Source organism: Sceloporus undulatus, chromosome 2 (assembly GCF_019175285.1).
Source record: "Sceloporus undulatus isolate JIND9_A2432 ecotype Alabama chromosome 2, SceUnd_v1.1, whole genome shotgun sequence".
Taxonomy (NCBI): Eukaryota; Metazoa; Chordata; class Lepidosauria; order Squamata; family Phrynosomatidae; genus Sceloporus; species Sceloporus undulatus.
In genome coordinates, this window is record NC_056523.1 from 211,002,480 (window position 1) to 211,110,827 (window position 108,348).

Sequence of the window (108,348 nt, forward strand, 5' to 3'; positions counted from 1 at the left end):
AAACCAGCCTCCTAAATCTAGAACTAGGTGCAGCAGTAATGAACACAATAATGTGACACAAGGCTGTAAAGTTATTAGGTGCGATTTTTGGGCAACGGTTCCTCTAGTCTAGAAGGTTTTTGCATTACGTAATATGCAAGAGTACTGCGTTGCTTCTTTTGTTCTTGGTACTCACACCAGACCTACTATCATGAAACAAGCCCGAGCACAAAATGATTTCTGCTCACTCACTGGCACATATATGGCATATAAATTTGCTCAGTGGTACCCAGACATATAGCTGGGATGTACCTAAATTATGTATTTCAGAGATTTGTACATGGATTTTTTTCATTAAAATCACCAATAATTCAAATGATAATTAAAATGTAATTTGCAATCTACTATCTCAATACAAACAGTAAAACCATACAGAAGCTTACAGTCAGTCCTGTCCAATGCAATGCTCACATACACCATGGATCCAGTATCAACCAAAGCCTATGAAGATAATTTTAAAGGCTTATACTGTATCTTGTGGACCCAACCAGACCTTCTTGGTTTTGAAAACCCTGCCCCCAAATCCTAGAAATCTGGAGGCTGTCTGTAATTTTCCAGAAATTAAGTTAAGGCACTCTAAATATGTTCAAGAAAACATATTCAGAGTAGCCATGTTGACCATACAGCAAAATACAACAAAACACAAAATGCAAAACCGCCTAAGAAAGGAGCAGTTGGCTTTGCACAAGACAGAGAAAGCTGGATCAGAAGGGAAGTTACTTTTCTGTAACTAATGTAAGATGGAATTGTATTACCTCTCTTTATTGTCTTTTGTCCTCACATGGCCTGGAAAGAGTGGCCTCTGCCTGCACTGAAATCCTTCAATACCATTTAACTAACAACAGAGTAACATTTGAGACAGAATGTAGGCCTGTGACTCTAACATCTTCATTTTCCCCCTCCGTATGATTTTAACATCTTTGCTTGACGAAGAAACCTGTGCATCTTCAAAACCTTGCATGATGCATTTTCTGCATTTTGGTTGGCCAATTACGGCGTTAATCTTTTGTGAATTTTGCATTTTGTTCTATTAAACATGCTCAAAAATATACTGTGTCATATCTTGATCTGGAAAAAAGATCTCATGCTGAACCTTGTCAGAAATTAAGATTTACTTGAAGTTTCTCAATGCAATAAGACTGTTGTTTCAACTGCAGTCAAATATTAACTGGGAGAGAAGATAAGCGGAGTTCAAAATAATGTATGCTGATAATAGCAGTTTCCCTAATTTGGAAAAATAAAGCTTATTGGGGAAATAAACTTGGTGTTTCCATTTCCCCATTTTTATTGCTCATATTAATGTGATAAATTTATAAAAAGCATATTTTCAAGAAACAAAAAGAAACCCACATAAAATACCTAATCTCTTTTCAAACTGATCAAATATTCAGCTGTCTAGTCTCTTATTTGTACTAGAAAGCTATTCAGCAAAGCAAATGTTTTACCCAGAGTTGTTGCAATATGATTCTTCTTCTTCTATTATTATACTTCTTTTAAAGACAACAAGAACAACAAGCACTATAGAAAATGTTTTTAAAGGGCACATAGGACTTTACTCTTTACTCTTGTTTACATTTTAATGTGAAAAAACAAAAGCAAAATGGGCATGCGTATGTACACATTTTTAAGTGAGGTTTGGAACATTTCTAAACTCACTACTCTTGACTCAGAGGCTTCAGGGCATGGGGCAAAGAAGACCCCAATGATCACACACAAAGACGGCTCCCAGATGAGCAAAGCGTCCCTTATTCCCTGCGAATCCTTGTGGAATTTTGGATTAGAGTGATTAGGCGGCAATTAAGTGCCAATGAAATTAATGGGGCTGCATTCTAAATAATACTTAGGCCTCCTAATGAAGTCTGCTTTTATACATTACATTACGTAGCAATTAGAAATGGGACCAAACAAACAGCCTAAGATTAGCACCCCAATTATCAACACTGTTATTTAAAAGGACTGGAAAAAGATAGCTGTTGCTGGAATCCACTTATCCAAAGAAGGGTTATCCATCAATTTGAGTGTGTTTTTAAAAAAATATCATGATATTGATTTTATATAAAGGACAGAGACAAAAAATAGAGAAATGGGAGGGGGATAAGAAAGAAAGAACGAAGCTAGGAAAGATAGCAAAAGGGAGGAGATTTATGACTGAATTTTCTGCAAAGGGTAAATATGGTCACTAGGGGCTCCCAGCCCAAATCAGGACCCTCAAAACAACCCTTTCTCCATGAGCAGCTCTTTTGCTTAGCCAGGAACAAATAGTGGTCCAAAGAAAGACTGAACTCTTCCTGGAAGTGCAGTCTCAGTTCAGATGAGAATAAGGGTGGGCACAGTTGCATTTAACCTTCCCTTTCCCCCAAAAGATCTTCAACATTGCATCAAGTTTCATCCTTAGTTAGGGCCAAATTTGATGCAGATTTGCAAAGGTTCAGAAGTCACTCTCCTGTCTCCCTGAACTATTGCAGACAGCAGCTTGGGAAAGTGAAGGGCACATCCTGAGAGTGTAACATGGGAAAGGCAGGATTTTATTCTTTTCTCCTTCACTTTTCTTCCATTAAAATGGTGGCTGCCATGCTCTTACATAGAAAAAATGTAAGTATTCTTGACAAGGCACAGGGACGTAGCCAAGATTTTAGGAAGGGGGGGTCCAGACTAAGTGCTACCATTATAATGGGGCTTGAGTGCGGTGGTGCAGCAGCACACACCATTCATTTTTCTAATGGAAGGGGGGGGTCCGGACCCCAAGGGAAACCCCCCCCCTTGGCTACGTCCCTGCAAGGCAAATAGCAATTGTGGGAGGGAATTTTCTCCAGGAACAGGGCAAATGGGAAAGAGTTAAACAATTCTTCCCCATATGCCCTAGATCCAGTTCAGACTATTAACTCATGTGCAGTTGGAATCAGTGGGACTCAAAAGTGTTTAATCTTCATTGAATTGTGCTCAACTCAGTAAGGCATAGGCATATATTAAGGAAATTGAAATTTGCATATAATAATAAATTGCTATATGAATAAAGAAGCTTGCAGTTTGACGTGGTGTTTCTACTGGACTGTGTGTGTGTGTGTGTATGTGTCTTCAGGTTGCCTATCAACTTGTGGCGTCCCCATGAATTTGATAGGGTTTTCTTAGGCAAGGACTACACAGAGGTGGTTTTGCCAGTTCCTTCATCTGAAATATCACTTACAGCACTTGATATTTGTCAGAGGTTTCCCATCCAAGTACTACCCAGGGCTGATCCTGCTTAGAATCCAACATCAGATAGGATCTGGTGGTTTTAGGGTATTATTTTTAGTGGAACATAAATCCAAAGACTGTTTTTATTTTATTTTATTTTATTTTATTTTATTATTATATTTTTAATGCCACACAGAGAAACGGGGGGGGGGGGGGGGGGGCTAAAAACTACGTAGTCCTTCCAATGAAACTTTGTTGCTATTAAACGAATCATAAATGTTTATGCATGCAAACATCTTGCAGAACAGACAAGGAAATGTATGACTGATGCTTTTAAATGAAGCCTACCTTAATTCTGTTTATGTTATTTGGATATATTCATTTAAATAGTTTTATAGGAAAATACATCTACTGATTCCAATAGCTATTTTCATATAGTGTGTTCAGGATTAGTGTGCCTTTATAGTAATTACAGGAATACAAAGTAAGTATGCCTCTTGAGGTAACATTGGAAAACTATTATTTTAAAACCTGGGGAAATATGCAGATGGATATACTCTGTTCTAAAATGTGAGCATTTGTCTTCCTCTTGAATACTGGGGAAATGTGTATACATATGCAATACAAATTACGAAATTAGTTTAAGAGAGTGATGCTTGCATACTGTATAATTATCATGTAGTGGCATGCAGAGTGTGGGCATTTTTAAAATCCCGTGGGTACAATTTGCCCCCATTAATTTTGAGGTGCGAGAGAATAATACCCCACTCCCCCCAAAATCCCATGTTGTTAAATGTAATGGATGTTAAAATATATAACAGGCTTGCTGTACTGTTACAAACCTTAAGCATCGGATTTTGCAGGATCGTTGGTATTTTGTTTTATTTTACAACACACAAAATTGATCTAAGAAATGCTAATCAGACTAACAAAAATTAATAGATCGTACCACGACCAGATTCTGTAGTGCTTACACACTGTCAGCAGCAGCAAAAGCAAAGGGTATGGATTCTTACTTTATTACTGAATTTAGTTATGCGTAAAATAGCAGCATTTTGCAGAGAACTGGAGTTTTGTATGAAGTGTCTTAGAACAGGAATGCCAAAGGACTTGATTTTTCATAGGCACACACAACACGATGTCAGGAGAAGATTGTCCTTATAAATTCTTGTAATGTCACAGACCTTTTTTAAAAAACAACAACAACAACACCTGAATACACATTTAAGGAAAGTTGGCAGAAAGACTAACATGCTCAAAGAAAAAGACAAGAAAGGGATGCTGTTGGTGACCTACCTTTCCCAAAGATGATGCAAGCTGATACTGCAGAAGTGTTTGCATGCACCAGAAGTAAGACTATGCCCCTCCTAGCAGTTTGTTCTCACAGCTCCGAAACGCAAGTGCTGCTCTCTCCTGACAATCCAGACAATTGCCAATCCCTGTCTGCTGCCTCATTTATAGAATGCCAGCTCCTTTGTCTGGCGCGTGTCACCACTAGTGCTAGCGATCCAGGAAGCTTATTCGGCATCTCCAGGGAGATGCTTTTCATGCTCCATCTTCCTCCCTGCTAGGATTCTAGCCCATGCAAAGGTGGAAATGGCAGCTCTATGCTTTGTTCTGAAATGTAAGAGTTATTGTGGATCCACGGGAGTGGAAAGGCTAGAGAAGCTGTTTTAATTCTAGCACGACTCAAGAATGCAGCGGAGTTTAAGACACGCCAGGCTTAGTTTGAGTTTGGACTCTGGAAACTGGGCCTCAGCCCTGGAACAGAGCTCCGAGAGTCACGGTACAGCCAAAGGAAAACAGGAATGGCATGAGAAGCACCTCTGAGCACATGCAGAGTGTTGCTCACCACTATGTAATCACAGCCTACGCGCATATACTTGAGGGTAGGAGTAGAGATAGCCTGTACATCAGTATACACAGCTTCTAAACAAGCATGAAAACTAGTGTTTACCCATTTTTAGAAAGTAATCAGCAGAATACAGCACAAGTGAAAGGCCTCGAGAAAAATTAACTTCTGTAAAAATGTGTTTCAGACCCTTTCAACAAAAAAGGTTCTATAGTTTTTTATGGATTTTTCAGGCAATGTAGCCATGTCCTAGAAGAGTTTCTTCCTGATGTTTTGCCAGCACCTGTGGCTGGCATCAGCCATAGATACTGGTGAAACGTCAGGAAGAAACTCTTCTAGAACATGGCTACATTGCCCGAAAAATCCATAAAAAACTATGGATGCCAGCCATGAAAACCTTCGATTTCACGTTAAAAAGGGCTCTGTTTATGACCATAGTGTTTTGCATGCAAAATATGTACATAAACGTACACATTCACATAACAGCTGGTACATGTGGAAAGCAAATTGCAACAAATAAGAAAACACAAAGGAAGGACAAAGTCTCTAGAACAGCACAAATGTCTTAGGTGTAGGAACTCCCATATTCTATCCCCAACTAAAAAGAATCCAAGGCTGGAAATAACCTTGGTCCACTGTGCTCAACCACTGCTACCAAACAAAGTAAATATTAACTGAGCTAGATCATAGATCAGTGCTATGATGACAACTAACTAAAAGACAGCTTAAAATGCAAAGCTTGAAAAGGCTACTTTTTCGGACTACAACCCTTAATGATTCTGGGAATTACAGTGCAAAAAGAGTAGCTTTTCCTCATTCTGCTCAAATGTTATCAGGTTGCAACTGTATAGGAAAAGGTCTAATACAAATCAACCAAGTGTTGAACAGAAGAGTTTGAAGGGAGGCTTTTACAATGCATTTGACTGAGCATAGTCACAAACTTCCCCATGATTAGTTACCATCTGAACAGGAGTCCAATGAAGAATTATAGTGCTATGATTCCATTTTAATTGCCATGAGTCTGTCCAATGGAATCCTGGGATATACAGTTTAGGGAGGGACATTATAAAAACAAACAAACAAACTCTTATTTATATTGTGCTTTTCTGTACAAGCAATCAAAGAAGTGGCTTACATAAAATTCCAACAATACCTTGAATAAATGACCCACAGTTCCCTCCCTGCCTTAAGATAACAATTAAACAAGTGACAATTAAAATAATCTGCTAACAGATCATAATTAAAATATCATAACATTAACAATAACAGTTGCAACAACTTTCCAAACTGGGTAAAGGCTACATGGGGTATAGTGTGAATAAGCTCCATTGTTATGGCTGGGTTTTCCTATTCAGGAAAGGCCTGCCGGAAGAGATCCATCTTGACAGCTTTTTAAAAGCTATCTAGGCTGGTAATATGATGGATCTCCTCCGGCAGGCAGAAAAAAAGGTCCTCTGGGAAGTAGCAGTCAATCTGGTCTTTAGAGAATTCTCAGCCAGAGTTCTCTAGTGCAAAACTACTACATAAGATGGGGCCTTGGCAGCTAAAGTGGAATGAAAGCACTACAAATGTATAGTGTGAATGGGCCCCTGGAAAAGGTTCCAAATAGCATGCTGTAATTACAGTACCTCTAGCTGAACTTAGAAAGTCAAAGAAGAAAGTACTAAGGTAGATTTAATGTTGAACATTGGGAAAATAAAAAATAATGACTATGGAAGATCTACATGAATTCATCCTAAATGACAAGAAACTTGAAAGAGTGAAAGAGTCCCATACATTGGATCAAAAAATTCATCAGAACAGAGACTGCAGTAAAGAAATCAGAAGATTAGGAATTGGAAAGGCAGCAAGGAAAGAACTTGACAAGATCCTAAAGTGCAAAGATGTAACACTGAACACTAAAGTTAGGAACACCCAAGGCATTGTATTTCCAATTACCATGCATGGATCTAGGAGCTGGACAGTGAAGAAAGCTGCTAGAAAGAAAATCAACTCATTTGAGATGTGGTGCTGGAAAGGAGTGCTGAGGATAGTCAACAAGACAAACAAGTCAGTCAAGCAAATTAACATATCATGCCTGAACTCTCCTTGGAAACCAGGATGACTTAACTGAGATTGTCATACTTTGATCACATCACTAGAAAAGATGATAATGCTGGGAAAATTGGAAGGCAATAGAAAGAGAGGAAGACCACATGTCAGTTGGTTAGACTCGATCATGGGCCTAAATCTGCAGGACCTGAGCAGAGCGGTTCAGGATAAGGAGGCTTGGAGATGTCTCATTCATAGGGTCACCAAGAATCGAGGTCAACTTGAAGTTAAAAACAACAAACTTATATCTTCCCTCCAGATATTCCCATTCAACGTAAAGTAATGGGGTTAGTGTGCATGGTCCTACACAGTCTCTTCCCAGATACACTTTCAAGACACCTGACTAGGGCTTAATATCATGGAAGAATGTTGTATTGTGAACCAGCCTGACTTTATTAAGGATGGCTGAGAAATTAGATGGATTCCCACTTTAATATGAGACTAGTTAATTTACATCCTCTGGAACCACATGTTGAACTGAACTTATTCTTCTTATTATTAATGTTTATTTATATAGCACCATAAATTTGCATGGCACTTTACAGGTATCATCAAAACAGCAGATACCTGCCAATGGCATACAATCTAAAAGTCATAAAATACAAACTATACAAAATTAAGCAAGTTATTCCGTTAAAATACAAACTGTAAAAACAACTAATACATATATCAAATATAAAATTATAAAACAGTATTAAAATGCAATGTCAAATGCTTTGGAGAACAAACTTAATTTGTGGCCAGAAATCTGTGCATTTCCAAACTTTTAGTACAACTCACACAGCAAGAAAAATGCTTTTGGGAAAAAAAATTACATTTAAAGAACATGCAGGTAATACAGATATCTTTTGGAAAATTTGTACATCAATATTTGCAAATTTCACTGCAGAAAAACCAAATGAAAAAGCTTGCAATCAGATAGAGAACTTAATGACAGGAAAAGAAGAACTTGAATAAGATTGATCCTGACTTATGTATAGATGTTTAATTTGTAAGAGTACAAATAGTTTGTAACATGGAAATACCACCCTCACCAATAAGCTTTGATGAAGTGAAAAGTAAAACCTGAGAGGTTCTTAGGTGTGCTTCCAACAACAACAACAACAACGACTATCCCACTTTTCTTTTTGCAAGGACCAAGATGGCTTATAAAAATGCCAAAATAGCATTAACTAACATTGATGCTAACACCTAAACTAACATACAACATATCACATATTACACATAACATTAACACAGCTTTTATAATCTCAAAGATTTATAGTTTACCATCTATAAATTAACTTCCTAAACAATTGAGTTCACTTTTGTTAACAAAAAGAGTTGGATTTTTCTTAAAAAAAGTATCACTTGTGTAATTTATAATACACGGTTAATAATATAATACAATGTCAATTGCTATCTGTTATTTTAGCCTGTTTAAACCTGTCTTTAAAAGAAAATGTATTTGCTTCATAATTCAACCAGTTAAAGTTTGATAGAAAAAGCATGAATTTTAATGTCTACATACTTTATTAAACCATATGTAATCCTATTTTCTTTCCATAGATCTTAAGACATTTCCAGTCTTCCTCTATATTTGCTCTTGAATTGTCTCTCAAAGCCACAGTTAGGATATCCATATTCATGGCATCTCTTAAGTTTATTAACCATTCTTCAGTTGTAATTTTTTTTTTCAGTATTTGGCATATAAAATTCTTGTTGTTGATACCCTGTAAAGTATGATATGTGAGTATTTCTTATCATCTAATACATGTTATGTTTAGCAGAAATAATAGAGCGTTAATTGGGAATTATATCTGTAATATTTCCATCATCAAATTATGGATGTTTTTCCAGTATTTCTGTGCTTCTTGGCACTTCCACCAAATGTGGAAGAAATTTACAGCACTTCCAACATTGGATGTTCCCTGTTTTGTATATGGAATTAAGCTTAGAAGGAGATAAATATCATTGATACATCATCTTGATGAAATTTTCTTTGTAGTTTTGGCATGATGTAAATTTGTTTGTAGCTTTCCATGCCTTTTCCCAATAGTCTAAGCATAGGGTTTCCCAAGATCTTGTGTCCATTCAACCATGACATGTTCAATTATTTCCTGTTCCAAGTTTCTCTCTTTTAATATTTTAAATTATAATATAGTCTTGTTTCTATATAAATTCTCAAAGTATTCCCTAAATAGATTTTTGATATCTTTTGATCTGTGATTCTCTTTCCATTATGATGTAATTCTGTAATGTAAGATATCCATAGATTATATTAGCGGTAGTAATGATTTAGTTGCTATGAACAGATCAATTCTTGAAAACAAATCATGTACCTCTGGGGGGAAAAGTATAATCTCTAGCTTGGTGGTATTTGTGCCTCCAGACATTTGACATAGAGTATTCATCCAGTAATTTGAAACAGAATTTGAGAAGTTTGCCTTGATTTTTCCTAATATTTCCCCCCCCCCCCCCAAGTTTGAAGCTCTATTCAATTCAGGTTGAATTACAGCATTAAAATCACCAAGCAATAATATGTTGTCATAGTTTGTGTTCTTAATTTCATTATGTAACTGTGTGAAATATTTATTCTCATGTGGCCCTAGACTCCCACTGCCAATGTTGTTATGCTCTTTAACTTCACCTCTACCACGATATATGTACCTTCTTTGTACTGGTGGCGCAGTGGTTAAATGCCTGTACTGCAGCCATTCACTCAAAACCACAAGGTTGCGAGTTCAAGACCAGCAAAAGGGCCCAAGCTCGACTTAGGCTTGCATCCTTTCGTACCCAGACAGTTGGGGACAAATTAGCTTACTTGCTGTTCACCGCTATGATCTTTGGAATAGCGATATATAAATAAAACAAATTATTATTATTATTATTATTGAAAATTTCTTTAGACTCATATTTTTTGTTTGCATATATTGTTATGCCTTTCTTTTTCTTTTCTGCTGCTGATGTGTAACAATGTCCAAATTTTGGATTTCTCACGTATTTTGTTTCTTTGTCCCTGATTTTTGTTTCTTGAATACAAATTATGTCACCCTTCAGTTTTTCTAATTGACGGAAAATAATGCTGTGTTTATGTTTAGAATTTATACTTTTTACATTCCATGAAATGATGTTTACAACCATGCTTTTATTTTTTTCCCTTTTCTTTCCTCTTTTTACCAATAAAAAAAAGTTGCTGTTCTTTTAATTTGCCTCTGCTTCCATCCTTCTTTTGATTTTTTTATTAATATTATTCTTGTTAAAATGTACATGTATAAATGTATATGTATCCGTTTGTTTTACGTTATTGTTATATTTTGTCTTTTATATAATAAACTTTAAAAAATGCTAAAATAAGAAAAAGCTCAAAACCTGGCAATAAAAAAGTTAAAACACAATTGAGCAAGCTATCATATTAAAGTGCTACTATGAGAGACAGTCTGGTGTAGTGATTTGAGCATTGGACTATGACACTACAGACTAGAGTTCAAATTCCAGCTCAGCCATGAAAACCCACTGGGTGACTTTGGGCAAGTCACACTGAGGATGGCAATGGAAACTTGCAAAGACAACCCCATCATATGATTGTCTTCAGGTTGTCATAAGTCAGAAGGCACACTAAAACAACAATATGTTTTGAAAATTTTAAACAGCCAAGTGAGAATTAAATATGCACAACAACTATGGAGTGTGTCCACTAGAATAATCACTAGAAAAGAAAAATGGGGAGATGGATGGAATGACCTGTTTTGAGTTTTTAATTGGCTCACAGTATCCTGGAAAGTGGGTATGAGTGGCCAACAGGGGTAATGAAAAGAGGCACTCTACCAAGAAGGTAGGGATTCACTACAACGTTTTATTGCAGGTCCCATTTGTATAATCCTATTCTGTATTCCTCAGTCATTTGTCCTAAATAGCCCAAAAGTGCCAGATCCCGTCTGATCTTGGAAGCTAAGCAGGTTCAGACCTGGCTAGCACTTCAAAGGGAGACCAGATACTGTAGGCTATATTTCAGAGGAAGGAATGGGCAAAACCGCCTCTGAGCATTCCTTGCTTAAGAAAACACTATGAAGTTCATGGACTTCATACATATGCACATTTATTGCTCCATCACACAATCCTGTTTTTCATTATTATCAATCCATTCAATCAGTGAACTTCAAATGAGAAGGCCAAAACTAGATGTACGTTGGAAGATCCTTGTTTGGATCCCACCTTTGAGGGGGGGGGGGATAGCGGCTGGCAGTTAAAGTGCTATCAAAGTGCTATATAGGTGTAGCACAAATGAACTCTAAGACAGTATTGACTCAACATCAGTGCTCTTCTGTGAACTGGCTTCTAGTCTGGGGAGCAGATAGCAGGGCAGCCCACAGGAGGCATCTTTCACTGTCTTGCAAAAGCAGGCAGGGATGCAGACACTACTAGACCCTTCGGTATAGACACATCAACTGCATGCTGCCACTGGCTCATCATTTATGGCCACAGTGCTGCACGTGGGCCACTTATGGCTTAAGCGCATTGGCTTTGTTAGTCACTGTGTCTGCCTACTGGCTAAGGGAAGAGGAAGAGTGATGGCAGAGGCAAGTAAGAGGGGGCATCCGGGGGCCATCTGTTCTGTTGGCTGTTGCCACAGAATTTCCTAGAAACAATACATGGCAAACAATACATCTTTTTGATCTGAGCTAAGGTCCCTTTGAGCCATGACTGGACCAGTACCACCAGATCATCATCCAGTCTGGCTGATCCCAACTAGTGGTTATTGGCCTGCATCAGCCAAACAGGATGGCATGAGGCTGGGAGGCTGGGAAGATCACATGCCTTCTGGCCTATCCATACAGTCCCTAAGACTAACTGCTCTCCCACTTTACTCAGGACAGAATTTAAGTAGACCAGTATTACTAGTTTTGGATTTATTTTCCTGATCTATTGTATACATCCTCTTTCTCCCTGTAACCTTTACTTCCATAAATTTTCTTTAGTGGGACACATCTTCTGAGTTTGGTTGTTCCCGCACACATTACCTAGTTGAAATGGGATTATAAATACTGAGTGTATCTCAGTGGGGGAAAAGGAAGACAGGCTGACTGCATTTAAGAAATGTGTCTTTCAGTACATAGGTGAATCCTATGAGCTTCAAAAGAGAAGTAAGCATGAGATTAAAGGATGTCTTGAATTAGGTATGAAGAATGAGGTGAGATAAGTCAATGGCAGTTGTGCACTGGAGAAGAAGTGAGGGACAGCAGCTCCAATAGTATTTCCACAGCAGGAACGGACAACATTTCCAGGGGAGGTATTTGACAGTGTTGTAATTCAGCAGGAAAGGCATAGGCATGATCCCTTTGTTGGGTAAGCTTGGCTCTGATAGTGACAGGCCCATGTTCAGAAAATGAACTTCATGACCAAATGGAGATGTGAACCCAGTTCTCCCTAACCAAAGCCCAAAATGCTCACACTATGATGAATGTATGTTGTTGTTGTTGCTTTTGTATGCCTTCAAGTCATTTCTGACTCTAAAGCTGGGTTTTCTTGGCCAGATTTGTTCAGAGGAGGTTGCCCTTGCCTTCATCTGAAGCTGAAAGAATGCAACCTGCTCAAGATCACCCAGTGGGTTTTCCACAGCCAAGCATGGATTTGAACCCTAGTTTAAACCATTACATCATGCTTACTCACACTATGAATGAAAGTCAAGCCTAATAATTTTAATATCATATTGTGTTCTGCTGTTCTTTGAGATACATCAAAACAGCATGTTTGGACTTGCCTTACATTTGTGACTATAAGGGCTGTCACAATGGGCTCAGGCATTTTATGCCATTGCACACATGGACCAACAACAAAGGGTCAGAGATTTAGTTTGTGTTCTGGGAAATGGTCCAAGACATTTCAAGCTTTTTAAAGGAATCTTCCTCTTGCAACTCTTTCTTTACCATTTTTTTTTCTTTTCAGATAAAATTAATGAAAAATAAAAAAAAATATGCCTCTCTGGAGCAACTGCAAAAGGAAGAAGTCTCATAATGCATGAAAAAAGGACATGGAATATTAAGTTAGTTCTTACTTCCAAGGGGGGAAACAAACCTTTATAGCTCCGTGGATACTTCTGTTTAGTTTGTTTATCTTGAATTGGGACCTCAGTGACTGTTTGACTGCCACAGAATTTTAAAAAAAGAAGGAAGGAAGGAAGGAAGGAAGGAAGGAAGGAAGGAAACCTGAAAATCCAATTTTCCTACCTAGACGATTTAAAGGTACTGTATTAAATATTAGAAGGTTTAACCAATCTTGTTTAATTTTATGACTGTCTAGAATATCAACACTTAAAATTTCAGTGTCTTGGAAAAATGCACCACACATTCTTGTGACTGCAGGTTCTTTCTCCTGCAAGACTAAATTGGAGGTTGGTCCCTTTCTCATGGTAAATTAAAGCAGCCAGCCCTTCCCCTCTGAATGCCGTGTCAACTGCTTCATTTAGCACAAGTGTTATGTTAACTAAATCCCCCCACTACCCAATTTGAATGGGGCCTTTGGCCTTGCAAAAGCCTCATTTCCATATAATTTACATTGGAAGGTTGCCAAAAGCACCTCTACTGTGTCACCTCCTCCAGATCATTATTTATCCACCAGCCTGCAACAGAGAGATATTCCAGCCAGGAATATCTAATATGGGAGAGAAGGTTTGCTCAGTGGATCTTGTACAGAGAGGAGAGGAGGGAAAGGAAGAAAAGGAAGGAATATCAACCTCTCTTTGGTTACATATTATTGTTGTCGTTGTTACTGTTACCATTACTACACTATATCATCATGATCATGATCATCTTCATCTTGCCTTTCTTCCAAAGAGTTCAAAGCAATGTCCATGGCCTTCCTTCTCATTCTGATAGCAAATCCATCCCTTCTCATGATGCCTGGGCAGAGGGAGAAGGAGGGAGATTTTTACTGGGTCAAATGACACAACATAATCTGAAAGTAGTTTTTTGTGGTTTTTTCGGGCTATGTGGCCATGTTCTAGAAGAATTTATTCCTGACGTTTTGCCAACATCTGTGGCTGGCATCTTCAGAGAAAGATGCAAATCACAGATGTTGGCAAAATGTCAGGAAGAAACTCTTCTAGACCATGGCCACATAGCCCGAAAAAACCACAAAAAACTATGGATGCCGGCCATGAAAGCCTTCGACTTCACATAATATGAAAGGACTGTTCAAAACTTTAAAACATTTTGATTGCAATCCTGGGTGCACTCACCTGGGAGTAAATGGCACCGAATCAGCTGGAACCATTTTTTAGTAGAAATGTGTAGGGTTTAGCTGTTTCTTTCTCTATAATGGAATGTTAGATTTCCCAGCCATTTTGTAGCTGTGTACAAAGGCTAACATACTGTACTATATAAGCTTAGAAATGGACCTGGGAACTGGGAAGTCTCTGGTTGAAGACCTGCCTCCACCATGAGCGGCCTGGAACTAGCCATTATTGTTTAGCTCCTGCCCTATCCATCACTTCCAATAATTGCAATATGAGAACAATGCCATCTGATTTAATGTACCAGTATATAGTTATCAGAATTATTACTGATTACTGAGATAATATGCATAAAGCACACTGAACATTCCAAAAGTGCTATATAATGCTATCTATTCATAGAAAAGCTGTGAATTTATTTGCTTCTTTTAAAAAAAAATAGTTTGCCATTTAAACAATAAGAACGCATGACTTCTTGATAATCTTTTTTCTCTTTTGTGACTGCCCTTTGTGCATATCTAAGTGAGAGCACCCACTGCCTGCTTTCCTATACAGTGGGCCTTTGGTATCTGCTGGGGTTTGGTTTCAGGACCCCCCAGGGATACCAAAATCTGGGGATGCTCAAGTCCCATTAAATATAAAGGATAATAAAATGGTGTCCCTTATATAAAATGGCAAAATCAAGGTTTACTTTTGGGAATATTTTTTTAATATTTTCAAGTCTTGGGTGTTTGAATTCATGGATAAATAATCTGTTCTTTAACCAGCTTCAAAACAGAGCTGAAGACCATCCTGTTCAGAGAAGTGTTCCCAGGCATTGCATAATTGTCACTTGCTTTTTGTTGTTCTTTTGTTGTCTGTTTTATTGAATCATTTCCTGTATTGCTTTGTATTTTATATGTATTATCCTACTAGAGAGGCCCCTTCCTCACCACCTTTCCCTTCTCCTTTTGTGTCATGTCTTTTTAGATTGTAAGCCTGAGGGCAGGGAACCGTCCAATTAAAAAGATTGTATGTACAGCGCTGTGTAAATGTACAACCTTTTATAAATAAAGGTTAATAATAATAATAATAATAATATTGATATGGAGGGGTGACATCATACAGTATTGCAGGGCTATAAACAGAACTCAATCTCAGTTCTACTATAGCTTCAAATGATGAAATAAGGGCAAGGCCTTAGAATTATATCCCCCTCCAGAAGTTATTGGGTTGCACTTCCCAGCAGCCCAAAACAGCATAACCAAAGGTGAGGAATGTTGGGAGGTGCACTGCAACATCTACAGGGCTACATGGATCCCATCCCTAGAGTAAGGAGAAGGTATCACCCCTACAGCACACATGGGAAAACATATTTCCTTGCTGACTTTTTAAAAATCCATTTTTGGTCTACAATCTTGACTTAAATAAAGCAATTCATGACCATAAGATTTCATTGCCCTTCTAACTGACCCTATTGGAGAATGATACATTAATAGTGAATCATTAATGATTTGGATCTTTTATAAGCACAGCTTCTCTTCTTCAGTTAGCAGAAAGAAAAAGCTGGATCTGAAACATTGTAATTTCATCTTTCATTGTAGATTGCTATTGAACTCCTTTCTTAATTTAGAAGCAAGGTTAAAATGCTTAAATAAATCAAAGTGGCTCTTTTCTTTTCTTTTTTTAAAAAAATGACTAACTGCATTCATTCCATCAATATGGGATAGCATATATCAGTCATGGCGAACCTATGGCACACGTGCCAGAGGTGGCACTCAGAGCCCTGTGGGCACACATGCTGTCACCCCAGCACAGAATGTGCCAGAGTTTCTTACTAGAAAGCCAGAGGGATGTGGCACTTTGCAATAAATAAGTGGGGTCTGGGTTGCAGTTTAGGCACTCGGTCTGTAAAAGATTCACCATCACTGGCTTATATGGACCCTCCATATTCAGAGGCAAGGCAGCATTGATTATCACATCCATTTTCTATATAAATCATATCTTCATATGCCGTTGGGAAGCTTGAATGACCACTGCCAGAAAGAAAATGCTTCAGCAGATGGACTTTGGATCTGATGCAAAAAGCCTTTTGTTTATGTCCTTATTCTCATATACCCTTGACTGTTAAGTTTCAAACTTACATACTGTGGATCAGTAGTTGCAATTCCCCATTACCACGTATGGATGTGAAAACTGGACAGTGAAGAAAGCTGAAGGGGGTGGGGGTGGGGATCAGCTCATTTGAAAAGTGCTGAGGATACCATGAATGGCGAAGAAATATATCAAGCCTGAATTTGCCCTGGAAACCAAGATGGCTAAACTGAGGTGATTTTACTTTGATCACACCATGAGAAAAGATGATAATGCTGAGAAGAATAGAAGGCAGTAGAAAGAGAGGAAGACTGCATGCCAGATAGTTCAGCGCAATCAAAGTGGTTGTGAGCATGAGCCGACAGGACATGAGCAGAGTGGTTGAACACAGGAGCTCTTGGAGACGTCTCATTCACAGGGTCACCATGAGTTGAGGTCAACCCAAAGACACTTAACAACAACAGTTCCAACAAGGCTGGGAGCTTCTATAGGGAAATTTTCCCCGTACGTGCCAAGAGATCCTTCCTAAGTGCTGAAAGACCTTGTTTGCGCACCCATGAAGACATGTGGAGCCTCTTGTCTGTCAGGTCAAAAGAAAGAATCTCCTGCTAGTTAGACATAAAAGTGAAATCTTACTGTTCCTCCCAGGAAACTATAAAGTTAACTATTACTAATTACACAAATCCAAAGGTCAGGCACAGATGGTTAACCACCATGCTATGATTAATCAATTAGCCTGCATTTCTTACTTGTTTGTCTCTGTCTATAAAAGGAATGGACTTGCCTAGTTTGTTGTCAATTAAATTGGCCAAGTGTCAGTTCAGTTGATCAGGATCAATTAAACTGTTAATACTACACGGCTGGTCTTGTCTGATTTCTCTACAAGCTTCTATATAGCACAAAGTCCTATTAATGAACAATAAATCTTTTAAGGAAATATTTTTATATTTGGTTCTTCTTTTGAGTAAGACCAGTTTATGAATGCTAGGAAATCGACTTTTCAATCAATTAGAAATGTATTCCAAAAACAGACTTAACACCTCGTGAGCTCTTTACAAGAATATAACCAGTGCCTACATTCTAAAAAGTTTAGACAAAGTAGTTGCAATGGGTCACATCACCCTTCCATCTCAAGCGTGCAAGAATGGGCACTGGTTACTGAATGAAGAAAGGATCCGCATAATGTTTGTTTGTTTGTTTGTTGGATTTAAACTCCACCTTTCCTCCAGAATGGGATCCATTCTGAACTACCTCAGATTCAGGCACCAACCATTGGTTTCAGGAAAGAATTCTCTTCTCATGATTTGCCTTATAGTGTGAAGATACTACTAGGAAGGTAATTGGCATCATCTTCTATTATAAATTCCCAGTCATGTGGAAGCTCTGTTCATCATAGGTGGAATGCTAAGGATAGCACACACAGTGAAATTAAATCCCAATGGATGCCAGTGTACTTCCCACATATAACAAATCGCAGATTATCTACTTGACGCTTTAATAAACTGAATGCACCCATCTACCCTCTGTCATAACAACTGCTTCAACATTAGCCTCATCTTTCTTTGTTGTGATGTTGCCCTACAGGGAAGGTTGCTTCTGTATTTAATTAGGAAAATAACTCAAAGCCTGCAATTATAGCATTGCAATGTGACGGGTACAATGTGATGGATTTTGTTTTACTCACACAATGAATGTAAGTAATGTGACTGATACTGCATATCAGTCACCAAGCTAAAGGGTGGTTATCCTAATGTTAATACCTATGGAAGTTAAAAGTCCATGACTGCTATCCACGTTGTCCCTACCTATTCTAACAGAGATAATCCTGTACATACTTAGTTGGAAATAAATAATATTCAATGCACTGTGGCATACTTCTGAGTAATGATGCATAGGATGAAAACATGGCTTACCTAACTAATATCCTTACTCTCATTATACCAGTGGTATATACCAGTGGGTTATACCAGTGATGTAGCAAAAGGTGGACAAGATTCAAAAATCTCTATTGCTACAGCTCGGTTCCTTCATAAAGCATCGCTGTTGAGATCTAGATATGTTGGAATGATTGGTGTTAATTGTAAGGGGGATGAACAGATTTGATGTATGTCGACGGATATTTTATGTGACTTTTGCCTCCCATTTCAATTCCAATTTTAATTCTGTTTTATTCCCTATGGTAACTATCTTACATACTATTGTTTAATTGTTAACTATTTTATTTTATCTGTTTACTAGTATATCCTTTAGCACATATTGTATATCTTTTAGATATACATAAGCTGTAGACAAGTAGTGCATGTTCTGGTTCTGGTGCACGCTTAGGTTATGCATATGTATTTATATTGTATGGAGGTTTATTGCACCTAGTGCACTGTATTTACATTTTATATATAGCTGTGTGATACTGCTTTTTATTATGTTACTAGTATTTTGAAACGGCCCTTGGGCTACTCAATAAATTGTATTGTATTGTAGCAAAAGGTTGCTCTTAAATGTAGAGTATAGATTTCAGAACGTGGCCCACAGTGATTTTTTCCCCTCTTTCTTCTTTATATTAGATTGTTAAAATATCAAACAACAAAACAGTAACCAGTAATAAGATGCAGAACAGGCCTTCTGAAGCTGATCTTAGATGAAAAAAACAGGAATAAGTCTGGCTTTCTTCCCTTCAAAATAAATGTAAATGTAAAAACACTGAAAAACTTTATACTGTGTGTGGACTGTGCTCCATAGTGACATCAGTGTAGGGCCAGGGGCAGATGGAGTCCTTGGTGGGTGAGACAGGTTGGGTCCAGAAACCTGGTGTGGCCATGCTTTCTTAGTGCAGTATATATATACAGGCCTGAGATTAGCGGTGAGGGGCTCGATCGGGGCACTCCCTCCCTCTTCTTCCTCCTTGCCTAAGTGTTGTGTTCATGTTTACTGCTTTTACTCTTTCCCCCTCCTCTGATCTCACCACTACTTTCTTCGAGCATTCACTGGTTTGCTCACTCATGAAGCGATCTGCAATGTACGTATGGGGGACTGGAGAGTGAGTGAGTGAGATCTCCGCATGAGTGAATGGGTGAATGTTTGGGAGGGAAGGTCAGAGGAAGGAGGGAGAGTAAAAGTATTAAACATAAACACAACACTTAGGCAGAGGGGAAGAAGATGGAAGGGTTTCCCAGTTTAATCCCTCACCGATGATGCCACTTTCATACATGAAAGATAAATAAGATGCAATTTTGAAATGTGACCCTGAGTATGAGACATCTTCAAGCCCCGCTATCCTCCACTGCTCTGCTTAAGTCTTGCATATTCAACCCCTGACCAACCTGATAAGAGTCGATCCAGCTGGCGTGAGGTCTTCCTCTTTTTCTGTTGTTTTCTACCTTTCCCAGTATTATTGTCTTTCCTAATGAGTCTTGATGTGGCCAAAGTACAACAGACTCAATTTAATCATTTTGACTTCCAGGCAGAATTCAGGGCTGATCTCTTTGAGAACCCATTTGTTTGTCTTTTTGGGTGTCCCTATTATTCCCGGCACTCTTCTCTAGCACCACATCTCAGATGAGAATTTTCTTTTTACACACTTTCTTTACTGTCCAGCTCTCACATCTGAACATGGTGATGGGGAAATACAATGAATTGGACAGTTCTAACTTTAGTACTCAGTTGTATTTCTTTATAATTTAGAATCTTGTCTAGTTCTTTCATCGCTGCCCTTTCCATTCCTAGTCTTCTTATGTCTTCACCGCAGTCTCCATTCTGATCAAGGTTTGATCCAAGGTACAGGAAATATTTAACTATTTTGATTTCTTCATTATCTAGGTTGAAATTTATGTAGATCCTCTGTGGTCATTAATTTTGTTTTCTTTATGTTCCGCAACAAGCCTGCCTTTGCACTTTCTTCCTTAACCTTCCTTAGCAATTGTTCCAAGTTCATGATGTTTTCTGTTAGTAGTATGGTTTTATCCACATCTCTTAGATTGTTGATGTTCCTTCCTCCTATCTTTACCCCTCCTTCTTCTACCTCTAAACCTGCTCTACCTATGATATTTTGTGCATACAAGTTGAACAAATAGGGTGATAAAGTGCAGCCATCAGCTATACTATTCCCATATACATACATCAATATCTTACTTGATAACATGATAATTTATAATTTATAATAAAAATTCAAAAACCGTTTATCTTATTAAAATAGCCATTATTTGCCAGTTAGTTTCACTTGGAAGAGCATTCCACAGTCTCACTTAGAAGATCTTCTTTTCTGTTCTTACAAAACATGCCTGGGAATGTGGATGCACCAAGAGAAGAGCCTCCCTTAATGATCTTAAAACTTGAACATACTCATATGAGGAAATACAGTCCTTCAGATCACCCAGATCAATCCCTGTAGTACTTTATAGACCATTCACAGTTATTTTGAATTGTGCCTGTAAATGGACAGGTAGCTAAGAAAACTGTTGTAACAAGGAACTTATATGTTGCCTCTAACCACATCTGGCCCACAATTTAGCTGTAGCATTTTTGTCTCACTGACATTTCTAAACACTTTCTAAAGGCAGACCCACATCGGAAGTTATTTCAAAATACAGTTTCTCATTCTGGTTCAAAGTAAAAATGCAAATATCATAGTTTGACATTTCAGATATCATTTCATAGAATAATTTGCTCCTTAGTGGAAGTCAGAGAAAGAATGACAAGAATAAAAGAAAGAGATGGGAGCATGCCTGCCTAATAGCCAAATGATGATGAAACAGCACTAAATGAACCAATTCAAATATAAGAACTAAAAAAGCAAGGAAGAAGTAGATTCTTTAAAATAATATCCTACTCTTTCTCCCTCTCTGCCATATATCCTCAAAACTTTTTTTCCAAGGGGCAAGACAATGCATACCTGCCAACATTTCACAGATGAAGGCCAGGACATGTGTGGCCAAGCCACATCAGAGTTATTAAACATTATTAATGAGGAAGAACACACAAGTTATGAGAGGCTGCCACAGTTTGCTTTTGCTTAAGCCTATTGGGAAGGGCAAGATTCCACATTTCCTCTCTTTTCCTCTCTGCTGAGTTTATTGAGTGCAAATTACGTTTGTACTTTGAACTCAGTTTGCAGCAACTGAAGTAAAAAGAGGACAAAGGGGGAAAGTGGGAGGAGGAGGAAGAAACTGGGACATTTTTAAAACAGCTGAAAAGGTGGAATGACAGAGGATTAATATGGATCATCCCTTCCAAATCAGGGCAGTTAGAGAGGATGGTAGTGCCTTGTTTCATGTGTCTACATAGGGTTAAACTCCCCTGCCTCTACTTTCTTCTATTTTCCCCGTTAGGACATTTTTCAGAAGATAACATGGGTTTCTCTTTTTCAGGTTGTCAGAGTAGCAAAGGTAATGACAAAGAGGGAGGAAAAATAATTGGAATATATTTCCAATTAATTCCCCCACCCTTCACACACTTTTATTCATTTTATCTCTCCTCCCATGTGTGTAGGACTGCATAGAAACTAGGTGCCTTATGTTAAGTAATTTGCTACAATTCAGTTAGATGTGATCCATATATTTAAGGCTTCAACTATCAAGGTAGGTTCTCCATTCTTGTTATTTTTAAACACAATTTGTTTTATTAATCTACTATGTACCTCCATGCTTGGCACCATTTTATCCTGATCTGCTCTTGCATCTTTCATAGCAATCTGGAATATGCTTAAATCAAGAGGCTGAGGGTTTTTTTTGTGTGTGTGTGTGGCATGGAAAGAAATGGCACTAAAATCTTCATCTACTCTATTTCTGCAGAGATGTGGGGTCAGTAAAAACATGGCAACCCTTGTTATTGTTGTTGGTATGTGCCTTCAAGTCAGCTTGGATTTATAGTGACACTATCATAGAGTTTTCTTGGCAAAACGTATTCAGAGGAGGTTGCTGGGAGAATGTGACTTGCTTAAGGTTACCCAGTCAGTTTCCAGCATTAAGCAGCTCTATACTGTATCCTCAGTCCATTTCATCCATGTAAGGAAACAGACTGTTGCCTATGAAAATTCAGGTCACAGCAAGTCAGTTAGACTCAATTCAAATAGTGATTTCGTGGTGAGACGATCAGTCGACTTCCGGTGGCAGAGTTCAAGTAACCATTCAAATGGCCTCAAATGCATACCCAGAAACATTTCACAGATGAAAAATAGGATACTTGTTGCCAAATAACATTGGAGTGTGGCCAAGATGGCAATAATTATTAATGAAGAAGAACACACAAGCCAGGAGAGGCTGTAGCAGTTTCTTTTATCCGGAGCCTACTGGGAAGGGCAAGATACCACCGCCATCTCTTTCCTCTCCCACTGAATTTAATGCAAACTGTTTTTACATTTAATTTTATATATTTCTGTATCACTTCCCAGCCCACAAGGGCTCTGGAGGCAATGAGCAAATAAACAAGATTCTCTGAAGATGCCAGCCACAGATGCTGGCAAAACGTCAGGAATAAACTTTTATAGAACATGGCCACATAGCCCGAAAAACTAAACAAAATTCAGTGTGCACCAATCAAAATAAACTGAGAATGGAGGGAGAAAAAAAAGAGGAGGAGAGAGAAAATGGGACATTTAAAAATCAATTGAAAAGTGGGGCAACAGATTATTAACTGGGACTGTCCTGCCAAGTTGGGACAGTTGTGGTAGGGTTGCAGTAATTATATTTTACAGCTATGGGACAGCATTATTTGCCTCAAGGTGGAAAGAAATAGAAATAGAAAATAGAAAATTTGGCCCATGTCTGACCATTATATATATATAGGCAGATATTGCATGGTGGAGTGGCACATGTCTCTCCCAGATATATAATCCCAACTCTTTCCTCCTGAGACCTATTAAAATGGCTTCCTGATTTACAGTTCTTCCGTCCCCAGAAGAGAGGAAGAAAGAAAATGTTGGACATGTTTTTATCCTTAGTAGGCTCCCAATGAAGTCTCTGTATCATGTATTATAATATGTGAGTGGTAAAGGGTGGTGTGAGGGCTAAAACCAGTCACCAGCTGCATGAATGTCTGAACCCAGACTAACTCTCAAGGGTATCAAGACATCTTGCCTTCTCCCCAATCGTTTAAACTTATCCAAGCTTTTATTGTGCCATCCTCAAGGATAATCCAAACTCATCAAATAAAGGTTGTGTACACACAAAATTGTCTGACTCTGATGGCTACCTCCTTTCCCTTTTGGCTCTGCGCCCCCCCCCCCCCATCCCTTCTTGAAGGGCTTGGCATCACTGCAGGTGCAGTCTCTCTCCAGCATGGTGAGAGCTATGAATAGTAAAGATTTTTAGCTCAAGCACACGGAGGCTGTTTAGCAGCCATTGGATAATCCCCAGTTAATCAGATTATGCAAATTCATCCTTCAAACCCCTCACCCTCACTCACTTTCCACTCTCTAAAATGAGAAATTGGGCCATGCTTTCTCCAAGAAAGACTAAAATGTCAAAAACAGGAAGATCTACTTATCCCATATTCCCTCCTGCAAATGTGTCCTCTCCTTTTTCATTTGTAACATCCTGCCCAAGAAAGAATTCTGTGCAATTCAAACGTTCACATACCATACAACTGATCTTAATAACAATATAGTTGTAGTGTCCTTTTGCGGCATCATATACTATTTGGAAGTATCAACCACTGGAAGACTCAGCCCAGCTCCATGTTCATGTGCCAAATTTGTGAGGCAACACACACAGCATTCAGGAAAGTACAGCTGTACAACTAGAAGTAGCAAGCAAGCCAAGGGGAGTGGGATCTTCAGCCATTATTTCCCACTTCTTTCACAAAACTGATTCCTGACTGGGATGGGTGAGTTGGGGGACATGTAACAAACATAACCAGTTCAAGGTAGAAGAGGATATTTATATGTGTTGCAGAGTCTCAAAAACACCATTCTAGAATGCAATTAGCCAAGGGGGCTTGGTTGTGCCAAAGCTGCCAATGTCCTGAAGATGCAACAAATGAAGATCTCATGATGGTTGTAGTACACAGCTATTGTGAGATCTGCCGTCTTTTTGTGACCTGATAGACTCATGAGATTTCAAAACCTTGTGAAGACCCTTCTTTTGTAAGACTTCATGGATCTTTATATTCACATGTATCTTGGCCTCTTTCATCAGACAGATACCTACTCATGTGTCATTAGTGTTTTGGGTTCCCCATTGCTGGCTACCTGTAGGGGCTGGGAAGAATCTCCCCCCCCCCCCCCCATATAATTGTGACATGTTTTTTGCCTTACCCGAGGATATACCCTTGGTTAGGTTGTTGTTTAGATCTTGTTCTCCTGCTATCAGACTAATTTATTGTCTGTCAAACCTGCACATGATTCTGGATGGCTCACTCAGTTTTTGCAAACATTGTTTAATTACCTTCCAGCTGTCCCAGTTTGGTAGGAAGAGTCCCAAATAATCTTCTGTCATCTCACACTGCTATTAAAATGTCTCAGTTTCTTTCTCCTCTTCCCAATTTTCCCCATGGCTTACTTCAGCAGCTGAAAACTGAGTTCAAAGTGCAAAAGGAGTTTGCGTTCAATTAACTCAGCAAAGGGAAAGGACAAGAGCAGTGGAATCTTTCCCTTCCCAGTAGACTCCGACAGAACCAAAATGCTGCAGTTTCTCCTAGCTTATCTATTCTTCCTAATTGCCATATTGGGCATCCTCATGTTGCTTACCCATGTTTGTTCTGGTTTCCATTTGTAAATTGTTGAATAGTATGCGAACACATAGATGGATCAAGCCAAAATTGATGCTTTTGTCACAAACGGCAATGACTGAGGTGAGTGGGGTGAACGTCGTATATAAAGAAGGGCCTTCCACTTGGCTAAAATTATAATTAGAAATATCAAAAGGCATGCTAGTGCAGGGAGATGGGTTAAGGGGGAATCTGAAAGAGAACACAATGAACTGCTATGTTTCCATTTTTTAAAAAAACCGACGCAATTGCTGCAAGAATGGGCTCATGTGGCAATGCCATCAGTCTGATTGCCCCCTAAAAGCAGTGAACAGTTTAAATCCCAACCTGGGTATCTAGCTCTTTACAAGAAGGTAAAGGTAAAAGGTAAAGGTTTCCTCTTTGACAAGGTTGTCTAGTCATGGCCAAGTGTAGAGGATGGTGCTGATCTCCGTTACTAAGCTAAAAGAACCAGCATTGTCAAAGATGACTCTGTGGTCATGTGGCCAGCATGACTAAATGCCGAGGTGCATGGAACACTGTTACCTTCCCATCAAAGCGGTATCTATTTATCTACTTGCACTTCTACATGCTTTTGAACTGCTGGGTTGGCAGAAGATGGGACTAGTGATGGGAGCTCACTCCTTCACATGGCACTTGGGTCTTAAACTGCCAACCTGGCGATCTTATGGTCATAAAAGTTCTTGTAAATATATTGAGAAAGAGACAGCTACCCAGTTTGGGATTTAAACTGCCCACTGCTTTTAGGGAGCAATCAGACTGATGGCATTACCATATGAGCCCATTCTTTACATCAGTTAAAAAATGGAAACATAGCGGTTCCAAAGTAGCCATTTTTGCACATATTTGCTATCGCATGACTGGGCTACTATCTCCATTATATTCTCTTCCGGATTCCCCCTTAATCCCATCTCCCAGCCCTTTGGTATTTTTAATTATAATTATAGCCATATTGAAGGCCCTTCTTTGTATATGTTAAGCCACCGCATCTGGGAAAGGGTTAAAAAAAACATATTCAGCTTCTCTATGATTAATAAAAGGCAAAGACTAGACAGGGCTGGAAGATCAGCTAAAGAAAGGAAGGCCACATGAGCCAAGCCCCAGGGCTGATTCTATCATTAGGCAAAGTAAAGAAACTGTCTCAAGAGGCAGGTACTGGGAGTGGGTAATAATGGCAGTTACCTAGCTGATCCTCCTGAGATTCCCAGCCAATCCCCTCTGTTGGAGGACAGGGTTGGTGTAGCCAGCGTACTACTGGTCCTGTTCCCCTAAATTGGTTTGTCACCCTCAGTTGTGGAGTATGCTACCTCGACACCACTGTTGATGTGAGATTAACTACCAGGCCAAGTACCCTTATGTATGTGATGTGAGAAGGGGATGCCATCTTGTTCTTCACCGTATCCATTAGGATGTTGCCATGTCTCCCTTTGGGAATTCTCCCCATCCATTCAAAGAGGAGATGAGGCAACCACAGCCTCTTTGTTGCCCCGATCACAGCTTTTCCTGCTAACCCATCTTCCACCTGTGAGGCAGAATACCTGCTTGCTACAGCAGAAGATGACCCAGAAAGATATGTTGAGGTCAACATTATCCAAAACAGTAGTTCAAAGCACACCTGCAACTTCCGTGGATGAACCTACAAAGCAATTTGTTAACACATTTTTGCATCTGCCAGTGGGACACTTGTTCCTTTGATTTGCTTTTCTACATGTTTTGCACACAGGTGTACTTTTCTTCTATGTACGTAGAAATAGCCTTTGGCATTCCAGAAATGAAGGGGGGCAGGGATGTATAACACACACGTTGGCAAATCTTGAGGCTTAGAAGCTTTCTCTTTTCTCTTGCTGGGGGGATCTCAGAATATATCCTGACCCACATTAAGAAAAGACAACAACGATGCTTGTTCAGATTAAACTTTGGCTTTTTAATATGAGTGTTATGGTTTTATTTGATGAAGAGCTGGAGATTTTCCATTATTTTAGGTCCAAGTATTTCAAAATTCTTCAGTGTCGAGAATTGCTTCTATGTTAAGCATACATTGAGGTGTGACTGCATTTTGCAACACATTCCCCGTCACATACTTGAATGAAAACATGGGAATGACAGGCAAGCTAATCTCAAAGGAACCCTGTCTGTTATTTTACTTATTTTAAAGCTGAGGAATCTCAGATAAGCCTCCAAGGATAAACATAACTAGAACCTTCTGTTAATAAGTACTAATTGAATAATTTATAGATCGTTCAAATAAAGAAGAGATCTTGTTTAAATAAAATTAGCGATATATATTACTCCTAAACCAGCTTTATGAAATCTGTTAAAGCAAACTGTTTAGTGAAATACATAAGATGCTAACCCTGTTACTGAATGATACAAGATTTTAGAGTTAATCTTCCATCCCCTTTAAGTATTATTATTATCTCTGCTTTAGCCATTTGAATATTTTGCAGCCATTGTTTAATTGTGGTTTATAATGTTAATAGTTTCATATTCCCATATCAAAATATATGTTAAAATGAAAGCAAGAAAATGTCATGCTATGGCAAGGAAGTAAACAAGTAACTTCTTTGAGTCTTGTCTTTCCTGTTAAAGACTTCTGCAAATATTACATGAAGAATATCCTTATTGCACAGTCACAGCATTTTCCCATCGCAAGGACCAAAAGACAGAATCACCCCAAATACTTTGCTCCATGAGACAAAGGATAAGATCATTCCCAGCACTCCACTCAATACAGATAAACAAACTGGACTAGCCATTGTATTTGTTGAAACTCGGGGATGGGACAGTGTCCTCCACTGGAATTAGGGACAGAAAAAATGTTGCTGGATTCAACAATTGTAAAGCCTTTTTACAGTTGGTTTGAATGTTGGACAAGGACTCTAGGAGACAGGAGTTTGAATCACATCAGCCATGGAAACCCACTGGCTGAGCTTGGGCAACTCACACTCTCTCAACCTCAGCAGAAGGCAAAGTCAGTCCTCCTTAGAAGAAATCTTACTAAGAAAAACCTAGGCTAGGGTCATCATAAATCAGAATTGATCTGATGGCACACAACAACAAACTACACCTGAGTACAGGAGACTTCTTTAGAGGGTCTGGGGAAAGCCATATGGCACACTATATTCTGTCATATAGAGAGATTTTGTAGCACCTTTGGGAATAACTAAAGGAAAGAAGTTGGCAGCATGAGCTGTCGTAGACTTCAGTCTACTATAGACTGAAGTCTATGAAAGCTCATGCTGCCAATTCCTTTCTTTCAGTTAGTTTCAAAGGTGTTACAAGATCTCTCTACATACTGATTCCACAGACTAACATGGTTATATCTTTGACTTCTATATTCTGTCATCTTCAGGAGACACAAAATAGAGATGGGAAGGGGAATGAAGGGGTTGATAATTTGGTTTCAATTAGCCAGGTCTTTTGAGATACACACTTTGGGTAATAAGAAAGTGGGTTCAGCCTCCAATTGGTTTTTTGATTTGCTGGCTAGATCACTGATATCAGAAATGGAGGCGATCACACTACTGCATAATAAAATAAACAGTCTTGACAGTTTTTGCTGGACTCAGGGTTCTGTAAAAGCAAACGTTTTCCCATTCCTCATGGTCTTTCCTGTTCACATCTGACTGGAGTCCAAGATGTTCCCTCTCAGACTATGCGCTGCTCAATTACCTCTGCACATGTTCTGTGACCCAAGATTCTACTCAAGAAAAGAAGATGTAGTAAGCTAAGGCAGACAGACTTTTAAAAAACGTATTTGAAATCCTATGTTTGTTGTTGCCTCTTGTGTCCTCCCTGGTTCCTTCTTTCCTCTAATAAAATTTGACAGTAGTTTTAAAAAGAGAGTCACCACCGCAAAACTCTTGAAACTCACAAAAGACTGCCCAGTTGCAAACTACCCCTTGTGTTCTAAGGAGTTTCACCAAGGTTGTTTGTTCATTTCTGTTGCAAATAAAAATTCAAAGTGCACCACCAAAACCTGTCCGCCTAAGCTGGGTGGACAGGATGGTTCATAAACTCCTTGAGTAGCTGGACCGATTAGGTTTAATCAGGACATTTGTCCTGACTTGTGGCAGCTCACAAATAACTCTTTTTGTGAATTCTTGCAAAGAAGTGGTGAAAAATAACAAATGTCATCCCTTTTCCCAGATTGATTGCACAAACTGTTGCTTCTGAGCAGTCCTCAAAGGCAGATCCTTATACACTGCTTTGCAATAATGTGAGCAAGATAAAGAGTAGCCATTACTGCGACCAAGCTATCAAACTATATATTAAAAAGAAGAAGAGATCTGTTTATCAAGCTACATTGTTATTGCAGGTGTCATGTCTCAGGGCAATGGCTGAAATGTCAGAGAACTGCTATGCTTCCCCAGGTGTACAAGTGATGTTAAGGGACAAAAACCTTTGATTTTATTCTGTGATGTGACTTTAAAGCCTCAGTACTCTTCTCCTTTTCCCAATGGAGATGAATTGATGCAATGCCAGTTAAAATAGGGAGTTTCTGGGTTGATTCTTTAAAGGTTGCAATATCTAAGAAATGGACAGATATCTTTGGGGATATCAGAATTACAGCTCTTTGGGTCATATCAAAATTAGCATGGATTTAGTAGTACTAGCAGCAGCAGCAGCCGCCTATATACTAGATCCCCTAGACATCTATCTGTTGTACCTAAGATCTGTTTAGGAGCTGGTGCCAAAAATCTACTGTCTGTCTTGCTTTCTAATACCCTCACACACTATTTTGCCATTTTTGCACAGGGACCAGCCATCCTATCCCGAGTTTTATCTTTGAAATCTTTGGGAACATGAAGCTATAGATTTAATAAGACTAATTGTAATCTAGAACATCCAAAAGCATGAAGTGAGGAATAGCACTGGAACCATGAAACCACCATTCAGCCCATGTACAAAGCATTCCCAAATAGCCGTGTTTTTACTGCTCCTTTTTGTCGTTGTATTTATTTATAGTTCACCTTTTCCCCAAGAGTGGGACTCAAAGTGACTTTTGAATTGAAATCATTACAATCCATAAAAGTCAAGATTAAAATAGAATTGAACTATTAACACTATTCAAGCAATTTAAAGCATCCACGTAGAAAGGATAAATAGCAGTTAAAACAATGCAATTTAAAACCTCTGGAAACCATTTTCCTTAAAAAAAAAAAAAACCTTGGTGAAAAGGAGTTGCTGAAGAGCTAAAGGCAATCTGGACAAGCATTTCATTGAAAAGAACCTCTCTCTGGCAAGATAGGGTTTAAAACAACAAAACAACATATAAAACTGCATTCAAATAAGTAAGTCCTACTAGGTGCAGATGGATGATGCTCAGAGCTTGAAAATATTACTACACCTTCCAGAAGCCTCTACCCAGCTTGGCCAATTTTAATCCAAAACAGTAAATTTTCTAACTTCAGGACATGATATGGTTAATACATGCACCCTTACACCCTTTTATTCTGTTAAATGTCAGCCTTGCTGTAACAGCATAGCTGTTATATAAATGTGATTCGAAGGTGTATTATAGATTTTCTGGGAAGCCCTCAGATGTCTTTTGCCACCTGCCCTCCTACCTCTGATTTAGCTGAAGTGGCACAAAAGGCACAAAACCCACAGCAGATAAAGCAAAGATTCACTTGCACAGCAGGTATTTTTCTCACCATAAATTCCCAACCTCTGAAAGCCTGCAGTCAACAGCCATTGCTTCCTCACACACCGCACACATAAAAGCACAAGGCACTGAGATCACTGTGCCAGGAAGCCCATCCAGCAGCAGGCCAAATGGTGACAATTTCAAAGAGCATCTGCCAAAGGGAGCATTCAGGGACCGTTTCTATAAACAGAGCTACCGTAAATACTGCAGGCTGCCATTCTCCCAGCCTAGAAGAGAGTTTGTGCTGAAGGAACCTAGCAGAAATAAAATCACCTGTTAAATCTCCATTTAAGCCTACTACGGTTGAATTTTGAGTTTGGGACCAAGCAATACTGATTCAATAAGCTGCTTGATTACAAAACAAAAACTGGGTCGCCTTCAGGAAATTGTCATTTCTCAGTTTGCCTTATATTACAGGCTGTTGTGAATCTAACCTGTCTCTCTAAACCTGTGTTCTCCAAACTTTGGTCCTCCAGATGTTTTTGAGTTTAGGTCTCAGAATTTCTGACTGTTGCCTAGACTAGCTGAGGCCTCTGGAAGGTAAAGTCCAAAACACCTGAAGGACCAAAGTTTGGGAAACACTACTCTAAACTTATCGGAGAAAAAGTAGGATATACGAATAGCATCATCAACAACAAAATCTATGGACTCTATCACATGGGCAAAAAAGATGGGAGCATAGCGGGATGCTCCCGTCAATATCATGTGAATTAAGAATGGTGTCAGAATTCCTCTTTATTCACGCGATAATCACCAGATAATTGCAGTATCATGCAACGTTGTGTGATCATCTTCGCGTTATTCCGTGATATTGATGGGAGCATCCCTCTATGCTCCCATCTTTTTTGCCCATGTGATAAAGTCCTATTATCATAAAAATACAACTGTTCCAACTGTCCGAACTATCTGCATTCAAATTCTTTTTAAAGATTAATTTCCCTTAAATTTATAATGCATTTTTTAAAAAAAATCAGTAGCAAATATTATCCATATATTTCATGATGCATGGCTTTGCTTGTTATAGTCAATGGCCCTTCATGCTTGCAAATGCATAGATGTATAACCAAGCAAACAAATAACTTTGATACATTATCCATAAAATATGGCCACTAAGCCACACAGGATGCCATGAGTAAACCTTGACATAGTGAGAAGCTTCCAAGAAATACGGTGAAGAGAATTCCCTTGCATTCTTCACCTGCAGGATCACAAATAAGGAAACTGCTGCAACCTTCCTTTTGCTATAGAATTCTCATTTTTCCTTTCTGCTAGTTGCTACTTTTGTTTGTTGGTAACTGCCCTCAGGTCAACCCCAATTCATGGTGACCCTATCTGTGGATGAGAAATCTCCAAGTCCCCCTATCCTCCACAGCTCTGCTTAGGTCCTGCAAATTTAGTCCCATGACCTCCCTGGCTGGAGGAAGACTACATATCCATGTAGTCCTCTTCACTTTCTACTTCCCTTTACTTTTCCTAGCATCATTGTCTTTTCTAATGAGTAATACCTTCTCATGATGTGGCCAAGATATGAGAGCCTCTATTTCAGTGATGGCGAACCTATGGCAAGCTTGCCAGGGGTGGCACTCAGAGCCCTCTCTGTGGGCACATGTGCCGTCGCCCCAGCACAGAGTTTGCCAGAGTTTGTTACTAGAAAGTCAGAGGGACATGGCACTTTGCAATAAATAAGTGGGTTTTGGGTTACAGTTTGGGCACTCGGCCTCTAAAAGGTTCACCATCACTGCTCTATTTGATCATCTTGGCTTCCAAGGAGATTTTAGGTTTGATTTGTTCAAGGGCTCAGTTGCTTGTCTTTTTGGCTGTATGCTCAGAACTCTTCCCCAGTTGCTACAATAAGTTGCAAAAACACACCCAGAGATATGCTACCAAAGGATGATCAAATAGATGAGTGGTGTGAGCATTGGAGAGATAGGGCCAGAACTGCTTTCCATATGTACAGTATGTGATACATCTGTCAGAATCAATAGTTCCTACAAGCACCTGGCAATTTCTTACCCCATGAAGATTCAGTTCACAGGCCTCTGTATGACTTGGCCAATAATGAAATGTTATGTTTGTACAAAGTGGCAAATGGAAAATTCACAAACATTGTGCAAATAAGCATACAAACTGAAGGTATGAGTTACCAACAATATTTAAGATATATCTGTTGCAAAAACAAAAAGTCTTACAACTTATTCGTTATAAATATTAGGCATAAGCTTTTGAGAACTTCAAGCCACTTCATGTCTCCATACATAGCTGATGAAGTGAACACTAGTTCACAAAATCTTATGCCAAATAGCAACTGTTAGTATTCAAGAATTTCCATTATTTTTGCAATAATGCTAAGGCTTTATTTTTAAAAAAAAAAACGAATGAAGAATTAAATCTAAATGAGCACGGCAGCAAAATCTCAGCAGAGAAGTCTTTGTGTGAGACACTGGAGGAAGGATAAGAGAACCTCTACTAAAATAAACAAATAATAGGACATTTTTAGGAATTGTCATTTTTAGTATTTGCTTTTTAATTTTCTACCACTTCACAAAACCAGAAAACAGACAAGCATGTTTAATTGTAAGGCCATATTTACAACCCAATTAGTCAATCAAAGCTTGCAACCCTGTTTTTCTTTTCAATAAAGTGTTTCACAAAATGTCAACTGGCAAAAGTAAATACAAAATCAGACGACCTCTCCTTCCCTCAAAATACAAAATGAACAGAAGGTTTTAAAAGGGTCATAGTGATGCCTAGATTTAATTCACCATCATCTTTGATTAACATCTTTGGGAAGGTTTAATAGAACTGGTCCATGATAACCACAGAACAGCAGATGATGCTCTCCCTCCAAGTTGAGATGCATTGTACCAAAGGCCTATCACATTATTTTGGATGGTACCTGCAACAGAAAATTCCATTGACTCTTGTATGAACATTTCCTATCCTTTTCTGACACCCCAGATCAGGTGCAAGGTCTGACTAGAGATTTGGGCAAGGTAAGGTAAATTGAATGTATCTATATACACCATGAAGGAAAGTAAAACATCCCTAGAGAAACTACTGTCTCCAACCTGAAGAGGCATTGGGGATAAATTATGATTGTATAATTTGTTGGAAGCTTCTTTCAGAGACCCCTTTTGGTTCTGTTATATGCCTAGTAAGAAATTTACCTGGCACTGGCCAGGCTGAAGCTGAGGATTTTGCTTAAGATCTGGATGAAACAAATGTTTCACTTGGAATACCCATCACCCTTCAAAATGTGTTTTATACAAAGATCCATACAACATGGATTAAAAACAGCAACTTTCTAACCAACACAAAAATATTTGGGATGTCAGCCCAAATATGTACGTACGTATGTATGTAGTATGTAAATACTACATTTGGTTAATATCAGTTCATAAAAGTGCAATCTGGCAGTGGGGAGGAATTACACAGATCCAAAGTGTTCAGGAGATAGCTGAAGTAGTGGATAGATTGGGTCCAAACCATTGAGTACAGTCTTTGCTTTGGTTCGATTTGGTACCACACACCAAGGCTAGAATTGTGTTGTGTACTATGTTTGTGTTAGTATGCTGCGACAGGCAGTGAGTGTAGGAGAAAAAAGGCCATGAGCCCAATGGCTATGGAGGGAGTAACTGGAGAAAGAGGGTGCTCAGAGGGCAGATTTTGCCTGTCTTCCTTTATCACCATTGCAGAACCCTGGGAAAAAGTGCAAACACTAGTGTTAATTCACAACAGGCTTCCAACTGAGATCATAACTGTGATCAAGCATGTGGGTTTGTATACCATGAAAGACGAACATTCAAAATGCTTTAAACGGAATACTTAAAAACCACATTTTTAGATATACACTTGTGTGGCTACCTCACTTGGTTCATGTCTCGTTCCTTCCAGTCAGCTTGCTTGCAGTGCTAAGCAACAGTTCAGAAACCATAGGCCAACCCTTGTGTAATACAATGGGAGCTGAAAAATCAGAATCCTCATCCAGCTCCTTGCCAGTAAATGGCAGAATTGCTGGGGGATTTGATGAAGGCGGGGGAGAGGAGCAGAAGAGTAAAAGAAAAGGAGGGGCTGGAAGAAGAGGAGAGCTTGCGTCTGGCTCTTCATTCCCTATTCATTGTAAAATGGGGATCACTCCAGCTAACTGGCCCAGAGAGATAAGGATTTTCAGACAATCTGCCTTCGCCTGATAAGGACAGCTCGCATTGCGGAAAGATTATTTGTTAAGAACCTCTGCAGAGCAAAATATACAGTCAAAGGCCTTATCACTGGAACTCATTATCCATTCACACACATGGTCACCATCACCAATTTTGCTATAAACACAAATCATCTGCTTGTAGCTGAACTACACAGGGATGATACAGGCATTGGTGGGGGGGAGGAGGACCAAAGCTGGAAAGAGGAGGAGAGAACAGACACACGCTTCAAATCCTTCAGCCACAGCCATTTGTCCCATTGTTTGAATCATTTTGCTATTCCAGATCTCTTATAGAAAGGGGGCAGATTCTTAACCTCTTGTTTATTCTCAGAGCTTAAGAACAGAGCAAAAGCTGAAGACTGTCTCGCACTTTCATTTCCCTGAGTGATAGGTGGATCCAGGGGAGAAAGCACTGGAGGTCTTAATAGAGTTATAGAATCATAGAATTAGAAGAGACCCCAAGAATCATCCAGTCCAAGCTCCTGCCAATGCAAAATCCATAGCTAAAGTATCTCCAAGAAATAACCATCTAGCCTCTATCTAAAAACCTCCAATGAAAGTGAGTACAGTACAATGTTTTCTGGATAGCCAGTTCCACAGTTGAATAATTTTTACCACCAAGGTCTTTCAAATGTTTAGTCAGAATTTCCTTTCTTGTAATTTGAATCCACTGGTCCTGAGCTTAATCTCTGAAGCATTCCAAAGCCAGCTTGCTCCAGCTACCACATATCAACCGTCTTGATTTTTGAAGATGACCATCATAACACCCTTCAATCTTCTTGTTGCAAAGTTAAACATACTCAAGTCCTTAAACCATTCCTCACAGGGTTTGGTTTTAAGATGTCTCCTCTGAAATGTCACAGCTTGTCAGTGTCCTTCTTAAACAGTGATGCCCAGAGTTTAACACAGTATTACAAGTGACCAAAATAGAATTTGTTGTTGTTTGCAGTCAAGTTGACTTCAGTTTATAGCAATCTTATGCATGAGAGATCTGCAAGACCCAGGAACATCAACTACCCTGATCAGGTCTTGAAAACTCAGGACCATGGCTTCCTTGATAGAATCAATCCGCTTGTAATGTGGTCTCTCTCTTTTCCTACTGCTTTCCACCGTACCTAGAATTATTGTCTTTTCAGTACATCATGTTGTCCATGATGTTGCCAACGCCTGTTTAGCCATCATCATGTGTAGTGAGAGTTCACCCTTGAATTGCTCTGAAACCCATTCAGTAGAACTTTTCCAGTGCCACATTTCAAATGGGTCAGCTTTCCTGACTGCCCAACTTTCACAACCATATATAAAAACTGGAAATATTGGATGATTCTGACTTTGGTATTTAATGTTATGTCTTTACACTTAAGGATATTATCTAGCTCCTGCATAGTTGCCTTTCCAAGTCTTAGGGCTTTTCTACACCAGTGAAAAACACTGTATGCACCTTGAAGTCGGTGAATACTTCCGGGGAGGATCCGTGTTTTCCTGCCCTTACCCTGTTTTTTCTCTGAATTAAGCAATGTTGAGGAAAACCCCAGTGTTTCCTGGAAAAATTGGCCCGTTCCATTTATCCAGCCACCAAGAGCTGCACCACCCTTGTTTCCCCTGCTCAGCAGCACAGGGAAAGGCGATGGCCTGGTTTTGGAACCACCACCGCTTCCTCATGGGCAGGAGTTCTGAATAAAGGAAGCCTGGTGTGCCAGTGGTCAGGCTTTACATGGAGCTTCTGCCTGTGAAGAAGAGGCAGTGGTGGCTCCAAAAACAGGGGACAGATCAGCAGGGCCAATGCAGTGTTAGCCCAGCTGGCCTGTGTGCACAATGATGCAGTGTCACGCTGAATTTGGCCTAGTGCATGTGGTCACCTTCATGGTTGATCTAGGACTGGTCTGGGCATAATGTTCTAGACTGACCCCAGATTAAGTGGCCAGTGTAGACATGCCTTCAGTCTTAGTCTTCTTTGGACTTCTTGACTGTAGTCTTTATTTTGATCAATGATTGATCCAAGGCATAGAAAACCTCTAAAGTGAGCCTTCATTACTCAAAGTTATTTAAATCTTCTGTGGTCATTATTTTTGTCTTCTTAATAGTGACCGGTAACCTTGATTGTGCATTTTCTTCCATAATTTTCCTCAGTAATTGTTCCAAGTCTTTGCTATTTTCTACAGGTAATATTGTTGGCTAGAATAGTGTTGTGGTTTGGGCGTTGGATTACAAACTGGAGAACAAGGTTCGAATCCATGCTTGGCTATGGAAACCTACTGAGTGACCTTGGACAAGTCACACTCTTAGCTTTGGAGGAAAGCAAAGGCAAACTCCCTCTGAACAAATCTTGTCAATAAAACCTGTGATAGGTTTGCTGCTGGGTCACCCTAAGTCAGAAATAACTTGAAGGCACACAACAACAACAACAACAACAACAACATGTCACCTGCATATTTTAAATTGTTGATACTCCTTCCCCCAATTTTCACATCTACTCCCTTTTAATCTAATCCTGCTTTTGATATGGTATGTTCTATATATAAATGCTCCCCAACCGATGGGAAACCATTCTATGTGTCCATACTGCGTCTTAACGATGACTTCTTGTCCAGATTGTAGGTTACACATCAGGACAATCCAATACTGTGGCAGTCCCATTTCTTTTAGAGGAAACCAACATTTCTCATAATGTTCACAGACAAAAGCTTTGCTGTAAAGCACAGGTTAATTTTGTTCAGAAATTATTTAATGCATTCCATTATCCAGTGTATGACTCCTGATGCTTCTTCCTTTTCTGAGCCTTTCTTGCTCCATATGTGGTAAATGCCTTTCTTGTAAAATCTTGAACAACACATTGCTTGCATGGGGGACTAGTGCAATATTCTGATGTTTACTACAATTCTTTTGCAGAGACTGGAATGTATACTGAGAATTTCCAATGTTTGGACCATTGTTCTTGTTTCCATCTCTTGCTGATTATTTATTTCACCCAAGTGTTTTGGGAGTGTTTTCCACTTTGCTTTCCCATATTGTGGGTTCATCTTCAAAAGGTTCTTCCCCAAAGAAATCTGTCAACATTTCGTCTTTTATATAGTTCCTCAGTGTACTGCTTCCTTCAACTTTTTATTTTGTCCCGACCCCATAATGTGTTCCCTTGTTGGTTTCCTTTTCGTTTCTCAAATCCCCTTTCTTGGTTTCCTTTTTGTTTCTCAAATCCTGTGGAAGAGGTCTCTTAAACAACCTTTTTGATGTTTTCTTCTATTTAATAATAATAATAATAATAATAATAATAACAATAATATTTATTTGTATGCCATCTCTCCCTATATTGGATCGAGGCGGGTAACAGCAAACAAGAACAATAAAATCAAACATGAATATCAATGGAAAAAACATAGCAGGACATATTAGATCCTAGTTCCCCTATCTCCCTCCCACCCTAAAATACCATTAAAAACAATTCCCACTAAAATGGTTTTTATAATACCTTCGTTCATATACACAAGTTGCTGAACAGTTGCATTCAGGATTATGGCCCAAACAGAACACAGTGATACTATTCCATCCCTTGATTTGGATGATACTTCTTTTGAACTGGGGTTTTATTTTATAACCCATCATATCACACTGCTGATGTATACCCTGTGGCCTCCAAAAACCCTCCTATCTCCTTTTCACATGTACTCTAGTTTAAGCCAGGTGTGTTGTGTAATATCTGTTGATTTACCAAAACACTGAACAGCACCCCTATACTTCATGAAGATATACTAGATAATACTTGATAATGTGAAAAATGTATTTAAAATATGGGGAAAGTGGCAAAAACATAGGGTCCCATAGTTTTTACCATTCATATGTCAGCCTCTATTTGTTGGCTAAGACAAATTTTCTCAATGTAAAAACTGGGAAACCAAAAACCTGTATCATTTGCATGATTTATTTATAGAACAACGGAAGTCAGAGGCTCAAATAAAACAACAGGGTAATGGATTGCTTCATGGTTTCAGATTCAACAGATTTTACATTTTATATCCCTTCCTCAAGTAAAGCTTATAATAAACCATTCATTAACTAAATTTGAGTTACTGGTATTTCAAAACAACTGTAGATCTGCTGGATTAACACCAAAAATATACTCTATCATGAATGACGATACTTATGGTAATGTGTTGGGTTCAAAACCGGTATTGGAAAAAGATCTAAGATTGGTAACAGAAGATGATTTATGATCCCACTGATGGAAAGCCTCAATTTGAGCTAAAATACATGAACAATGTTGTAAAATAATTTATGAACAGTATAGTACTATAGTACTATTTGTTGCTATTGTGTGCCTTCAAGTCGGTTCCAACTTATGGTGACCCTAAGGTGAACCTTTCATGGGGTTTCCTAGGCAAGGTTTGTTCAGAGGAGGTTTGCCATTGCTTTCTTCCCCTGAGGCTGAGAGAATGTGACTTGCCCAAGGTCACCCAGCGAGTGTTATGGCTGAACTGGGAATTGAACTCTGGTCTCCCAAGTCAAATCACTACACCATGCTGGCTCTCACTATAGTACTAACTGTCAGAGAAACTGTTATGCTGTGGGTGCTTTCTTTCACATGTGGTGGTGGTGTCCAAAACTTAATTTTGGGTGGAGGTTTTCAATGAATTGGGGGGGAAAATACATTTTAAAAAACCACTTTATCAGCACTGAGTTTAAACTCTTTCTTTACACAAGAAAAAAAAATCTTATTTGTAAAAAACTTTATTTTTTTCCTTCTTTTCCCAGAATCCTCAATCAGTGATCCAGTTTAGAAATTTGAAGGGAACAAAATAGGATTAAAATCTTGGAACGGGGGGAAAGGGAAAGGAGATTTCAGGCTGAAGAAAATGAGAAAAATACAAGGACAGGTGATCTAAGAGAATGAAAACCGAAGTAGAAGAAAGACAAGCGTAAGATACAGAGGTACAGATGCAAGGAGAGCTTGAAAAGATGGAGACAGAAATGGTGTAAATGGTGAACAAAGTGGGTGGGAAAAGCAAGAAGAGAAGGAAAAGGTTAACATAGAGAATCCTTTAAAAATTAAAATATCCCCCAGAGATTTTGTGGCTTATGCACTCTGTGATGATTTGGAAATGTTCTTATCAACTTTTGAAATGACTTTGGGAAATATGCCCTAATGATTACATGGAACATATTCCAAGTTTGATTGAAGCAGAACTGGCTGAAGTATATCACAGTTTTACCACAAATCAGCTCTTTAACTTATGTATTTAAAGAGACTGTTTAAAGATGACCTTTGAAAAGGTCTGTTTAAAGATTCAAACTGGGGACAGACCAGTTCAGAAACCACCACCCTGGCAAGACATACATAGATTAGGAGCCCCGCTATTTTATTTGATAAATGGATGAATATTGCAAAAGCCAAATAAAGAGAGGACATAAGGAATTAATGATTTTGGATCAGTTTGTGTTTCTGCTGCACTCAGAAATCAGATAAGGGCCCGCAGATAGTTGAAGAAGGTGCAGAGCTGGCAGATCAGTTTACTTTGGGAAAATGGGTGAGGGACAGGCAAACTGCCCAGAGAAAGCTGAAATGGAGCAGGAGAGTAGCAGTTTTCTCTGTGCCTCTATGCATGACACCGTAGCACTTCCATTCTCTTCTCAAGGGAGATGGTCATAAAAGTGTCTTTTGTCACTCTGGAAAAATCCATTCAACAAAAGGCATGCTTTTACAACTGTCTCCCTTGGGAAAAGAATGGAAGCGTTAAAGCGTCATGTGAAGAGGCACAGAAAAAGCTGCTACTCTTCCACTCCATTTTGGCTTTCTTTTCTCATGCAAAAAAGGTAAAGGTTTCCCCTTTAACTAGTTGGTCAAGTCATGTCTGACTGTAGGGAGTGGTGCTCATCTCACTCAGCCGAGGGAACCAGCATTGTCAAAGACAACTCTGTGATCATGTGGACAGCATGACTACACAGAATGCTATCACCTTCCCACCAAAGTGGTACCTATTTACTTGCACTTTTACATGCTTTCGAACTGCTAAGTTGGCAGAAGTTAGGACTAGTCACGGGAGCTAATTCTGTCCTGCGGTGCTTGGGTCTCGAACCTTATGGTATGGTATTGCGGTTGTCAGAATCAGCATCTTAACTGTTAAACCACCCTTTTCTCATGCAAAAAGGATCTTAATCCCTCACAAAACCATGAACATTACAAAAATCAAAGGGAGAGGCAGGTAATAATCATAATAAAAATAATAATAAAATTTATTTATATCCCACCTTTCTACAAAATGCAATCGGGGCGGCTTACAAGGTTAAAATATACAGTCCAAACCCTCAACCCACCCACACCTTAAAATACAATTAAACAATGTGGAATTTAAAACATAAAACATACTTTAAAATAATTCAATACTCTGTAGTGAAGTCAGAGGTCAGCAATTAGATTTTCCTAGGTGAGATCTATTGACTTAGGTAGATTTCTTGGAGAGGAAAAGAAGGACTCTATGAAGTGAGTATAAATTCTGACCAGACTGATGCTGTGGTATTAGAGATATTATGGGATACAATGCAAAGGCATATATTGCCACTAAAGGACCAATGGCTAAATCTGCACGGAAAAACTTGGGGCCCCAAAGTGATTGTGACAATGGATCTGCTAAGACAGAGAAAATGCCTATTATGCAGATGGAGGGGAAGGAGAAAATTACAGGGTCAGAGCCAGATTTGAAGGTTCAAAGCGAGGGTGACAGTGTATCTACTGTGACAGAAGTGGCAGTGGTTACCATACCCTACACCCCCTCGCTGAATATGGGGTTTCATATTTTCATATTTGATAACTAGTGTCATGTTTTTGAGAGGTCACAATGACCTTTGGAACACTAGGAAGTTACGCATAAGAAGGCATGCTGGCCCAAAGGCATATGGGAGACCGAGATAATACTAAAATAAAGATTGAATGGCTTTGCTGTTTATTCCATCCTCCTCTGGGCTCTCCACATATCCTCTCACAATGGAAACTAAGGAAGTCCCATTGCAAAGGCAGTTGAAGACTACCGTATGTCTCTACTCTCCCCCAGGATCTGACTTTCTATTCAGTGAAAAAACCCAAACCAAAATAATTAAAATTAAAAATGGTAAAATCAGCCACAGGGCCATTGTGTACTGGCTTGGTAACATTACATGAACAAGGCTGGGGACGACAATATTGGCTGTCCACCTTGATGTGATTATTCCTTTTCTTGCTTTCTGATGTTTTTCCATGGAGAATGCAATTTGTGAACGGAAACCACAAGGAAAACAAGTTCCCCAGGAGACCTGGCCCCATATATCTGATCCGTCAGGGAGTCCAACCTTAGACCTGCCAACACTGCCAGTCCTTGAAACAAACATTTTGGCCTTCCTTTTGTCTTCAGTGGCACCTATTACTGTTTGCTCAGAACTCCCTCTCTACCAAGCAGCTGGGAAAACGAACGCTACTGCCATTACCAAAAAGCGCAACAAAGTGGGTAACCTAGGCCAATAATAGGAGTCTTAAAGTGTAAACATGGAGACGTTTCATCCCAAAGAAGCTGCTACGGAAACAGAGACCGAGGCGGCTGACAGGGAGCACGGTGTTAAGTGGTATAATGTCAGTTCAAGATGAGAGGCTACAAAAGTCAAACAGCAATTCGAGGATACTATAGTAGCACTTAAGAGCCTTGACTTTCCAATTGCCTGAAAGGCCAAATGCATCATTAATTAGCTAATTTAGAGGAAAGAGGCTATTTATTTTTAAAGCAAGCTTGTGAGTGGAAAGACGCTGGGGGAGGGCTTTATTAGGAGTGCTTTTTAGAGCATCCGTGGGGGGACAGTGTTGGAAGGGGACCTACATTTAGGTATGTTCAGGTTTAAGTGATCAAAAACCCAGCATATTGAAAGAGTGGTTTTGTTGGCCTTATAATAGCCAAAGATATAGTGAGCTTGAGTAATGTTTGCTTTAAAACTGAGGCTAATAGTAGACCCCTTATATGGGGTATTGGGGGTTTAATTGCCACTCGAATATGGTTTTCATGTTTATAGCACTCCAATCAATCTCTTACCTAGAGTGGCAATGGTTGTTGTTGCTGTGTGGCTCCAAGGCATGTCCAAGTTATGGTTAACCTAAGGCAACCCTAACATAGGGGTTTCTTGGGAAGATTTGTTCAGAGTGGTTTTGCCTTTACCTTCCGTTTTGACTGGGAGTGTGGCTTCCATGGCTGAGAGAGGATTCAAACCCTGATCTCCAGAATCATAGTCCAACATTCAGTAATGTCTGCTAAGGAGAAAAACTAAGATGGCAAGACAATCAAGTAGTAGATCTGAGTGCTGTTAAAAGGAGACAGAGTGAGCAGGCTTATAAATCCAACCCACAAGAGAGCATTCATAGTGAATCCCCATCCAAGTCTGTTGAAATTAATGAAAGCTATGCATTTCTATGGAACTGAACTCAATTTTTAAAGCTTCAGTAAGGAGGGAGGAAATAAATTTAGCATATACCCAAACAATCAATTTTTTTTAATTGTGTCACCTGGCAGAGGTTGGAAAAGAGGACAGGCAGACCTGTCTCTTAAAGCAGGACAGATCCCAAGGCTTAGGTAGCAAATGGGTCAGTGTGGCAGCAAGGTGTGAAATAAGACAAATCTATGTACCACACTCAGCTGACCTTGCCCTCTACAATAGCCTTCAGACTGCACCAGTCAGCTCCCAGTTCTTTAGCGTTTGCTTGTCAACATGCGTGCGTGTGTGTCTTTTTCTTCACCTCAGGAAAGAACATGTTTTTAGCCAGCCTTGATGTTTTTTCTATGTTGTCATGTTAGCTTTGGATTATGGTGATCATATCAGTTGACCACATCAATGAGAGGCCTCCAAGAACCCCAGTCATCAGTTACCCAGCTCCGTTCTTGCAGACTCAGGGCTGTGGCTTCCTTGATTGAATCAATCCCTCTCTAATGTGGTCTTCCACTTTTCTAACTGCCTTCCACTGAGACTCACAGTCCTGATAGAGCCATTTAAATGCAGACTGTGGGGGAGGCTGCTGAAAGTACCTTCTCTGTGTTGTATTCTCTCTCATAATTATTACGGACATCTATACTGCACTTTTATCACATGGCTGTTTTAACACATGGTTGGGAGCTAGAGTAGAAAACATACATGACAGCACAACATCATGGTAAACACTCCCATACCTAAGGGAAAAGGAAATGTAGGAATAGAGATGCTGTCTGCAAGAACATTAATATAATCCATAACTATGCCCCAAGTACAGTCGTCCCTCTGTTTTCATGGACTTGGAGTCTGTGTCCCTCACCCATTCGCAAGCATCAAATGGGGGAGACAAAATGGGGCATGCACCACCATTCAATCCAAAGGGGCTTGAATATTGGCAATGTTTTGTTTTTGTTGGGGCTCTGGAACGGACCTCCTGAGAAAATGGAGGGGCGGCTGTAAATTGCTGCTGGATCTGTTATCCTTTCAGTTTACTTGCTAAGCACAAGAATATTTTTAATAGCACATTAGAACATACCAGTGATACCATATATTTAGATCATGGACTTAAGTCAATCAAAGAAGTCATGACTGTGAGCCTGCAATACTGGAGCAAGACAACAGATGACAGGCTCTTAGAGGCCTCTAATTCAAAGATTACCAAAATTAGAATTTGGCTTGACAGCAAAGAGGAACAGACCTGGGTTTGCATTTATAGACAGCCTGTCCGTTTCATGATAAATGTCATTGTTGCCAAGGATTGTGTTTTGCATACTCCTTCCCTGGAGCAAGCAGATTCATTATTTTGAAATTCCAAGCAGGAAGGATTTTTAGTGATCAAATGTAGGCAAAAATTCAAATTTTTATATTTAGTTGCAGAAAAACATTATGGCAACTAGGTGATCAGATTTCTGGAAGTGTTTGTTTTGCATCTGCTGTCACCTATTAAACATTCATAATGATACAAAGGATCATCTTCAAAATTATGTAATTATATTTCCTTGCCCATGTCAGTTTCTCTCAATGGGACATATTAACAATTGGTCATGTAGACTTATTTGTGTCAAGAATGCAATCCCCCCCCCAACCACATCCCTATCAATCCCTATCCACCGATGTCACCTCAGTGTGGTAACCCATGCTGTTATCCCCAGGCTTGGAGTTGCCAGGCCAATGATCCTTTAGGAGCACAATGGTACTCTATGGAAGAGAAAGGATATGGTTACTTGCCCACAGTTGGCGGACTGGGGCATCTGAAGGGCCTGTCCATGTACCAGTCTACATGTCTTGTTTGCAAGTCCTGAAGGGATCCAGGTGCCATTTGGCAGCAGGAGACAACTCCAGTTTACTATGGCATTCCAACAGTGTCTCAGCAGCCTCCTTGCCAACTCTGAGTGAGTGAAATGGATCCCTTCAGTCTCTGGAGTCCCAGTCTACCTGCAGAGAGATGCAGTGGTACCTCCACACCAGAAGGCATACCACCCCCTATGATGTGCCATCTAGTTCAGTATGTACCCCCAGAAACACCCTGGTTATATTGTAACTTCATATAATGAACAAACAGGTTGACTTTATTTTTACATGTTTATAACAAAGAACATTTCCATAAGAATGAAATATGTCTTTTAGACGTCTCAAATGTCTTGAGATTGTTTTGTAATGATTAGCATCCTAAACTGCAAGTTAAAACTGTACCATGACATAAATAACATAACAAGTATATCCTAAACAAACGGTCCCAATCCAAAAAAACCCTAACTTCATTCATTCCAATGGGACTTAATCACAACTAACTCCCTTGATTGGCACAGCTGACTAGATTATATAATGTACAAAATAAACATGTGTCAATAAATAAAACTCAATTAAATACTGTTAGCCAGTGTTATGTATTAGTTCCTTCTCTGTTAATTATTCTCTATAACAGTACCCAAGAACATTTTGAACATGTTAGAAAATATTCTATTCACATTCTCTCTTCTCAGAGAGCTGTTATATTATTGTGCTTTGTATTATAGAGCTCCAAATAATTTAAACATACTTTAAGTCCATGTTAACACTTTATAATAAATAATATATACTAGGAGAAGTTTCATCCAGCACTACTTAGAAATTGAGTTTCTTGGTCTAGCTTTCTCTGTTTCAAATTTCTAAAATTGCTACTCTTAATAATGTGATGTGACAAATTGACATTGTAAATGAATTTCAATACCATGACCAAATGCAAAACAAGTTGGAACTAGCAAAAAGGCTGAACTGTCAGTGGCACTCAATCACACATGTATGAAAGCTAACTGGGGCAGGATTTCAGGGAACGTCCTTAAAGAAGAACCAGAGTGAGAACAATTGGGTTCCTTCCAACACTTTAAAAATGTAAGAGTCATGCTGGATCAGATCAAGGGCTCCTCGAGCCTCACCCACGTTTTTATGCAGTAGGCAACCAAATGCTTCAAGAACATTCACAAGAGGAATATGAAGGGCACACTGTTAATTCTGCTATTGCTCCTTTGCGACTCAAAGACAGTCTCTGAGTACAGAGGTAGCACAGAGCCAAGAAAACTAACTGCCGGTACAGACTGGTAAAAAGAGCTAGCTTCAGGGTGGTTGGCCCACAAGCCAGCATCATGCTGCCCCACACAGGGGGCAGCATCACGGCATTTCTGTAGCACAGCATTTACATACACCATGCCATAGAAATGGGGAAAAGTCACCACTGCAACAGAAAGGGCAGCTTTTTACCAGCTCAAAAAGCAGCAGCATTTTGCTGCTTATTTTGGGGTTAGAAAAATGCCAGATTGGGGCTGTGGCGCACAGTCTCTGTGACCCCGATCTGGTGCTCAAAGGCGCCCCTTTACTACCATCTATTTTCAGCCTAAGTTAGTGATAGTCTGCCCACCCTATCAGCATTGGTTCTTACTGCCAACTGTAGTCTGCCCACCTCATCAGCATTGGTTCTTACTGTCAACTTGCTGCCAGCTAACCTCATCAGTACATCTTGGGCCAACAAATTCTATTAATTATGCAGAGGGTGGGCAACTCTGCTACGTGGAAGCCATTTTTTACCCCTGTGCCCTCATGGCTGGCCATAGGAATGCATTCAAAACAGTCTGAAGTGACATCACTTCCAGTTTGGGTCTTTTAGCTGAAATCACCTGCTTTTATTTTGAGATAGGTTTGGGGGATAAAGAGAAGAAAATCTTCTCATGCCAGTGATTCTGATTGTAGCTGCTTGAGTGGTTTAGGAGAATTTTGGAACTGAAAAGTGTGTTTTTTTAAATTGGGATACCTGAGTTTGGGGAATGGGTGAAGGGTGAGGCACATGCGACCTGCAGGCTGCATTTTCTCCACCCGATTTATACATTGTGGAAAGTAGCTTTTCTTTTCTCTGTCTTGAATAGTTCATCACTCTTAGCCACTAGATGCCCCTATGAGTTCTACTATTAATTGGGGGGGGGACACCTTTTCCCTATTCACTTCTTCCACTCATTAGTAATTTCATAATTCCCTAAAATCCTTAAATATTCCAGTTCTTTCTTGTAGGGAAGGAGCTTCCGTTCTCAATCCATTCCTGTGACTCTCTTCCAGCTTTATACTATACTTCAAAGGACAGGGTGGCCAGAACATCAGACTGTTTTCCAAATGCATCCACATCTTAGCTGTGTATCAATGCTTGGTGACACCAATTGTTATGCTTTCAAACCCTTTTTTGAAATAATCTGTAGAAGGAGAAGGTGGAATGATGGAGACTTCCATAGGTTTACGCAATGGGCTGTTGTACCAAGTGATTTATCCCTGTCCCTTTCACTTTTTACAATTCTAGGCTGACAGGAAAACTTGTGAAATTTAGGCAGCTCTGATGGAATATTATACATGGTTGTGGGGTCTGGCTGGCTTTAGTGTGGCACAAAGTATAGTGTACAATTTATTTCTTAAGTCAGTTTGACACAATGTTGTGTGCTTTCACGTCGTTTCCGAATCATAGTGACTAAGGTGAACCTAACATGGGGTTTTCTGAGGCTGAGTGTGTATGAGTTGCCCACGGTCACCCATTGGGTTTTCATGGCCAAGTGGGGAATCAAACCCTAATCTCCAGAGTCATAGTCCAGGGCTCAAACCACTACACCATGCTGACGCAATACTATTTCATCAAAAATCCTGCTTCATGCTGCTCTTTTCCTCACAAATAAACTGTTGTAAAACTTCTCCCCAGTTATAGAAACAACTGCCAAAAACATACACTAATCCTCTAGCTTGTTCTACCTCCATTTCCAACTAGAATGAAGCATCCCAGAATTGAGGAGGACTTCTGGGCAAGGTGCAATTCAACTGGCAACAGATACATTCCAAAGTCTTGCAAACAGATCAGTACAGCTGAATGACTTCGTCCCATTCATCAATAGGCCACATCCCATTGGGCTGGACATTGGGTGGTGAAGTTTTCCAGTCCCACAACTGCACAGGGATCTTCCAATCTTTACCATAGTTCGCTTCAATGTAAAGGAGGGTTTCACAGGGTACACGTACCTTGAGTTCTATGAACTCAGTCCAACACAGTGTGAATTTGGGAAACAAGTACCTGTGTTACAGAAAGTACAAAGAGGGTCAATATAAGGCAAGTAAGGTGCTCACCAATCAGTGCAACCTGGGGTAGAAAAATGCCATGCGAGATACGTGTATGAAGCAATGCATGAAGAAAATGTTTCTGCAGCCAGTAAGATCAGATTTTGCAATCTGTAAAGCTGATTTCTGCAACTGATGTAAATTATGCACACTAAATAGCTCTTTATGATTTATATTTATTTAAAGCATTTATTTATAGCTTCTCAGCCTGCTGGGACTCCTATAGTGATGCACAATAGACATTAAATATAAATGGATAAAAACCTAACTTGAAAACAATTTATAAAAATAAAAAAAAAATTAAAGAGAACAACACATTCAAAATACAGTGGTGCCTCGGGTTACGAAATTAATTCGTTCCGCGGCTAATTTCGTAACCCGAAAAACCTTCGTAACCCGAATTGCCATAGGCGCTAATGGGAAAAAAAGCCGCGGCTCTGCCGCGGCTCCATTTAAACAGCGCCAGGGTTTTTTCGTAACCCGAAAAAACCTTCGTAACCCGAAACAATAAATCCCTATGGGATTTATTCGTATCCCGAAAAATTCGTAACCTGGGTAATTCGTATCCCGAGGTACCACTGTAGTCAGACCTGGAAATAATAAGCCTAGCTCTGAAGACTCAAGTGAGATAGACCAACTTACTGTAACTTCTTTTAGGAGGGAGTTTTACAGCCAACTACAGTGAAAGCCCTGTTATGTGTACTCACCTAAGTAGCCTCTAAATATATTATAATCCTAATCATCCTCATTATTATTATTCCAGTTTTCAAAGTTTTCAAAGATTAGTGTGTTTCAGCACATACAAAGGATTCTAGAGCACCTTTCAGATTAAGTGCATTGGTGCCTCAGAGAAAGAAACCTCTAACAAAGCGACTCCTGTCTTTTTACACCCACCTCTTCCCTTTTATTTTTTGTCCTCTACTTAGCTGTAAGTTTTTACATCCATCCAGTTCCTTTCCTTTTTCTTCTTGTCATCTTTCTAACTGGAAGCTTTTTAAATGAGCACCAGAAGGTTGGTGAAGAAGCACAGGAGAAACATAGAACTTTGGTATCAGGTTGCAGCAGCATGTCTGCAGTAAATAATACAATCCAAGCTTGAATTGGGAAAGAATGTGATTCTACTCTAGCCAATCCTACTCTATCTAGTTTTATGTTTTGGCCAACAAAAGGCAAGATAAACATCAGGTCCCTCCACAATCCCTTACAGAGCATGTGTGCACAGCTAAATAGACATAAAAAGGGGGAACAGATAGATTTATATAACACAAGCATGTTAAAGCAGTGTATGCCCACCTGATTATGTTCTGATGAGACTACTGCAGAATACATGTATACATGAAACACTTAAAAGGTCTGTGCAGGCTGAGCAATCTGGGGCAACAACTGTGACTAGTAATGGGAACTCTACAATAAGTGAAGTCCAGCTACAAGGCCCACTTTACCCAGTTCTTGCCATTGAATTCTAGACACAGACACCATTTTGAAGACAAGGTGCAGATGGAGTGTGCATAGCTAAAATAAAATGAGGCCTCAGGGGTGAAACATGACAAAAGAAATAAACTCAGGGGGGAAAATAAACAAGAATGTCACATTTCTTCTACCTTGAAATGTCGATTTAGATATACAACATTTCTCCAAACCCACCTGATTCCAAATCCTCAGCAGGGCTCTCAAGAATTCAATCAGTACCCCTAGTTTAAGAGCACTTCGTTGACTTTTGCTCTCCTTCTTGCTGCTCCACGAATCACTACAGCAAGTACCTTAGTCAAATCAGTGATTTTCAACCTTTCTACTTTCTGTGAATCCATGTCACACTGATTCTTCTGCCAAGGAACTTCTGTCTGCCCACGATAGCATCCTTGTACTTTAAAGATTATTCTAAATGTTGATCTAATGAAATCACTGTTCCAATAGAGCACTGATCACTGTCACAGGGCCCTACTTTATCTTCAGGTCAAGATAATTATCTCCAGTTCAAGATAACGGCTTGGAACTGTGGATTTCAAGCATAGCTTGACCTTTTTAGCTTCACTTCCAAGAATTCCTGACTACTGGTGGGGACTTCTGGGAATTGAGAAACAAGAAGATAGGGAAAGAAGGCCGAAGTTTGAAAAGAACTGTCCTAGGACATAAAAAGCAACCACCTGTAGCTATACATTGCAAAAGAAATCTGGTAAGGCTTAGCTATACAGCAGTTTGCCCCTAGTTATCACTGAGACCATCAGTGTTCTTCAAAAAGACACAAAACCAACTGCAGAAGACTCAACCAAGTCTTACTTGAATTTCTTGCCTGATTTCGCCTGAGTTCCTCCATTCCACATATGGTCATTCTCTTCATAGAAGAAAAAAATATCAAGTTTTACATCATCACCTCCTGCCTGGAAGGACAGTTCCAAACTGTCTTCTACCTGTCAAAGAAAACAAACATATATAGTGCAGAACACAGAAATTGGGCCAGGGGTGGGAGGAGATGCCAAATAAATAAATATTATAGGTATTCAAGATTGACCACTGTGAACATGCATCTTTTACATACAATTTTATGACATGTTATCCATTTTTAAGAAGAATGCTTAAAATATAGCTTAATTTAATAAATATGTGGGAGTTGATTACAAAATATGTGCAAGACTCTGGACCAGTTTCCTTTTGGGGGGGACCACATCCTTTCCTGTTTTTGCAACAGACAGCACCTTTTGGTGGAAGAGACTTTGTCAGAAAAGTGGTGCAGGATCTGATGTGAATCAGGAGAGAATTCTAGTTTGAGAATCTATAACAGCTTTTTCTTCAAAATAAGCGTGAATGGTTTACGTGCACTTAACCTTACAGCCCTTGTACAGAAAATATTAAGAAGATGGCACCAAGGCATACAATTAGGCCAATGACTAAACCAAATCCAATTTATTTCAATCAGTGAAAACCAAGCTACTGAGAAAAAACTTCTGCCTCTCATTCATACTCCAATGCAAGGGACATGTTGGGATGTGGCTCGCACAGAGACCTGACAACTAGGATACAAACTATTAATTTTGCCTGCAAGAACCTCAAGTTAATGGACAGTTCCTGTTCCCCTCTCCATTTTATCCTCACAGCAACTGTGTGACAGGTTGGCTGAGGAAAAACCCGAAGTCACCCTAAGTAAGACTCAGGCCTTATTTGCATGGGCTAAATACAACGGCCTCCCCCTGTTCCCTCGACAAGACCGATCAAAGCATGGGCCAAAGCTGAGTTCTGGTGCGAGTAGACCAGACTATGTCCAGCCTGCTCAGTACCAGAACTGGGTTTCACCCCTCTTGTTCTAGATTTCAAAAATTCTCTCATTTCTCTGGATCTTCAGTTCTGATGCTTGGCAGTTGTTTGGAATGTGTCCTGCTGAGCTGCCCAGTGCATCCGCACCAAGAGCTCACTCTGAGGTCAGACCATGGTATCTGGCCATGTGACTGACATGAGAAATCTTGTTCTGACCTCAGAGCAAAGCAACCTGCAGTGGTAGTGGATGTGCTGGGCAGCTCAGCAGGACATGTATGCGGTCAACTACCCAACGTCAGAACAATGGGCTTTGCAACAGAGGAAGGTCAAGACAGCTCTGGAGGCAGGTTACTCCAGGCTGCCCCCGCTTCAGTAAAAACAGAGCTGAGGAGAGATTTGAAACCAGATCTTCCTGGGTCCAACCAGTGTCCTATCCACCCTATTTCTCTAAGAAGAGTCAACACATGCTTCTAAGAGCTTGTTACTGCAATGGTTACAACAGAAACATGGAGAGAAAGATGAGAAAGATAGCAAATTAGCAGTCAGACACATTATCTACCTACCTTGCCAAATTTGTGCTTTAGTGGTAATCCTGCCTTCTGAAATGCTGAAATAATCTCCGGTTTATAGTCTTGAATAAAAATCCCCAAGTCCACATCTTTGCTGTAGGGAATAATATTGCACTGTCTGTACCAACCTAAAAATACAGCAGAACCATGAGCTTCAGGGCAAATAGAAAGGCTAAAGTCTATGAACTGCAAGTTGGTACAGTTTAAACCCACAAAAGTTGCTTTCCTCCAGAGGCCTTAAAATGTTTTTAATTATCCTACTGAATGCTGACAGAGAAATGGTAGAGAGCTCTAGCCCTTCCTCAGCAGCCAGTTACCTTGCTAGGTTGGATTAAGAAGAGAGGGGTTTTCGCCCTCTGAGTACCCAGAATAAGATCTCAGCCTATGTTCAAATGGAACAGTCATATATGAGAAAGTTGTGATTCTCTAAGCTTTTGGAATGTTTCTATGATGGAAAAGAGACAAAAGCATTTCTATATAGATCTGATTAAAATGTTTTGGCATATTACAAACCATCGAAGTGTGTTGGAATTATTTTATTCTCAGACTAAAAAGCCTTGTACAGAGAAGCAAAAGGTAAGTCATAAAGTGGGAAACACACCCTGTCCCCAATATATATTGTAAGATGTACAATATACTATGCTTCATCACTGGCCAGGCTGGCTGAGGCTGATGAGAAATGAAGTTCAACAAGAGTCAGAAGGCTACCCTGACAAATGTCCTAATCTCAAATCTAAAAAAATGAAGAGGAAACACAAATGAAGGAAACTGATGTGAAAAAAATCATGGGGAGTAAAATGCATTTAAATAATACATACATTCTATACAGTCAAAAACACCTGACTGAAAAGTAACTGAATCCCCTCCCTACAATGAGAGGATATCCCAAGACAGATAATCCATTCAAGTTATTTTTCTGTTGCTAACGGAATTGAAATTTTATTACCTGTCTTTTTTTGCCCTTTGTCCCTGATCCCCACATGGCCAAGAAGGAGAGTAATCTCTGACAGTATTGAGATCCCTCCAGAACTACAACAGAAACATCTGATACAAAATGTAGACACATGTCTATGACAAACTTTGCTCTCTCAAGGGTGCTACAAGATCACATTGAAAAATGTAGGCTTGTGACTCTACCATCATTTTTCTTCTCCTGTATGATTTTTACACATCTTTTGCCGGATGAAGCCACCAGCGAAGCTACAAAAGCTTGCATCAAGTATTTTGTGCATTTGGTTGGCATTTGAATATTGCTCTTTCTGTGAATTTTTGGATATTGTTGTATTTTGCCGAATATGTCTTTTGAAATGAGCACTAGAGAAGGAGAAAATGGAAATGTGGAGACCTCTGTAAGCTTATGGAAAAGGCTTGCAGCAAGCTGGTGCTATTTTAGACTCTTTGCTGTACTAACACAATTAATCCATTTGATGCATTCAGTTCTCACTCAACAGCTAACACAAGGGCCAAAATAGTTCCAAAAGTGGTAGTAAACTCCTTACCTAAGCAAGTTCCGCTGCTCAGCCAGAATTTGACTCCTAAACTATTTAATGTCAGAGCAGCAAGATGCAGCAGTGCCTTGGCCTTTTTCCTGAATTCCACTGCATCAAGAGATGCATCACCAGGGTACACCTTTAAAAAAAAACAGGGAAGGGTGATTATTTTGTAAATTATCCTGCTTTATGAAAAGAATAAAGTGATTTAGTAAACTGTCCTACTTTTTATCTTTCTCAGATGATTCATGGATTGCTGTGCCTTCAAGTCATTTCTGACTCATGGCAACTTAATGCAATGCTGTTCTTGTTCTCCTACACAAATGTGTTCTTCATAGTTTATGTTCATTCTTTGGCGCCACCAAGTGTTAAGCTGCATAGCAAATCTTAACAAGTAACTACCACAAGTGCAAAATATGGGACCTTGTGGCTGGCTTTTAGGCTGAAACTTTAAGTTACTGTTTTGATAGGTCTGAATTGAATCTCATTAGATCTTAACAGATACAGGACTATGGTCAAAATCAAAAGAACTATGTAGAAGGCACAGAAACAGGAAACCACAGCTATAAATAATTCACATTTTGAAGGTAACGCTACTTGGTAACCACTAACCTGGAAGAAAGAGCGAGCTTCTCTGTACCTACATTCAATAAAGCGAGACTGGGATCTTTCCTCTAGGAACACAGATGGTTCTTTTGGAATCTGGACTGTTAACCCATCAATGGCAAAACTCAGTAGTTCTAATCTATTGTGAAAGGAAAAAAATGTTACATTATCCTGGTCAGAAATCTGACAAAACTAATCACTTCCTTTCCAATTTGCATTATTAAGATTATGAAAGGAAGAGAGAGAAAAAACCAGTAGTGTAGGCACTATCACCTCAGACACATAAACGCTAAAGGAATCCTGTCCATTTTCATTTCAGCACTCAAAATCATTCCATCCATCCACATTAACATGATGCAAAACTATTCAACCCATCATCACCAACAAGCAGCAATCAGAAACACATGTGGGCTATTTTAAGCCTTTTCCCTGAATCTATGTTATACAAGTTAAAGAAGACAGATGTATTTGAGTGGATTCACCATTGAGAAATCATAAGTTTTTTCAACATTCATGATGTACATTATTTCTCTCTTATTTTGTTTGATGCCCTGTCTATATTCAAAGGTATGCCTGCCTTTATATAGAGAAATTCCATTTAATTATAATAGCTAATGGCTACGGATAGGCAATTGTGTATTTAAAGATGCATTTCTTTTGTCTGTCCTGAACCTATTGCCAAATAGTTACTGGATGATTTCCAGTGTTGGTACAGTATTATGCAAAAGAATGAGAAAGGAAAGAGAATCAAGTTGTCTTATAACTTGCATTAACATATGTAAAAGTTTGTTTTACTGATCTAGGTGCCTTCCCATTTGTAACCCTCCCCATCTGATCTTAATGGTATTTCAATGATGCTGGTAATTTTTATTTGACAACTAAAGCTCAGTGATTGAACACACTGAAACTTACTGCCCAGCCCTCTCTTACTTGTCATAGGCTCCAGGATAGCGGCCAAACTGTAACTTCTGGAAAGGAACAAACTTCCGGTCCATGTGTAATTTTAACCGCAGTGGCCCATGCCAGAGGTAGTTTCCACTTCTCTCATAAAAAACAACCAGGTGAATGGCATGAGCAGCCAGCCTGAAGATGTAGTGCAGGGGGATCTCAGTCCCAGAGAGGTCATCCATCCCTTCCAGACGTGGGTCTTTGTTCTGAATCTTTAGCCACTGGAAGCCCACTCGCTCAGCAGCTCGAAACAAGCCCACCTAAAATTGACAGATGGCATTTGTTCTGGCTCTGCTCATATAACCATCGTACTGCTTTGGAAAACATCCTTAGCTTTCTGCTTCATTCATTCTTTACTCCAAAATCAAGAAGTTCACCCTTTTCTCTCCCCTGCCAACTCGGTTTTAACCATAACCAGAGAGTTCTAGTTAGAAGTCTCCCATCTAGTGACTCAAACTGGTACTGCAAGCTTCATATTAATTTGAATTAACAAATCGACAACAAAATAAACCTGAGATGCACAACCTTAAGGTTTCTTTAGTATGTGTACCAAGTTTCAAACTGCACAAGTTTCTTAATTTGGGAGTTATGACAGAGACATGCACACTCACTCTCTCCTTTATTACTACAGATTATAATGTCTGAATCTCTTTCCGAGGGTTTGTTCAAACACCAAAAATTTGAGTGTGTGCACGCGTGTACACCTTCAAGCCGTCTGCTGACTTATGTCAACACCATGAATTTCACAGGGTTTTCTTAGGAAAGGAAAACTCAAAGGAGGTTTTGACAGTTTTTCCTCTGAAATATATCCAATCCATTTAGCAAATCAGTCTTGGGCAACTGCCCCTCACTTGCACTTTTAGTTATATTGTGCAGAGTTGAGTTCTCTCTCTCTATCACTCTCTGTCACACACACACTCAAAAGTTTCCCTACAGACATTTTGAGGGTTATCTAATCTCTTCTTTTTGTCCAACACACCTGGCATCACACATATCATTTAATCTTTATTTTTTGTTGTTTCTGCATAGCATCACTCTCTTCAGTTTTTCTCCAATTTCCCTTCTAAGTACTAATATTATGCTTAAGGCAAAACGAAGTCACACAATGACCGGATTGCAAAAGCAAATAATGCTTAAGTGAACCTTGCAATAGCAGAAGAGCTCTTGGAATTCATATTTGGAGGTGGTATCTCTTTCTGAAGGCCAAAGGAAATAGGAATCGCCATCACAGGCAAACTACTATGGCATCCTTAAGAGTTCTGATGCTATGGCAGGGTCAGTCTAATCACCTTAAGGATGAGATCACTTTATGACTTCCCCTTGCCACAAAGACTACTGGAAAATTAATTGTGAGCTACAAGTCTCCCATTGTTTCATTTAGTATTTCATTTAGTATTTAGTTAGTATTTAGTCTTTAAAACTGCTGTCAAGTTTATCATGGTTAGATAAAGCTGCAGGAAATGATCTCACCTCGTGTTTCCAAGCTTTGTCCAGTAGTGCAAATGTGGTGCAGTCCCGGGGAGTACAAAAGTACTTGCATTCTGACTGGCTGCCATCAGGGGAGGTCCTGAGCTGCTCCAAGTCTACATCAATCAACCCCAGAAGCATGGGATCAATCAGATGCACAGCTATGTTGTGACTGGACACCAAACTAAGGAATTTTCTAACCACGTGCTGTTTAAAGAGACAAGAAGGAACATTTTTAAAAGGCTATTTTCAAAAGCTGAAAACTCTGCAGCAGAGGAAGCTGCTTTCAAGTGCACAAGTTTCTTGTTCCACCCACCATAATGCCATGTATATTATTGGGCAATAGCTCTACTGGATTTGTGGCAAAGAAATTGTTGGCATGCTGCAAAAAACAAGAATTTATCCATGAAATGCAATCCAGATGAGAGACTTGGGAGCATCCAGTTTCTGTACTGCTTACAAAACCAAAGTTATTTTGGACTATAACTCCCCAAATCCTCAGCCACCATGGCCCCTTGCTGAAGGATTTTGAGAACTATAATCCAAAAATAAACTGCTTCAAACCAAAACTAGATATTAAGGATCCTATCTGCAAAGTGCTTGCAAAAACAAATAAATGAATGAATGAAGAACCACAGTGGAACAGGGATAAGATCACATATATATAACCTGATCTGTTTAAAAAAAAAAAAGCAACAACAGCGTATGTCTAACTAAAAGGTGCTGATTTTACTTGAGGTGGTGAGCTTCACCCTGTGAACCAAGGAATACTGCAATGAATTTACTCAGGAGAAACAAAATCCATCAAATTTACATTTAAAAGGAAAAGACGATGAGCAGAGTAACTTACCCATCGACTACTGTCTTGCCCCGTTTTGGTCCCTTTAATCTTGGGGAAAACAGCTCCATTCTTTAAAAACAAAAATAAAAAAAATAAAAGAGGCTGTACAAGTCAAATCTCAGCGATAAAAAAAAGAGAGAGCAATGAAAAGTGAAGCTACAACAGCATTTCCCTTTATTATTGTTTATCAGGATCCAATCATCTTTGTTTAGTAGCCTGTCTGGTGATGGTTTCAAATCTCAGGATAATTAACCATCATGCTCACACAAAGCAGGGACTTAGCCAAGGGGGGGGGATTCCATGGGGTCCGGACCCCCCTTCCATTAGATACAATGAATGGTGTGTGCCACTGCGCCGCTGCACCCAAGCCCCATTATAATGGTGGCACTTAGTCTGGACCCCCCCTCTTCCCAAAATCCTGGCTATGTCCCTGCACAAAGGAGGGCCCAAATATGACATTTAGTTCTCATGTGTCAAATCTGTACCTTAAAAACTGCTTTTGATCAAACTGCATTACTTCTGCAGTGCAGTTGCAGCCAATGACATTTTTCTTGACACCTTGCCTTTCTATGGTGCCAATGAAGTATATGGCACTTTACATAATAGTAGGCATGACTGATCTCCTATACTCAGGGGTTTACAGTCTAAAACTGACCCAGGGAAACAACAGATGAAAGGGATGGAAATGGTGGAATAGCTAAGCAGGGAAAGAATAAAAGAATTGCATAGTGTTCCTGTTGTTGTTGTTGTTGTATGCCTTCCAAATTATGGCAACCCTAAGGCAAACCTACCACAGGGGTTTCTGGACAAGATTTGTTCTGATGGGGTTTGCCTTTGCCATCCTGAGGCTGAGAGAATGTGACTTGTCCAAGGTTTCCATGGCTGAGTGGGGATTTAAACTCTCTCCAGAGTCCTAGACCAATGTTCAAACCATACTTTGATTTAATTACAATAAGGTATAAAGACTAAGGGGGTGATCTAAAATCTTGCCGGAAAAGTGATTTTGGAGGAACGCAAAGAAAATAACAGAGATGGTCAAATGGAAAAGTGGTAAGAGACAGGTCCAGCTGTAAAGCTGTATTGAAAATCCAAATGTTAAGGAAGGCAAGTATTGGTGGGCAGAACTCTGTATCTTATTTTTTAACATAACTTGAAAAGATGCAATATGGGAATGCTATAAATACAAACACAGAAAATGGTCCAAGGGCTACTAAATACCAAAATTAACAAGGTTTCTCATCCAATCCCTTAAAAATATACTGTCTGACTATTCCTACTCAGATTTTTTTTAAAAGATCACAGGCCTGTCAGAATTTAAGGGTAAGTTAACCATCAGTAACTCAATCTAAAAATTACTAGCTCTAACTCTAACCCTTTTGTTTTTATATGCATATATACATTGCAGTGGGCTTTACATCAGAAAACACCTTCCTTCATGTGGGCAAATGATTCTTTTACAATGGTTGGGTTTTGTTACTCGTGAAACCTCAAGACAAGAGCCATATTAGATTCTCTGCTCGCAGCCATAGCAGTCAGGAAAATGAAATGTATAATACCTGAACTAAACCATGTTTACGTGAATCAGTGGAATTTACTATTGAAACAACTGCTTTGGAGTGCTGCTTTGCTCACAATTACTACTGATATTGGCTGCAGAAATAATTCAGTTTGACACCACCTTAACTGCCATGGCTCAATGCTGTGGAATTCTGGGAATTGTAGTTTGTTGTGGCACCACAGCCCTCTGACACATAAGGCCAGATGTCTCAGAAACTACAACTCCCACAATTCCACAACACTGAGCCATGGCCGTTAAAGCGAACTGCATTATTTCTGCAGTGCGGATGAGATACAATATATTCAAGCAATGCACTTTGGATCAGAACAAACTTCTTTTAGATTAGGTATGCAGAACTTACATTTATTTATGTATTATTTAATTATAGAGCTGCAACAATTCTTACCTTGGGGGACAAATAATACTTATAATAGTACAACTGGAACAAGAGGAAGACTGAACTGGTTAAAGTCAGAAGACCCAAAACTACGTTCTTGTTAATCCTCTGCATCAGTCTTCAGGACCTTCCTGGCTGTCACTGGAAAGCAGCAACTTGGTTCTTCTCATCTTTTTGGATAACGGATTACGTCTTCACTGCACAAAACAAAGCTGGGAAAATGTAAACAGCAACAAAAATATATATCCTAAATCCTTGCAAAAATTGTATACATTGTACAAACCACTTCATTTACTATGTTTATATAGCTGAACCATTACACAAGTCTTTGCATTCATGGAAATGCAACTTTGAAAATACAATCACAGGTTGAGTTTCCCTTATCCAAAATACCTGCTCAGTGGTTTGGATTTCAGATATTTTTCACACTACATAATAAAACGGTTTTCAAAGTGGTTTGGACCACTTTAAAGGGCCTTTGTTCACACTGGCACCAAATTTCTCTGTTGCACTTTGCAGGGGGCAGTGCCAGACCCAGTTCTTCTAAATCTGAGGCATTTACCACATCTTTTTAAAGGATTCAGTTCAACGTAAGCACAAGCGTGTTGTCGATTGTATTCAGTTCCCTGTGATGCGATCATCTCTGTGACGTCACACATGGAGAACTCATTTTGAATCAGTCCAACAGATAATGTGAACATGCATTAAACTGAATGTGGGTTAAATTGAAATGAGCAGGTTTGATCGCGACCACCAAAGACTGAACGTCTTATTTGGTGTTGAATCACTGTATTGATTTGAAACAATCCAATGGAAAAATCAGTTTATTGTGTAATGCGAATGAGGCGTTTGATAGTTAGAAAACATTGTTTGCAGAGCGGACTTAGAGGCCAGAGAGTGAAAATTGAAGGAAGGAACATTAATAACCTAAGCTACGCAGATGACACCGTACTACTAGCTGAAACCAACAAGGACCTGGAATACTTACTGAAGAAAATCAAGGAAGAAAGCACCAAGGCAGGCTGAATGAATTAAGAAAACAGACATAATGATCATGAAAGAGTGACAAGAATTCATTTTCCTTGTTGTCATTTTGTGCCTTCGAGTCTTTTCCAACTTATGGCAACTCTAAGGTGAACCTATCATAGGGTTTTCTTGGCAAGAGGTTCCTCATTGCCTTCCCCTGAGGCTGAGAGAGTGTGACTTCTTCTTGCCCAAGTTCACCCAGTGGGTTTCCATGGCTCAGCCAGAGATTTGAACCCTGGCTTCCAGAGTCATAGTCCACTGTTCAAAGAACTGCTCCAAGCTGTCTTTGTGCTTTCAATACTATAAACGACTGCGCTGCAATATGGGGTGCATCTACACTGAAGGAATAACGCAGTTTGACACCACTTTAACTGCCATGGCTCAATCCCACAGAATGCTGGGATTAGTAGTTTGGTCTGGCAGAGGAGACTAAGGGCCTTGTAAAACTACAAATCCCAGAATTCAGGGGACAGAGCTACAACACTTAGGCTGTATCCGCTCTGTAGAAAATAACCCAGTTTGAGACTGCTTTAATAATTTAATAATAACAATAATAATTCAATAATTTAATAATAATAATAACAATAATAATAATTTAATAATACAGTTTGGACACTGCTTTAATAATTTAATAATGATAAAAATAATAATAATAATTTAGTAATTTAATAATGCTGTTTGACACCACTTTAATAATTTAATAATAATAACAATGTAATAACTGATCCCGCTTTAAGCGCTGTGCCTCCTCCGTCCATGAAGTGGGTCCCAAAGAGCATTATGTCAAAAGGGGGGGAGTGATGGAATGAGGCCCAAAAAAGGCACCCAAGAGCCCCAACATGGCCCTCCTGCCTTGAGCAGAAGCCTTAAGCTGGGAGTGTTGATCATTATCATTATTACTCTTAAGAGCAGGCAGAGAAGGCAAAGGGCGGGGTGCATTACAGGGGAGTTTACCTTCCAGGAAGAGCCCCCCTCTCTCTCTACGATCTCAAGAGGGCGTGCTGCTTTACGGCTGCTGCAATGTCGCTTAATTACGGCTGTCGCAAAACCCTCCCAGGCGGCCGGAGGGCGAGGGAAGGAAAGGCCGACAAAAAGGAAGCCGAAAGGGCAGCCAGCCAAGCGACCTTCTGGCCGTAAGCAGCTTTATGGTTACGTACGACGCCTCCGTCGTCATTTCCGGTTTGGCTTCGAACGCTACTTCCGGGGTGGGAATGACGTCACCCACCGACCCTCAGAAATGGCCTCCAAAACGCACTGCGGAAATAACCCGCTCTAACTGCCCTGGCTCAAGGTGAGGGAATCCTGGGAAGTGTAGTTTTGTGGGACACTTAGCCTTCTCTGTCAGAGAGAGCTCTGGTGCCACAATAAACTACAGTTCCCAGGATTCCCTAGCACTGAGCCAGGGCGGTTAAAGCGGTTTCAAACTGGGTCATTTCTCCAGTGTGGATGCACCCTCCAGTCTCCGAAGCGAAGCTCCTTTCCCCCCCTTCCTCCCTTTTTGTACAAATGCTACTTCATAACACCCATGGCTCCATCCTGGGATTTGTAGTTTGGCAGACGAGGCTAAGGGCCTTGTGGAAACTACAAATCCCAATGCTTAAAAAAAATGGCTCCCCGAGAGGCCCATCCAAGCTGCGCCCGCCCTGTCGAAATAATCTCTCCTTTCACTGCCATGGCTCAGTGCTGTGGGGTACTGGGAATTGTAGTTTGCCAGAGCTGAATGAACTACACTTCCCAGAGTTCCATAGCACTGAGCTGCAGCGGCCAAAAGTGCATTGAAACCGGATTACGCCGGCTGTGCAGACACAGCAGCCCTAAATCAGAGTGACCAGACTATCATAACAGTAAAGGAGGACGTTAACAAAATTAACTCTTCTATGAATATAAACCCATGCTTCTTATTCATGCTCAAAATGGAGGACATAATGGAATTCCTCCTGGAGAGAAAAGGAGGACACATCCTGGGAAAGGAGGACCTGTAGTCGCCCTGCGCTTAGTAGCTGTTGTGTGCCTTCCATTTCCAGCTGAACGCTGCCCCCAAAGATGGACCTAGTATCATCATGGGATTTTCTTGTCCAGAGGTTTGCCCTTGCCTTCCCCAGAGGAGGCTGAGAGAGTGTGACTTGCCCAAGGGCACCCAGTGGGTTCCCAAGGCTGAGCTGGGAACTGAACCCTGGTCTTATAGTCCAGACACTCAAATCACTATTGGCTTTTTATGGAGATCCCTTTACATGGTCTAGACCAGCGGCCTCCAAACTCTGCTCTTTGAGGGATATTGGCCAACATGGCCAAGGCTTCTGGGAGCTGAAGCCCAAAATCTCTTCAAGGGCACAGTTTTGGGACCACTGGTCTTGACTGTGGGTCCTCCACATTTAGTGGGGTTGGGGACCCAGGACCCCCCTGAAAGTGGGGGGGGGGGGAGACAAAGGTACTGGTTTATTTTCATTTTCACCTAGAGAATTAACCTCTAGGAATCTCTTGATCCTCCAGCACAATTATATTGTCAAAATCCACCAGCAACTGAACACAGAATTGTGTTGGAAAGACCTACAAATGCCTTCTTGAACTCTAGGAATCCCTAGGCCTCCCAGCAAAACATCTGGCAAACGCTGGCCAGAGAGCCAGGCTGGAGAGGACCCAAATGTTCCTAGAAAAGGTGTATTAATAATAATATTCATTTGTATCAAATAACCAAAGCCGCAAAAGTCAAAGCCACAAATGCAGAGGGTCAACTGCAATTAGAAGTGAAATGGCACCAACTTGAATCACCTCCAGCATTTTGCTATTCTACAGCTAACATGGAAGCAATTTTAAAAAGTAATTTATAGATGGCATTTCACCTTCTTGGTAAGATGAAATAAACATAAATTTATCATCAGAGTCCTGGAGGGCTATGGGGCAATGGTACTATATATACCTTTTGGAGATATATATAATTGCCAAGATGACAAAACAAACATTAAAATGTGTGTTGCCTTATTACTATCTTTGCTCATTAAGGCTATACCCACCCAATTCAGTGCTACCTGAAGGCTCTGGTCCATGGACTGGTGCCATCAGCTGCCTCTCTGCAGGTAGTTTACTGGAATGAAATAAACAGGTGTAGCCAGTGGGCACAAATATGGCACTGGTCCCTGGCACATTTGGGGGGGGGGATGGCTCTCTCTCACATCAAATAACCTTAGAAGCACTAATCTGAGTTATAAGGACATTATGTATGCCTTCTAGTAGCCAGAAGGAACGGAGAGAGGTCACAAATGAAAAGTTCTGATGAGATGAAATGTTGAATACTGGTTACAATGTCTGGCGATCTGCACTCACATAATCTTTCTCACAAAAGAAAGGGTATTGGAGGTAAAAAGTGTGATATATTCACTAACCCCACTTTTCAATTTATTTGATTTCGTAAAGAGAGAAAGTACATTAAAGTCCATTTCTAACTTTTTGAACTTTTATACAATGTTTATCCGCATGTGCCATTACCTTCAGGGCCACATTTGCTTTTACATGAGAAACCTTGGACCTCATAAAACCTTCTCCCTACAATGTTCCCCAGAGTTGTTCTTTCTGTATTGTCTCTTTTCTGCTTCCTTTGTATATTTGATAGGTTGTATATACCTTGATAAAATAAAATCATATTAAACACAAGGAATCTGCAGTCTTTAAAAAGTTTTATTAATACAAAACGCCTGTAAGATGTGTTTGATTTCAAGACACAGCAAATAAAAACACTCCATGGGGTCTAAGGCACCCGGATTTTACAGTGTTGCTATGGCAAGTAGGGCTGTTGTCTTAGGATACTTAACAAGAAGGAAGCACTGCATACCTGAGGTACTGTCAATGTGCAATCTTCCCTGTTCAGTAAGATCAGTATGATGTAACAGCAATAAGCATTCTAGCATCAACACCTTATGCCTCTAGCAAAGTAATGATATTGAGCCATTTTGAGAAGGCACAAGCAGAAGTGTTTATCATAGGTGAAAACTGAACAGCTCATGGGGCAAAACCTGCCCAATGCAAGGCATGGGTGTAGCCACACTGCAGAAATAAAGCAGATTGACACCACTTTAACTGCCACGACTCTATCCTACAGAATCCTGGGATTTGTAGTTTGCTGAGGCACCAGATCTCTGAGACAGACCAGGTTGAAGACCTCACCAAACTACAAATACCCTATTTTGTAGGATAAAGTCATGGCAAAAGTGGTGTCAAACCGTTTTATTTCTGCAGGGTGGAAGAGGTGCCAGAGAGGGTGAGCAAATTTAAAGGTCCCCTTCAAATCAATTAACTTTCAGAACACTTTACTTTAATCCCAGGGGAAAAAATAACGTCCAGAACAGGTAAGGTTAACAAGATGGACAACCATTATACTATTACACTCAGTTGAAAAATGACTATACAAAATACTAACTTGTCAATATTTGCCAGACTGTATCTTGCTTCCAACCTGTTCTACACCGCAAAAGGGAATAGAGTCCTAGCAAACAGGATAAAGAACAGAAGAGAGTGACCGAAGGTGGTGTTGCTAAGTCCTCGAGCTTAAAATTAAGTCTTTAGTTATTGTATAACATTCAAATATTAAACCTTGAAATCCCATTCATAATATTGGCTTGGGTGTTCAAGACGTTCACATTTGAAACTCTCAGCAAGTTCACACAGTCTGACGTTTAAATTCAATTTGCTATTGGATTCCCTAAGATGAAGCCAACTTTTGTTACATAATTATAATAAACGAAAGGTCATAATTTCTGAACACTAAATTAGTCATACACCTTAGGTTTTTTTTTCCTGTAAATATACAAAACAAACCCTTGCTTGCTACAAATACAAAAATACTTTAAATTTTACATTGGGTATGCGGACAAATTATGTACATACAGGGAAAACGCCATGCCTTGTCAACCACAACTGCCACTTGAAGAGTCAACACAATCAAACTGAGCAATCCTTTTCTCAATTGCACCAACATCAGCATGCTTATTCCAGAATGAGAACCAGTCAGGGTTGTGAGCGCATACATTTCACAATCTAAGAAACATGTCTAAAGTGCTTAAGGCATTTCCTCTCATCACTGTACCCTATTTCATTGAACTGATAGGGAACTACCCTGTTGAGCAGCAACAGAACTAAGCACCAGTGTCACAATTTCACAGTAGTCTTTCCATAAAGAAAAATAATAATAACCCTCAGCTATGTGTCAGTTTATGCTTCCAGATGCATGTTAGGAAACTCTAACCATGGAACTGCATCTGGATTCCTATGCAGGTCAGTTAATCTGTAGAAAATTCTTTAAGATGTTTGAACTAGATATACTGTGGGCATGTACACACCAAGGGAAAAACCATAACCTCAGTCCTGTTTTCATAGCTTACTTAGTGGCTAATAGGAACTTATACCCAAATGGTATCATTTGAACTTTGGGGATCTCACCACTATGCAGACTAACTGGATGTTGGTTTACAGGACTCAAAATATTCACTAAAGTATTTTATATACTCTGTTTTACCCCAACAGTAGCTGATATTTGATCTCGAAACCTGTTATCAAAACACCTTTATTTCACAGATCAAAAGTGCAAGGAATAAAAACTTGAGGTTAAGTGCGGCAAATACAAAAAGAATCGGCATCAGAAGTACAGGGAAGTGTTGCAGTATAGAATGTAACACTGGAATAAATCATGTGTTCTTTGATTATTGGAATACATGATAAAGCTAAACAGAGAAGGACATTTTAAGTGATCCGAATTCTGTTGAACATCCTTACTCTGATTTGCTGGTAGGGAACTCTTTTGCAAGAGGACAAGAAAGAACACTGATTAGATAAACATAGACACATAAAGAATTCTGTAGAAGCAATTTACATAATTCCACTGAGAAGGTAAACATCCAAACTGAATCTATTTTTCAGAACAAACAAAAACACATATCCTTTAATGTCCTTTTGTGAGGTTTCTCAGAGACCGCCAGCAAACCTACAGAAACTTTTTAAAAACCCAACACTAAGTGCTTTGTTGGAAACATGAGAAAGAAGCCAAGACAAAATTTTATAAAGGTGAGAAGAAAAGTACCATGAAATCTAGACATGCCAACCTTCATTTATGCTTCTGACTCCATAATATGAGCACATGAATTATGGGTCTTCAAACTGGAATGTATAATCTACTTTTTATAGCTAAAGAAAAAAGCTTTGAAATGGATCGTTTAGGACCAGAATATTTCCCACGTTAGAGAATTAAGGTATTTGACTATCTGGGAGTTCAACAATTATAGATTCCATCTAGTTTTAAAGGCTTAAGAACTAAGGTGTATATATGGAACAATCCAGTTGTTTACAGATAAAGCAGCATGGCTTGAGCAGACTCTGAGAGCAATGTTACCTCAAAGAGGTTTGCTCATTCAGAAAAAAAAATCTAGAGAACTGTTTTATCAACATAGTTCAGACTGAATTCAGCAATGTGACTTAATCTCCACCATTACAAGTATTTCACATAAGGAAAGCACTTCAAAAATTGGAGATAAATAACATGATCATACAGCATTTAATGCAAGTGACATTCTTCATTCCACAAAATATTCTATCTGGTTAATGGGACACTGTGTCCAAACACCAGTTCAAAATGTGGTCCATGACATGTTCCAAGGTTAACCGTAACAGTTTAGTAGCAATCTTAAACTGAAGGACACTGATCAAAATAGATGTATTTTAACCCTCCCCCTTTCTATTTTACTGGGTGGTAAACCTTTAGACTAGCATTAACAGGTTATTGGTGAAGCCTCAGTGCATGACTCCCTAGCTCAGCATCAGGAGTGAGTCTATAGAGAAGAAAAGCATTTAGGGCTTTTACAATAAGATCATAACTGTCTTGGCTCTACATCATGTTGAAGTGATCAGTTATAAGCATCCATAGACAAGTAATCAAATTTAGTCTAGAAGAAGCACATAGCTACAGCCTCAAATACTTTCTCCTCTAAAAAAAAGATGCCTATTTTCCTATTACACTGCAGATTCGCAGTACATTCCTGCTAACACTTCAGTGCAGCTCCAAACATTTTGCAGTAGTGGCACTCAGGCCTTAGAAATAGCAGGAACACATTAAACCGTTGCTCACAAACCCTTCAAATACTACCTGCAAAGAAAAGCAGTAAACCTAGAAGTGGAAACATCACTGGGCAACATTGGTTAGACTACTAGAAGAACCGCTTAATCCATTTTCACTCTTCTGCAGCGTTTTTACAGCAGTAGGAACTTGAAGTCCTGTTGTTAATGTAAGACCACCACACCAAACCTTTAAAAAAAGAAGCAAAGTGAAGGTTTCTTAAATTTGGACTCTCTTCTCACATAAAAAACCTATTAATACCCTATTCGGGAATTATTAAATGTATGTGCAGTAAGTAAATTATTAAATGTATGTGCAGTAAGTAAACCCAGCGAGTCACATGTAGCGTAATGGCTTGAGTGTTGGACTACAGCTCTAGAGACCAGGGGTCAATTCAACCATGAAACCCACCTCTGAACAAATCACTAGTATGTATGCATCATAAATATACTAATAATGCTTAGCAAACAAACCTATGGTTTGGTACCTGCTACTGATTTTAATAACTGGTGTGTTTACAATAATTTGTTATATTCTTACTGTTGGTTTATATATTGTTTTATTCTCTTTGGTGCTAATGCAATAATTTTAAATGAATGAATTTAGATTTTGATTTTACGGTCTGCAACATGCAACTACAGACTGCATGCTGTCGGCCACAGTAAATTAAGAGACTACAGCTGAAAATATCTGACTCAATTTATTATAATTTAACAATGCAGTTTCTCTCCAATGCTAAAAAATGGGTTTTAGCTTCAAAAGGAATCTAGCTCCCTAGACATTTTTAACATGAATAGGAAGAGAATTCATTGATATCAGACACCTATACGACACTGGATAGTGTAAATTCTTAGATATGAAGTGGTATGCTTCTTCTCCCTTAGTTCTCCAATTTCTTCCTCCCTCAACTGCCTATATTGTATAAGTCCCGAAAAAAAAAAACAGTTAGCATGAGTCCTTGAAAGACCACCCTGGATTTTATTTTCATTTTATTTGCAAAATAAAAAAGGAAATTAAAAATGTATATATGAGGTACTCCACAAGTATCCAGAATCTTTAAAAAAAGGAGACCCTGTTTTGCAACAACCTGCTAGAAGTATGACTGTGACAATTAACATTAAGAGGCACTTTGCAGTATTACAGCCTCAAAACCAAAGGTAACAGAGTTATCTTTTCGAAAGATGGCTCTTGAAGCATTAAACATGCATTATTTTTTTCTAGTCCCTAATTCTGCAGTATATACAAAGACAATTCAAACGAAGAAGTGTCTTGGTATTAACAGATACATGATTTACTTTATGTCCTTTCAAATATTACTAGCAAATGTCAATCCAACAACGCAAGAGCATAGCCAGGTTTAAAAAAACTATTCCAATATGATAATACTCCATATTTTTAAAACAGTAAGATATGTGCAATCAGAATTAATGTATCTGTTCACCTGGGTCAATCCAAATTCTGCAACCTGCACAAAATATGCACATTATTTTCCAAAAGTGATGGCTTGAACATTTTCTATTTTAAAACATAAACTAAAGATTCTCAGTTCCTTTAGATGTTTCTCTGCACTCTTGATCTGTGGCATGCCTAAAGCCCTGGAATAAGTAATGGTAACCAGTTTTGCCCCTTGGTGTAAACAGTTTTTAATTATATGTCATCATTACAAATGAAATACTGACACACTAAACATTTGAAATCAGTCCCAAATTTTTGTTCCAATAAGGGCATTTTCCACATTATAAAAATATTTTACTTGCACTTTAAGCAGTGAGTGATATAGACAATGCTATTTAAAGCAGTAATTACAAAAACTTGATTAGTTAATAAAAACTAACCATGAAGCCTGGTAAGAGTGGTTGGGTGAATTTCGTTTTGAAGGTGTACAGTAACTGCTTTGAAGTTGCATTATAAAAAGAGAGCTGACCTGAGGAGAAAAAAAGCAGATTGACAATTCAAATAAATACCAGTTTGCTTTCCTTTTAATTTCTCTAGTCATTAGGTTGTATATTAACAAATATGATTCAAGCTCTGTAGGAAAATATTTGACAACTAGAACTCAGATCATAAGAAAGCAACATGATTTGATTACGCTACAACAGTTTGCAATAAAATGGATCTAGATAGAAGGGGAAACGCTACCCCACTGACTTTACCACATATTCATGTGTTAAATCCATTTTAATTCCAGGTAGTAATTGACATTGTTGTCACTTGATGTACATGAGATACAGTGGGCATTTGGTGTCTGCAGGGAATCCGTTTTGGATCCCCCCACGGATACCAAAATCCGTGGATGCCCAAATCTCATTGTCCTCAGTGGTGGAGTGGCCACATTGCCACGCTACCATTGGGCATATTGGAACTTTGCCACCCTCGCCCCCAGAAGTCGCTGCCTCCCTTCCTCGTCCGGTTCTTCCTTCTTCCTCCTCCTCTTCCCCCACCACCTCCATTGCCACCGCCACTCTTCCTGCTGTCTCTTCTTCTTCCTTGTTCCTCCTCTTTTCCCTGCTGCCACTGCCTCTGCCTCCTCTCATCCTTCCTCTTCCCCCTGCCGCCGACACTCTTCCTCCTCTTTCCTCTTCCTTCCTCCTCTTGCTCTGTGGACATGCAGACTGGCGTGCACCAAAATGGTGCAGTGGAGGCGAAGTCAGGGCATCCAGCATGAGGACAATGCGGCCTGACTCTGCCCACAGGTCAGCACAAAGTGCTGGTCTGTATAGGCCCTTAGTTTTTAAAAACCATTATAGCTCTGTATATTGCAATTGGGGGGAAGAAGGTGAGGTTGGGGATATTAATGTCTTTTTCTTTGAACATGTTTTGGCTGGAAGTCACCCAACTGCTATTTCGAACCTCAAGAAGAAATAAGCAATGAGGGCTTTCCCACTTTTCTGTTAAAAGCCACCAGAGCATCACCTGCAGTTTTAGGCCTCCTAACCCCATTTAACCCAGGTTTTCTTCCCCAGCACAAATAGAACACAAGAAGTAATTGTGTGGCCCTCCAGATGTTGAATTGCAACTCCCAGTTCCTTATTAATAGCTATGATGGAAACAGCAGTCCAACATCTATAGGGATGTAAAACTTGACTAGAGCCTCAAACCACTGTTATTTGCAATAGTCTAAATCCAACTGCTAAAATAAAGGCATATCACTGCCAATGCTTCAATGCCTCTACACTAGTTGGGAGTAGCAACTGCATTTAGGCCAATGCTCTCATCTCGCTCTGAAAAAAAGCATCTAGCAAATCAACAAAGATACAAGTTTCCAGGATTTCTTCACAACATTTACTTAGAATATGGGGACTCAGAATTACCTCCATCAAAGTCACAATAGACTCCTATTCTGTCTGGAACAATGACGTCTAATGTTTTTGCTTTATTATTGTGTTTGGCAGCAAATGTGGTCTGGAGCCAGTTATTTACATGTACACACCAGCTTGTATTAGTCTTTCCCAGCTGATCAAATTTCCCCATATTTTTATATGCTACTCCTACACTGTAGGATTTGCAGTCTTTCTGGGCCTTTACTTCCCAGTAGTGTTGCCCATTTTCAATAGTAGTATCACCTGTAAAAAAAGTACAGAGACATCAGTGAATACTTCAGGTATGTTTAAACACACAAACTGTTCAAAAATCAGAATTCAAATTGTTGAATGTGGTTTATAATTTCATGCCCCAGTGAAAATAAAAAATCATTCCAGTGTTTTCTATCCACAATGCCACAACTGCAAGTAAGAAAGCTTGAAAACACCTTACCTAACACTGTGTACGATTCCCCAGTAAATCTATCTCTGCTTCCTCTTATCAAAGGTGAACGTGAGGTAACTGATGACCGTTTTGGAGATGGAGTGCCACTTCTGTAAGATGACAAGAAATGAATTGGTACCATGCTGCACCACACAAGCAATGGACACTATAGTATGTGAATAATGGAAACAAGGTAGCTTTGAAAAAACACAAGCATTTAGAGTAATATATGACTCATGCACTATTAGAGGCGTTTGTTCAGCTAGCCATGCTTAGTCAAGAGGTAATCAATATGAACAGCCATGCACAAAAGATGCTACTAGAAGGGAGATAAAGTCATGCTGTGTCAACAGAGGAGCTGCTATTACAGAAGATCAGACGGTGTAGGTGGATGGAAAAGATTGAAAGTGAGTATTCTGGTATATCCACAGGGGAGTGGAAATGACACCTTACAAAAGGGACCAAGGCCAGTCTGATTAGAAGTGGGTATCTTGAAATCAGACAGCTCCCCAATCTCATTACATCAGTAACTCTCCCTGCAATGCTGGCATAATCTTACCACTCTTTGGTATCACACTGACTGCAGTCAACTCATTATATCTCAAAAAAAATTTGGGGAGACTAGTCTGAGTCTTGGGGGAATTTTAAAGTGGATTCGTTTATTCTGTAAAGCAGAGTGTCTATGGTAGAAAAGTGGTATCAAAGTAACTGCATTATTATTTTCAGAATGAAATCCTAATGTGGATGTGAATACAATTACAACAACACTGAAAAGGTGCCTTGAAAAGACAAAGCATACTAAAGAAAAGTTACTTACCAAAAGAAAAAGAGAAATAAGGGAAGCATGAAAAGATAGCAAAGCCAAGAAATTAAAGCATATCTTCAGGGAAAAAGAGGGAACACATAACAACACTAGATCCTACTCTATGTTTATCTTTACTATGAAGCCCTTCTCATTTCTACCATAAAAGCAACCTTAGTTCTGCTGCCAGGTAAGGAAGAAAAATAGCATGCTCATTAACACAAATGCATTTGTTACAAACAGGCCAGACGGCAATTAATCCTTCCCACACACCCAGCAAATCCAACCCAAATGCTGTCATGCTATTTTTCAGGTAAGTGGTCACAGATCCCTTCACCGAGAAGACAACAGTTACACTAACAGCCTTTACTAGTATACACAAAGACATGTACCATATTTTAAAATAGTTGGTGCATTTAAAGAATCTGATTGCTCACATGAAAATAAATGCCAAATTCTCTGTAACTGTTCAAGGATACCATGTACACCAGTGTTTCTAAAGCTATCTGTTGTGGGAGACTGGCATCATATTTATGTCCATGGACTGCAACTGTTTCTTGCTTTCCCGGAAACTCACTAGGGACTGGGAGCTGATGGCATATGGACTAGCCCTAGTTCATGGATCATCACTCTGAGTGGTGCTGATGTTCACCGTTTGATTTCTTAAGGCAAAATAATTGTACCATTGCCATTTCTATAGTATTTTATTTGTTCAACTAACAAAGAGTAATAGTTTCGACTGCATCTCTATGAGAGAAGACATACAAACTGTTAAGACAACCTGTTTAATTCTCCAGAACCATTACTTCAGCCAGGTTGTCAAAGGGCAAAAGGTGATATCCAAATTACAGCAGACATGTGTCAGTACATTTAGTAACTGTTCCCTTCCTAGTACTGTTTAGTGATACAAAATTTAAGCATCATGTTTCAAGCTATACCTCACTTCACCAGTTGCTTCTACCAGAGAAATAATAGCACCCTCTGTTATTAAACTGAAATTATTGGAAGGAGGCAAATTAGATACAGTACTGGGGTATTAGGTGGCTGTCCAAGTCTGTTCTAGCAGCTAGCTAAAAATTTAAATCCTCTTTCAGGAAAGAGATACTGTATATTAATTTCACACAGTATCAAACAAGGAGCCAGGGTGAGGAAGAATAGAATCTGCTGTAGCACTGTCTCTTCAAGATGACTTTAAAGAGCAGCCATGCTGTTAATTTTGGCAGTATGAGACCCAGTGGCAACCCATATTTTAAGTAGCAGGGGAACATCTAATCCTGTGGCTGTGGGATGAGCTCCCACCCATCCCTCAAACCACAGCCACTGCTATTAAGATCCCTTCATTTACTTCAAATTAAAAAGTGACAATCTAGGGTTACAGTCCCATTATGGAGGACATGACGAACTACATATCATAAACATCAGAGAGGCCAACTCTGATGGACAACTGATGACTTTATATTTCAATTTTTGTCAGTAGTTTTCAAGATGTAAAAGGCTAAAATTCAATAGTGCCTTCTATTCTTTTCAGAAAGAGTTTAAGTGTTAAAGCAAAAGATGGCATAACAAAACTGTAGGATCTACAATGGAACATAGCAGTTTGTCTACTAGTAAAGGCTGTTGAAGTGATTCATGCTAAGTCTAAAGAGCAAGAACTGAAAGAAGAACACTAAAGAGTAATGCTGGAGACTAAATCCTATGGCTGGAAGAGGCACATTATCACCTTGCATTGTTCTTCAGATGGGTGATCTGGCCACTGTTAGACAAAAATAGGCAGTTAAAAGCTACTTCATGGCTATGTACAGCCATATTTTTTAAAAAGCAGAAATATCTTCTTTAGAACCAACAGTATTTGCCTTATTGTAATGTAGCCACTATTATCTATACATATTTATCCAAAAAATGCTAATTTCTTATAAAATATAATGACAAGTATTTTAAGAACTATATTTCAAAGCAGGTTTTAAATGTGTTAAGCCTTGCTGGAATTTTACAGAAGTTTCATCTTTGTGTGTGTATACCTCTAAGTTGCATGCTGACATGGTAACTCCATGAATTTCATAGGGTTTTCATAGGCAACGATTTCTCAGAGGTGGTTTTGCCAATTCCTTCCTCAGTAATATAGCCTACGGTACTTGGTATTTGTTGGGAGACTCCCATCAGAGTATTAACCAGAGCTGACCTTGCTTAGATTCCTAGATTAGACAGGATCTGATGCCTTTAGGGTATTTAGGCCTTTCCAAGTTTCATCCACTGCACTCAGTTTGTTACCACCTCCTTTTACACATGGTGGAATCTACTACTATTGAGATCAGAGACCCATGGAGCTGACCAGGCTTAGGATGTCCTCCTTCACACTTGAGAAAGTTAACATACACTGTAGGCATTTAATTGCTTCTATTAATCATGGAGAACGTTTATAGCAAATGCTGTCAGCATCTGAACAGCCCTGTTCAATTACAAACAGTCAATACAGAAACACTGACCATAGCAATGATTTTACTAGCTGCTAAGCATGTGGCTTTGCCTGAAATTTCACAACACACACCTGTGGGCTGCTGTGTATGCTTCTCTCCTACACACCCTTGTGGTTCCCCCAACTGCTTTTTACTTCCCCTATGGACCACCAATTGCTCCACTAAGGTCCAAAACACATTACAGAAATAATCCACTTTGAGACTGCTTTAACTGCTTTGGCTCAATGCTAGGGAATTCTTGGAACTGTAGTTTTGTGAGACATTTAGCTTTCTCTGTCGTAGTGCTCTGGTGCCACAATAAACTACAATTCCCAGGATTCCCCAGCACTGAGCCAGGACAGTTAAAGTAATCTCTAACTAGAATATTTCTGCAGTGTGTTCTGGACCTAACTTGAATGAAAGAATGGTTTTGTTTACCTATCTGACCATCCCCTGGACCATGCTGTTCCTTAGGTGTAAGTGTGAAAGTTTACTGCATGCCAATAGATTGTAACTTCAGTACCTTCAGCCTTTTTTTGTAAGCACTCAGAAGGATGTTGGTTACAAAGATGCTTAAAAGAACAGCTTTGCTTTTTTAACATGCTAGACGCAGAAAAGCCCCAAAAGTTACGGATGTGATATTCACATGATAAACAGAACAGCAACCATCTATAAAGGAGACATTCTTTATGTCTAAAACTTTCTATCTTACTAGAAACCCCAAACTGATGTTTAAAAAACAATTAATTCCATTGTTTCAATTCATTCTTATTTGCAGCTTTACAAATATAATTTTCAAAAAAGCAAACCTTGGTTTTGCCATCTTTTTTCAATAAGGGACACCAGTTTACTAGGCCATTATAGTTAATGGGACTTGAGCATCCATGGATTTTGGTATCCAAGGTAGGGTGGGAACCAAACCCCAGTGGAAACCAAGGACCCACTATACCTACAACATATAAAAAGTTGCTTCCAACGAGTGTGGCTTTCATGCATGAGCCATATCACAAAAGGGGCAAGTCCTTAACCTTAGTACATACCTTTCTTATATATATATATATATCCATCTAAAATTCTTTGTGATAATACTTTCTTTCTATGTTATGTCACTTTTCCAGAGCAAAGGAACTTCTCATATCAATACAGGTGCCATGTTATTTGTTCTTAAAAGCTTCTTAAACTACTGGCAAGAATGTTTGGTATCAATGGCCAACACGTTAATTAAATTTAAGATTATACTTTAAATATCTTCAGCCAACAAAAATTACAAACATCTATTCACCATGTTGGACCTCTATAAGACTTGTAAAGCTACTTCTGAGGAAGAAATCAGTTTTCCTTACCTGCCTTTGTTCTCTTTCCCCTTTATTTTGTTTTCCTGGCTTTTGCCTCCTGTGGAGTCCCACTCAACACAGGAATCTTCAACTTTCAAATTAATATGAGATGAAGAACCATCCAGATTGAATACAAGAGCTGACCAAAGACAAGATGCAGATCTTGTTATTCACAGCATTTTTTTTTCAGTGTAAAGGAAGCTAATGTTTCTAAATAGGTTAACCAGTCAAACAAATGATGTTTGTTCAAAATGGTCAAATACATAATGTTATTCTTTTTTTCTAACGCACGCTCAACTTGGTTGCTTGCTTACTTGATTTGTTTTAATGGCTGTGGAGATATGATCTGAATACTCTCAGTCAGAGCCTTTCACCATTTTTTCTGTTAATAACTCCTTCCAAATCTGCTGTTTACTAAAAGCAACACCTTTTGAGCAAATTATCATGGGAAGAGTGATTTTGCAGCAGAAGAAAGCTCTCACCTTTTCTTCAAAGTGAGAGCAAAAGGGTGAGCACACTTGTAAAATAAGTGGCTTTGGTCCAGGTGAGTTCATCCCAGTTTGCTATACAAAATGATATAAAGTAGGGCTTTATTTCTAGTTTAACCTTAAAAACAGTTATTTTATTTTTGTGGTAAGAGCCAATTTGTCATTATAGTTCTATGGTAGCCTTGTCTGCTGCAGTAGGCATTTAAACCTTGTGACTGAAAATGCTATGGAAAACATGTGGATTTTTTAAACGCTCACTTAACAAGTGTTAGGGTGATTTGTATGACACAGCATTAGAAGACAGAAGTTAGGAAAACGCTACCACCTCCAGATCTTTAACTGGTAAAACCAAATGCATCAAGTGGGAATAGATGAGCAATTTCTACCATGATCTTTCCCAATATTAAGTTTAATACAGGAATTTTCAGTATGTACAATTTATTCAAGAAGGCTTCCAATTTTTAGTGCTACAAAGGCAATGTCAATGAGGTAAATAATATTCTGGCCTCTGGGAATGTTACTATACAATCCAGCAGTCAGAATTGAGTCACTGTTCCTCACTGAAATTTGTTTTTGTGCAAATTTAATCTTTGTTACTGCCAACTAAGCAGAATAATTGAGCCTATGTTTCTGTGCTTCACTTTTGGAAGCTAAACAATAGCTGTCATACTAAACAGACCCTATTCAATTAGACTGCATTAAAAGCAGTTCTTTGCTATTTCAACATACAAGCTTTGAAATTCCTCTAGGAAAGGTCAACAAGGCAATGCTTAGCTTGAAGACTGTAACAAGAAACTATCAAGCCCACGTAAACACAATCCAGTTCTAGAGAGAAATAAGTAAGTTAACAATAGCATTAAAATGAAAAAGACATCTGTTAGGATTGGCACAGGCTGAGAAGTCATGGGTGATACTGGTGGTTATACAGTAGCTAAGGATAGTTTACTAACACCAGATTAATGCATCTTCCAAGCCAAGCCCAAACATAGTTGATGCAAAGCTAAGCAATGCAGCTTCCTAAAAATGTTTTGCAGTAGTTCTAATCTTAGAATAGAAACATGTGGTGATACAACCAATGACAAATACGTATATGAACATTTGCAAACTCATTTGTCATGGAGCCAGGTTCTTTTTAAATCTTAAAGTTGAGACTTCTTTCAAGAACTTTATATTTCAAGGCTTTAAAGGTGTATCTTTGCAGAACCCTCTATAGTAGCTTTCTAGGGATTCCTTTTCACCTGAATTTATGTACCTAGACAACTGGTCATTTCATACGCTATAGTAAACTGATCTCTGTATGGGCCTCTTTGATGATATCTTCAGTATGAACTCACATTTAATCCAGGCTGGCAAGAGATGTCACGAACTGAAATAAACTCCAAAGTTGTCTGAGATAACTGACTCTTATTCTAAGTTTTCTATTTTCACTTGATTAATGTCCTTTGCAAGCCTCTCAGTATCATAAAGCATGCTGTTCAGCTACAGAGCTAAAACATCACAACTGAATTATATTAATCCAACATGCATAGTGCCCAAAAGCACCCCCATAAATTCTGTTGCAAATGTAAGACTACTATCCATAATCAAGGTACTATACCAGGGATGGGCAAACTGTGGCCCATGGACTGCATTCACTCTCCCTTCACTGTCCTTTCAGGCCTTTGCCAGACCCCCCCCCCCCCCCCGACCCTCAAATTTAGAACAGTGAAAATCATCCACAGTTATCAAATCCCCACCCCAGAGTGATGGATAGATGAAATAAATAAATCCTCCAGGCCACTACCTGCATGAAAATGCACAAAAATGAAAACTGGACATTCCTCTTGTTCTTGCTTTTAGCAAACTTTGAGGAACAAAAAATTGGGTCCCTATCACAGTTGCCCACTGCAACACTATATTATGTTAGTACATGATTACATGCTTCTACCTTTTGTCTCTAATGTCACAGGATCAGAATAATCTCCAGCCACAGCCTTGTTACAAGCACGGACACGGAAGTTCATATATTTCGAATCAAACCTCAAACCTGCAAGAAGGAAAAGTTTTCTTACGAACTACAATTATGCTGAACAGGAGTACGAAAGGAACAGACAAAGATATTTAGGTTTCCTCCTGTTACATGGCCACATGCACATTCAGGTATTAATGACATCTGATGGTAGGGAAATTACATGAGACATAGAACCTCTGCATTATGACATTGGAAGCATAATGTATTTGTGAATGTAGTCTTCCTATTTCTAGGGAACTTAACAATAAAATAAGGGGGGGGAGGGAATCAGTTGACTCTAATACATATACAGTAACTAACAGACTTCAACTTGAATGTGATTATAACTGTTAGCTCATCCAAAGACTCTGCTTTGTCAAAGGACTGAGATTTATAACAACTGTATACACAAGGGTTGGACTAAAAAGCAGATGATGTACTTAATAATTAAGAGTGTTGGGCTAGTCTCCAAAATATTGTTTTAATGAGGAAATTACACAAGGAAACTCCATAGACATGTTAAGAAGATTACCCATCCTTGTCATCATTCATTGTTGTTTTAAAAATATCAATTTGATATTGTGGTTTTATTGTTATTGCTTTCCCAGAACACAGTGTAATATCCAAGTTAATGAGGACACACTAGAAAATGAAGAAATGCATAGATTAGGGTTACTATACACCCTCCTTTTACTGGACATATCCTCTTTTTCAGAGAAAAAAAAATCTGTTTGGTCAGATTTTTAAAATGCCAGGGGACTTGTTAAATGTCTGCAGCTCCTTCACTTCATGCTCGCTCCACTAGGAGAAGGGATGCAGGCTGACCTAGCAGAGAGAAAAAGAGATAGCAATTTGGGAAGTGAGGGACAAGGGAGATGGTCCCAGAGGGAGAAGGCAAGCTAGTTGAGGGAATCCCCAGGTCTATGAGGAATGGATTTGGGGGTGATGGATCAGGGCAGTTTGATGGAGCACCTGTCAGAAATGGTGGAGAAGGGAGAAAGGGACGGCAAAGTTGTTCTTTAAGCACAATGAAGGACAGGAATATTTCTAGTAGCATTTGTTGAAGCTTATACAGTAGGGGTACTGAAAGTGAGAGTCATCATAGTGATTAATGGTATGAAGTAGTGAGTTGGTAAATGCGTCCTCTTTTTTGCTTTTCACAATATACAGTCTGCCCTTCTTATACACAGATTTTTTATACACAGATTCAAGCATCCACGGTTTGAAAATGTTCAAAAAAAGTATAAATTTCCAATATCAAACCTTGATTTTCCATTTTTTATAAGGGACACCATTTTGCTATGTCATTATATTTAATGGGACTTGAACATCCACGGATTTTGTTATACACGGGGGATCTTGGAACCAAACCCCAGCATATAACAAACGTCCACTGTAGTAAGTCTAGCATAGATGAAATAATAATGGGCTTACAAAATTACAAAATTATAACAAAAGCAAAAATGCTTAGGTGAAAAACATAAGAAACAATGAATAAAGGAATGTTTTCCAGTAGCCCATTCTTTAAAATTCTTTGACAATGTTACAAGAAAGCAACAATAATGCAAATTTGCATTGTGCAATTTTAACCCTATGTCAAAATAAAGTCAACCTGGAACAGACTGAACTCCCTGGGATAAAATTTTCTCCTGAGGTCCAATAACACCCTGCACTGTATTCTAATTGTTTTGTTTTGATATAAAAAGGATGTACAAAAAAAAAATCTAACTTGGCACTTTCAATGTGGTGTAATCAATTTATGATAACCATATAATAAATTATTTTCCTGTCCTTTTTTGTGAAGTTTCTCAAATCACATAAGGTGCTGGTATTTACATTTTCTATTTGTTTCAAAGGAGTAAATCAGATCCCAGATTGTTTGATGAGTTACTCTCTTTGACCTTCCTGTCGTAGAAAGTTCTGCCAGAATTCTAGTCAACTGGAAGAGAAAACAAAAATGAAATTACCTGACAGAGTATATTCTGTGCCCTTAATATAGTCTATAGTTTCCCAGCACCTCTCATCTTTTATTCGAGGAAGCCCATCAAAGTTGGTTTTTCTATATTCTAGAACATAGTGATCAATTTTGCTGTCTTCTTCTGTCATTTGCCAGGATACTGTTACAGAGTTGTCAGCTACGAGGCAGTCTGATAGAACTATTTCTGGAGCTCTGGGAACTGTTAAAGAAGAAAAGGAAATGAGAATATTGAACATCTAGGATGCTTATCCATATGGAATTCTTTCAAAAGGTCCAAATGATTGAGCACACACTTGAGTGTAAAAGAGATCCAATGTAAAATAGCAGTTTGAGTGCTGAACTAGGATTCTGGGAAACTCAGCCATGGAAATTCCTTGAGACACCCTGGGAAAGCCACAATCTCAGCAATGAGGGAAGGCAATGGCAAAACTCCTCTGAATAAATATTGCCAAGAAAAGCTCATGATGGTCAACATAATTTGGAGTTGAAAGTAAACCACAACAACAGACAGAGTTTTGGAAACACGTTTAAACAAACATGACCATATAGCCTGATGTTCACTTGCACTTAGCCCAATCGCTTGTACTTAACAGTTTGATTCCATGGACCTTGACAAAACTAATTTAGTAGACAGTTAGGTCAGGACTGCATTCTGAATGCTTCTATGAGATTTTAAAATGTTTTTAGAACATAATTCTAAACTATGTCCATTAATAGTAAAGTTACTGTACCTTTAAAAAGTTTTAATCTCCTGTTCTAGATGTACAAATTGATAACTTTTTAACTATCAAATGGCAATCTAGAACTGCTAAGAATTTACCTACTGCAGAAATGGACAACTGTGGAAGACTAGGGGGGCACATTGGTCCCTCCCATGAAATCTTGGGGGGGCTGGACCTCCCAAATGCACTACCCTGCCTGCAAAAACATGGGGAAACTGTTTTGCCCACAAATGCTACATCATCATCATCATCATATTTATTTGTATCCCACTTTTTCCCCATAATTGGGATTCAGAGCAGCTTAGTTTAAAAAAAAACAGTACTATTAAAAACATACAAAAGTGATGCATTAAAATAAAATAAAGTTATTACAATATTTAAACAGATCACTTGTTAAAAGAATAAAATAAGGTTTAAAAGATAGAAGTGTTGTACTGTACACCCTCTGGGGGGATTTCAGCCAAGTTTCAGGGGAGGGGCTGCAATTTTAGGCACAGGATAGCCCTTTTTTACAAAAACAGAAAGTGAGCAGAAGCCTCTCCTAGGCCTAAATTGGCTCTTTGAGGACAAACATGTAATGAAAATACATCCATTTCCCCTAGAGGAAATTTGGGAGCATTCTGAGGCAAATAAATGGCCCTGGAGGAGCCACACCTTGCCCAACCCTGACCTAATGGATCAAATATGCTACGCCAATAACTATATTCAAGATCGTAGGTGTCCTTAATTTAAGCTTGGGGAGATATGTCCAGAAAGACTAATTAAAAATATATCATAATGTTATACTCTAGGATAAATGCACCTCCAAGTTGTGAATTATGTATTCTACAGCTTTTGAACTGACACAAACCTTTCCAGCTCTAAATTTTTTGTAAACATTAACTGAATGTGGGAACACTGAGCATCCCATTCTGCTCTGGTTCTTTTGAAAGAAGAACCAAGTCCCTCACACTACAGGTATCAAATCACAAAATGAGAATCCCCTCCCTCTCCTCTAACTGAGGGGATAGAATTTCTCATTATGTACTGAACAATGCTGCATGCCACTGTTTTCCCATGGGTTAACTATGTTCTAGATATATAACAATGCAAACAGATATGGTTACATTCTTCATGAGGCTGAAGAAACTAACCACAACACAAGGGTTAATCCCTATAAAGCATACATCACTTACAAAGCAGAGCTCAGATCATCTGTATACACGTTTGAAAGCTGTTCATAGCTGTGTTCATGCAAGCCAATCAATACTTTTTTTTTAACTTGCAACAACTTTTTTATGCTAAGTCAAAAGATATAACATGGCCAAGTGAGAGTCTAGAGTAGACAAAGGTATCCCCAACTCAACTCCATTCACCACATTAATACTCCACTATCCAAAGCCTGATGAAAGGAAGTATCCTGAATTTCAACATTAATACAATTACCATGCACACTCAATTATAAGTCAAAAAAAATCTATGCCCTAAAATATATGCTCTAAAACCCTGAGTCAACTTATATACAGGTCAATACAGTAATACTGCTTAGAAAGGTCCTGAAAGAAGCTTTGCCCCGATGCCCCACTCTCCCTGTCCTGGCAGTAGTTTCTGAAAGAGCTGCTAAGGCAGGGAGTGTATGTGAAAGAGGTGATTAACCTTCTCAATCTGATCGATGTGAAAACCTTCTCACCCCATTCTACTCCTCCTCCTCCTCCTCCTCCTCCTCCAGATCTCTCTAGATCTCTATGACCACCAAACATCCAATTTCCCTCCATTTCCTTCCCTTCTCAATCCAATGTTAAAACCTTCTCCTCCAGCACAAAGGGTGTTAGGTGGTCAGGAGAGGTCCAGAGAAGAAGAAGGCGGGAGCAGTGTCTTCTCTTTTAGGACCTTTATTACATGCCCCTAAATTTTACCCTCAGATTATCCACAGGTCATATCAAAATCTATGATTTTGGCCCCCAAACTTGCCTTCGACTTATAAATGAGGGTTGACTTGTACATAAATATATATGGTAATTCAGGAAAACTGAAAGAGTTGCTTCAATCAAATCTGCATGATTTATAAATCTACAGCAAAACGCTACTTTTGCTGTTTTTCCAGGGTCAGCGAATACAGACAGAAGGGAAGAAGCAACAAATAAAAGAGTTGACAAGGACTTAAGCCAGTCCTACCAACTGAATATTCTGGAGTGAAGTACCAGCAAGTCATTCAGTTACAAGTGCCAAAGTTAGATATGCCAGAAAGGAGAATCACTTGCACATCACAGAAGTCATTTAAAGCTCAACTATTTGTAGCAGTCTGTCAGAAACAATGTCCAAAGTGAAAACTCAGAAGTGCCCAAAGTGTTTTGGACCTTTATAGCAAGAGATTCCAAACAATTCATCATCCACAAGATAAATCAGGTTTGATATTCTGACAGTTTTAATTTGACATTTCAGTACAAAGTCTTAGATTATCCTTGCATGAGCAGAAATAGGGTATCAAAATGTTACATGGACTTTGGCTTTGTAGGATAGAATTTTTTTAAAGGCAAAACTCACTGACTAGCAATTATACACGAACTCTCCTAAATTAGCAGGGAAAACTATGCCTCTGTACATGAATATCTGGCAGCGCCCCAAATCTCCTAGATCACACCAGACACAGTTTAGCTACCACTTTTCAATACTCATTATTTGATCAGTGGCTTCAGATAAGCTCCAGGATTATATGTGTGAACACACCCAGCAGGTCAACAGACATTGTTAAAAAAAATGAAATGCAGGTTATGTTATGATGTATACAACCATGATCGTAAGTAGGGGAAAGTGCCCAGTCCTCCTATAGCTTTAATATGCATTACATAATGACCTACGGTGGCAAGCAGCAGTAATTGTCCTGCATTCATTCATATACCCCATTTTTGGCAAGGCAAAGTCAGCCCCTTGTTTGCTGCAGCACAGACTATTTTTACCTGGCAAAAATTTTAGAGCCTGGAGCATTTGTCTTTCCTGAGAGAAGTCCACCATCAAATGCGTCATGTTGTCACTCACTTTGGGTTTCAAAGACAGGCGGAATGCTGGAGCCATTGTAACTCTAAAATAACAGAAATTACAAAGGAAAATTCTTTAAATCTTGAACAGACAATGGTCAGGCTGTGGAAGATGTAATGTTCATTTTTACCACTGATCTATTAATATGCAAACTGATTATGGTCATTTCTAAGAAGCATAATTCACTTAAAATGTTGATATTTGATAGCTAGGAATGCATGCTCCAGTAATCACTTTTGTAGGAAAATACAAAAAGCAATCAAGTGACAACAGTAAGATGTCTGGAAGTTACTGGAAAATATTAAATCCTTCAGTGGTTACTCCTTATTGTAGGGAAAAAACATGGTAGAATTGGCAAAGAATGGCTGCTTCAATCTGTACTAATTAAGATACTGAGCATAATAAGAACTTGTTTTTCAAAGAGGTCTCAGAATATATAGCGTTCTAATATCAGTTTTACATCCCTTACTAATAACATAGTTGATTATTAATGAACATTAATATACATTAATGAACACTATCTCTTCTGGTATTTGATGTGCCAAGTAGACCTGACTTATTTAAGTGTCTCTAGCCAAGTGTCTAACCTGTAAAAGTTCTTTAACCTTGGTATTTAAGCTACATATTATACAACCAAAAATCCAAATCTTTATTTGCTTTACTATCTGGCTCACAAAATATTAAGTATAACAAGTTAACCTAGCTCATAGTAAGGATACTGTCCCTTGTGACTTACAAATTAATCAAATGAGACAAGAAGAGCTGGGCCCTAGAATCATGTGAGTAAGCTCCAGTTATGGAAAGCGTACTAACAGTGCTCTCTAACAGAAGAGGATGAAGCAACCACCCCCCTGAAGAGGGAGATAAAATACACCCCAGAAGATGTTGTTGGACTGCTATTTCTGGCATTCTTCCCTATTAGTTATGCTGGACAACAGAGTCACATTTGGTAAGCCTGTACAGAAGGAACAGGTCCTCTTTGGACTAGAACAGGAGGAGATGTAGAGAAAAATTAAATTCTTCATAACCCACTCCCACCCCCCTTTATGGTTAGCAGAAGCCTCTGCTGTATCATAGGCACTTCAGTTCATTTGAGGGAACCTTAGAATCAATTCCTAAATCTTTATCACTGGAGTGAATGAACTCTAGAAAAACAGTTACTACTTTAATGTGCTGTTGAAAAACAGCCTTATAGCATTACAGAATTCAAGAGCTCTATTCAAAAACACGTTTTCATAAAGTAGAGTCTACCAGTGTGGTGTAAGGACTTGAACATTGGATTAGGACACTGGGAGAACAGGGTTCGACTCCTGGCTTGGCCATGGAAATTCACTGGGTGACCTTGGCAAAGTCACAGTCTCTCAGCTTCAGGGGATGGCAATGGTGAACCCCCTCTGAAGAAACATGTCGAGAAAAGCCCATGATAGGATCACCTTAGGGTCACAGTAAGACAGGAACAACCTGAAGGCACTCAACAGCAGCAACATGTCTACTTCACCCGTATTTTATGCTTTGGGAATTATATGACATGAGACTCTAGTCATTCTGAATAAACCAAATCTCCTTAAAATAGTACAGTCGGTCCTTCTTATACATGGATTTTTTATACACGGATTCAAGCATACACAGTTTGAAAATGTTCCAAAAAAGTATAAATTTACCTTGATGTTCCATTTTTTATTAGGGACACAATTTTACTATGTCATTATATTTAATGGGACTTGAGCATACACGGATTTTGTTATACACGGGGGATCTTGGAACCAAACCCCAGCGTATAACAAGGATCCACTGTATAAAGTCACAGTCTTAACTAAAAGAAAAAGTTAGGGTATGCACTGAATTAGGCTTCCTCAAAGCAGCAGCTAAGGAAGGAAATGGGTTCAAAACAAGGAGGATTAGATTGCTAAGTCTTTCTTCAAATGGAACTACTGTGGGGGGGGGGGGACTACATTTTCAGGGCTCATGCTGCAGCTTCTCAGACCTCTGAGCCAACTCACCACAGTGATGAAGACACTCCACTACATTTCCATCTAGACTGTCACCCTTACTCCACCTCAGGAGCACATACTTCAAAACCGCACTACAGAAACTAAACAGGCTCTTACCACCCATTTTCTTCTGAAGAATATTTAGTCTTGCACTGCAGGTTTCATAACCTTTATCTAAAGAACTATGAAAGGTCTTAATGTGAGATGAATCTCAGACCACTAGGAGACTTCTCACATAGGGTTTGTTCTATGTTTGTCTGTATTTTGTGTAAACTCTGGGCCAGGCTAAATGCTACATGTGAAAATTAAACATTTGTATATTTAGAGTGTCTATGTACCTTGTAGCACATGAGAACTGTGGGGAACAGATTTTGGCAACAGAAATAATTTGGAACCTCCACATTTGCTGGAGTTAGGTGCACAGGACTCCCATGAAAGTGGAAAAACTGCAAATAAAAAACCACTACTTTTTTTATCTGCGATAACAACTCTCTAGGAATCTCTAGGTCCTCCGGCACATGTCTATGATCAAGATCTGTCAGATGGTGACCATGAAATTGCACTGGACGATCTACAAATGCCTAGAGAGGTGTTCTCTCTAGGAATCTCTAGGTCCTCCAGTGTGACTTTTGGCAGAAATTGACCATAGAGTCATGCTGGAGGACCTAGAGATTCCTAAAGAGAATATCCTAGAGAGAGATATTAATCAAATAAGTGAATAATCAAATCCATAAGAGTCAAAGCCGCAAATGTGGAGGGATAACTGTAATAGATAGGTGTACAAATTTTTTGTTTTCAGACTTTCATAATAATCAAGTTGTCTTGGTTAAATTATGTACTAAATCTGAATTTTGCTGGGTCATGGCAAAGTGCCTTAACATGCAATGAAACATTCACACAACATTACTGAGCTCTAACAGTCAAAGGTTTCAGGGCTACTCTTACACTGCACCTAAAAAACTACAATAGTGACAACCATGTTTTTATTTGAAGTGTGACCACTTTCTTTGTGAATGGAAAGTTCACACACAAAGGCAGCAGGTGGTATAAAGCGAAATGCACTATATTTTGTTACCATGCAAATCTTATTTTTATATTCTGGTTGATGAATGCTAAATAAAAATGATCAGATGAGTGACTTGAAACTTGAATTCTCCATTCGTGTTAAGAAAAAGTAGGAACAGAATCAAAGAAGTTTGTACCGTACCTATCCTTGATCTGTCTGGCAGCCTTGAGGTGCATCAGGAAGAAGAGAGAGAAGGTAGTTAATGGTTTCATGCAAGTTTCATCTGCAGTAACATGCAAGAAAGGGTTAGCATATGAATCTCAGATGTCAACCAGAATTTTATCAAATATTTGCCCCATAAGCATTGTTAATTCATGGTTATTAGAAATCCAGCAATAAGCAAACAAAGTAATTTCAACAAGCCACAAACCAATTCTAAGTTAGGTGACATCAGAACACAGTACTGAACAGTAACATTAAAATAATCTGCTCAGTTCATGAACAGCCAAGTGAAATTCGACATACTGTTAGTCATGACATCAGTTGCCCTCCCACCTCCAGCAACCATATAAGCTCTGCATTTATTGGATACTCCCCACATTTTTAAAATCCCAAAGCCTCTAATCAAAGTATAGTTTTTTGGTAAACTAAATTTTATCTTCTGATGCAGGATCCTGTACTGAGAGAAATGTGAGATTTAAATTCAATAAATAAAATAATTAAATAAATAATTTAGCAGCCCAAAATGGGCAGATTACCATTATACATTGTAAGACACTGCAAAACACCCCCAAAAGCTGTTATATTCTAGTGAGCATGTTCAGACTCTAAAAGAAAGATAGTAGCCAGGCTACAAAATTTCCTTGGGGTCAGAGGAACCTTATGAAATATTACGGCTTCTTGTTGTAGGGAGCTGCAAAAGAACTAAATAAAAATCCTGTCAGTCATAACTGCTTGCTATGATTTTCCAAGTCAAAAAGAATGCCAAAAAAGTCAGAACCTCCTCCTGTCAACAAAAGTCTGATTTTAAAAAAATCTGTTGCCCTTTGTGAATCAAGCAACTAGTTCTTCATGTATATACTAAACAAAAGAGTAGAATGAATACCCCTCAATCACCACAGTGCAGTGTCTTAGCTCATGAGATAACCATGTGGGATGGAGGAGATTATAAAAGACAGAGCTTTCCTGACTGGGATTTCAGGTGTCTGACAAGGCTTTCAGCATTAAATGTATAATGCAACAAGCAATGGTATAGCAGAGCTACAGTTCATGGTGTTGAAGCCCTAGGACATTTTCATTAGCAGAGGAGGACTTATTCTGATACACACCCACACACTTGTGTTCTTTCTGAATCAATGGGCAATCCCTACAGAAGCTTGAGAAAAAAGGTATTTTTTTAAGTCATAATGTATTTGTAAGAGCTATCTCTGTTGCAATCAAAATATTTAGTGGTGGCTCCTGACTGAGCAAAACCCATTAGCTTTACAGACAAAGTGATAAAAACTGGTAGAAATGTTTTCGATAGATAGACAGATATACAGGCAGAGCAACAGAGGTGTTTGCATTTCCCCCTCCCTGGAAGTGTGTCTAAAGGGTATCAGGATGAAGGCCTGCACTCAAAACTAATCACTATAGCACTGGTAACAAGGCAATATGACATTTATCAAAGATGCAGATTGTGTGATGGATGAAGAAGAAATACTAATTTCTATACTTTCAGTATATGAAGAATTTTCTAATTACAATCATTGCATCCAAGGTACAAAAAACCACAGTGACTTCCCTAAGGCCACACAGTGAACTTTACATAATTGCAGTTCAGTTGCTTGTCATCTCTTATGTACTAGACAAAAACCCTCCAAGCTATTTTCTTCTACCATCTTCAACCAGACCACAGATATTCCTAGTCTACATGACGATTGCTTAAATTGGTTACTGCATAAATATTTAATGGAAAATGGATCAAAGATTAAATTACTCAATGAATTTAGCTAGAAGGGAAATGAACTCCTTCTATATATATTCTGCTACCTCAGCAATTAGCCATAAGTAGAGTTGAACTACTTTTCATGGCAAATTTAACAACCTACGTAATTAATTTTGATAATCACGCAATAGTGAAGAATAGCAACTGTATGAAGCAAAAGGAAACTGAGTATACTGCCATGACAAATACTGGCTATGGTCAGCAACAATCAGGATTCTTCTCTATCCAACTTGCTTCTTTCATCATTTGAACTGAAGCACTTTTAGAATTCCTTCTGAAAACCTAAATATGACATGGCCACCAAGAGAATGGTTTCATGAGTTTTGTAAACCAAATAAGCTTCATTTGGCTGTGCTCAGCAAAGAACTTTTCAATACAGAAAGTGATGAAACAGCAACTTTTCAAGCACTCACGTATTTAAGATTTACCAATCCAAATTATTTTGGATCTATGATCATTTGGCAAGCATAAAAGGATGGAGCAACAAGCAGAATTAGGATTTGTTGTCAGGCTCAGAAAAGCAGAAATAATCAGGGAACTGGAGACCAGGAATCTGGACAAAGTCCAGGGGAAACACTGCAGCAGATGGAAAGGAACTATAATCTAGGAGAGAATAAGACCAATTAACCAGAATCAAAAACTAGGATAGACAATAACTGAGGACAAAGGGCTGCCAGATGGGATGTGAACAAAGGGTATCTAAGAAGCAACTTTTACTATTGTGTTTTTGCTCTGGTTTAATTTCTAGGTAAGCTACCCAAAGCATCTCCAAACAAGCTGGCCAAACAAATCAAATCACATTTTAACTTTAAAACAGGTTTCACTTCAAACACTTGAAGCTAACATTCCAAGTGTTCCTTTGCAATTACTTCAAGTGTTAGTTTTAAAGCATTACATAATGGAACAAGCACCTCCCATTCCATTTAAGAAAAAATCTGGCAACAAGTATAAGGAAAAAGTGATAGGCATTGTTAGTATAAATAAAACATCAACCCAAAGTAATTAAAAAGCCAACATGAAAAATCCATGTTACAGAATTATTGGTACCACATTATAATGGAAACTAACGGATCATTTTATTTATATGTTTATCTCAAGCATTTGTTGATAATCTCTCAGCCCATTACTCTTTCTACTTCACTCCTGGTTTGTAGGTTTTCCCCTTCAACAATACATTATTATATGGTAACACTGATGCCTTTATGGTTTTCATGCTTTCTACCTTTTGAGCCTGAAGAGACAATGACAGTTCTCTGCAAAGTATTAAATATATATATAGCAGTAATACTGATTTGATCCTAGAAGTTTGGAGCTATAAGATGTTTTTAATACAATACATGCTATCATAAAACTTATCAATTCAGCTACCTCAGCAATCATTAGCTCTTTACCAACCTTCTACCTCTATAGTTCTTTCAAACAATCTACAGAACTTATTTTATGTACACACATGAAAGTTAAACCTGGCTACAAAATCATCATGTGTGTGGTTCTATTTTCCCAGAGCAGTGTTACTATATCCACATGAAATACTTAAAGTATAATGTTTAACGTTAAAGCGATTCCACTCAATTCCCACAGTTCTACCACAAAGTATTATTCATTTTAAGTTAGTTGCAGACAGACAACATACTATTAGGTAGCATCCCCTTTCTTGCTCACATTAGGCAATGTTTATACCTTTGAAAATTCCTCAGTGTCCTTTACGTCCAGTGACCGTGTGGCAAATTCCAGCAATTCTTCAGAGTTCTCTAGGGCACTACTACATTGGCTAAGTTGACTCTAGGGGGAAAAACAAACACTTAATTATACAAACTTGTACCAGGTTTATTAATTAGAAAACTCATTTTAGAGCTCTCCCTTTTCGATTATATGTTTTGTTCAGAACTATGGTGAGAGGCCATAGTTCAGCAGTGGAGGACATGCTTCACACTGGGAAGGTACAAGGTTTGATTACTGACATCTCCAGGAAAAAGCAGCAAGCAGCACATGATACAAACTTTCTGCCTGAGACCCTAAAAGTGCTACCACTACGATGATCAACACTGGTCCAAATAGACAAATGGTCTAATTGGGAATAAGGCAACCTCTTATATCATGTCTGCTGCCCCTTGTTGTATGCTAGGTCTATCCAAGATATTTTTGTTGTACTAAGATAAACACCTCCTCTGTACATAGCCACCAGGTATATGCAGACTTGTTCTAAAAGTAACATATGCCAGAAGTCTCAAGGACCTATAGAACACAGACTACCACTCAACATGGGACTGTTCCATTTAAGTCATCCAAACATACACTGCCCAAAATACTGGGCAAAGACATATGCTTCCACCATCATTCAGATACCCAGAACAGCTTATTTTATCAGCTCCTAAGGCACTGATTGGCTGGTATGAAAAGAGGTGATCTGTAAAATATCCTTCAACCAAGCTATTTACAACTTAAAAGGTAATCATAATTCTTTCCAATTGGGCTTGTAAAGAAACTGATAACTAGCACACCCAAAACTAGATTTATTTATTTAATATATCGCCTTTCTCCCAGGATGAGAGCTAGGACAACCAGCAAACTAGAACAAATGCTTTAGGACCCTAAGAAGCTGGCAGGTCCTACACACATGCATCAGCACATACACACAAATCATCTTATATGGTGATGCTATCTAGCTATAAGTGCTCCTGAGATGGGGAATGTAGTGTAAATCTCTTTTTCCTTGCTCTCTCCAAGCTCTGGTAATTTTACAACTCACCCTGGATTCATTTTTCACATGTGAAGAAAGTGAAGAGGTGAATGGCACATTGTGGACTGAAATTCTAGCCTTGGTCACAACTGCTGTAGCTGAAAGGATGCTGGCCTTTCTCAGGCCTGAAAAGGATTGGCTCTGACCCCAAGAAGGGTTTCTAATGGCCTGACACTGTCAAGCCTGATCTGCTGCCAGTTAAGCCTAGCACTCCAACAGCGGAATTCACAAACACACAAAGGGACACGATTTTTGCAATTTCTCCTTAGTACCAACCCCTTTAATCTGTCCTTGAGTGCATCCCCTGCTGCATTCTGGACCAACTGTGATTGTCAAAGGCTTCCCATGCAAAACCATTGCAATTAGTGATCAAACCTACATATCTGGCCAGGTGTGACTTCAGCCTAAGTTGGATAAGGGGACTCCTAGCTATAGTTTCCAAGTATACCCCAAACTCTTATCACAATGACTGCCTGTATCCTTACCAAGGGCATCCCTGTGTTTTCTGGATTAAATCTTCATTTATTAGACCTTAACCAGCCTCAAACTGACTCCAGACACCAGTTCAGAACCTTAGCAGCTCCTTGGTGACAAGATGAAGAATTAAAATAGAACTGGACATCATTCATATTCTGTTAACAACACACTTGAAATTCCCAGATATTTTCTTCCATGCTCCTATGAAATAATATGGGAACAGAGCTGAACCCTGTGATATAACGATGGGCAAGTGTTCAAACGTAAGTTCCACATCACTTTCTGTAACCAAAGAAAACCATTTTCCTTCTCTCATTTATCTCTCAGAAACCCTCACCTACTGTGCTACATGTTTAAATGTCTCTGTTCAGTGTCAGCTTCCTATCCCAAACTCAAGTATTTTACAGAGAGACAGCCATGCTAGTCTGAAATATCAGTATGAGGAAGTACACCAAGTCTACAAGAGCGTATGCTACACCTTTTTCACACAGTTAGTCTCAAAGAAGCTACAAGACTACATTCAAGTATTTTAGTGATATATACCAGGATGCTAAGTTAATAGAAACAGGAGATGGAGAACATCCTTTTTCCACAGGTGGATGGGAGCGTGCTATTAGACTGTTATATTGAAGAATGAGTAAGTCCACCTCTTTGGTTAAAAAAAAAAGAACACTCCATCATGTAAAATAAATCATATGTACACGAAACTAGCATGTCAGAATGCTATTCTCCAAGTGAATTGTTATCTGAAATACTGGCATCTCCTCTCTCTGCGGAAGAGCACTCAGTCATGTGAACCTTTATCTACAACTCAATGATGCACCCTGTAACCACCTCAAAAATAACTCAACCATAGTGCTGTACGTGTAAATGTAAACATAGCAAGACACACCTGATAAATCCCTGGGTGAGTGCGATGTACTTTGGTCTGCTGTATTCAAATACAACCTAGAGAAATCTACAGATGCTGCAGGTTACTGAAGTTAATAATTCATAATGAAGGAAAATAATATACTACTTATCTAATCCAATTAACTGTTACACCCAGTAGGGATATAATCTGCTCCTGGTAGATCATAATATAAAGTGGCACTTAACTGTGAGGCGAATCAGTTGTGAATGCCTTTTCTTAAGTTTGCTCAGCATTAGAAGATCAGCATTTCTACCCAGTTATGCTGCATTTGCTGTATTAACTCTAAGGTTCAGGGAATGTCATGTGCTATTAAGTGACAATCTAGTCATACAATATTAAAGTATCCTGGTCACATTCCTCAAGACAGCAGTACAGTACTGACAAACAAGGTTTCTAGTGTCAGAAAGTCTATTGTCAGTTCACAAAGCAAAGCTCTTTCCCCCGACTTAACTGCTTTGTCAGCCCACCAGAAACATCACTATGTAACTAAATGCTATAGGTATGCTTCATGCATGTTTCAAAATAATTCAGACTTGCATTGATCACTGGAGAAATACAGCAGAATCTGTATTATATGAAAATCTAAATTACAACTAGGCACACAGAGTTTGTCTATATTTAGATATAAACATTTTCATTAAAGGAACCAAACAAAACTACACAACTCATTACCAAAATGAATTCATCACAGTAAATTTGTGGAACAGCTGAGGACAGCTACATATGTATCTTTATTATCCAATGGGTTGCACAAAACTGGAGCCAACAAATTTAAGCACAACGTATCAACATCTTGAGCATGTTTGCCAGCTCCAAGTTGATAAGTGCAGTAACAACCCTTGGATAAAACATTTACTTTTCATGTACAGTATCTTACTCTGAATGCCCACGCTATCCAAGCTTACTGGCTTCCATTTCATTTAACTAATGTGCTGACATAGGGATTTAACATACGCATGGTACAAAGCAAGACCACAGACAAAGGGCTTTCAATTATCTAACACAGGCATGTTAGTGTTATTGTCTGTTCTAATACTTGCTTGCATTTTTTCTGGGTTGATGTGCCTGAATATACTATACATTAGGATCTAGCAATAGATATCTTGCATACTGTACGCACCAATACCAATAATTTTCTTCATTTATAGATGTTCACATCTGCCACAAAGGTACAGCAAATGTAGTACGCAAACATAGCCTAGCGACTAAAGAAATAGTTACAAATTCCTGCTGCCCTGCCTGAAGCTGACAAGTCTTTATATAAGCCACATAGGGCAAAATTTGAGTGACAGTGTTTTACTTTTCTTTCCACATTCAATAGCAAAATGACACTAGAAATAAAGCTCTCAGTCTAAAATAAAGAGCCATACTCAAAGGTGCATCAAGTACTCTCTTTTTTTCACTCTTGAGTGTTACAGGAATTTTTATAACGTACATCTGAAAATTCTTATATGCTCATTTATCTAGCTATATTTAAATAGAAATCCATACTTTTACACAAGTATGCCTTTAACAGCATTCAAAGTTCCTTTGGAAACTGACGCACCTTTGCTTACAGACTCCCAAGTAAGTAAAATCACAAAATGTGATACCCTAGAAGGGAACAAAAGCAAGTTAAAAATTTAATATAAATTAAATGAATTTGTTCAAGACAAATAAAATACTAGTCATAGAACTTTTAAAACTTATTTTTAGACAGCCTTTGTAGCACCTTTGAGACTGAAAGAAAGAAGTTGGCAACATGAGCTTTCATAGTCTTCAGTCTACTTCCTCAGATGCATCGTAAGCATCTTAGTTTTTGAAACACAGTATTTTTAAGAAATCATTTTAATATCTGAAGTTACCTGAAGTTCTTGGGTTTTATGAGCATGTTCCTGCTTGATACTAGTTGTCATGCTCTCCTTCATCTCATCAAGTATTGAATATAAGCCATCAAACTCCTCATCCAGCTCAGCAATTACACTAGAAGAATTAGCCTGTAAATATAAACTAAGTTGCATAAGAACTGCAATATGAAATACATAGATTTGTTCAGCACAACTGTGAACAGTAGCCAGTCTACATTTCCTAAACATCATGCTAAATGTAAGAGCACCACAAGTTAATACTGATATGTAGAGATAAATATGTGTAGGACTTGATCTAAGGCTTTAGTAAGTCTGGCCCAAACAGAAGTCAGAGAAAATTACAACCTAGCATAATAATTGGTTTGGTAGGGTTTGCTACCCCCTTTCCAGAAGTTACCACATTTATATCCTGCCTTTTTTCATGAAGCACTGATAACTGTACATGAGACTATCCTAAATATTCTATACTTATCTTCTGTGATAGTCAAGACACAGATAATGACACATTTGGAACAATTTCACTCCAGTTCAATTATAACATTATGACCACTATTAAGAGGCAACTAATGCAAGATGCTGTAGCCCTGTGAGCACATACAGACTAAAACTGGAGATAGATGTGAGCGCCACCCTCCAATATCCCTGAAACACATGGATGAAAGTCAAACCTTTTCAGCTCAAAACTAGCTGGGAAAAGTAATTGAAGAATGGCAACCTGTAATACAGGCTTGGGAAATTAATTTTGGAATCAAGAAAGATATAATGATATAAAAGGAGAGGTTATAGAGCCTAGGAGTAGGCATGTATATAATTGGAACAACTTAAGATTATACTATCTTTTCTTTGGGAATCAAGGGACTTTATTTACTTTTAAATGCTTTAACCAAAGAGTATTGAAACTCTATGTTGGAACAAATGTAAAAATAACAAGAAGAGAGATATTATGTAAATTGTGTTATACAAGCGAAATTAATGGTATAAAAGGGGGGGGAACTAGCTGGGTCATATTGCAGACACATAAATCTATTTAAACTAGTGCTCATTCAGGTGCTCTCTGGCAAGCCCATTTTTTACCTGTTAACAGAGCAGGCAGAGAAAGCACTGTTGCCTCCTCAGGATGGCAGATTCCACATAAAAGCAATGATGGTTCAACTCACCAACCATTTGAAACCTAATTCCTCTCTTTATATGCAAGGCAAATATACAAATGAACTCAGAGGGCTCATGGGTTTTTTTTGGCCATTAGTCTGAAAAATGAAGAACTTAGCACCAATTTAGAGAGGTTTGTTTAGCTGTGAACATAGTATGTTTAGCTGTGAACATAGTATTTTACATAATCTTTACAACATACCTGTACACCTTTTAGAGTGTGATTTAGTGTTTCAATGAAATTTTGGATTTCATCATTTTTGTGTGCCAATGTAGAGATAATCCTTTGCAGAGCTTCCTAAAAGAATAAGAAGAGGTTCATTACATTATTATTATTAACCTTTATTTATAAAGCGCTGTAAATTTACACAGCGCTGTACATACAATCTTTTTAATTGGACGGTTCACATTCCTTTTTCATACACAACTTGTTAGCCTTCCAGCTAGCCATTACTAGTGAGCAACTTGTTTGGAAACATAGTTTGACTGTGCAGCTACTGCAGCCACAAAGACCTATGGTGGCAGACAAGTTGATAGCATTTTTAACATTTTTTCTCACCCGTAAGACAGGAATGCATGTAATACCACTTGCAACGCTGTGAAGTAGTAATATAACAAAGTCAATATGGATACACTTCCCGGACAATAAGCACAGTATCAACACAATTATGGTTTGGATCTATAACATTTTCATTGTTCAATATCAATAAAAGTGATATTTTATCCAATATATTTTTACCCTGCCTTTCTAGTGGGAGAAGAGTAATTTTGTTGCTGCTATAGGGGTCTGAAACCCATGCAGTCCTACTTATCACCCAGATACCTCATACCAAATGTACCTTCTGTCAATCCTTACCCTAGTGACACAGAAACTCCATGTTCTCCAAGCAAATTCTTCATATCTGTATTTTTGTGTTGTATAAAACGTATATACAATGTTATGTAACAGTTTTTGCTGTTGTTGTGTGCCTCCAGGTCTTTTTTTACTTATAGTCAAAAGTCTGGGAAATTCCTTTTCTTGAGGCAAAAAATAAATACCCATGTTTAGTGAGTATAAATATTCATATTTCAGAAATTATCAACTGGATTTTTGCATGGAAAAGACCCACTCCCAATAACACCCTTTAACTGCTTATAGCCAAAATTTAACAACTGTCCTAAGGCTCTGCTATGTTTAACAATTTTTGCTTCTGGTGTATTGTATCTTCAAAACCCCTTCAGTTTCAGACTTTATATGCCATGCCTCTGCAGTACTGCCACTTCTGTCATTTTTTACCACATTGCTTTGGTTTGACAGAGTGCTTTTACCACCAGCCAGTCCCCTAGATGAGCAATGTGTGTGTTGGCCTGCAGCTAACCCTTAGATCCTATAAATATAACTGTCAGCTTGTTTCAGTCAGAAAAACCTTCCCTTACTTTGATTAGAACACATTTAGTGCCACCACATGGAAAACGTTTTATTTCCACGAACAGAGGAGCAATAACCGATTTGGGGGCAAAGGTTTCTATCTGAAAGGTGCCAAGACAGTTCAATATACTGTATAGCCACTCCTAAAATACAAACATACCATCTGTGCTATTTTACACTTACCAATCACTTCTCCACAAATAAAAGTTTGAGAAGGAAACTTGTTAAACTAGAGTACTGTATGACGTTTTTTAAAAAATGAAAGCAAATGTGAGCAGAGTCTCATTAGCGAAGGCACATTTACATAGCTGCTCTTACTTACAGCCCCGTAATTTTAACTCACTTGAGTTACAATGACTCCTCACCTGCCCAATAAAGGAATGCAATTACTTTTAAACTGACCTTTACTAATTGTTTAACGCTGAAGTAGTGTATTTCAAACAGTTTTAAACTCTTCTAACTTATAGAAGTAAAGGTGCTTGGTAGAAGGCAGGAAGAAACATTTGCCTTTCCACATTAACGTTGCCTTGGGTCCCATGCTGGGAGAAAGGCGGTATAGAAATAAAATGATTAAAAGATGGCCTGACTAGCTTCTGCTGAGATTTGGAACAAAGCTGCTATTTTCAGCGAAGATCATCTGTTACTATTTATACAATGCTAGTAAAAAAACAAGTTATTTCTCTGAAAATCCACATGGCATCTGTCTCAACTATCCAGGTACCTGGAAAAAACAGCCAAATTTCTGATATCCATTACCCACAATAAATATAATGTTTCCTTACATTAAACCAATATTTATAGGTAGCCCATACTTATCTCTTATAATGTTTTTCTCCCTGCTCTTCACTAGAATTCAGAAAACCTGCTACATCTAAACAAGAAAGTTTAGTCATGGAACTAGCATCCAAAATTAAATAATTTGATTATCCTATGCTATTTTATCTGTGCAGTTGATAATCTGCATTTGCTTCCAGTGATGCAATGGTAGCATATTACTTCTTCCAGAGGTACACATTTAACCTTGCTCAGTTTGCTACATACTGAATTATTGATAAGAGTCTCTTCCATTCTCTAGCACATTGTCCTACTTTATCAGGATAGCAAATTCACATATGAACACCAGCTTTAAAGGGATTTAGGATTATATATACACTGGTCTCCATCAGTGCATGACACAACCATCTCAAATCTATGCCACACAGCTATATATAGTTGTCTCCCCAAAACACCTCTGAGCTGAAGTATATATGATGTGGGAGACCCATGAATCGCCTAACCCCTTCTTTACCAAATAATACATCGATCTGTCACATTTGGAACAGGCCTGTGCCATCAGGACAAAATGACTCTGAGAAGCTGCTGCTAGCTATAGAAGGGGAGAAGAACAGATGCTTGTGCTTTTGTCTCCTAACAGCCACCTGCAACTTCAGGGAGGGAACAGGGGAGATGAAGTATTAGAAAGGGAAGGCATCATACTGATCAATGTCAAAATACACTCTTATTGTGAACTCTGAATTTTCTAACAGACCAACACAGTTGTTTATATGTTATATGTTTTGGAGAAAAACAAAGGTAGTAGTTTATTCACTTTACAATTGCAGCTTGACATTAAGTATAAACGGATTACGATCTGGCCATCCTAAAGGATTAGCTTTCTCCTGACTAGAATAAGAATACCTTCCAGTTCTGAGATCTTTCTGCACTAATAAACTCTGCTCTTTGTCACCCCAGAGAGTTGGGGAGAGAAAGGATGCTTTAGTGAGCCATTTAATCCATTATCAGATTGGTATGATGCACAGCAAGATGTTATGCCACTGGTAGCAAGGAAACACTATGCCACACACAGGCAAGTAACACAGAAATAATAACTTATACCATGATTGTAAGAATATTTCACAACTCAAAAAATAGAATCTGTAATACTCTTATTATGTGCAATAGAATAATTAATCCTTCACTCTTTTGGATAGTTACAAACAAGAAAAAAATAAAACCAATACTATTTAGTTCTGTAAGTAACATTTCAGAATTCATCTAATACTGAATTCATCAAGATGTTTAAATTGTCACAGGACCTATTATCTACTCTAACAAATGATATTGTACGGTTAGAGATAGTACTAGCAAATTAATATACTGGAAGAGTGCCAACACATCCAATTGTCCCTCTTGCTAGCCTATGGCTGCTTTAAGTCTCAAACCCAAATGGCTCAAAACTAAACACAATTTAGAGTCAACCAAATACTTCAGGGGTCTCTACTATTGCTTCATGGACTCCCACTCACTGACTCTTAAGTCTCACCGATTTCTTTCAACAAACTTAATGGTGCTCACTTTGAAGCACAATGCATATAATATAAAGTAAGTCAAATGCAACTGTCCATTTTCTTAGCCACCAAAATTAAAGATAGTTGTGCATTTTAAAACATTTCTTAAATATGCCAAACAGAACTGCCACATGCATCAGGTAGAAATGCACATGCTCTACTTTGGTTTCACCTAGTCAAAAAGAAATGTTATGCAGACTGGCCTAAATCCAGTAGCTAATCCCAATTAGAGTAGAATTAATAAATTGGTTTATATAATTGTTGAATGTTAAGTCAATCAATTATCTACTTTACCTAGGAACAGCTATCTGACTTAGACTTTTACTTGTGTTTATATCGGTTATATTTATTGGGGCTATAGTCAGTGCAAACCTAATGTTCTGGGTTGAAGGAGATCTTTCCTGAAAGTAAACCCCACTCATTTCAGTCACACTTCAAAGTGTGCATGCTTCAGATTTGCTAGATGCATTTCAAAGCATCCCCTCCCCTCACAGGTTTAACATTTGAAAAATACCACTATTTTTTTTTCCAAACCCAGAAGTCAACTGCTGGTCACTTTGGTTCATCTGTCTATTGGCATTTTGACAGCATATAAAGCCTACAGCAGTTTCCAGGGCAGAAAACTGCCCCCAGACACATTAGAGTTGCCCACCCATGCTGTAATGGTTGCTGGCAACATCAGCTGTCTTTCACAAATGTTTAAAGGCAGAATAAGATACAAGTATGTTAATAATTTGATTTGACTGTATTAGTATTACTAATTAAAAGAATGAGGACTGAGACAGGAAATACCTGGTTCAAATTTTATCTTCTGCCATGAACTCGCTGAAGGATTTTGAAGTAGCTTGATCAGTAGGAATATTACTAAGCTATTGTATAAACATACAGTAGTTTTATCCTAAGCATAGCTAAAATTGGCTGATACGTTAAAAATAAAGGCAGTTAAGACAGAAAAATGTTGGCTTAGATTCTTTCCCTCTACCCCAGAAACTTCATTTTTTATCTCCAACTATTCAAAAGGCTTTACAAAAGGGCCATAAGAGTATCTCTTAGGGGTGTGTGTGTGTGTGTGTGTGTGCCTTAAAGTAGCCTCTCAATTTATGGCAACCCCATGGATTTTATAGGGTTTTCTTAGGCAAGAATACTCAAGAGGTGGTTTCACCACTGCCTTCCTCTGAAATATAGCCTGTAACACCAGGAATGAATCCAATTACTAACCAGGGCTGACCCTGCTTAGCTCCCAAGATCAGGTGGGATCTGGTGCTTTAGGTACTGCTCTACAAAACTAGGAATGCAACCAATGGTTCAAAAATAATTTCCCACTAAAAAAATCTCTTTTAATAAAATAGTTTTAAGTTTACTTATATCGTGTCCTAATCAGATCAATATTGTGTCCAAATCAGATCTAGGCTTTCCATTTAGGGTTAAAGTCTAGGTACCAGTAAGACAGTATAGCTAATAAAGCCCCAAAGGTGTAGATTTTGAGATCCCTGGTTAGGTTCTATTTACTGACCAGGAAAAAAATGACCAGTGGATATGTACTGCGAATGATCTCTCTAAGGCGGCTGAAGGAGCAATTCACAACTAGTGGGTTATCCATCAGCTGACATAAAGGGAATAATCCACTAGCTGTGGATTGCTCCTTACCAGCCTGAAAATGCTCTTCTTCTTCAATCTTGGTAGAGGAAAATTCTTTCACAGAAATCCTTCACCACTATTTTATTGTTAGTTTCTTTTTTAAAGAAGAAAAAAAAGTTAGCTTTTTTCATAGATGCTCAGTGGGACTCATTTCCAAATCAACTGGCTTGGGCTGCATCCACACTGCAGAAATAATCCCATTTGATCCCACTTTAACTGCCATGGCTCAATGCTATAGAATTCTGGGAACTGCAGTTTGTTCATGCACCAGAGCTCTCTGACAGAGAAGGCTCACAACTGTCTGACAAAAACTACACATTCCAGAATTCCCTAGCACTGAGTCATGGCAGTTAAAAGTGATGCCAAAGTGGACTATTACTGCAGTGTGGATGCAGCCTTGGCCTTCCAAGGCCTGGCCATGCTTACTCAGAAGAAAATTCCACCAAGGCTGTCGCTACTTAGAAGAAGACCAATGAGTATAGGACAAGTAGGGTCCGAAACACACTGCAGAAATAATCCATTTTGAGACTGCTTCAACTGCCCTGGCTCAGTGCTAGGGAATCCTGGGAATTATGGTTTATTCTGGCACCAGAGTTCTCTGACAGAGAAGGCTAAATGTCTCCAGAATTCTCTAGTATTCAGCCAGGCCAGTTAAAGTGGTCTCAAACTGGATTATTTCTGCAGTGTGTTTTGGACCCAGGTGGTACAATTCAACAGCAAACAAAAGTGGAAACAGCATGATACCTTTACTGGGGCTACTATGAAATGCCACAAAGTGACTTGACAAAAGAAGTGGGAGGAGGAGGATTGCAGAAATGCCTCTGTTTGTTGTTGTTGTTGTTGTTGTTGTTGTTGCTGTGTGCCTCCAGGTTATTTTTTTAACTTATGGTGTCCCCAAGGGAAAGCTATCACAGGGTTTTCTTGGCAAGTTTCTTCAGAGGGAGTCTGCCACTGCCATTGTGACAAGTGTGACTTACCCAGAGTGACTCAGTGGGTTTTTATACTGAAGAGAGGATTTGAGTCCTGGACTGTGACTCTGGAGGCCAGGATTTGAATTTGAACTCAGCCATGTAAACCCACTGGGTGGCCCTGGACAAGTCACACTCTCTCAACTTCAGAGGAGGGCAATGGCAAACCCCCTCTGAAGACCCCCCCCCCAAATTTATTGGATTGTCATAAATTGGCAACGACTTGAAGGCACACAGCAACAAAGGTCCAAAACGTACTGCATAAATGATCCAGTTTGAGACTGCTTTAACCACCATGGCTCAGTGCTAGGGAATCCTGGGAATTGTTGTCTTGTGAGACATTGAGCCTCCTCTGTCAGAGCTCTGGTGCCACGATAAACTACAATTCCCAGGATGCCCTAGCACCGAGCCAGGGTGGTTAAAGCTGCCTCAAACTGGATCACTTCTGCAGTGTCTTTTGGACCAACAACAACAACTCCAGAGTCATAGTCCAACGCTCAAACCGCTACATCACACTGGCCCTGCAGGATGGGAATATCCAAGTTGACAATTTAAAAACAAAACAAAACAAAAAACATTTGTTTTTCACACTTGAAGTCAGCTTTGGCTATAGCTATGGAAACACCAAACATGACTCCCCCTCCACACACACACACACACACACACACACAAAGACACCACCATTCAGCCTCCCCAGCGCTTAAAAGGCAACCATGTACTTCCAATGCTTCCTAGGAAAAGCATTGCAACTATTGCTGCTGCTGCTGCTGTTAGGCCAGTGTTCCCATAACAAACTGCTATATAATGCACAGGAATGTGGCCCACAGTGCAATGCTCTCATGCCCCAAACTAGGGAGAGAGAAAAACCGTTCCCAGGAGGACCTTTCTCTCCTTCCCTGTCATTTCTCACCCAGCCAGAAGTGGACTCCCCTCACAAGGTGACCAGATGTCCTCCTTTTTTCAGGGTATGTCCTACATTTCAACCTTCTGTCCAGGAGGAATTCAAAATGTCATCCATTTTGAGCAAGATAAGAAGCCCACTGCTGTCCTTTCCCCCTTTGAGGATGCATATGCGCTATGCAGTGATTCCCAAATGTTTTGGACTATGGCTCCCAGAATCCCAGACCACTGGCCAAGAGGGCTGAGGCTTCTGGGAGTCCAAAATACCAGGCTGGCCAAAGTTTTGGGAATCACTGCCTATAGAAATAATGCAGTTTGACATTGCTTTGACTGAGGACTCTGGTGCAGCCACAAAACACGAAACAACTAATTATTATTATTATTATTATTATTATTATTATTATTACATCTTTTGCATGCAAAAATCCTAGATTCGGTTTCCAGCAGGTGGGCCTTGGCTGCATTTGCACTGTGGAAATAATCCAGTTTGAGACCCTGGCTCAATGCTAGAGGATCCTGGGAACTGTAGTTTTGTGAGACATTTAGCCTCTTCTGTCAGAGAGCTCTGGTGCCATGATGAACTACAATTCCCAGGATACCCTAGCACTGAACCAGGGCAGTTAAAGTGGTGTCGACTTGGATTATTTCTGCTGTGTGGATGCAGCCTGAAAAACAAAAGCACTCTGAGTCCTGGGTGTGAGTCTTGTCTGCTGCTGTTCCTCCTTGGGGGGAAAAACTTTAAAAGGATCCATCCTGGTCCCTCCTCCTTGCAGTGAGGACAGGAATATATATATATATATATATATATATATATATATATATAATAGAAACAATACAAGGTTGATAAAATATAGTGTATGTAACAGAGCTGCAAATAAACTATATACAGTGCATATACAGTACTGTATATATATTCTGCATCCGCGCTGCAGAAATAACCCAGTCTGACACCACTTTAACTGCCATGGGAACTGTAGTTATGTGACACTTTTAGCCTTCTCTGGCTGCATTTGCATTGCAGAAATAACCCAGTTTGACACCACTTTAACTGCCCTGGCTCAATGCTATGGGATCCTGGGAACTGTTAGTTCTGTGAGACGTTTAGCCTTCTCTGTCACTGAGCTCTGGAGCCACAGCAAACTACAAATCCCAGAACCCCACAACACTGGATTATTACTATTTATAGCAGTGTCAAACTTGATTATTACAATTATTATTACTATCAACTGTCATTATTATACTACTAATTATTATTGTATTAATAATATTAATATCAATATTAATATTATTACATTACTAATATTGACATTATTAATATTAATATCGTTATATTAACAATATTATTAGCAGTATTACTATTATTGTTATATTACTAATATTAACATTAATATTAATATCATTATATTACTAATGTTAACAGTATTAATATTAATATTGTTATATCACCCGTATTAATATTAGTAATATTATTATTACTACTACTATTATATTACTAATATTAACATTATTATTATTATTACTACTATTAGTACTACTATCACTATTACTATTCTTGTTATGACTGCAGTGTGTTTTGGGGCCATATTCAGCCTTCTCTGTCAGGTGCCATCCCAAACAAGCGCCCACCCCCAGCATCCCAGGGCAGCATTGGTGCCAAAAGCGGGTTATTTCTGCAGTGCGGACGCACCCTGTGAGCGTTCTATTCCCCCCAGCCCTCCATTTTCTGCTCCTTTGCAAAGGAGGAGGGGACCTTTGCAAGGGGAAGGTAGACCCCCCACCCGCCCCTCTAGAAAAGAAGGAAAGGGGTCTCCCTCTTCCACACCCTCCACTTACTTTCTGCGCCTCCATGGCCGAGAGAAACCGGGGAGAAGAGAAGGAGAGGAACACCTAACCCACCCCTCCTTCCCCACCGACTGACTGACGCTGAATGAAGAAGGGACTGGACTGGAGCAGCAGCCCAGGACTAGAGCGAAGCCCCGCCCACCGCCTCGCCCCTGCAGTGAGCACGCGCGGTGGGAGGCCGGGAGGCGGCGAGCTCAGCAAGGGCGGCTTTAACCTACAGAGCATGCGCGCCACTCTTCTGCCCAGCAACCGCCCTCTATTTACATTCAGTGCCGCTCCGCCTCTTTTCGCTACTCCCTGCTCCTAGCGCACTAGCTCCCCTAGTGGTGGTTGGTGGGAAGTGTTTATTTATTGACTTTTATTTATATTGTTTAATGTATAGGCCTCCCAGAACAGGACCCAGGTGTCCTACTTTTCCAGGAGGCGCCCTACATTTCAGACTTCTGCCCAGGAGGAGGTGTTTCCAAATATTTCCACATTGCAGTATATATATATATATATATATATATATATAATTTTAACTTTTAAACTTTATTATTTACACACAGTACATAGTACAAATTATATGAGCCATAATTTGTAATATGCTTTTACCCTCTCCCACAAACAAAGGAAAAGGAAGGATATAAGTGAATTAAATAGCATTAGTATCTTAAAAGCAACAGATCCTGTCTGATCTTGGAAACCAAGAAGGAAGGGTCAGCCCTGGTTAGTACTTGGCTGGGTGACCACCAGCAAGTTCCAGGTGCTGTAGACTATATTTCAGAGGAATGAACTGGTAAAACCACCTTTGAGTATTCCTTGAGTAAGGAAAAAACAGTTGCCATAAGGTGACAGGCAACTTGAAGTCACATGCAGAAAACTGAGCATCTGCACACAGTCCTCTAATGTTAGGAAGCTTATATGGGATTTATAATTGTTGCAGTGGTAATTACTTTCTAATACATTTCTCAAAAGATTGCAAGGCACTCTTCTGTCATCCCTAAGGGTAAAGATACTGAACTACCTCCAGAGTTGTTTCTAACGGTTAAATGCTAAGAACGGCAGATATACAGCCTGATTTAAGGTGACAAAGGTCTTCACGCATCTCAGTAATCTTTATGACAATCCTATAAGACACAGCTCACTTTGTCCTTACACACCCTTTTCTCTTCCTCTCTCAGTCTTTTAGTGTGTATGTCTGTGTGTGTGCATGGCTGTCAATGGGGCTACCGCATTGGAACAGGTGAGATGAGAATAAGCAAAATATAATATTTTCGCAGCTTGGCGGATTGAAAAAGATACACTCTAACTGTCCTGATTAATCCTCTGTCATCCTGCTTTTTCAGATGCTTTTAATATGTCCTAGTTTCTCTCACTTACCATTTTCCTCCTTTGTGATCAGCTTCATTCATAGAATCATAGAATCGTAGAGTTGAAAAAGACCACAAGGGCCATCCAGTCCAACCCCATTCTGCCATGCAGGAACTCTCAATCAAAGCATCCCCAATACATGGCCATCCAGCCTCTGCTTAAAGACCTCCAAGGAAGGAGACTCCACTACACTCCGAGGAAGGAGTGTGTTCCACTGTCGAACAGCCCTAACTGTCATGAAATTCTTCCTAATGTTGAGGTGGAATCTCTTTTCCTGGAGCTTGCATCCATTGTTCCGGGTCCTAGTCTCTGGAGCAATTGAAAACAAGTCAGCTCCCTCCTCAGTATGACATCCCTTCAAATACTTAAACAGGGCTATAATATCACCTCTTAACCTTCTCTTCTCCAGGCTAAACATCCCCAGCTCCTTAAGTCGTTCCTCATAGGACATGGTTTCCAGACCTTTCACCATTTTAGTCACCCTCCTTTGGACATGCTCCAGTTTCTCTATGTCCTTTTTGAATTGTGGTGCCCAGAATTGGACGCAGTATTCCAGGTGATTCGATTCGTGTAAACTGAAGTGCAAAAGTAGTTTTCACTCACATAAGACTGTTTACCTCTTCCATCATACCTAAATTGCCGCCTTGTGATGTTGTACAATGTGTCCCAATGTGCAATGTGTCCCATTGGTCCTAAAGACACATTATGCATCAGGACATGCTGTCCTGAAGTCCTGAAGTTGGGGAGCTTCTGACTTCAAAAATTGGCCAGCTGAGCAAGGCTTCGACCCAGGATGCATCTAGGCGGCAGCATCCCAGCTAGATATGCAGCCATTGAGGTATGGCATCCCAAATCCTGAATTCAAGCCGGAAGAGGTAAGCCGGTTTATTTGTTCATGGGATAAGCTCCTCAATTAACTCAGCAAGGGGGGAAAGTGAGGAGCGGGAGGAATATTGCCCTTCCTTCTGGCAAAAACAAACTGCCATAGGCTCTCCTGTCTGATATGTTGTTCCTCATTAATCACTTTTGTCATCTTGACCACATTTTAATGTTGCTTAGCCAAACATCAGCCAATGGAGTGCACCAAAGAATTCCAGAAGAAAATCAGCATGTGCTATAGAATATAGCTAAGCCTTTGAATGCATAGATCACAATAAGATATGGATTGCTCTTAAAGAAATCAGAGTGCTATTACATTTGATAGTCCTGATGAGAAATCTGTACTTAGGAGAAGAGGCAGCTGTCGGAACAGAATATGGAGAAACTGAATGGTTCCCAATTGGCAAAGTGTTGCGGGAAGGATGCAGAAAATATCATATTGAAAGTAGGTTTGAACAGAACCCAAAAAGTAGACCCACAACACTATTCAAAATTGTGAGATGAATTGTTTTACTTTGCTTTATTGTTGTGATATGTTTTGTATATAGTTGTTAACTTATAATATTTTTTTTAAAAAAA

The 108,348-nt window shown here is 39.1% G+C and overlaps 3 protein-coding genes across 6 annotated transcripts in view; all 3 read right to left on the reverse strand.

Moving 5' to 3' along the window:
• TAL2 (TAL bHLH transcription factor 2) overlaps nt 1-4,614 on the reverse strand; it is a 16,928-nt gene extending 12,314 nt beyond the window's left edge. The window contains exon 1 of the mRNA XM_042453316.1: nt 4,510-4,614. The gene's annotated coding sequence lies outside the window, so the exon portion shown is untranslated. The remainder of the gene's footprint in view (nt 1-4,509) is intronic.
• Nucleotides 4,615-45,499: 40,885 nt separating this feature from the next.
• On the reverse strand, nt 45,500-61,887 carry FKTN (fukutin). Of its 2 annotated transcripts, none has more exons than XM_042453313.1 (10): nt 61,677-61,880; nt 59,706-59,908; nt 57,751-57,810; nt 56,904-57,107; nt 55,416-55,693; nt 54,492-54,624; nt 53,889-54,018; nt 52,384-52,517; nt 50,849-50,979; nt 45,500-48,527 (listed from the first exon to the last, which is right to left on the reverse strand). In XM_042453313.1, the coding sequence occupies exons 2-10, from the start codon at nt 59,808-59,810 to the stop codon at nt 48,314-48,316; spliced, it is 1,389 nt and encodes a 462-aa protein (XP_042309247.1). In that variant the 5' UTR covers nt 59,811-59,908; nt 61,677-61,880; the 3' UTR covers nt 45,500-48,313. The 2 variants fall into 2 exon arrangements, with proteins under 2 accessions (XP_042309247.1, XP_042309248.1); XM_042453314.1 differs by having other exon boundaries at nt 48,343-48,527; nt 50,862-50,979; nt 61,677-61,887.
• Nucleotides 61,888-64,376: 2,489 nt separating this feature from the next.
• FSD1L (fibronectin type III and SPRY domain containing 1 like) lies at nt 64,377-105,663 on the reverse strand. 3 transcript variants are annotated; one of them, XM_042453310.1, is made up of 14 exons: nt 105,529-105,663; nt 96,657-96,752; nt 95,303-95,434; nt 91,009-91,110; nt 87,543-87,565; nt 84,266-84,387; nt 80,597-80,806; nt 78,567-78,665; nt 76,161-76,290; nt 74,085-74,117; nt 71,572-71,672; nt 71,130-71,381; nt 69,654-69,742; nt 64,377-68,007 (listed from the first exon to the last, which is right to left on the reverse strand). In XM_042453310.1, the coding sequence occupies exons 1-14, from the start codon at nt 105,541-105,543 to the stop codon at nt 67,885-67,887; spliced, it is 1,527 nt and encodes a 508-aa protein (XP_042309244.1). In that variant the 5' UTR covers nt 105,544-105,663; the 3' UTR covers nt 64,377-67,884. The 3 variants fall into 3 exon arrangements, with proteins under 3 accessions (XP_042309244.1, XP_042309246.1, XP_042309245.1); XM_042453312.1 differs by lacking the exon at nt 74,085-74,117 and having other exon boundaries at nt 71,572-71,669; XM_042453311.1 differs by lacking the exon at nt 74,085-74,117.
• Nucleotides 105,664-108,348: the final 2,685 nt, after the last annotated feature.

What these genes read in the sequence shown, in the direction of transcription:
- FKTN (XM_042453313.1), bottom strand. Translation starts at nt 59,810, where the DNA reads ATGCAGAGGATTAACAAGAACGTAGTTTTGGGTCTTCTGACTTTAACC. An exon ending in TATCCTGGAGCCTATGACAA is followed by an intron (nt 54,625 to 55,415) that starts GTAAGAGAGGGC and finishes CTTTCACAATAG; the next exon opens with ATTAGAACTACTGAGTTTTG. An exon ending in AAATCAGGCAAGAAATTCAA is followed by an intron (nt 48,528 to 50,848) that starts GTAAGACTTGGT and finishes TCTGTAACACAG; the next exon opens with GTACTTGTTTCCCAAATTCA.
- FSD1L (XM_042453310.1), bottom strand. An exon ending in ATAAAACCCAAGAACTTCAG is followed by an intron (nt 91,111 to 95,302) that starts GTAACTTCAGAT and finishes TTTTCCCCCTAG; the next exon opens with AGTCAACTTAGCCAATGTAG. An exon ending in GGAATCGTACACAGTGTTAG is followed by an intron (nt 71,382 to 71,571) that starts GTAAGGTGTTTT and finishes CTTTTTTTACAG; the next exon opens with GTGATACTACTATTGAAAAT.